The sequence below is a fragment of the Ascaphus truei genome, chromosome 2, assembly GCF_040206685.1.
Source record: "Ascaphus truei isolate aAscTru1 chromosome 2, aAscTru1.hap1, whole genome shotgun sequence".
Lineage (NCBI taxonomy): Eukaryota > Metazoa > Chordata > Amphibia > Anura > Ascaphidae > Ascaphus > Ascaphus truei.
The window spans coordinates 236,622,324-236,766,502 of record NC_134484.1 but is presented as its reverse complement, the minus strand read 5'-3'; positions in this window follow the sequence as shown (position 1 = coordinate 236,766,502).

The following is a 144,179-nucleotide window of genomic DNA, read 5'->3' as shown; positions in this document are numbered from 1 at the left end:
CATCATTTAATAAAATCATTCGTGTCATCACTGTGTTATTGGTAATAGTGTGTATGTGCTAGAACCAACATAATTGACTTTGTGATGTATCTGTAGATATATATATATATATTTATATAATCTATTTACATATTTGTGTATCTATGTAATACCTTTAAACAGGCCGTTCATGCATATGAAATTACTGCATGGAATATTCTCAAATGAAAGGCGAACATTATGAAATTTCACACACACATTCCCTAATTGGTAATTAATGCTCTGTATGTGGTTCATGTTCTCTCATGTGAGCATAAATACCAACATGTACCATATATCATTAAATTGTGCTAATATATAGATCACTTTATATTATAATTACGCTCATATACCTGTGTGTTAAAACAACTTCAAATAATATGTAATCAGAGCATAGAGGTGAACAGAGGGGTTTGTTGATGGAAAACAGCCAGCTCATGGGGTCATGCTGGGGAGAAGTGTTGGGGGAGGGCGTACAGCTGCTAGAAGCTGACAATGTCAAGCAAAGTTCATGACACTATTTTGAAAAGCAAATTATATCAATCCTTTCAACAAACATTACACTATATATTAGAACGTAGTTTAGTAATTATTGTTTCCAAAAATTATAGCAATGTTACGGATACGCCACCTTCTCACACCAGTAGCATCTGTGAGCGACACACTGCATCTGGTGCTGAGTGTCACCCACATTGCGCGCCACCCCTGCTTCTCCTACATTCTATGATATTTATTACTAATGAGTATCACAATGTTAAACAATTATGTTCTGATTTGTAAGCATAGAGTATTGTTTTAATTAATGTAAGTGATCTCACTTATTGGGCCTGGAATAATGGATAACATATACAGTGTATGTAGAACACACCAGTGAATAGTAGGACACATACCTTCATACATATCAGCTTTAAGATTGAAAGTAAGTTGTATGCTGTACAAAATATGTATGTTGATCATGTTAACATGTACATTTTGTTTTAGATGGATTATGTACAGATCGACCTAATCATTTGATTATTGTATAGTTAATTAATGTTGATATTTTTACATGACTACACTCACTACAGATACATCATGTGTACATAATTCACATTAAGTAAGTTTATTATGTTGTTGAAATATATATTTCCTCCGCCAGATCCTGTCACCTGTGCCAGCTCCTGTGTCACCTGTGCCAGCTCCAGTGTCAGATTTGACAAGTCAGACAGAACACGTGTCCTCACCTACCTCATCAATGTCATCATCAAGAATGGAAGGTGAGTGTTTGACATACACACCATATAATGTGTACACTGCCATGGCTAATTACATTGTTTCAAACATGTGAGTTTCACATGTGATGAACATATTAATAGTTAATGACACAGAGGAGATGTACGGTTTCTTTACACAACATGTATTGTGTGCGTTTTCAAGTAGCAACTCAAAGTTGTGATGTCACAACAATCTTTCATTCCTTCATCATTCACACTGATTCGACACATTATTGTGGCCAAAATAATACAAATTTTATTGTACATACATTTCACATCATATGTCATCATTTAATGTGTTCCAGTATGAGAACAAATATCATTAATGCATAAAAAGAATTTAATGTTCCATGTGAGTTGCTCATTTATGTTTGTATTTGTAGAACCAGATGTTTCCGATCACGGAGAAAGTGACTCAAGTGACCATGAAGTTGTTGACACTCCTGGATTAACACAGCATTCAAGCCCTCCTGCTCGTGACACTTTTTCAGCAATTGCAGCTTCTGAAGAACGAATCTTGGTTGTAGAAAATCGTCGCCATTCAGAAATGATGTCAATCCATCAAAGGATGATGTCACTGCATGAAAGGATGCATGAAAGGATGATATCTGAAATGACACAAATAAAAAATGTCATCATCCAAAATCTGAACCACACGTTACAAGCACTAGTTCTGAATGTAAGCCAAGCCAATCAATTTAGGAGTACAGCAAGAGACCAGGAATTCCAGTATAACCCATCAGAGGATGGATCTTTACGTGGTGGTTTTTTCTCTCCAGACCCATCAGTACATCTTTCACCACTTCAGGATGTTTCTGGTACACTTGATGTCACTTCTGTGCAGGTCCCTGTCAACAGCTAACCATCACCATCATCAGTTCCAAATATTGCACCGACACCTACAAATGAGCCACGCAAAAGAAAGGTTGGTCAACAATTACAAATCACCAGCTTTTGGAAGAAAACAAAAACACACACACAAGAAAGTGCTCCACCAGTGTTGCAATGTATCTTAAGTGCCCCTGAACCAGTGCCATAGCACACCACTGCCCCTGAACCAGTGCCACAGGCCACCACTGCCCCTGAACCAGTGCCACAGGCCACCACTGCCCTGAACCAGTGCCACAGCCCACCACTGCCCCTGAACCAATGCCACAGCCTACAACAAGTGCTACAGTGAAGGCCAGAGTACTTAGCACAGGGAGAAGAAAATCAGAACAGCCAACAAGCAGGCCTGTGACTCGCTTTCAAAAGTCAACAAAAAAATAAATATTAAGCTTCACTAAACGATTTTGTGATGTTGTGGTGTTTAATGCATACTCTTTCATGCATAGTGTATGTATGATCATGTAGAGATGGTTGCAAACATTCTAGTGTGTCCTTGTACAGATAGGAATGTTTACAAATGCTCATTCAGTGATTAATGTAAGGCATGTTTCATAACATATTATTAATCAGTTGGTTACTGATAACTCATTAGGCCCAAACTTCCATTTAAATGTAATATGACATTGACTAAGGTAAAGTTAAGTGTAACATTTAACACCTTGAGTATTGTAATGTTTAGTGTCATGTTATTAGAGTATGTTTTATATACAACATTATGAACTTAACCATTTCACATTAACTACTGTTTCATGTAATGTGTTATTGTGTATTGGGCCTATTAAGAAATCTACTTACCATAATCTTCATTCACACTTCATCATGTTTACATGTTATCATGTATAACATATTTTAAGAGATATTCATATGTAAGTGTCTATGAATATAGATTTTGTCTGTGTGTGTGTGTGTGTGTGTGTATGTATATATATCTATAGATCTATATATGTACACACATACTATCTCAATATATATATATACATGGCGCAATATATATATATACACATACTATCTCAATATATATATATACATGGCGCTAAAGGCCATGTCTGTACATACTGTGCTATATGTATGCACACACAGCTGTCTCTCACACATACTAATACTCCTTGTTTTTCCATCCCTATACACCAATAGGGACCACTAAGTATCCACACACACTTTCAGTTGTGCTACTAACTCTCACATTTCCACACCCACCCACACCATTTATATCCAGTCCCACTCCACACACACCTTGTGTAAAGCACTGTATATACTGTGGGCTCTCCATTCATTTTTATTCACACTGATACACATACACACTCTTTCTTAACTTGCTTTCACAGTAACCTTTTGACACCTCTAGCCATAAAACACATCCACACCAGGGGAAGGAACAGCACAGATAACATTCCAAGAGACACTGTTTTTAAGTTTACCTTTTGCTTCATTCATTGTAACATCGCCGGAAGAAGAGATCAGTGTATCTCGAAAGCTCGCACAAATAAAAGCATTTCGTTAGCCACAGAACGGTATCATCTATTTATTTTTTTGATTATATATATATATATATATATATTTACACACATACACAAGGGCTGGAGTTGTGCAGGTCACATATATATTTACATAAAGTTTCTCACACAGGGTATGTATAAGTATAAGTGTGTGTGTATAGATAGATAGATATACAGAGATATATCTATATATACACTACCGACACACTTTATTGAAGTGTGGTCGGTACCGCAAGCCGGGAAATCTCCCGGTTTGCTAGTGGCCGCCCCTCGGCGTGCCGCGCGTCATAGACGCGCGGTCACGCGTCATCGGGAGCGTGCGCCCGCTGCACGCGTGTCCAGGGGCTCCCCGAGGGAGCCCTGGTGTCCCGCGATCGCGGGACAGCGGCAGGGGGTTCCGGGGGACCCGGCGGACCCGGCAGCGGTAGGGAGAGCGCCCCGATCGGAGGGCGCTCTTCCGCTGCTTCGGCGTGCGCCCGTCACACTCGGGCGCGCGCCAGGCTACTGCTGCGGCACAGAACGGGCAAATGCTCGAATAAACTGTGCCGCAGCAGTATATATATAGAGAGAGAGAGAGAGATATATACAGATATATATAGAGATATATATATAGAGATATATATAGAAAGATATATATATATCTATATATATAATCAAAAAATAAATAGATGATATCGTTCTGTGGCTAACGAAATGCTTTTATTTGTGCGAGCTTTCGAGATACACTGATCTCTTCTTCCGGCGATGTTACAATGAATAAAGCAAAAGGTATACGTAAATATTTATTTTATTTTATCAGGAACAAAAAATACAAATATAAAAATAATCAGGAATAATACATACAGTAATGCAGTCTTTATTAAGTTATTTTGGAAGCTTGAAATTGGATAACCATTTGGAAAACCTTTTGTAAAACATGAGGAAACATGAGTAATGCACATTTATAAGAATATTATTTAATACTACAGTATATACAGTACAGTACTGTAATTTACAGTACTGTATAATATACTGTACTGTATATACTGTATAGTAAAATTATTTTTTCTTTAGTCATTATCTTTTCCTCATTCTGTCTGCAGTACAGTACTATAGTTCATTGAGAGAGGAGAGGTTTTGTGTACATCATTACTGCTGTTTATATACTGTACATTTGACTGTACAAGCAGATTTGACTGGACACAACGCCCCCATCCCCCTAGGCCACCGTTTTTCCTGGAACGACAAGAAAACCAAAAATTAGTGCAGTTACTGTACTGTATTATGGCATAACTACTGTAGGTGGCTGGTGCAGCTTTCTCTGGAAAGAAAAAAAATGGGGCAGTTAGTAGGCAGTTACTGTAGTACTGTCAAACTAATGTACTGTATACTGTACTGGAACTACTGTATACTCTGACTACTGTTAAATTCTATGTACTGTAACCTGATGGCTGGTGCTGCTCTCTCTGTATAGAAAAAACTAACTACTGTATACTCTTACTATCTGGAAAGAAAAAATCTGTGCCATACTTACTTGTAACATACTGTACTTACAATACTACAGCACAGTTCTACTTTCCTGATGGTTGCCCATTACGCGCGATGACAATGGGCAACACAGTGGCAATATGGTCTATATATTTATTGCAGCATTCCACGGTGAGTACATCGTTCCAAAAACTCAGTATGCCTTTCAACAACTCATCCTTTTTGGAGGGTTTCGCCACTTTCCGGATATGGTCCTTCAGCTGATGCCAGACCATTTCGATCGGATTGAAGTCTGGCGACCTGTCATTGGAAAGAAAGGACAATTGGTTTAAGAGCTAAAAACAGTGGGGAACAAAATGGGACAGGGTCTACTGCACTTACTCCGCTGGCGTCTTCACCCAGTTGATGCCGCGCTCAAGGATATGCGCCGTTGACGCAGTGTGCTTGGGATCTTTGTCCTGGTAGAAGCGGTGACCATTGGGGAAGTCGCGTGTGATGTATTGCACTATCTCGGGCACAATGTTGTCTTGGAAGAAAGCTTTATTCATGATTCCTATAGCAAGAAAAGAAAAGTGCTCAAAAAACTGCACAATAGTACAGTACAGTGCATACGGTAAGGCAACACTAGTCAAGTACAGTGCATTAGGCGACATTATATTTGATACATTTTACCTTCAAAGATGACAATGCATCCTGGTCCACGCCTAGAAATGGCACCCCACACATGCAGCTTCACAGGGTGTTTTGGCCGCGGCTTCAAAGATAAGCGGCCTTTTTTGTGGAACGCAAATCGTGCAAATCTCTCCAGCGACACAGTAGACTCATCAGTGAAGATGCAATCCTGGAAAGTCTCCCCGCTGTCGATCCATGCCTGGGCCTGGAGCACTCTTTTGATTTTGTTTGCGTCCCGTATCATGGGGTACGCTCTGTAATGACAAGGAATAAAAACATTTTTTAGCGGCACAGTGCAGTACAGTTTGCTAAACAACACTTTTACCTCCTGTACTGTCCAGTACTAACCTCACACATCCATATTTACATCCAATGCTGCGTCTCATCTTCTTTATGCTGGTCTCGGATACAGTCAGATTGTGCTTTTCCTGCAGAGTGTTTTTAACCCTTAATGCACTCCTCTCATCATTCTCCTCACTTATTTTGTCCACCAGAAGAGTTGTCTCCCTACAATGTAAAGAAAATATATTGTTTTATTAATATGCAGCAATATAAAATGTATATACTGTAAATATAATGTTGTAATATTAAATAAATTGAAATATACAAAAAATATAGACTGCTGTACTATAAATATAAATATACACAATAAATATACTGTTGTAATATAAATATACATCCTACTGGTGTATATACCGTTGTAAGATTAATTGAAATATACAAAAAATGAATACTGCTGTAATATAAATATAAATAGACAAAATATATATACTGTTGTACTTTAAATATTAATATACAAAATAAATATACTGTTGTAATATAAATATAAATATACAGTACATCCTATACAGTATATACCGTTGTAAGATTAATTGAAATATACAAAAAATGTATACTGCTGTACTATAAATATAAATAGACAAACTACTGTATGTTGTAATATAAATCAACAGAAATAACAACAGTATTACAGTAGATACAGAACTGTACTGTAAATGTACAGTACAGTTTTCTATATTTTTTTTTTGTTAAGTTTTATAAATATACTTACGCGTTTGTTACCCTTGGTGCCTTTTTCCGGTCTCTGTTTTGTCCGTGTGCATGATAGCTCAAGGTGTTTAATGGCACAACGAGGCCAGAAGTAGCTGACCAGCATTGGATAGCAGCAATTCGGTGTCCGCTCCTGTACATCTCCTTAATTTGCATGCTGAGATCCTTTGAAATCTTTTTAACAGGCATTGCTGCGAGTAGAAAGAAATACAAACACAAGAATGTATATTCGATGTTTAGTCGATGTGTATTCTATGTGCAGTGAATCCACAAAATGGATGGTGTATTTATACGGTAATGACTCACACGCCCACTTTCAACACCTGTACCTGGCCGCCATGCATAAAAGGTCACACACTTTGCATAGGCCACCACTCCATGATCTTTATCTGAACTTGCCCTTGTCCAGATACCCGCAGACTACTTCCTCACATATGCTTCAACGACTCTGCTGTAGCTGTCCCGGAAATCTTCATCCCGTCTTCTCCACCCCCATCTACTCCGGTTCCATCTGACGATGGGTCACTGTCTCCTTTGCGCTTAGACGACTCTGCTTCTCGCCCGGAAATCCAAAGGTCACCTTCTCCATCCCTCTTCGACGACGCTGCCGCTTCTCCTCTACCGGGTATCCACAGGTCACCTCCTCCACTCTCCATCGATGCCGCTTCTCTCCATGGAACCCCCATCTCATCCTCCGTTGCACCCATCCCCCCAGATGTCCAGACGCCATGCACAAGAATCAGCTCATTGGACCGGATGCTGAATGGGATAAGTGTGGATCTCCCCGGGAATTCTATTGTGCTGGCAAAGATAGATCTGCTTCTGGAGACCATGTTAAATGTGGAGCAACGGATGCTACAAATGGAGCAACGGATGGATCAACACAACAGGCCTCTAAGGGTTGGGGGAGGGGGATGGTGTGATTAGACGCAGGCGTACTGTGTTTGTAGCTCGGCTATGGGCGGATTAAGAACACAATGGCAATATGCTTGGCTAGGGAGGGATTAAAAACTCTGGAGCTGTGTGGCTGAAATAGTTAACAGCAGTGTAATTTCAAAAGGCAGTTCATCATAATAATTTGATGAATAAACCCCCAAAGACAACCCCCAAATACAGTACATAAAAAGCAAGTAACTTTAACTCCCTGTGCCCCATGCACCAAAAATGTTTTGTGGCAGGCAGAAGAATTTAATAAAGGCTGCAGAATGTATTATTGTGTATGGATGGTTAGAATTGCTGTGCACTTTAAATGTTTCAACATTGTACAGTTTTTGTAAATAAATGATTTTTTACTGACTCCACCAATAAAAGACCATGTTGAATTGCCTCACATTGTTTCCATTTGGTGCTTTGCCAGTGTAACAAATGTACTGTAGCGGCTTGCTGCACTGTTTTTTAACTGGCTGGTAGCGCAATTGGCGTAGGAACTACGGCAATTGGCGTGGGAACTTGGTCAATTGGCGTGGGAACTTCTGTTCTAGGGTACCTAGAAATAAAATACATTTTGCCCCTAGATGTTAGGAACCCCCTCACTTGTCCCCAACAGGGTCCGAGCAGTAATGGCAACAGAACGGAGTCAGGGTGATGTTAAAGTTTAGGTTTCTGCCATTGACTTGCATGGCAGAAAAAAAGCCACTTTGGTAATGTGCTTTTAAACTGTCTTTTTGCCCCTAGATGTTAGGAACCCCCTCACTTGACCCCAACAGGGTCCGAGCAGTAATGGCGGCGAGAAAGGGTCACGCCGGCTAGGAGGGTCTTACCATTGAGCGCAATGGCGGAGAAAGCTTTGAACCGGCTAAGTCAGAATGAGCAGAAACCTAGAACCCACAACTTCGGTTCTGTTCAACCTAGAGGGCTCAGATTCGGTCACCATGTAGTCCTAGTTGCGGCAGGATTGCATGGCAAATTGCGACCCTCTCGTGGCAACAGAACGGAGTCAGGGTGATGTTAAAGTTCAGGTTTCTGCCATTGACTTGCATGGCAGAAAAAAAGCCACTTTGGTAATGTGCTTTTAAACTGTCTTTTGGTACCTCCGGTTCCGGGGGTCGTGCAAGGCTGATATTTTGCCACTATGGCAAGGGTCCTCCCGCATGAGGACCAGGTAAATTTCAACCCGCTCAGACCCACAGAACAGGTTATTTTACATTATATTTGCGCAATTGGCGTGGGAACTACTTAGGGCCGCGGTCAAGTTCACGGGCAATTGGCGTGGGAACTTCTGTTCTAGGGCACCTACAGGAACAAAATTATTTTTGCCCATAGATGTTAGGCACTGTATACCACTGTACAGTATACTGTGGAAGACAAATAATGACACGATACTGAACATGTAGAATAAATGCATAGTTTTATTTATTCGGGTTTATTACACAGTATACTGTACGGCCGGAAAACATCAGCATACAGTACAATATTATCCATCGAAATCCCCCCATTAGCCGTTTTTTTTTCTGAGAAAAAAACAAAAAGAAAAGTTTTAATGTACAGTAATGGTCAGCCCCCTAAAGAAGTACCCAGCCAGCCCCACCAAAATAATACGGCAACAAGACAGTACTCACAATAGAATTAAAATTCATTTTCCCCCAGATGTTAGGAACCCCCTCACTTCACCCCAACAGGGTCCGAGCATGTACAGTACAGTACTGTACTTTAAAATAAAATTAAATATGCAATTTTACTATTACTGCGCGCTTACGCACAGACTGTGTACTGTAGGTTGAACCGCGAAGGTATTAGACTTCAGAGACAACAGCTCGCAAACGCCCCCATGAGTTTTTACACGGAATTGCAGTATTGCAGCCAGCGGGAATAAAATGCTTAAATCACGGGCGCGAAATAACGCAATACACTCCGGGAGAAAACGTTACTAAACCGCACATCACCGGGGTATTCCGAAATTCGTGGAACTAGCCAACTTCGAATAAAGTTGGTCGCCACTGTAGCTTGTAGCTTCTACTGGGTGGGGAAATTAATTTAAGTTCAAGGAGTTAACCCATTCCTCAGAACGGATGGGTATGCCTGTATAATTCATATATCCACATTTCCAAAGCTTGTATGTGTTTACAGGTGTGTATATAGCTGCACGTGCGATTGTTCTCTCGATGCCTACTATAACCATACAGGGTTTCCATAGGATTTAATAGCAAGGTTGGTGCAGCATATATGCCCCCATATCCCAAAAGAGGAAACAATGAAGCCCACTACATCTGTACGTACTATACTTTAATTTGATTTTTTGTATTCAGGTGTTAACTGCTTCTCCTGATAAAAGTGATACTTTCCGATTGTTCTGTAACCTTGTTCCACAGGCAGCTCTCAATCCGCCTATTTAATCTGAGCTGAAATAAAGTGACAACCTAAAAGCTGTTACATGAAGGTCAGGAGACCTATGAATCATTGCTAGAGGCAAAAGACACATATGTTTCATTCTTGGTGAATGAATTCCTGAGATGTCACTTGGAATCATCAGATGGAATGTAAATGTGCATTAGGAAACTTCATTACCATTATACTTTCTTCTCTATTTTTCTAGTTACGTTTATCATAAGCAAATTAAAAACTAACACAAAAGTGGCTATAACAGCTCTTACTCTATATTCAGTACAAATGAAGCCCTTTCCATGACAGGATTTTAATCTAAGTTTCCAGCAATTACAGTACATGACTATGTTCAACTAAATACAAATGTAGTAGACATCATTGTGCCCGTTATAATATAATGCTTATCAGATCAGTGATAAAGGAGAGAGAAGGGATTAGTGCTCTTACGTCAGCCTTAAGAGATGAAAAATGAAAAAGGTGCATAAAGGGATAAACTGAGAGTGTATGGGGAGAGAAAGAACCCTTTTAAAACTGGCACTTTTTAAGCGGATGGGATGTGTTGTCAAATTACACTTAGGGGCCTATGCAGAAATCGGCGAGAAGCCCTATCTCGCCAGTTTTTTGCCAAATATGCCTACAGCAATTCAGTAAATGGCAAAAAGCTGGCGAGATGAGGAAAATCCACCGGGTTTTTTTGGCGTGAAAAAAAAATCGCCACGCATGTGGCGAGATGCAATATCTCGCCAATTTTAAAACCCGCTGTATTCTAGTAGCCCCGATCAGCATCTCGGCGTTGATCGCGGCTATAAAATGGAGAGATTTTCTCCAAATCGCTCCGGCAACAAAAGTTGGCAATAAACTGGTGCTGAGCGGCGATAGGGGACATAGAAAAAAAATCTGTCCCTTTTCCTGGCTCGGATTGATGCAGGGGGGCTCCAGAGCTGATACCCAGTAATATCAGCACCGAAGCCCCCCCCCCCCCCCCCATGCATCCGAAGCAGGAATAATGCATTAACCGCCCAATTCATGGCCTTAGCGGGCAACCGCTAAGGCAATGAAGGGGTTAACAATCCATTACCATGCTTTCTGTGGGGAGTGGCAGTGGATTAAGGGGGGTAGTTGGAATTTGGGGGGGTGTTTATGATTTCCGGGGGGGTTGCGGGTCAACTTAACCCCTTCATTACCATAGCATTTAATATCGCAACGGTCATGAAAGGGTTAAGCCCTCAAGCGACCCACCCGCAACCATAAACAACCACTGTGGGGGCTATTACACACTGCACCCATCCCTGCTAACCATAATAGATACATATATACATATTGTGACAAACGGCTTACTCCGGGACTCCGCCGTCTGTCCGGGACTGTTAGAACACGGTCTTTTAGGGTAGGTTAAATGACGAGGCGTAACATGCTGTTCCTTTAAACAGGCTATGCCTGGTTTATTCAGTTCCAGGCACTGAGACTGCCACAGTGCATACAAAAGAAACACAAGCAAAACAAAGGACTGCTCACCAGAGCAATAACTTAACTAAGGTTTTCCCTGACTCAGGGTTTGAGTGGCTTCTCCACTTCCAACAACAAAAATAAGGAACTTTGCAGTTTTAGAAATCAGGAGCAGAATGATTTAACCTGTTTGGGGAGAGGCTTTTCCCCTCTCTGCTTCCAGCAGCCTTCCTGCCTCCAGGCTCTTGGGGAGAGGGAAGAGGAACCAGGAAATCAGTCTTAAATACCTGATTTCTAACATGCAGGACAGGTGACAGAAATCAGGCAGACGACAAACTCTGGTCTGGATCCCTCATCCCTCCGTTCCAGCACTTGACAAACTGTGGGATGGAGTGCATGTATTATGAGGCTGCACTTTCCAGCCTAAACAGGATAGAAACTAAGAACTCTTTAGAGAAGTCAGGTGTGACCAATACTGGTTGGGCACAGAGAGCTTCTTTCAGGCTTCTAAATGCCTGTTCGGTTTCGGGGGACCACTTTACCATTAGCGGCCCTCTTGCTTTTGTGAGGTCGGTTAGTGGGGTTGCCTTAGTTGTGAAATTGGGGATAAACCTTCTATAGTAACCAATTAATCCCAAAAAGGTCTTTACTTGTTTTTTTGTAAATGGCCTTGGCCAATTTTGTATCGCCTCTACTTTAAGTGTTTGGGGTTTGAGTAAACCTCTGCCAATAGAATACCCCAGATACTTGGCCTGCTCCAGACCAATAGTGCATTTAGTGGGGTTAGCAGTTAGTCCAGCAGACCGAACTGTGTCAAGCACAGCTTGGACCTTAGGAACGTGGGATTGCCAATCTTCACTATGGATTACCACATCATCCAGGTAGGCGGCAGCATTTTGAGCATGTGGTTTTAAAATGTTATCAATCATTCTTTGGAATGTGGCGAGAGCTCCATGTAAGCCAAAAGGCAGCACCCTATACTGAAAGAGGCCAACTGGGGTTGAGAAGGCTGTCTTTTTTTTTTCCCTTTCTGTGAGGGGAACCTGCCAGTACCCTTTTGTTAGGTCTAGGGTCGTGAGATATCGGGCTTTGCCCAGTCTCTCTACCAGTTCATCAATCCTGGGCATAGGATAATTATCAAATTTTAACACCGCGTTTAGTTTACGGTAGTCATTGCAAAACCTTGTTGTACCGTCTGGCTTTGGGACTAAAACTATAGGGCTGTTCCACCCACTTTGGGATTCCTCAATTACGCCTAGTTTTAGCATTTTTTTAACCTCTACACTTATAGCCTCTCTTTTGACCTCTGGGATTCGGTACGGTTTAAGGTTAACTCGGACCCCGGTTCAGAGACTAGGTCATGTTCAATTACGCTAGTTCTACCTTACTATGTAGAGAAGACTTCTTAGTTTCTTCTCACTAAATTCTGGACCTCTCGTTTTTGATGAACGGACAGGGTTTCAGCTATGCTAACCTCTGGGTCAGTTTCTCGATTATCTGATGGACTTGGGGGTACTAGGGTTAACAAGACCTCTCTATCTTTCCAGGGCTTAAGTAGGTTTACATGGTAAATTTGCACAGGTTTCCTCTTACCTGGCTGTCTCACCTTGTAATTTACTTCTCCCACTCTTTCCAAGACCTCATATGGCCCATGCCACTTAGCAAGGAATTTATTCTCTACGGTGGGAACCAGAACTAGCACCCTATCACCTGGAAAAAAAATTCTGACCCTAGCAGCCTTATTATACGTATTCCTCTGTGCCGCTTGAGCTTTTTCCATGTGTTCCCTCACTATAGGTAGGACTGCAGCTATGCGGTCCTGCATCTGGGCAACATGCTCTATTACACTTCTGTATGGGTTAACCTCGTGTTCCCAAGTCTCTTTGGCTATATCCAGTAAGCCCCTTGGGTGTCGGCCATACAATAGTTAAAACGGGGAGAAGCCTGTGGATGATTGGGGAACCTCCTTAATGGCAAATAACAGGTATGGTAACAAACAATCCTATCCTGTTCAACCTATGCTAAATTTAGACAACAGATACTTTATCCTATATGTATACTTACTTATTGATCCAGAGGAAGGCAAACAAAAAACCCCATTAAGGGGAAAAATTAATTCCTTCCTGACTCCAAGAATTGGCAATCGGATTAATCCCTGGATCAACATCCTTCCCACGTATACTTATTTGGTATATCCCTGTATACCTTTCCCATATAAAAAGATGTCCAACCATTTTTGAACAAATCTATTGTATCTGCCATCACAGTCTCCATGGGTAATGAATTCCACATTTTACTGCCCTTACTGTAAAGAACCCTTTCCTTTGTTGTTGGTGAAATTTCCTTTCCTCCAACCTTAGGGGATGGCCCGAGTCCTTTGTACTACCCGTGGGGTGAATAGTTCTTTTGAAAGCTCCTTGTATTGTCCCTGAATATATTTGTATATAGTTATCATATCCTCTCTTAGACGCCTCTTTTCTAATGTAAATAAATCTAATTTAGCTTGCCTCTCCTCATAAGTTAGAATGTCCATCCCCTTTATTAATTTGGTGGCTCTTCTCTGCACTCTCTCTAGTTCCATAATGTCTTTTCTTAGGATTGGTGCCCAAAATTGTACTCCATATTCAAGGTGTGGTCTTACTAATGCTTTGTAAAGGGGCATAATTACTGTATGCCCTTCCATCCATTGCCCGTTTGATGCAAGATAAGATCTTGTTTGCCTTTGCAGCTACTGCATGACATTAGGCACTGTTGCTAAGCCTGCAGTCTACAAGCACTCTTAAATCCTTCTCCATCAAGGATTCCCCCAATATACTGTATCTCCATTTAATTTGTAAGTCGCCTTTTTATTCTTGCATCCCAAATGCATAACCTTACATTTATCGGTATTAAACCTCATTTGCCATTTACCTGCCCATGTTTCCAGTCTCTCCAAGTCCTTCTGAAGAGAAATTACATCCTGCTCTGATTCTATTACCTTACACAATTTAGTATCATCAGCAAAGATGGAGACTTTGCTCTCGATCCCAACCTCAAGGTCATTAATAAACAAGTTAAAAAGCAGGGGTACTAGTACCGATCCTTGAGGTACTCCACTCACTACTTTAGCCCAACCTGAAAAAGTTCCATTTATGACAACCCTCTGCTGTCTATCTTTTAACCAGTTTTCACTCCAGGTGCATATATTATTACTGAGTCCAATTTTCTTTATTTTGTACACCAACCTCTTGTGTGTAAATGTATCAAAAGCCTTTGCAAAATCTAAGTAGATCACATCCACTGCATTACCCTGGTCTAAATTCCTACTTACCTCCTCAAAGAAACAAATAAGGTTAGTTTGGCAAGATCTATCCTTCATAAATCTATGCTGACTATTACTAATAATTTTGTTTTCCATTAGGTATTCCTGAATATTATCCCGTATTAAACCTTCAAGTAGTTTCCCTATTATTGAAGTCAGGCTTACAGGTCTGTAATTCCCCGGCTGTGATCTAGCTCCCTTTTTAAATATAGACACCACATCTGCTTTACGCCAATCTTGTGGTACTGATCCTGTGGAAATGGAGTCCTTAATTATATTAAATATAATGGTTTTGCTATTACTGAGCTTAACTCCTTGAGAACTCTTGGATGTATGCCATCGGGGCCAGGTGTCTTATTTACTTTAATTTTTTCAAGTCGCTTATGAACTTCTTCCTCAGTTAACCAATTGTTCATTAATATGGAAGTTGTGGCTGTAGCGCTAGTATTGAACTTGATTCTTCCCTGGTAAACACAGAGGCAAAGAATTTTTTTAATACCTCTGCTTTTTCCTTTTTTCCAATTATCTGCCTACCCATCTCACACTGAAAGGGTCCTATCTTTTCTTTTCTCATTTTTTTTGTTATTAAGATACTTAAAGAACTTTTTAGGGTTGATCTTACTTTCTGTTGCAATCCTTTTTTCATTATCCATTTTTGCTAATTGAATTGCCCTTTTGCAATTTTTGTTACATTCCTTGAAATTCTGATACGATGTCTCTGTCCCTTCTGACTTAAAGAATCTAAACGCCTTCCTCTTCTTGTCCATTTCCTCCCCTACCTGTTTATTTAGCCACATTGGTTTTAACTTATTTCTTTTATACTTATTACCCAAGGGTATACACTGATAAATGTGCTTTTCTAACAATGTTTTAAAGACTGCCCATTTATCTTCTACATGTTTCCCTACAAAAACATCATCCCATTGTATTACTACTAGATTAGACCTCCGTGTATTAAAATCTTCCTTTCTAAAGTTTAAAGTCTTTGTTGAACCCAAGTAATCTGTTTTTTGATAATTTATTTCAAATGAAACCATGTTATGATCACTGTTACCCAAATGTTCCAGGACTTGAATATTTGTTATTACTTCTACATTGTTTGATATGACCAAATCCGGAACTGCCCCTCTCCTGGTTGGTTCCTCAATAATTTGGGTCATATAATTATCTTTAAGCACCCCTAAAAACCTATTTCCTTTTGTTGTAACGCTAATCTCATTGCCCCAGTCTATGTCTGGATAATTAAAATCCCCCATTATGCAAACATGACCCAATTTTGATGCCTTCTCCATTTGCAAAATTATTTTAGCTTCCTTAATCTCACAGATATTTGGTGGTTTATAGCATATTCCCACAAACATTTTCTTTATACTTTTACCTCCACTCTGATGATGAACAGGACCGGCATGGGAGTGACGTGTGTTCTAGTCTCCTCCCCCTGACCTCTGTGACATGCGTGGGTTGGCGCGCGATCGGTTATGCCCCCATTCCTGATCAGGCTGCATCATAGGGCACACCTGTGCGCACCAGCAGCCTATTGGATTCTGCTTCCTGGTTCCGCTCGGGCTGGCTTTTGGAGGGCCTTCCTTTATATAACTTCCTGCTGCATACTCTCATTGCTGAGCATAGTCAAGTGTGATGCCATGCCTTGCTGCAATCCTGTTCCGTGACCTTGCCTTGCCTTGCTGTGCCTGCTAACTTCTTGTTGCCTGACCCTGCTTATCTCCTTGGACTCCGCACCTCTCCTCTCCTGATCCGGCTACGAACAACCATTCTCCTGTCTCCAGTCCTGACCATGGTTAAGTACTCCAACGATCAGATACTCTCCTATCCTGAACCTGGCTACGTACCCCGACGATCCGCTACTCTCCAATCCTGAACTTGGCTACGCACCCTGACGATCCGCAACTCTCAACTCCTGACCTGGCAAGTACTTACAACTATTCTCACATCTATAATCCTGACCTGGCTTGCACGACCACTCTAAATCCTAGGCGCGCCCGTGGGGCTGTCGGTCAGCGTTTATCAATTCCCTACCTCAGCACCGCAGTCGCACTTCATTTGTGATGAGTTACGCGTTACAGTCCTCCCAGTAGATGTGGCAAAGGCAATAAAAGCCATGAATAATAGGAAGGCCCCAAAGGAAGATGGAATTGCAACTGAAATCTTCAAAGAAGCTGGGGAAGATGTAGGGAAAATACTTTCAAAACTCTTCACATGAAGTTTGAAGAACAGTAAAACATCAGAACAATGGAGCAATTCCATAGTTATTAACAATAAAAGGAAAAAAAGAAGACATCAAGAACTACAGACCAATCAGTCTACTTCCAATCACTTACAATATTTTTTTAAAGATACTATCAGGTTGTATGGAACCCTTGGCGGTTGCATGAAAACGCAAAAAAGGCAAAAGTCCAAAATACGTAAATACTGATAGAATGTAATGTAACACAAGGAAAACAAAATGGAGTCTGCAAAATGTGCAGAACTGCACAAAAAAAGTTATAGTAGCTGTAAAAGGTTGCGTCTAGTCAGACGGTGACAAGTAGAGAAGTATTCGTTACTAAACCAGGACAGGTTTATTCCTTTGACAGTTTGTACAGATTTATTTCTATGTACCAGCTCTTAAAGGAGGCAGGAGCAGCAGATCCTGAAGCGAATGAGCCTTGCAGTGGCATCTGCAGTGAATTACAACCATCACCTACTCCTTCTCTCTGATCTGCAAACTGATCCCTCCTTAAATAGCATCAGACACCTGTATCATTTAGGACCAAACCAAGTTCAGCCAACCAAACAGGGGAAACATTTCCAAAACATACACAAATTAGAAAACATAATAAACTTGGCATCCCATTTACAATTTTCTTCAACAAAACAAAAGTAAATATCATAAATATTAACTGCACGTTTTTACTCTAGTAAAATAAGTTACTCAATTTCAATATCACCTGCCTTTAAACCCCTTCAAATGGTATAATCCACCATGTATGGTATTGCAATAAGGAAAGTCCCTTTCCTTTTTACTGATTCTGCCCAACATCAAACACCAAGCCACCTAAACAAATCCTGCTATAGTTCAGGTAAGGATTTGTCTATATTTTTTATACCTGGCCATTTAGAATTAACCCCCCTTCATTCCTGCTAGAACTGCCTGCATGTGTAAAATACATTAAGACTGTGCAGCAAATCATTCATTTGACTTCCTTCAGCACACCACATGAAAAGTTAGTAAAGTTTAGGAAAAATTTGAGAAAAGATAGCTGAGCCCAGCAAAAAGATAACAGAAAAGACAGACACAAGTGGTGCACTGGTTGCAAGAAAAATATATGCACTTTACTTTACAAGCAGCTCTGCCACTGTAGCTAAATAATAAACAAGGGACAATTAGTGCTAAGGGACATAAAAGGACGGGCTGCAAGAAACTGTAGTGCTACATTACATTTAAAAAGGAAATGGTTCTTTACAGTATGGGCAGTTAAAATGTGGAATTCATTACCATGGAGACTGTGATGGCAGATACAATAGATTTGTTTAAAAAAAGGTTGGACATCTTTTTAGAAAGGAAAGGTATACAGGGATATACCAAATAAGTAAACATGGGAAGGATGTTGATCCAGGGATTAATTCGATTGCCAATTCTTGGAGTCAGGAAGGAATTAATTTTTCCCCTTAATGGGGTTTTTTGTTTGCCTTCCTCTGGATCAATAAGTATAGATATAGGATTAAGTACCTGTTGTCTAAATTTAGCATAGGTTGAACTTGATGGACGTACGTCTTTTTTCAACCTTATCTACTACACTACCGACACAGTTTATTGCACTGCGGCCAGTTCCGCAAGCCGGGAGATTTCCCGGCTTGCTAGTGGCCGCCCCTCGGCGTGCCGCGCGTCACCGACGCGCGGTCACGCGTCATCGGGAGCCTGCGCCCCCTGCACGCGCGTCCAGGGCTCCCCGAGGGAGCCCTGGTGTCCCGTGATGTGGGGGACGGCGGCAGGGGGTTCCGGGGGACCCGGCGGACCCGGCAGCGGGAGGGAGAGCGCCCCGATCGGAGGGCGCTCTTCCGCTGCTTCGGCGCGCGCCCGGCACCCTCCGGCGCGCGCCAGTTTACTGCTGCGGCCGAGAACGGGCAAATGCTCGAATAAACTCGGCCGCAGCAGTATGTAACTATGTAACATGCAACAACAATAATAGCAAGGGACAAAATAATAAACAGGGGGACAAAATAGTGCAAAGGGAAAACAAGACAAAAAACAAGAAGGTACTTGAAAATCTGTAGAACTAGGAGCCAGAGTAAAGAGGAAAAGGGAAAGACGCAGCGCTAGGGAACAAAGAATAACCTGACTCCTGTAAATAAAATGCTTGATAATCAAGGACCTAGCAGGATTCGTTGGGCTTTATAGCGAAACTAGAATGGGATCTGGCCTCATTGACTGTTCTGGTTCTTACCAGTTCTGGGCCTGAACCTGACTCATCTGCCTGCCCCTAGAGGCCTACGAGGAGTACTGAGGACAGGACTCACTCTCTTAGGCCTCCCTAAACTGCCAGTTTTTAGTCTGAATCCTGCCCAATCCACCAAACAAAATGATTCCCCGCTCCACTATACTTCGAATCAGGATGTTCTGAACCTTATACTCCAGACTAGAGTTTAAGATCTCAGGCTCGGAGGATTATCCTTAGTTCGCTGTTTGACCCAAAGTATTTAATCACTGATAACATTTTTATCAGGTGCTAGTTCATGAGCTCTCATAAGATCCTCCAGTGCCTGTTCATAATCATTCAATCAAACCCACCCTTAAGATGATTTGTAAAGTGCTATGGTGCTAGATGGATCAATTTCAAAAGCCTCGTGACAGCTTTCAATCACTGCTCTCCAGTCAGACAGCATTGTTCAAGTTACAGTTCCCAGCTATAGGATTTAACTTCAATGTGCTGTAATCTCCCATGAAAGCTCTACAGCTTTCTACATACTGTATCTAGAGCCTTGTTGTACTTACTTGTTGCCATCTCCCAGTTCTGAGATTTGAAGAAATGATTGCCTATGTTTTTAACGTCTTCAGCAATAGCAATGATTTTACATCATTTGTCTCTACATCAGAGTCCACTGGGAAGTCAGCAGAACAATCCAAGGGGGATGTTACACACTTCTAACAGCCCTTCAAGTCCCCACACTTTGTTATAACACATGGCTTTTATAGGCTTTTCTTCCTTCACATCAATGTTTTCATCTTCATTGACTGAGTAGAAACTGCGCAGATAAAAGGTCTTGGATCACTATCAGTAAAATAACTATTTTCATCCTCTTCATCTGCATCAATTTTAACTTCTCATAAATCAAAAGTCCTGAAGAACTGAGCTTCCCAACGGATTTTCCTTCCATATCGCTCTCTTGGGAGTCTTGCCCATCAATGTGACTCATACATATTTTATCCTTCTGTGAATAAATTCTGCTGCAAGGGATTCTACTGTACATCAACCTGGCAAAGTCAAAATAGCAAGGAGTGGGCAAGGATTCAGCTTTAATTTGATTGAAAATATTTTTAAATCCTTGATTTATCTCTGGTAATGAGTCATTGATGGCATATGTATGGTTGAACTCTGAAATTCCAGAGGAAATATAGACAGCTTGATTCATCAATTGTTTCTCGGGTGTTTTCGTAAAACACTGATCTCTGCAAAATGTGGACAACAACTTCATGGAACATGCCTCCTAGTCAATAATTATGATCCGACAACCAGGGCATTCCTTGGAAAACAAGAAAGTGTGAGGCATCAATGAGATCAAACTGTAGGATTTCCGAATGCCTATTACAGTAATTTTCAATGGAGGACTATGCTACTTCAGTGGACCTGAAGTAAGGATTGACCAATCGACTGCTCTGCCCATTTCGTCCTGTTTCTTGGGAAGCGTTGTTATCCCCAATCTTTTAGCAAAGGATAAGTCAAAAAAGTTCCAGGTCGCTCCAGAATCGATGAGAATGGAGACGTCAATGGGGTCATGGCCTTTATATTGTACTAGCTGATATATCCGGCGTTGCCCAGGCATGGAAGGGCAGGGGGCATGGAGTGGAAGGGGGTGGGGAAAAGGGCAGGAAGGGGGGGCAAAGGGCAGGGAGAGGGGGGGGCAAAGGGCAGGGAGGGGGGGGGCAAAGAGCAGGGAGGGGGGGCAAAGGGCAGGGAGGGGGGACTCAATCCCCCCCACACACACACACACAATCCCCCCCCACACATTCCCCCCCACACACAATCACACAATCCCCACACTCAATCCACCCCACACACACACACACAATCCCCTCCCACACACAATCCCCCCACACACACACACACTTCCCCCACACACACACACACACACACACATACACTCAATCCCCCCCATGCCCTACACACACACACACTCAATCCTCCCCACCCCCCCACACACACACTCAATCACTCTCCCCCCCCCACCACCACCACCACCAACACACACACACACACTTAATCAGTCCACAATTTCACCTGGGGGGGCGACATGCTCCGATCCCCCAACCCCCCATGCTGCTGAAAACAGGAAGCAGACAGGAAGAGAAGGAGGGCTTGTCTGTGTGCAGAGAGAAGCCCCGCCCCCTCTGCAAGACACAGACATAGAAGCAGCAGCACGGATCTTCTGGCCCCGCCCCCTCTGCAAGACACAGACATAGAAGCAGCAGCACGGAGCGCCCGTGCACAGCTCTGGCCGCCCCCAGGTTTCCCTGCAAGCTGCTCGCGCCCCCCTTACATAATCGTGCGCCTAGTGTGTGTGTGTGTGTGTGTGTTTGGCCCGTCACTCCGCCTCAGGCCAATGAGAGGTGTGCGGGGGCGGGCGCCCAAGGGACCAATGAGATTTCCCCTAGGGACACCGGACATCCTGACAGGCATACAGTGCTTTCACTAATATAGTATAAGATAACAGCTGGAAGGTTTAAGTTTGCCATGGCTGCCCGTAGTGTGTTAGCAGGAGGAAGGGGAGTTTTTGGTTTCTTAATGCACAGGTGTACTTTCTTGGGTTTCTTGCGACATTCTCGCACATAATGCCCTAGCTTACCACAATAGAAACATAAATCTTGCTTTCGCTTTCTTTCCCTATCCTCAGTAGAAAGGGATCCCTGGGTTCCTCCTATTTGTATGGATTCTGGTGAAGGTTCCCCTATATGACTGTGGCGAAAATGGGGGTAATCAGCACATTAATAAAGGCAGTGGGCTCAGCTGGTTACCCCTATTTCGCGTTGGGGATGAAGGGGTTAATTCTATATGCATGGCTGTCCCCATTTTGCCGGCTAATCTCTACCTGCAGTGAAGTGCCTTTCTGTTGCTGTTTTAAAATGTACAGGCAGGATGCTATTTTTTTGTCTGCCTGCCTTTGTAAGGCAGTAAGGACAAAATGTTATGCATACAGGAGCCCCCTGTTGGGATGAAAGATCCCAGATTCGTAAAGTGTCACTTAATCAGGATGTTTCTGAGTAGCAGATCCTGTTACTCCTCCTGGATATTTCACACCTCGGGACCCAAACTCCAGACATTGCGTCCCCAGAAATGAGTGGCCCCTTTTTACTTAGCAGTGCTACCAAGCTGCTTACTGAGCATGCTCAGAGATACCTGAGCTGGCTGTAGGACTGGCCCATGTGACCTGGCAGGTTCTGATAGGAGGAAGATAATTCCTTGCCAGTGGGATGAGGCTAATGTATCCCTTCACAGGCCCTTGTCCTTAAAAAGGCCTGTACCCCTCATTCCTGGGTGATTCCTGTGATTCCTGTGTCTGTTACCTGATTTCTTCAAGCGGATAAGACCTAAGTACAGCGGCTACGATTCCAGAACGCAAGGGGTTAAAAACATCGCAACAAGGAAACTTGCCCTGCTTCAGGATTTCGTTAGCCCTGGGGATTCTAGCAAATCCCAGAGAACCAGAAAAGACTTTGCCCATTCACAGAAGGATTGGACTGGGGCTATTTATTTGGCAATTTGCAAATGGACTACATTTTAAAGAACAATCTTCTGTTTTTTTTGGCACCTTTCTGGACATTATCCTCTGTTTCTCTACCCGTGAGTGTAATTATTAAGTTTATTCTGCAGTTGTCGTGTGTTTGCCCATCAAGGGAATAAATCTCAGTTTATTTTGCTCAACCTGTTCTGCTCAATCAAGACCCACGAAATATAAATGTGTTATTAAGCGTGTCTCCCGTGACAAGCGTTTAAAACTGGTGGCAGCTGGTGAGATACTGATTGAGCCTATATTGCAGTGTTCTGTAATATAGTGAGGACCTTGTAGATTGCAAGCTCCTCAGACAAGTGGCAACTTACAGTACACACACTTCCAAAAAAGCACGAGATAATTCACTGGTCTCTGGACCTATACCCCAGCGGCACCATGAGTCCACGCTCAGGAAGGTTTTGTACCTGGAACCGGGCGCAGATAGTGGAGAGATGTGTGGGGAGGATTTAGAAGAATATGAGGACAGGATGGCCCCGCCAGCAGACAGTACTCAGCCCGGAGTGCAGGATGTCAGTGACCGCCTGGAAGAGGGTGGCGTGGGGCCTGGGGGTGCAGATGGATCAGTCGCTGCGGCGGCCGGACTTGCTACCTCTGGACTCATTGCACTCCTCACCGCCTGGGGAGAAGGGCTTAGCTATGAACAGCGACTCGAGCTCCTGTCGACAGCGCTTGGAAGGCCCCCTCACTCCCACCTTGTCAGCGGGGAACAGGACGTTCCCAGAGTAACTGCTATGGAAGCAGCAGAGCCAGCAAATGAAGATGTAACCAACAGAGCCTTGGTGAGCAACGCAGCAGTCCCCAGAGAGGCAGCCATTCCGGCTAGGGGGGGATCAGTCTGCACCTCAGCGGACTCCCAAACATACAGTGGGCAGCGACACACCCTATACTGGGGAGTCCAAGCTTGAGAGACGGTGCTATCATTGACACAAGGTGGGCCACATCAGGCCACATTGACCGGACCATGAGCGGTCTGGGGAACCCCATCAGGGGCAACGTTCACAAGCTGCAGGGCCAGTAACCCAGATTGGGCTGGCCCACACAGAGGAACAGAGCACAGCCATGGAGCCACAACCAAGAGGGATGTCCCAGGCAGATGCTGCTTTTCTCACCTTGGAGACAGCAGCAGTGAGCAGACGATGTCCAAGTGCATCAGTCGAGATGCAGCCTGCTGATGTCCTGAGCAGGCACCCACGGAGGGTTACCTTTGGTGACCGGCAAGCAGGGAGCTTGCCAGATTTGGGTGCTGCTGTTATTCTGGTGCAGCCAGAAGATTTGCTCCCGGGCACCGGGATGCAAAGAACCATGCCTGTTGGAGGGCTGTGGTCCTTACAGGGTGCCCAGATCATTTTGGATGGGATGCCAATCATGGCATGAGGGAGGTGGGGGTTTTGTCCAGGGAAACTGCTGAGGTGCGCCTTAGCAATAACCTGGAGCCTGTGATCTGTGTGGTTGCTGCGGAATTGCCTGCTTTTGCGGCGATTCCTAAGAGCCTGTCATCAGGAATCACAGCAGAATCAACCTCTGTCCCCCTGCATTTGGGACCAACGGTGCCAGTGGCCTCTGCGGAGACCAGACAGGTAAGCCAGACTACTAAGTCGCGACCAGTGACTGACTTACTGTTCCTTTACCTGTTCCTGTTACCCCTGACTTAGAGACTAAGGGTGGGTGGTTAGAATTAGGGACAGCAGATAGGGATGCGGTGAAAGCTGACCCCAGCTTAGAAGGTATGGGACTGCGGGCGTCCGAGTCCTGGGAAAGCGGGGGGTCAGACCATGGGCTGTGGCACCGCGGGCTCTCGGGTAGGGAGCCAGGTTCTACCGGGTTAGCCAGGGGCTGGACAGGTAGAAGACGGTTAGTGGGACTCAGGGAGGGTAGGCAGCAAGTGTTGCAGGTAGCCTTACCCAGTTCACTAGTGGGGCATCAGGGGGTCACTCACATGAGAACCCAGCTGTTGCAGCCTTACCTCTGGCCGGAGGCAGCAGGGGCAGTGGCAGACTTTGGCCACCCCTGGGACGCCTGCCAGCCAGAGGGTAAAGCGGGTGATTATGTGCAGATGCTCCTGAACATGTTACCAGGAATGGGGAACATGTTTCAGGAAGTAGCTCAGGCAGTGCCAGGCCTCTTAGGTAGGATAGGGTTTCCTAGGGGGGTCCTAGTTGAGCTAGGGGCCCTGGGAGGTAGGCAGGCAGGGGCAGAAGCCGGGGCTATGGTAGAGCAGCCTAGGGTCCTGTCTCAGACAAGCTGGGCAGGGCACATAGTACGGATCAGCCTGTGCTCCCAGGGGATCTGCATCCTCTGCATAAGAATATCTATGGAGTATCAGCAGAGGTGGCAGACAATGTAGAGAGGAAGGCAAAGGGGGAGTCAGTCTTCAGCCTTCAGAATGGCCTCTGTGAGTTTTTCCGGGTGCCATTCAGGATGAGGAATGCTCTGGCTACCTCCCACCGCCTGGTCAAGAGGGCACCAGAGAGAGTGCAGAGGTATGTGGGGACATACAGGGAGAGGATAGTTGGCTTCAGGCAGATCTGTGGTTTGTCTCCAGGACAGGTAGCAGCAGTGCTAGCAAGGGTTAGGGAGACAGGGAGGACCAAAGTCTATCCCATCCATATGCTCAAGGAGGACATAGCTATACCAGATCTCCTAGGGGAGGCTAGGCCGGGAGGTACCATAGAGCAGGGGGAGATGGGGGCTCAGCTGAGTGTCAGGCAGAGAGCAGATGCCAGGGCTATGCTAGAGCAGTATAGGGCTCTGTTCACGGACAAGCCAGAGAGGACACATATCACTGAGCACCCAGTGCTGACAGGGGATCTGAGACCTCTGCATAAGCATGCTTATAGAGTGTCAGCAGAGGTGAAGGGCAGTATAGAGATGGAGGTGGAGGAGATGCTGGCCCTAGGGGTACTTGTACCATCCCAGAGCCCTTGGGCTTGTCCGGTAGTCCTAGTGCCTAAGAAGGATGGGACCACCTGGTTCTATGTGGACTACCGGCAACTCAATTCAGGGATGGTTTCAGATGCCTACCCCATGCCCCGCATGGATGAGTTGCAGGATGAACTCACAGGGGCAAGGTATCTGACCACCAGGGATCACAGTAAAGGGTACTGGCTGATCCCTTTGACCCAGGAGGCAAGGGAGAAGTCGGCTTTCATCACCCCAAGTGGCTTCAATGAGTTCTTATTGATGCCATTTGGGATGAAGAATGCACCGGCTACCTTCCAATGCCTGGTCAATTGTTTGCTAGAGGGCATGCAAGGGGTTGCAAGGGCTTATCTGGATGATATTGCTGGGTTCAGTAACTCCTGGGAATCACACTTACTTCATGTAGCTGCGGTGCTAGCCAGGATTAGGGAGGCAGGTCTCACCTTAAAACCCACCAAGTGCTTAGTAGGGATGGCTGAAGTCTTATACCTAGGGCATAGGGTGGGTGGAGGGCACCTCAAGCCAGAAACAGCTAAGGTAGAGGCAGTAGTGCAGTGGCCCACTCCCAAAACCAAGAAGCAGGTCATGGCGTTTCTAGGCACTGCAGGCTACTACAGAAAGTTTGTTCCCCAGTATAGTGCCATTGCAACACCCCTGACTGACTTGACCCAGCAGCGACAGTCTGTGCTGGTAGTCTGGTCTCCAGCCTGGGAAAAAGCATTTCAGGCTTTGAAGACTGCACCCATCCTTGCCGCTCCAGATTATCCCAACAAGTTTCTGGAGCAGACTGATGCCTCAGACTTTGGCATTGGTGCTGTGCTCAGCCAGGTGGGGGAGGAGGTCAGGGAACCTCCAATGATGTTTCTGGGCCGCAAGCGGCTGCCCAGAGAAGGGCCATATGCCACTATTGAGAAGGAGTGTCTGGCCATAGTATGGGCTCTCAAGAAGTTACAGCCTTATCTCTATGGCAGACACTTCACTGTTATCACTGACCATAACCCCCTAAGTTGGTTGTAGAGGGTGTCGGGAGAGAATGCCAAGCTCTTGCGCTGGAGCCTGGCCTTGCAAGAATGTGACTTCACCATTCCGCACAAGAAAGGCAGTGAGCATGGGAACGCTGATGGCCTCTCCCGGCAGGACAATCCCCAAGACCTAATGACTTCAAAAACCCTCAGGTCAGCCCAACCACCAGAGGAGGTGGCCAGGGCAAACCTTGGGCTTTGAGTGGGTGAGATGTGGCGAAAATGGGGGTAATCAGCGCATTAATAAAGGCAGTGGGCTCAGCTGGTTACCCCTATTTCGCGTTGGGGTTGAAGGGGTTAATTCTATATGCATGGCTGTCCCCATTTTGCCGGCTAATCTCTACCTGCAGTGAAGTGCCTTTCTGTTGCTGTTTTAAAATGTACAGGCAGGATGCTATTTTTTTGTCTTCCTGCCTTTGTAAGGCAGTAAGGACCAAATGTTATGCATACAGGAGCCCCCTGTTGGGATGAAAGATCCCAGATTCGTAAAGTGTCACTTAATCAGGATGTTTCTGAGTAGCAGATCATGTTACTCCTCCTGGATATTTCACACCTCGGGACCCAAACTCCAGACATTGCGTCCCCAGAAATGAGTGGCCCCTTTTTACTTAGCAGTGCTACCAAGCTGCTTACTGAGCATGCTCAGAGATACCTGAGCTGGCTGTAGGACTGGCCCATGTGACCTGGCAGGTTCTGATAGGAAGAAGATAATTCCTTGCCAATGGGATGAGGCTAATGTATCCCTTCACAGGCCCTTGTCCTTAAAAAGGCCTGTACCCCTCATTCCTGGGTGATTCCTGTGATTCCTGTGGCTGTTACCTGATTTCTTCAAGCGGATAAGACCTAAGTACAGAGGCTACGATTCCAGAACGCAAGGGGTTAAAAACATCGCAACAAGGAAACTTGCCCTGCTTCAGGATTTCGCTAGCCCTGGGGATTCTAGCAAATCCCAGAGAACCAGAAAAAACTTTGCCCATTCACAGAAGGATTGGACTGGGGCTATTTATTTGGCAATTTGCAAATGGACTACATTTTAAAGAACAATCTTCTGTTTTTTTTGGCACCTTTCTGGACATTATCCTCTGTTTCTCTACGCGTGAGTGTAATTATTACCATTACCATGCAGAAAACTCTCCCTGCAATACTGCCAGGTAAGACACAGTGCTCAAATCCATGCATGCCATGTCCCTTCCCCCAAACCCTCAAAGCTTAATGTAAACGTCAAGTCCTAATGTAAAGTGCTGTACCCCATGCCATGCATGCTTTGTTTCCCCCAACTCCCCCAAAAAGCAGAAGATATTAAAAAGGACTGTACTGGCATCATGGTTTAATAGTTTTTTCAAGTGTAGGCACAATGTAGTTATAATGTACTGTTCCCCATGTCATGTACATTTTGAAGAAGAGGCGACGTTGTATTTTTGTATTATTCTTTTTTCCTTTATTACCCTGTACAATTAAAAAAATGAATTCTTTAAATATACTTTTGGGTGTGTTCATGACTCTACTGTTTAGACACTTAAGGTAGTACTATAAATAAAGTACTAAAGGCATTTAAATATACTGTATATAAATACCTCTCTGACTTACAGTACTGTATACAGTATAAACATCTTGCAAATAAGGTGTATTTACTGTTTAGATACACTTAGAGTAGCACTATACTGTACATACTGTAATATAAATTTTAAAGACATTTAAATACATATAAATATCTGACATACCGTATACAGTATATAAATCTTGACATTAAGTTGCTTTTAGTGCTTAAATAAACTTACAGTAGTACTATAAATCAAGTAGTGATGTCATTTAAATATACTGTATCTAAATATAGATACACTTACAGTACAGTGAGGAAACGCACTGTATCTTACTGTACAATAATTTAATTCTGAACAATGTAACATAATAACACACATGTGTATAAATGTGATGACACGCATATGTATTTCAACAAGGTTCCATTTTGACATAAACGCATGCGCGGAATACACTACCGGCACACTTTATTTGAGTGCGGCTAGCTCCGCAAGCCTGGGGATGCCCCGGCATGCTAGCCGCACTCCCTCGGCGTGCCGCGCATCATCGACGCGTGGTCACGCGTCATCGGGTGCCTGCGCCCCCTGCACGCGCGTCCAGGGCTCCCCGAGGGAGCCCTGGTGTCCCGCGATGTGGGGGACGGCGGCAGGGGGTTCCGTGGGACCCGGCGGACCCGGCAGCGGGAGAGAGAAAGCCCCGTTCGGAGGGCGCTCCTCCGTGTCTTCGGCGCGCGCCTGGCACCCTCTGGCGCGCGCCAGGTTACTGCTGCGGCCGAGAACGGTCAAATGCTCAAATAAACTCGGCCGCAGCAGTATACATTTTACATTCGGAAGAAGAGGCAACATTGTATTTTTGTATTATTCATTTTAACTTTATTATCCTGTACAAATAAAACATTTAATTCGTTAAAAATACTTTTTGTTGTGTGTGTCCATATTTTTCATCTTCCAATTACAATTACACACACTTGAAGTACTATACGGGAATAAAAAAACAACTTGCGATCGGCCACTTGAGTTTCTCGACGGTATTGCAGACAACACTAAAATTCAATGTTCTGCACTCGATCAAAACACTAGTAAACTTGCGTCTTAACACATGAAAATGGCAAGAAATCACGCACCAAGACCGGGTGTACCAAGGAATTCAACCCGCAAAATGATCGGATAACGACAGCTGCATGTGTATATATGTTTGTGTTAAATGGAGTGTTACTGTAACGATTTGGGGACACGTTCCTCACAACGTGCCCCCTCCGCTCTTACCGCAACTTCAGCATCTCCTACAGCCGCCGCGACTTCCGGGTTTCGTCAGGGCCTCGCGCCAGCCCACCGGCATTACAGGGCGTGCGCAGACCCGCGCTCCTTCTACTGTGCCTCCCACGCTTGGCCCTGCCTTCAGCTATCGTGGGATGCCGCGCAACGCCCACAAGCAGCGCAACTACCCCTGACCTTCCTCTTGGCCCTCTCTTCCTATCCCTGCTGCCCAGGAGATGCGCCTCCGCTCCTCCTCTCCTCCCCCTCTCCCATTGTCCTTTGCTCTGTACTTAGTTCCTGTCCCCACGTTCAGTCAGTGCTCAGCATAATCCTCCGTAGCCTTGTGCTGTTTGGTCTTATGCTTGGCTCTCTATCTTGTAATCAAGTTTCCTCGTTCCTGACCCGGGGACTGTCTGTGTACCTCCTCTGGATCTCGACATTTGCTTACGGACTTGAATTTGCTTCTTCTCTAATCCTTGGACTTGGCAAATGGACACTCACTACGTGGCTCTCTCTACTCCCAGATCATTGGATTATGGACTCGACTACGCAACCTTCCGTAAAGGATCCGTCAAGTACCCTACTAAACCTTATCTACAGCCCAAGTCCCGGCTACACTCAAAACCACACTCTGGGCATGCCCCCGCTGCTGCGGGTGTTTGGGTTCTCCCTTCTCCACCTCAGTACCGGGGTCTTGTCAGGTTTGTGGGCAGCACGAGTGTTACACTTACTGGGCGTGAATAAAGGTCATTTAGTTGTATTGTATTGTATGTCTTTATTTATATAGCACCATAAATGTACATAGCGCTTCACAGTAGTAATACATGTCATATAAATAACAAATAATATAAATAACAGATCATGGGAATAAGTGCTTCAGACATACTGTAAAAGTAACATTAAGGAAGGCGTCCCTCCTCCGAGGAGCTTACAATCTAATTGGTAGGTAGGGAGAACGTACAGAGACAGTAGGAGGGAATACTAGTAAGTGCGTCTGCAGGGGGCCAAGCTTTATGTGTCATGTGTCCATGATTATCCAGTGCTACTCATATGCTTCTTTAAGCAGATTATTCTTAAGGTGGGTCTTAAAGGTGGATAGTGAGGGGGCTACTTGGGTATTGAGGGGAAGGGCATTCGAGAGGTGTGGGGCAGAAAGTGAGAAAGGTTTAAGGCGGGAGAGAGCTTTAGAAACAAAGGGGGTAGAAAGAAGACATCCTTGAGAAGAACGCAAGAGTCGTGATGGTGCAAAGCGAGAAATTAGGGCTGAGATGTAAGGAGGGGCAGAAGAATGTAAAGCTTTAAATGTGAGCAGGAGAATTAAGTGTGAGATACGTGATTTAATCGGAAGCCAGGAGAGGGATTTCAGGAGGGGAGATGCGGAGACAGATTTAGGAAAGAGTAGAGTGATTCTGGCAGCAGCGTTTAGGATAGATTGTAGGGGAGACAGGTGAGAGGTAGGAAGGCCGGACAGCAGGAGGTTTCAGTAATCGAGACGTGAGAGAATGAGGGCCTGAGTCAGAGTTTTAGCAGTCGAGTAACAGGGGAAAAGGCGTATCTTTGTGATATTGCGGAGGAAAAAGCGACAAGTTTTAGAAACATTTTGAATATGAGAGGAGAATGAGAGGAATCAAGTGTGACCCCTAGGCAGCGTGCTTGGGCTACTGGGTGAATGATCGTATTTCCAATAGCAATGTGGAAGGAGGTAGTAGGGCCAGGTTTGGGAGGAAGTATAAGGAGCTCTGTTTTTGCCATGTTAAGTTTCAGTCGGCGGATGGCCATCCAGGATGATATTCCAGAGAGGCATTCAGAAACTTTGGTCTGTATAGCAGCTGTAAGGTCAGGGGTTGAAAGGTAAATTTGTGTGTCGTCAGCATAGAGGTGATATTTAAACCCAAAAGATATGATTAGGTCACCTAGAGAGAGTGTGTAGAGAGAAAAGAGAAGGGGTCCCAGGACAGAGACATGGGGTACCCCCACAGAGAGATCAAAAGAGGAGGAGGAGGTGTTAGCAAAAGAGACACTGAAGGTACGATGGGAGAGGTAAGAGGAGATCCAGGATAAAGCTTTGTTCCGAATACCAAGAGTATGGAGAATGTGAAGGAGCAGAGGGTGGTCCACGGTGTCGAATGCTGCAGAGAGGTCGAGTAATATGAGCAGAGTGTAATGACCTCTGTCTTTTGCAGCGTGGAGGTCGTCAGTTATTTTAGTGAGGGCTGTTTCAGTAGAGTGAGCAGTGCGGAAGCCAGATTGTAGAGGGTCTAGGACAAAATAGGTGTTGAGAAAGTGTAGCAATCGAGAGAATACAAGACGTTCAAGGAGTTTGCAGGCAAAAGGCAGGAGGGAGACAGGTCGATAGTTAGAAGGACAGGTAGGATCAAGCTTGCTGTTTTTGAGTAATGGTATAACGGTTGCATGCTTGTAGGATGAAGGAAAGGTACCAGAGTAGAGGGAAGAGTTAAAGATCTGTGTGAGCATAGGGATTATAGAAGGAGCAAGAGGTTTTAGGAGATGCGAGGGAATGGAATCAAGAGGGCAAGTGGTAGAGGGAGAAGAGGAGATCAGCAGTGATACATCCTCCTCCGAGATAGCAGAAAAAGAGTCAAGAAAGACAGGAGGAGAGTTGGGAAGCATTGTGGGATGGGAGGAGGCAACAGATGGGATGTTCTGCCGTATGGACTCCACCTTTTCCTTAAAAAAGTCAGCAAAGTCCTGAGGAGGCAGCTGAGAGTGGTCTGAGTAGAGAGTCAAAGACAGAAAAGAGACGGTGTGGGTTAGACTTGTGTGTGTTGATTAGTGATGAAAAGTAGGTTTGTTTAGCCTGAAAGAGGGCAGAGTTGAAACAGGATAGCATAAATTTGTACTGAATGAAATCTGCGAGCCTATGAGATTTCCTCCAGAGGCGTTCAGAGGAACGAGTGGAGGAACGCAGCATGCGTGTGTGGGAGTTTAGCCAGGGTCTGGGGTTAGAAGGGCGAGGACGGCAGAGAGAAAGCGGGGCATGAAGATCAAGAGAGGAAGATAAGGCAGAGTTGTAGTTCCTGACCAGGTTGTCAGGGTCTGAAGCAGAACTGAGAGAGGAGAGGGAGGAGTGTAAAGTGGAATCAAGAGCTGGTAGGTTAATACTTCGCAGGTTTCTGCAAAAATGAGGGCGAGATGGAGATGGAGATGGAGAGAAGCGAGAGAGAGAAAATGAAATGAGGTGATGGTCGGAGAGAGGAAAAGGGGAAATGGAGAAGTCGGAGAGAGAGAAGTTTTTAGTGAAAACCAGGTCTAGGTAGTGTCCATCCTTGTGGGTGCTGGCTTCAGTCCACTGTTGAAGGCCAAAAGAAGAAGTTAGAGAAAGAAAGCGGGAAGCCCAATGGAGAGAGGGGTCATCAATGTGGCAATTTAAGTCCCCAAGGAGATGAACAGGGGAGTCTGAGGAGAGAAAGAAAGAGAGCCCGGATTCAAAGTGAGAGAGAAAGGCAGAAGGGGGATGAGTAGAGGTAGGTGGGCGATAGATGACCGCCACATGGACCGGGAGAGAAGATCTGGACTGTGTGAACCTCAAAGGAGGGAAAAGCAAGAGAGGGGGAAATAGAAACTGTGTGGTAACGGCAGAGAGAGGAGAGCAGGATTCCCACGCCTCCACACCTGCCACCAGGGCGCGGAGTGTGGGTGAAGGAAAGGCCACCATAGGAGGGCAGCTTGCAGAGCAGAGTCAGACTGAGTGAGCCAGGTCTCAGTTATAGCAAAGAGAAGCAGGGAGTGAGAGAGAAAGAAGTCATGCACAGAGAGGAACTTGTTAGAGAAGGAGCGAGCATTCCAAAGGGCACAGGAGAAAGGGAGAGAGGAGGGAGGGTGGCAGGGGATGGGTATGAGGTTAGAGGGGTTGACACCAGAAGGAGTAGAAGTTGCATGTGGAAGGCGAGGACGAGAGCAAGTAGAAATAAGACAGGGACCAGGATTGGGAGAGATATCCCCAGAAGCAAGGAGGAGAAGCATGGATAGAAAGAGGATGTGTGAGGATGATTTTAGGGGTGCGTTTTAGTGCAGGAGGTATAGCTGTATGGTGACAGAGGGCGCAGGTAAGAGAGGAGTTCATGTGAACTGAGAAGTGGTGAAGTAAGGAGAGATGGTGAAATATGAATAGAGTTAGAGACATGATGAGGATGGTGGAAGGAAGTGCATAATTTGAAAATAAGTGAGGTTACAGCAAATATAAGAAGTAAAGGCGGCATCACAGCAATAGTAATGTGTTGAGATGTGCAGTCTGGGATGATATCCTCCTTTCCAGCGTAGTTCAAATGCAGGAATCAGAAGCAGTAGATTGTGTCCACTTTTTCCACTTCTTTTTGAACTTCCTTTTTTAAACTTCCATACTACTTTAAAGATTTCTACTTAAAAGCATTTCTGCTTAGAAGCAACTGCTGCAAGCAGCAATGGCTGTTGTGATTTTACTTATATACTTTTAGAAAGTCACCTGGTTGGTACAACAAACTTAATTAGCACATGTGAGGGTAGTTAAAGCAAATGGTTTTTCTAAGGTGGGTGTTGTCTTGCACAAGTGTGAAAGATGAATTACATTAAGGCAATAAGGGGATGATTTCCATACAGACAATTTGAGATGTTTTTACCTAAATTTAACTAAATTGAACTAAATAGACAGCAGGGTATGAGGATTGCAGGACACACAGACAATTTGAGATGTTTTTAAATAAATTGAACTAAATTGAACTAAATAGACAGCAGGGTATGAGGATTGCAGGACACACAGACAATTTGAGATGTTTTTACCTAAATTGAACTAAATTGAACTAAATAGACAGCAGGGTATGAGGTAATGCCGTGAAGTGGCTGCTGGCTTATAACGCTTTCGCCAAAAGGTCTAACTACATGACATTTATTCATGAGAATACTAACTTTGAAGTATTTGACTATGTATTTTGTCACATTGGATGTAGCATTCTTTGTCTTTTGTTGTACACATTTGGCAACGCTCAGTAGCACTCCTTTTGGCACAAATGTATATGATGTGGTGGGTTCTGGTGTTAGAGCTTGCTGGAATTGTGTGTAATAATTTTCTACTGTTATCAGTTGTTTGGAGTTTAGTGGCCGCTCCTTCCACGCATTGAGAAAGCACCACAGGGAGCATGAAATGCGTGGGAGGAGAGTTTTTTCCTGTTTTTGATTTTTTTTTAATGTAGTCCAATAAACCGTTTTTAATCATATTTTTTCTGAAGCGGTAGTCCAACCGATCTAACCACTTCTCTATGTGTATAAATAAACCTGTAAATAGCATATATTAATAATTAGTAATTAACATAAAACCTAGCGATATCAACCAAAATTGTCTATTTTCTGTGTGCATATACATATATGTACATATACACACAGACATAAGTATGCATGTGCAAATTCATACATACATACAACATGCATGTGCACACAGAAATGAGGTGTGGATGGTATTCTATTAACTGGGCAGGATGGGGGATAATATTGATGGGAGGGGGGAGGGAAAAGGGATGGGGGGTGGGGAGGGAGGTAGGAGGGAGGGGGGAGGGGGGGAAGGGAGGGGAGGTGAAAGGGGAAGAAAGGGGGGAGGGGGAGGAAGGGGGAGGGGAAAGGGAAAGAAGGGTTATGGAAAAGGGTAGAAAATGGGGAAAGGTGACCGGAAATAGAGGGGATTGGGGATGTATATGAGTAGCTGGAAGTATCCAGAGGGAACAGAACCAGAACCAAACCTAAAAGCTCATACCAGAGTACTTGTATCCAAACATTCATTTAGACCATCGGGGGTAAGTGTCCCCAACCGGTGGATCCAGAATGTCTCCCTTCGACACAAAGATTTAAAACGATCCCCTCTTAGAGCAGAAGGAGGAATGTGCTCAATGCCCATAACGGTTAAAGAACCAGGATCCTTATGATGTATACAAGTAAAATGTCTAGATAGACTATGGGTAGTGACATCATTGATCACATTCCTCCTATGCTCCAGGAACCGAGTGCTAAGGGATCGAGTTGTGCGGCCAACATATTGAAGGCCGCAACCACATTGCAAGAGATAGACAACAAATGTGCTCAGGCAGTTAATACTGCCCTTAACATCATATTGTCCACTCTTCTGAAGGGAGACAAACTCCAATTTAATAGCTACAATAGAGGCAGTGATTATTCTAACAAAAACCAGTGGCAATTCCCCAAAAGACCAAAGTACACCCAGGTACATTCTGAAAACATTTCCTTAAACTAGCCCCAGCATTTTTGCATTGATTAATGGCCTATCAGATTAACAGCGGGGGTCCCTGGCAGTCCCATTCAAACTGAATTGGAATGCCAGGGATCCCTGCTGTGTTAATCCTATGGGTCGTTAGTCAATGAAGAAATGCCTTAAACGTGCCACAAACTAGCCCAGAACATACCCAGCACATACCCTGAATGTAACCCGGCTAGTTTAAGGCAAATGTTAGAATAAGCGTTGCCTCTACTGTAGGTGTTTGCACGCGATGCAATGGCCCTTACCACATCTATGGTTACCCATTTGGCCGAGAGGTGTGGCATTGGCAGCTGCAGCAGTAGGTCTCAATTTGCTCGGAGCTAAAGTATTCTTGATGTTTTTTGCTTTCCTATAAACAATAGGTATTTTCTCTGGAAGTATGTTGCCTAAATGTGGATCACACTTTAAGATGCTCCAATGGGTATTAAGAATACCCTGAATGGACCTATAGGGTTGGTTGAAAGTAGTAATAAACCTTGAAACCCCATTAGTGTTAGCTGATCCAATCCTAGGAGTATTATAACCTGTATGTTTATTAATGGAGCATTTCTTAAGTAATGTAGATCTATCAGAAGCCCTCACCTTGCTGAAAGAGTCATCAACAAGACCAGGATCATAACCTTTCAACAAAAATGTATTGCTCAGATCTTTCGATTGACATAGAAAAACGCTTTCCCTGGAACAGTTTATTTTAAGACGATGAAACTGTCCCAGGCATGGGCGTCCGCAGGGGGGGAAGGGGGGGCGCTTGCCCTCCCCTGGATCACTCGCAGTCCTGGCCGTGCCTGTCAAAAAAAAAAATCCCCATGCTCAGTGCTGACACATCCTTCCAGTCGTCCCTGGCAACCAGATTGTACCCACTGACGATCCCTACAATTCCCCTGCCGGACCACCCCCCCTCCCCAACCTGATTGGCTGGCGCTTTGCCAGGATTTTTTTTTTTTTGGCTCGCAGACAGGCTCTGAGCTGTGAAGCCACCATTTCTTCTGTTCAGCATAGAGCAAGGTAGCAATGTCCCATGTCCTCCCATGCTTCTCCCCTGGCCTTCTTTGGCCCCCTCACTGGCCTCCCCTGGTCCCCCCACGGCCTCCCCTGGTCCCCCCAAGATCTCCCCTGGTCCCCCCAAGACCTCCCCTGGTCCCCCCACAGCCTCCCCTGAACCCCCCACAGCCTCCCCTGGTCCCCCCACGACCTCTCCTGGACCTCCCCTGGTCCCCCCACGGCCTCCAGAGGTCTCCCCTGGTCCCCCCACAGCCTCCCCTGGTCCCCTCAAGACCTCCCCTGGTCCCACCATGGCCTCCAGAGGTTCCCCCACGGCCTCCAGAGGTCCCCCCACGGCCTCCCATTGTCCCCCCATGGCCTCCCCTGGTCCCCCCATGGCCTCCCCTGGTCCCCCAACGGCCTCCCCTGGTCCTCCCACGGCCTCCCCACGGCCCCCCATGGCCCCCCCATGGCCTCCCCTGGTCCCCCCATGGCCTCCCCTGGTCCCCCAACGGCCTCCCCTGGTCCTCCCACGGCCTCCCCACGGCCCCCCATGGCCCCGCCATGGCCTCCCCTGGTCCCCCCATGGCCTCCCCTGGTCCCCCCACGGCCTCCCCTGGTCCCCCCACGGCCTACCTGGTCCCCCCAAGACCTCCCCTGGTCCCACCATGTCCTCCAGAGGTCCCCTCACGGCCTCCCCTGGTCCCCCAACGGCCTCCCCTGGTCCTCCCACGGCCTCCCCACGGCCCCCCATGGCCCCGCCATGGCCTCCCCTGGTCCCCCCATGGCCTCCCCTGGTCCCCCCACGGCCTCCCCTGGTCCCCCCACGGCCTCCCCTGGTCCCCCCAAGACCTCCCCTGGTCCCACCATGTCCTCCAGAAGTCCCCTCACGGCCTCCCCTGGTCCCCCCACGACCTCTCCTGGACCTCCCCTGGTCCCCCCACGGCCTCCAGAGGTCTCCCCTGGTCCCCCCACAGCCTCCCCTGGTCCCCTCAAGACCTCCCCTGGTCCCACCATGGCCTCCAGAGGTTCCCCCACGGCCTCCAGAGGTCCCCCCACGGGCTCCCATTGTCCCCCCATGGCCTCCCCTGGTCCCCCCATGGCCTCCCCTGGTCCCCCAACGGCCTCCCCTGGTCCTCCCATGGCCTCCCCACGGCCCCCCATGGCCCCCCCATGGCCTCCCCTGGTCCCCCCATGGCCTCCCCTGGTCCCCCAACGGCCTCCCCTGGTCCTCCCACGGCCTCCCCACGGCCCCCCATGGCCCCGCCATGGCCTCCCCTGGTCCCCCCATGGCCTCCCCTGGTCCCCCCACGGCCTCCCCTGGTCCCCCCACAGCCTCCCCTGGTCCCCCCAAGACCTCCCCTGGTCCCACCATGTCCTCCAGAGGTCCCCTCACGGCCTCCCCTGGTCCCCCAACGGCCTCCCCTGGTCCTCCCACGGCCTCCCCACGGCCCCCCATGGCCCCGCCATGGCCTCCCCTGGTCCCCCCATGGCCTCCCCTGGTCCCCCCACGGCCTCCCCTGGTCCCCCCACGGCCTCCCCTGGTCCCCCCAAGACCTCCCCTGGTCCCACCATGTCCTCCAGAGGTCCTCACACGGCCTCCCCTGGTCCCCCCACGGCCTCCACTGGTCCCCCAACGGCCTCCCCTGGTCCTCCCACGGCCTCCCCACGGCCCCCCATGGCCCCGCCATGGCCTCCCCTGGTCCCCCCATGGCCTCCCCTGGTCCCCCCACGGCCTCCCCTGGTCCCCCCACGGCCTCCCCTGGTCCCCCCAAGACCTCCCCTGGTCCCACCATGTCCTCCAGAGGTCCCCTCACGGCCTCCCCTGGTCCCCCCACGACCTCTCCTGGACCTCCTCTGGCCCCCCACAGCCTCCCCTGGACCTCCCCCTATGTCTCCCCTGGTCTCCCCCCTGTCTCCCTCTCTCCCTCTCTCTGTCACCCTGCCTCACTCTCTCTGTCACCCTGCCTCGCTCTCTCTGTCACCCTGCCTCCCTCTCTCTGTCATCCTGCCTTGCTCTCTCTGTCACCCTGCCTCCCTCTCTCTGTCATCCTGCCTCGCTCTCTCTGTCACCCTGCCTCGCTCTCTCTGTCACCCTGCCTCGCTCTCTCTGTCACCATGCCTCGCTCTCTCTGTCATCCTATCTCGCTCTCTCTGTCTCACACTCTGGATCTGGATATCTTATTTACCCTATATATCTTAACTGTACCTATACATGTACCTATACTGTACCTACACCAAAATAACCTATACTGCTTTCTTCCAGATCTGACTCAAGCTTCAAACGGGAGAAAGCGGAATTCCCCCTAAAGCAGAAGACTTTCTGCACTTAAGCGCCAGAGTGACATGGCAAGTTCTACAGGCACCCACCAGATCCGGCAACCCTGAGTAGCTGCTCTGTTTTGATGTGGTAACTACACTTTCACAGTTGCTTTATTAACCTGCTTTCTCAAATTTGCTTGAAAATGAACTATTTGCACACTTTTTTTTAAAAATTTCTCGGGGGGGGGGGAAACCCCCCTTATGCTGGTCGGGCTCGCTCGCCACAGTGCACTCACCACCACTTTTACGCCGGGCACTGGCCGTTAAAATTATGCCCCCCCCCCTGAAAAAATTTCTGCGGACGCCCATGGTCCCAGGGGAATACTTTTGAGCCATTGTGCATGATGGTTGCTTGATGCATGAACGTAATTGTTAACTGAGACAGATTTGAAGTGTGTGGTGGTAATGATATTACCCTCTGGATCTAAGGTTAGAACAAGATCCAGATAAAACACAGAAATGGGACTAATGTCGAATGTAAACCTCAAACCCATATCATTCTGATCTAAAGAACTCAGGACATCAGAAAAAGCTGTGACATCACCCTCCCAAATAATAATAATATCATCGATGAAGCGGCCATAGTATACGAGGCCAGCCCCCATATCCAAATTTTGCCAGATACTGTAGATGTTTCCTCCCAATATCCCATGAAGAGATTGGCATAGCTGGGGACGAACCTCGTACCCATGGCCGTTCCACAGATTTGTAAATAAAATAATTCCTCAAAAGAAAAATAATTGTGAGTTAATATAAACATAATGCTTTCCAATAAAAATTTCTTGTGAATAATGGGAATAGAGGAATCCGTGCACAGCCAGAAGTCAATGGCTCTGATCCCCCTGGAATGATCTATACACGTGTACAAAGATGACACGCCACATGTAGCCCACAAATAACTGGGCTTCCATTTTATCTTGGAGATTGAGTCGATGACATGTAGCGTATCCCGAATATGTGACCTGAGCTTTGCTACAAAGGGTTGAAGATAATAATCCACATACTGTGATAGGCCAGAGGTCATCGACTCAATCCCTGAGATGATAGGTCCTCCAGGGGGATCCGCCAAGGACTTGTGGACTTTGGGCAAAGGATAAAATATAGGAGTGCGGGGGTGATCAGAATAAAGAAATTTAAATTCAAATTTGGTTAAAACACCCTCTTCCAGAAACCAGAGGTCTTGGCACCTTGAACCACCATGCTTGGATAAAAGCGGCTACGCTGAGGCACGAGGGTCGTGAGGTTACCAAGCTTAGTAATTTAAAGCAGAGATACAAAGCTCTCCAAATTGCCCAGTCGGTCTCACAGGAATTCCCCGAAATCCTAAACACAAGTTCTACAGTTTACAACCCCAGAAGGGTGCAAAGTTACGTAATGTATAGTTAGGAACCCATGTTTTCCCCCGTTCCCAAAGGTCGTCGGCACCGGACTCACCCCCCGAGGGCCTTCAGCCCAATAACCGGTTAACAGTTACACCAGTTGTAACTCTTCAGGCCATATCAAAGCCTAGTTTATTCTCTCTATCACCTGCTGGTACTGTCCCAGCAGGCCCCTCCTCCCCCCTCCTTCCCTTCTCCTGCACCTACCCCCCTGGCCCTGGTCGGTTAAGTAAGACTCACCTCCACGAGCGTCTTGACAGTGATAATACCCTTCCTAAGAACAGACAAACACATTAAAAGCAAACCCCATGGCTAACCAATCAGCTATCAAACTGGTTTCTCTAAACGTAAAAGGTTTGCAAAATAATCGGAAGAGGAGGCTAGCTCTTCAAGAACTGAAGAGCTTAAGGGGAGATATTGTATTCCTCCAGGAGACACACTTCACGTCCCAGGATCCACCCAAAAGTTTTAAAAATGCGTTCCCAATGAGATATTACTCGTCATTTAGTAGTAAAAAAAGAGGAGCAGCAATTTTAATTCGCCAAGGCACTCCATTCAATCTAACAAAAATAACAACGGACCCAGAGGGTAGATTTCTAGTGGTTTATGGATATCTGGCTGGCTCGCCGGTCGCTCTGATCAACCTTTATGCACCAAATGAAAACCAAACCGTGTTCTTAAAAAAAGTATTAGAAGGGGTGAATACTTGTCCTCAATAATATTAGGAGGAGACCTAAATATGGTATTAAACCCCATTGAAGATAAATCATTCAACCAGGGCCGCTTGCCCTCCGCCCAATCACATAGAACTGGGACAAATTTTAAAGAAATAATTAAAGAGTTCTCTCTCATGGATATATGGAGAATCCACCACCAAGGACAGAAGGACTTCACCTATTACTCCCCCCCCCTCACCAGACGTACTCACGTATCGACTATTTTCTTGCTACCAAGAACATTCTAGAGGCCGCCACTAACTTGGACATCAGACAGATAACTTGGTCGGACCATGCCCCTGTTACCTTGACACTTTCAATACCATTTACAAAAACGGTCACTTACAATTGGAAATTGAACGACTCCCTATTAAATGATATCAAAGTAGAGAAAGAAATCAAAAAAGCCCTCAAGGAGTATTTCAATATTAATTGTGGTTCAGTGTCATCCCCAACAATTTTGTGGGAAGCACATAAGGCCACAATTAGAGGTAAAATAATCTCAATTGCCTCCCATAAAAAGAAAGTTAAAATGGAGAGGACAAAAATATTAATAGACAAAATTCTCGATTTGGAAAAACAACATAAGGCAAACCCCTCAAAAAAAAATATATAAACAACTGACTACTAATAGAACTGAGCTTAAACAAATTAAATTGGAAAATGTAGAAAAAGCCCTTAAATGGACTAACCAAAAATATTACGATAAAGGCAACAAGGCAGACAAACTGCTATTATACATAAGGAATGGAAAGACTCTATGCAATGTGGGAGTTACAGACCAATTTCCCTCCTGAATAACGATCTTAAACTTTATAGCAAGATCCTGGCTAACAGGCTAAATCCAATACTACCTAGGTTAATAAATCTGGACCAAGTGGGGTTTGTCTTGGGGCGTCAAGCCTCGGACAATACCCGCAAAATAATCAATATAATTGATCATGCACACCTCACAGGCACCAAGGCAATGCTTCTGAGCTTAGATGCAGAGAAGGCATTTGATAGAATTGATTGCTATTTCTCAATACAACAATGGAAAAAATTGGCTTTAACGAATCTTATTTAACAGGGGTCCGCGCCCTATACCAAAATCCAGCAGCCCTTGGAAGATTGCCAGGTGGGAGCACCGAAAGATTCCAAATCAAAAATGGTACGAGACAGGGTTGCCCACTATCCCCCCTCCTCTTTGCACTCACTATCGAACCTCTGGCGTCAAAAATACGAAACAATATAAATATCCAAGGAATAGAAATAGGAAAAACAAATGACAAGATCTCGCTTTTTGCGGACGATATTATCTTGTCATTATCCAGACCCCAAACTTCCCTTCCAAACCTTCAAAGGAACTAGGAGATTTCGGCAAAATATCTGGATACAAGATAAATAGTGATAAGTCTGAAGCCCTTAACCTGAGACTTTCAGAATCCGAAGTGAAATTGCTCAAATTGAATTTTAGTTATAGATGGAGTTCTTCATACATTAAATATTTGGGAGTGAATGTATCAAAGAACTACCAAACCTTATATCACTATAATTACCCGGCTCTGTTTGGCAAAATCAAGAGAGACCTGGATAAATGGGAAGGTTACCAGATTTCTTGGATCAGAAGAATGATTTCGATAAAGATGAACATACTCCCTAGATTATTATATTTTTTTCAAACTCTCCCGGTCCACGTTCCTGGTTCGGAACTAAAGAACATCCAAAACAGATTCTTCAATTTCATTTGGCAGGGCAAAAGACCGGTCGGTACTATTGGCATCTAGAGCGAGGGGAGGTATGGGTGTCCAGACATCTCCAAATATTACCAGGCAGCCCAACTTAAACAAGCGGCCGTATGGAACGCTGACCCTGAACAATGATGCTGGCTCAAAATAGAGTCACACTATGACAAAATGCCTTCTCTGCAAGCGTGCCTATGGAGCCTGGATAGAGGAGATATGCATCTCAACAAATTCAAACTGGGAGCGATGAGCCATACCTGTTAGGTCTAGCTGAAAGCCAAGACTAAGTACAGACTTGCGTCCCCCAGCTCACAACTTACACCAATTTTTAATTACCCCAAATTCCCCCCCGGATACGCTTCCAAATTATACGACCAATTTAAATTGAAGGGGATCAGGGTGATCGGAGACATTCTGAGCCTGGCGAAACTCTTGAGCTACCAAAATTTACGTACTAAATACGATATACCACAATTGGGCATATTCAAATATCTCCAAATTAGACACAGAAGATATCCCCAAATCCAGAATTTACCCCTCTCACTAAATTCGAGAGACTATGTAGAGATAGCTCTCAACAAAAAGGGCTAATATCAAAGATTTATTCAGAATTGGAAACATCAGCGGACCCTCCGACTCATGACTACATGCAAAAATGGGCCGCGGACCTGAATATAGATATCAACAGAGAGGATTGGGAAGACATTTGGGAAGTAGCCTCAGGAACTTCCATATGCACCACAACCAAAGAAAACATTTACAAACTAATGTTCTACTGGTACCTCACTCCAGTGAGACTAAAACAAATCTACCCTCTGGCTTCTGATTTATGTTGGAGAGGCTGTGGACAAAAGGGGGACATGGCCCACATCTGGTGGACATGTCCGGAAATTAAGAAGTATTGGGAAAGGGTCCAAATTCTATTAAAAGAGGCGACAAGCCTCGACCCTACCTATTGATCCACTGACCTACCTACTGCCAGGCCAATGGAAGAAATTGACCGTCCAGTGAGGAAATTGGTCTCCTTCATCCTCACAGGGGCGAGATGTGAGGTTGCGGTCTCCTGGAAGAAAGTGTCCCTACCCTCCATGATTAAACTAAAAACCAGGATAAATGAAGTAATGCTTATGGAGAAGCTAACCGCGCACCTTAAGCAAAAAAAAATAGCTTTCTATAAAATCTGGGAACCATGGATAATCATATAGAATGAATCAAGATCACCAAGGAAGAAACAAGGAGATAAGGCAATACAGATAAGGAAGCGTTTGACAACCAGTACCTCAAAGAAGTTCGTCCAAAAGGGACACCAGAGACCTGGGGTAGACACTCCACCCCCCCCCCCCCCCCCACTTTGTCCTCTCTCTTTCTCACCCCCCCCCCCCCTCTTTCCTGGCCTCTCCGTTATCGGTAGGTCACTGCCTCGGGCAACAGGTTTTGCCATCCTTTCCCCCTTAAAAAATACAAAAATGTTTCTGTATTAGGCTATGCATATCGTTCCTTGTATGTACATTTTATATCTGCCTAATAAAAAAGTTTTGAAAAAAAAAAAAACACTCTCTTCCAAAGCTGAAGTCAGGTGTTGTTTATCTGAAACCGTGATGTGGGATCATCTGGCAAGGGGGAATAGGAGGCAGAGTCAACCACGAGTTGATGGGCCTCTATTAGGTAAGCCAGTCTATCCTGGATGACAATGCCCCCAACCTTGTCAGCCTGTCTAATGACAATGTCCTGATTGTTCTTCAAATCATTGAGTGCATCCAATTCGCCTTTAGATAGATTCTGATTGAATCTATAAGGTTTTGTGCACAATGACTCAAAAAATTTTAATACTAGATTGTAAAATGCATCAATGTATCCTCCCTTAGATTGATAGGGAAAGAACAGCGATTTGGGTCTGAATGGAGAATGCATAATAGTTGCATCCCCATCCAGACCCACATCCAATGTATGCATTGAGTGCACAGAAAGATAAAAATTATCAAGAGCATTGTTGATGGAACCCGGTGTTCCTTCTGAATCAATCAGCAAGTCTGTAAGAGCCTCTAAGCAAACCTCCTCCTGAGTACTAGTAAAAAATGTGGATCTTGCTAGTTTTTTATTTTTATCTTGAATATTGAAATGATGTATAAGAGTAAGTTTTCTAATAAAACTGTTAAGATCCACAAATAATTGGAAGGCATTAGGGCCTGTGTTGGGTGCAAAGGAGAGTCCCTTCTCTAAAAGTAGTGTTTGATAAAGAGACAATTTAAATGTAGAAAGATTAAATATCCCACTACTTTCTGGAAGGGTTACATTTCTTCTGTTCTCCTTTTTTCTCTGGATGACTCTCCCGCCTCTAACTCCCCTGCCCCTCTTTTTCCTAAAAGGGCTGATTTATTGGAAATCCATAATGGATAGGGTTTCCCCTTTTCCTTCACCTTTATCATTTTCTCCTGTTGTAGAGTCCTGTCTAAAAAATGTGTGGATCTCTGTGAATCCCTACAATCCTTAGGTCTAGCACCTCTATCAGCATCAGTGGGGTGGGGGGGGCAGATTCACTCACCCCAATAACAGGGAGCGTCTCTACCTCTAGCACAGAGAATCTGCTCCCAGAGGCCTGAGTAATTCCTTTACCTTTAATCAAGGTATGTTGTTCTGGGCGATGTACCAGGCCACCAGAACCAGATCCTCCAGCCTCCCCAGGTCTTGACTGATGCTTTTCATAGTTTCGCACCTGTGAATGAGATTGACATTTGCCCTTTTTGTTAAAATTCTTAAAATTGTTTGGTCGTTTCCAAACCCTCACTTTATCAGTGGCATAATCTTCCTTGTCACGGCTAAGCTTATTTTGTTTCCTAGCCATTACCTCCTGTTCAAATTTTTTTACTCGTTTAATAGTCAATTGATCTAATTCTTTAAACTCTTGATTATCTGAATAAGGTGACAATAATACCTGGATTGATTCAATCTCAGCTTCAAGTGCTTTTACTTTAGCATCTCTAAATTCTATCAAGAGTTTCATTAATGAGAATGAGCAGGAATCAAGTGTATTGTTCCAACTATTTGAGAATTCCATATCTGTTTCAAAAGTCGGACTTTTGGTTATCCTCAAACCTCGTGGAATAATCTTTCTATCCAGATAGTCTTGGAGTGAGTATGCGTCCCACCAATGGCGCATTTCCTCTTTCATTAAATTCTCTAATTTAAAACATTGTTCCTTAATATTTAGATCCACATTTATAGATATGTTATCATCAGTTAATGTAGAGGAAATGAGCCCTGTCCTTCTAGTTTGTCTCTCTAGGGCTGTTTGCATCATTTTGAATAAATGTGATTAGAATTATAACACCACCTGTGTCAACTAAAGGCTGCTACTTATAGGTTAGAATTTAATTGCAAAGAAAGAGATATAGAAAGTAGCGCCACTCGTGAAACTAGTGCAAAATAATATGATCCTACCAAGTGCAATAATACAAAATACAAGCAATCCTATAATAAGTGATTAATAATAAAAATAATAAAAATACTAACAATTTAGATTATACACTGTAACAGGGGAGTAATCCCTGTTCAAGTAATGTGCCTTTAATCTAGCAGTGTGGTGGTTAACTGCTGGTAGTCAATTAATAAACACCACCTGCCTGATTTAGATTGCTTACAAAAGCCTGTCTGTTGAGACAGGAAGTGTCTCCTTAGCTCATACCTGAGCTGAACTTGGGAGAGAGAGGAGAGATTGTCTTTACTCTCACAACTTGTCTTGAGCTCTGCCAGAAGACACAGCATAGCTGATTTCAAGACACAGGGAAAACTTCTAAACCTGAATGCTGACACACCCTGAGGGAAGGGAGCTGAACCAGGAACTGAGAAGATTTTCCCTCCAAGGAACAGATAAGACTTTCATTCTTAAGAGACTTCTTATATCTGCTTATTTCATGCTATATGTTTTGGGGCTGGGAGACATGCTTAACTAAGGGAGTTGTGAAATTGCATAGTATGTCACTAGAAATACTCCCAAGTGAATAGAAGCTTTGTTTCCCCCTTGTTTGGATGGTTTCCTAATTATAAGGAAAAGGCACAATAAAGCCTCGTTATAATTTAACCTTATAAAGTCTCCAATTGTGTACCTCTGTGAATGTCCATCTACATACACTCTAATGCATGAATTGAAAATATTCATGCACATACATAAATAATAAAAAGTCCAAGTGTAAATATCCAAACCCTAGAATGTGTCCTGATGGGTAAAACAGGACAATATACAAAATCCAGTGGTCCACGGCTGCTCTCAATTGGAATAACCAATTCCAATAAGGGATCTATAAGAACAAAAAGAAGACAGAGAGCGCACGCTCCATATTGTATTATTGTACATTTAATATAAGGAAAGGGATGGAGGAGGGATTAAAAACACTCACAAAGTAGATGTAAAAAACAAGCAATTTGTGATAAAAATCCACACCGAGGCAGGCACCGTCTCGTATCACATTAGCAGTCCAACAGGAATACTCCGAACGATTCACCCGATAGCGTTCATCCTCTGAATGATCAATGGAAGCCCTCCACACAATGTAGTATTGGAGTAGGCCTCAATGAAGCATCATACACGCTCTGGCCGTAAAGCGTTCATGCAACGTGATTTTCTTTGTCAATCGAAAGATCTGAGCAATACATTTTTGTTGAAAGGTTATGATCCTGGTCTTGTTGATGACTCTTTCAGCAAGGTGAGGGCTTCTGATAGATCTACATTACTTAAGAAATGCTCCATTAATAAACATACAGGTTATAATACTCCTAGGATTGGATCAGCTAACACTGATGGGGTTTCAAGGTTTATTACTACTTTCAACCAACCCTATAGATCCATTCAGGGTATTCTTAATAGCCATTGGAGCATCTTAAAGTGTGATCCACATTTAGGCAACATACTTCCAGAGAAAATACCAATTGTTTATAGGAAGGCAAAAAACATCAAGAATACTTTAGCTCCGAGCAAATTGAGACCTACTGCTGCAGCTGCCAATGCCACACCTCTGGGCCAAATGGGTAACCACAGATGTGGTAGGGGCCGTTGCATCACGTGCAAACACCTAGCTATTAAATCGGAGTTTGTCTCCCTTCAGAAGAGTGGACAATATGATGTTAGGGGCAGTATTAACTGCCTGAGCACATTTGTTGTCTATCTCTTGCAATGTAGTGGCGGCCTTCAATATGTTGGCCGCACCACTCGATCCCTTAGTACTCGGTTCCTGGAGCATAGGAGGAATGTGATCAATGGTGTCACTACCATAGTCTACCTAGACATTTTACTTGTATACATCATAAGGATCCTGGTTCTTTAACCATTATGGGCATTGAGCACATTCCTCCTTCTGCTCTAGGAGGGGATCGTTTTAAATCTTTGTGTCGAAGGGAGAAATTCTGGATCCACCGGTTTGGGACACTTACCCCCGGTGGTCTAAATGAATGTTTGGATACCAGTACTCTGGTATGAGCTTTTAGGTTTGGTTCTGGTTCTATGCCCTCTGGGTTACTTCCTGCTACTCATAAACATCCGCTATCCCCTCTATTTTCCGTCTCCTTTCACCATTTTCTACCCTTTTCCATACCCCTTCTTTCCCTTCCCCTCCCCTTCCTCCCCCTCCCCCCCCCTTTCTTCCCCTTTCCCCTCCCCCCGCCCCCTCCCGCCACACCCCCTCTTCCCTTTTCAATCCTCACCCCCCTCCCATCAATATTATCCCCCGTCCTGTCCAGTTAATAGAATACCATCCACAACTAATTTCTGTGTGCACATGCATGTTGTATGTATGTATGAATTTGCACATGCATACTTATGTCTGTGTGTATATGTACATATATGTACAGTATATGCGCACAGAAAATAGACAATTGTGGTTGATATCACTAGGTTTTATGTTAATTACTAATTATTAATATATGCTATTTACAGGTTTATTTATACACATGTATGCATGTAGATATTTGAAGTATTTATTTTATTTTAGCCCCTTTGTTTATAAATGAATACTATTGAACACTATTTTTACTTTTGTATTATGTTTTTATAGCAGCATAGCCTTTCTTTACTATTGGTTGTTATTATTGTACTATGTATAATGTTATTATTGGAATGCTAGGGTGTTTCGTTTATTTTTCCCTCTGTAGAGCTTGAATATAAACATCTTTCAAAGGTAATTGTGCTCTTTGAGGGGCTTGACCATTTTAAATTGATGTACCAATCAACTGAGACACTCTAGTATATATGTATAGCTGTCACTGTTCATTATCATTCCCTTTGATAAAGTTGCATTATTGTGACGAAACGCGTCAGGGACGTACATTACGACATTACGTCATCACGTCGCATGCACGCTTTACGGCCGGAGCGTGTATGATGCTTCATTGAGGCCTATTCCTATACCACATTGTGGAGGACTTCCATTGATCATTCAGAGGATGAACGCTATCGGGTGAATCGTTCGGAGTATTCCTGTTGGACTGCTAATGTGATACGAGACGGTGCCTGCCTCGGTGGGGATTTTTATCACAAATTGCTTGTTTTTTACATCTACTTTGTGAGTGTTTTTAATCCCTCCTCCATACCTTTCCTTATATTAAATGTACAATAATACACTATGGGGCGTGCGCTCTCTGTCTTCTTTTTGTTCATATATATATTTGTATATATATATATAATCAAAAAATATATAGATGATACCGTTCTGTGGCTAACAAAATGTTTTATTTGTGCGAGCCAGGGAACTACAACCCATCTTCCAGGAAGATACAAGACTGCAACAGGTCTTCCCTGAAGCACCTTTATTATCATACAGAAAACCTCATAATCTCAAGAATATTATGGTGAGGAGTAAAGTATTCAGCAGTACAACTGAATGCGGGACGAAACCATGCCAGGACCCAAGATGCAAAACCTGAGCAATGCTCTACACAGCGGACACAATACAAATACCACACAGGAATCGGGAATACAAAATCAGAGGAAGGTTCACCTGTTCCTCTAGCAATGTCTTGTACCTCATCATGTGCATGAAATGCCCAGGGGGCTGCTACTACATAGGTGAGACGGGGTAGGGGCTAAACAAGAGAATTAACCTGCATCGCCACTGCATCACACGCGGAACAAGAGAGAGTCCTGTCGGCGAACATTTCTCTGACTCTGGCCATAAGATGAACCTCGAAAGCTCGCACAAATAAAAGCATTTTGTTAACCACAGAACGGTATGATCTATTTATTTTTTGATTATTGAAGCTCGGCTAACACGGTACTGATACCTCTACATGTGTATATATATATATATATATATATATATATATATATATATATATATATATACAGTGTTCGACAAACCTATACATTTGCTAGCTCCGGGCGAGTGGATTTAACCCCCGGGCGAGTAAATATTGGCCCAAGCAGCACACGTTTGATACTAGGTGGCGAGTAGATTTTTTTGTGTGGCGAGTAGATTTTTTGGTGATTTGTCAACCACTGTACATATATATATATATATATATATATAAAAATATGGGTTCTGGTGTCAGAGCTGCTGGAATTGTTTGGAGGTTAGTGGTCCCTCCTTCCATGCTTTAAGGTCACCCCTCCCCACTTTTTAAGTAGCAGGTCTATTAAGGTAATTATCCCTCCACTGCAGAGGTAAATGAGAATTTTCACATACTGGTCATGCCGTGAAGTTGCTGCAGGCTTATAACGCTTTGGCCAAAGGGTTTAACTAAATGACCCTTATTCATGAGAATACTAACATTGAAGTATTGTCACATTGCATTTTGTCACATTGGATGTAGCATTGGGTATCTTTGTCTTTTGTTGTATACATTTGGCCATGCTCAGTAGCACTCCTTTTCACACAAATATATATATATATATATACAGTGGTCGACAAATCACCCAAAAATCTACTCGCCGAACAAAAAATCTACTCGCAAACTAGCCCCGCCCCTAGCCCCGCCCCCAGCCCCACCCCTAGTCCCACCCCCAGACCCGCTTTTTAAAAAAATAAATGATTAAATTCCTAGTAAGAACAACATTTGTTTTTGACATTAGTTTTTTTATTGTGTCACATTATACTACAATTAATCCTTGTTACGTGTGTGTGTGTGTGTGTGTGTGTGTGTATGTGTGTGTGTGTGTGTGTGTGTGTGTGTGTGTGTATGTGTGTGTGTCTGTGTGTGTCTGTGTGTGTGTGTGTGTGTGTGTGTGTGTGTGTGTGTGTGTGTGTGTGTGTGTGTGTGTGTGTGTGTGTGTGTGTGTGTGTGTGTGTGTGTGTGTGTGTCTGTGTGTCTGTGTGTGTGTAAATGTCGAATTTAGAAAAAATAGCCAGATGTGAATGACTAGTTTCCTGAACCCCATAACTAGTGCCTGGACGCCCCAGTGTCACAATATCTAAAGCAGCAATCCCGCCTGGGATCTTACCTGATCTGCAGTCCCTCAATGTCCAGGTACCCTCATTCCCGCAATGTTATACATTGGAGGGGAGGTGTTCCTTACCTGTCTTCTGGTTTAGGGGGGATTCCGATGTCTTCCATGTGAAGCTTGAGAGTTAGATCTGGAAGAAAGCTGTATAGGTTATTTTGGTGTAGGTATAGGGCAGTTAATATATATAGGGTAAATAAGAGATCCAGAGTGTGAGAGAGAGAGAGTGTGGGTGAGGGAGAGAGAGACAGAAAGAGAGAGTGGGTGAGAGAGAGACAGAAAGAGTGAGAGTGGGGGGTGAGAGAGAGACAAAGTGTCAGAGAGTCAGAGAGTCAGAAAGTCAGAGAGACAGAGAGACATAGAGACAGAGACAGGCACACACAGAGAGCGGCACACACACACACACACACACACACACACACACACACAAAGAGAGACACACAGATATAGAGAGAGAGAGAAGCACAGAGAGAGAGAAACACACACAGAGAGAGACACAGAGAAAGAGAGACAGAGAAAGAGAGACACAGAAAGAGAGAGAATGAGAGAGACACACAGAGAGAGAGAGAACACACACACAGGGAGAGGGCGACAGAGAGAGGGAGAGGTCAACAGAGAGAGGGAGAGGGCAATAGAGAGAGGGTGAGGGTGACAGGGAGAGGGTGAGGGCGACAGGGAGAGGGTGAGGGCAACAGGGAGAGGGTGAGGGCGACAGGGAAAGGGTGAGGGTGACAGGGAGAGGGTGACAGAGGGAGAGGGTGACACAGGGAGAGAATGACACAGGGAGAGAGAGACACAGAGAAAGAGAGAGAATGAGAGAGACACAGAGAGAGAGAGAGAACACACACAGAGAGAATGAGAGACAAAGACAGAGAGAGAGTGACAGAGAGAGTGTGACAGAGAGAGGGCGACAGAGAGAGGGAGAGGGCGACAGAGAGAGGGAGAGGGCGACAGAGAGAGGGCGACAGGGAAAGGGTGAGGGCGACAGGGAAAGGGTGAGGGTGACAGGGAAAGGGTGAGGGCGACAGAGAAAGGGTGAGGGCGACAATAAAAGGGTGAGGGTGACAGGGAAAGGGTGAGGGCGACAGGGTGAGGGCGAGACTGACAGGGAAAGGGTGAGACCGACAGGGAAAGGGTGAGGCCGACAGGGAAAGGGTGAGAGCGACAGGGAAAGGGTGAGGGCGACAGGGAAAGGGTGAGGGCGACAGGGAAAGGGTGAGGGAGACAGGGAAAGGGTGAGGGAGACAGGGAAAGTGTGAGGGCGACAGGGAAAGGGTGAGGGCGACAGGGAGAGGGTGAGGGCAACAGGGAGAGGGTGAGGGTTACAGGGAGAGGGTGAGGGCGACAGAGAAAGGGTGAGAGCGACACAGGGAGAGGGTGACACAGGGAGAGGGTGACACAGGGAGAGGGTGACAGGGAGAGGGTGAGGTTGACACAGGGAGAGGGTGAGTGTGACAGGGAGAGGGTGACACAGGGAGAGGGTGACACAGGGAGAGGGTGACACAGGGAGAGGTTAACACAGAGACAGGGTTGACACAGGGAGAGGGTGATGCAGGGAGAGGGTGAGGTTGACACAGAGAGAGGGTGACAGGGAGAGGGTGACAGGGAGAAGGTGACTGGGAGAGGGTGACAGGGAGAGGGTGAGACACTCACATACACACTCACAGACACACACACTCACTCACAGACATACACACACACTCACAGACACACACACGCACACTCACAGACACACACACACACACACTCACAGATACACACGCACACACACACACACACACTCACAGACACTCACAGACACTCACAGACACACACACACACACAGACACACACAGACACACACACTCAGACACTCACACTCACAGACACTCATACTCACAGACACTCACAGACACTCACAGACTCTCACAATCACAGACACTCACAGACACACCCACTCACTCACAGATGCACACACTCACTCACAGACACACACACTCACTCACAGACACACACTCACTCACAGACACACACTCACTCACACTCACACACACACACAGTCACTCAGTCAGTCACACACACACAACCAGTCACTCAGTCAGTCACACACAGTCACTGTCTCACACTGTAACACACACACACTCATCCACTGTCACTCTCACACTATCACTTACCCACACACTCACCCGCAAGGCAGAGGGTCGCACATGGCAGCAGTGGGGCCTCCGCACGGCAGTAGGCCCTCCACAAAGCAGGAGGGCCTCTGCAAGGCAGGAGTGCTTGCACATGGCATAGGGGGCCTCCGCACAGCAGCAGGGCCCTCCGCACGGCAGGAGGGCCTCTGCAAGGCAGGGGGGGACGCTCCCCCTCCAGAGGCGGACACTGCCGCAGCAACCCCCTAGAGGCAGACGCCGGGGCAGCACCCCTCCCCCCCTGACGCGGATGCCGCCACAGCGCTGCAGCAACCCCAAGCGGACGCCGCACCCCCTTCAGAGGCAAACATCGCTGCTGCCTACCTCCCACCCTGGGCAACAAGCCGGGACCCCCCTCAGCCTACCTCCCGCCCCGGGCAGCAGGAGAGAGAGGAGATCAGGGGCAGGAGCGGGAGAGATCAGGGGCAGGGGAGGAGATCAGGGGGGGGAGGAGATCATGGGCAGGGGGGAGGAGATCAGGGGAAGGGGCTAGCCCAGAGCTGCCTGCCGGCCCTCTTCCCCACGTCAACCCAATCAGGGAGGGGGATTATTATTTTTATTTTTATTTTTTTAAATTGGCGCGAGCAGGGGAATTCATAGAGCCGCAGCACGGCTCGCCAGCGGCCTAAATCCACTCGCCACGGGCGTGTGGTTACGCCTATTTGTCGAACACTGTAATATATATATATATATATACATACAGAAAAGAGAGTAGTTCTATCAGTGTGTACGTGTTAGAATGTTCTAAAATAGTGCAATGACTAATTTGTGTTATGAAAAAGTGTGAAAATAAAAATAAATAAATATACTGTAATGGTGATGTATATATAACAAAAATAAGTTATATATAAAAAAAGGTTAATTAACACACAAATATATATGGTAGCTATGAATTAAAAGGAAATTCCTTGCTAGACCTTACAATTCATGAAGAAGAGGTCAATATAATTTTAGATCTTAATTCAGGTCTAACTACAACAGATCATGAAAGCATATTAAAGTATAAACCATCTCCATTTGTCCCTAAATCGATATACTTTCCCTATCAATCAAAGGGAAACTTTATCGAAACGTTCTACACAGCAGTTCTTAGGGACTTGGAACAGTTGTGCCTGAGTAATGAGGAATTGAAACATACAGTAAAAATTTGACCAAAGAAGAAAATCAAGCATTGTTAAATATAAAAAATAACAACGATTTAATTGTTCGTCAAGCAGACAAAGGTGGGGCAATTATCCTACAGGACCATGCAGACTACTTATGTGAAGCTTATCGCCTTCTGCATGATGCCACATCCTATGAGATTCTGACTTGGGACCCATCTGAGAGTTATCAGTTGGAATTTCGGAATCTCCTCCAGGATGCTTTCACAGAAGGGATTATTTCTAAATTAGAGCACAAGTTTTTATATATTAAACACCCAAGAACACCTATATTTTACCATATTCCAAAATTGCACAAAGACACCTTAAATCCACCAGGGAGGCCTATAATATCGGGGGTTGGTTCGATGGCATCTAATGTGTCCCAGTATGTGGATTATTACTTACAACCTTATGTCACCAATTTACGTTCACACATACGGGACACGTTGCATGTCATCGATTTCACCTCCGGTATTATATGGAAGGATACCTTTCACTGGGTAACATGCGATGTATCTTCACTGTACACATGTATAGATCACACAAAAGGTATCCAGGCTATTAATCCCTATATAGAATTAGATTTAAACTTGCACTCTTCACAAAGGTTGTTTCTTTTAGCATGTATTAAATTCATTTAAAATCACAATTACTTTTTATTTGAAAACACATATTATTTACAAATCTGTGGATCGGCTATGGGGACCAGATTTGCTCCCAGTTATGCTAACCTCTACATGGGACTGTGGGAGAGTATCCATGTGTGGGGGGATGCTAGACTGGGGGCGGGTCTGGTTTTCTATGGTCGTGTCATAGATGATATTCTAATTATTTGGGGTGGTGAGAGGGAAATCCTGGAGAGATTCTGACATCCTTTAGTGATAACCAGATGGGTCTGAAATGTACCTACAATATACATCCAGAAACTATAGTTTTTCTGGATCTGGAGCTATTTGTGGGTATTGAACATAAAATCCAGACAAAAACACACTTTAAATCTGTAGCAACAAATAGTTATTTACAATATGGTAGCGATCATTATAAAAAATGGTTGGACAATGTACCCAAAAGTCAATTTCACAGGATTAGGCGCAACTGCTCAATGGACACTGATTTTCTAATTAAAGGTAAAGATCTATCAGGAAAATTTCAGGAAAAAGGCTATGATATGACTATTGTTAATAAAGCATTTTTAGATGCTAGTCTTTTGAATCGCGATACATTGTTGGAAAAATCTAAAGCAAAATCAAAAATATTATGTAAAACTGGAAGCGAGGATAAAAGTAGAGGATCTACACCAAAATTTATTACGCAATACAACCAATCTGCAAAACAAATCAAAAAAGTTCTGAATTGTCACTGGAACATTTTGTGTAGTGATCCTAAAATTGGTCATCTGTTGCCAAAATATGCTCCTGTGATTTTTAGAAAAGCAAGGAGTATCAAAACGTTGATAGATCCAAGTAAATTAAAAACATCAAAAACAAATAAATCAAACATTTCCAGTTCAACCAGAGAAATGGGAAACTTTGGATGTGGGAGAGGCAGATGTCTTACTTGTAGACATTTGATAAAAACAAATAAATTTACATCATATTCAAATGGCACCTCACATGAAATAACAGATTATATTAGCTGTCTCAGTGAGTATGTTATATATCTGATATCATGTGAGTGCGGCTTACAATATGTAGGCCGCACATCAAGGGCTCTAAGTACATGATTCTTAGAGCACCGAAGAAATGTTATTCATGGATGCCAGACACATAGCCTCTCCTGCCACTATTGTACTAAACATCAAAAAGATTCAAAATCCCTACGGGTTATGGGCATTGAGTACATTCCCCACTCATATATGGGAGGAGACCATTTTAAAAGATTATGTATGAGGGAGACATATTGGATGTATATTTTGGATACCACCTACCCTAAGGGACACAATGACCATATTGACATAAGTACCATAGTGTGACCACCCTATTTAGGGTGATCCTTCGGAGGTCTGGGTTCAATGCTTTTTTGCATTCCCTCCGAACTATGGTCATGTGTCAGGTCTTTAATGACATTACATCATATATATATATATGGAATACATCACTACACATATTGAAATATTGTTCTAATTATGGGACTATATATATATATATAATTGGTGATATTGGTGGTTGATCTATATGTTGTTATCACCTATCTTGCGGATGTATCTGTTTTTGATTCACGAATGGTCTTTTTTTTTATTTTTTAGAAATATTTTTCCTTTATTGGTGTGTTTTGATGCATTGACAAATATAACAGTCAGAGAGACACATTACAAGCATATAACAGGGAGGCAGTTGGTGACACATAATAAACCTTTTTCCCATTTACAGTGGTGAAAAGAGAGGGGATGACGAAGGGCGGGTAGATAGTTGGGAACGACATGGGGAGAGAGCGGGGGGAGGGGTGGGGGAGGGAGGTTGTGGCAGGGGGGGGCGCCTTAGATCTCGGGAGTAAGGGATATAGTGTTGCAGAAGGGCTTGTACCAGTGTCGGGGTTCCCGACCCCGGCCAAGGCTCCCAGGTTCTACAGAATTGTGGCATTTTTTGCCTCGACATGCCTGTCAGCCTCTCCATGTTCATGACCCCGTCTATCCTTGTAATTACTGTTCTCCTGGAGGGGGCCTTAACTTGCTTCCAGGCCGCAGCGATGTAGCATCTGGCGGCCGTGAGGATCGCAGATGTAAGTCTAGCTATGGGGGCAGGGAGGTCATCAATTGGTTTCCCCAGCACGTAGGTCAGGGGGTCCAAGGGAACCTCCAAGTCCAAAGTCTCAATCAGGAGGCTCTGGATCCAGGTCCAGAATCTCTGGATCTCCGGGCACGTCCACCAAATGTGGGACATGTCACCCCTTTGACCACATCCCCTCCAGCACTCGTCGGAGGTGCCTGGATAGATCTGGCTCAGTCTGCTCGGGGTCAGGTACCATTGGAATAAAATTTTGTAGATATTTTCTTTTGTGACAGAGCAAATTGATATTTTGGTAGCAGCCTCCCAGACATCCTCCCAGTCCTCCAGGTCTATGGTGGTATTCAGGTCTTCGCTCCACTTTTGCATATACAGGGTATGAGTGGTTGGGGGGGGGGGGGGGTTGGGCTGCCTCCAATGTTTTGTATATCTCAGAGATTAAGCCCCTCTTGTACTCGCCTTTGAGACATAGGGTCTTGAATCTGGAGCGCGTTGGGAATTTTAGACTAGGGGATTGGGCTCTCAGAAAGTGTCTAATCTGCAGGTATTGGAATATGGGGAGGTCAGGGGACGATAATCTATCTCTAAGTTCTCGGAGGGGCATGACCTCATCGCTTTCCAGCAGATCCGCAATCACTCTGATATTTAGGCCTTGAAATTGGCCGAAATGGGTTCGGGAGCAACCGGGTGGGAAGTCCGGGTTCCCGAAGATGGGGGTGAGTTGTGAGGGGGTTGAAGCTAGGCCAAGTTTCCCTTTAGTTTTTATCCATGTCGACCACGTGCATCTCATTGCCCCCAGGTCGAATATCAAGGGCTTTCTACTTTTATGGGTCTGGGACCACAGTAGGACCGAGAAGGGGGTGGGGGACGCTTGATGCGTCTCTATTTTTAACCAGCAATTAGAGGTCGAGGGTTGTTCCATACCACCGCCTGCCTCAGCTGGGCCGCCTGGTAATACCTGACTACATCAGGTGCCTCCAGGCCCCCCCTCGTCCTCGACGCCAGAAGCACCGATCTTGGGACCCTAGGTCTTCGTTGCCGCCAAATAAAGCGCAGAATATGGGCTTGAAGATTCCTCAATTCTGCTAGTGGGACAGGGACAGGGAGGGTCTGAAAGTAATAGTAATAGTCGGGGGAGGATATTCATTTTGGTGGACACTATTCTTCCAAACCACGAGATCTGGAGGGCATGCCAGGCCTCAAGGTCTCTCTTGATCTGGCGGAAGAGAGGGGGATAGTTGGCGTGGTACAATGAGCTGTACGAGCTCGCTATTTTTATCCCCAGATATTTGATGTGGAAGTTATACCACTTGTATTTAAAGTTATTTTGTAGGAGTTTCCATATGGGGTCTGGGAGGGAGATGTTGAGGGCCTCAGATTTGTCTGTGTTTATTTTGTAATCAGATAAGCGACCAAAATGGTCTAACAGTTTCTCTAGGTTGGGGAGGGAGGTGTGCGGTTCAGACAAGGTTAGTATAACATCATCCGCAAACAGGGAGATTTTGTATTCCCTGTCTGCGATTAGAATGCCCTTTATGCTGGGTTCAGCTCTGATCCGCGCAGCTAGTGGCTCAATAGACAGGGCGAATAGGAGGGGGGATAGGGGGCAACCTTGCCTGGTACCGTTTTTGATCTTTATTGGGTTGGAGAGCCCACCTGGTAGTTTTAAAAGGGCAGTGGGGTTGGTATAGAGGGCTCGCACCCCTTCGAGGAATGGGCCCGAGAAACCAAACTGGAGCATAGTTTGGTCAAGAAAGGACCATTTGATTCGGTCGAAGGCCTTCTCGGCGTGGAGGCTGAGGATCAGGGCCTGGGCTTGTTTGAGGTGCACGTGGTCTATAATATTAATAATTTTGTGGGTGTTGTCAGAGGCCTGTCTTCCTGACACAAAGCCCACCTGGTCTATATGAATCAATCTGGGGAGAATAGGGTTCAGTCTGTTTGCAAGGATCTTACTGAAAAGCTTGAGGTCAGTGTTTAGTAGGGATATCGGGCGGCAGCTGCCGCATTGAAGCGGGTCCCTACCCTCCTTATGTATGATGGCCAGGTTGGCTGCTGATATAGTGCTTGGGATCGGTTCTCCTTGTAGGAAAGAGTTAAACATTCCTAAGAGGTGAGGGGAGAGGGATGCTGCGAGTTTCTTGTAATAAGCGTTGGAGAACCCGTCTAGCCCGGGCGTCTTAGCTATTTTAAGTGAAGAGATGGCTTTTTCCAGCTCTTCTTGAGTTATCTTCTGGTTCAGGAACTCAAGTTCTTCTTGTGAAAGGGACGGGAGGTTACATTGGGTTAAGTACTCTGAGGTCGCCTTGGCGTTATCATGTATTTGGTTGGGGGGGTGGAGGTTGTAGAGGTCCGTATAGAACTCCGCGAATTCTTGCGCGATGTCTTTTTCATTGTATGAAATCTGGACGTTTTTGGTCCTGATTTTCGTAATCTGAGCCTTAGTTTTAATGCCTCTTAATTTTGAGGCCAGGAGCTTGTCCGCTTTATTGCCCCTATCGTAGAAACTCTGGTTGGTCCATTTCAGCGCTCTCTCTACCTCGTCAAGCTGCAGTACTTTTAATTCCGATCTTGCCTTATCAAGGGTTCTAAGCACTTTTTTCGAGGAGCATTGTTTGTGTTGACGCTCTAGGACTAAGATTTTTTTCAGTGACTTCTTTTTGGGCTTTTTGTTTCAATTTCTTCTTATAGGAGGCTAAAGAGATGAGTTCTCCTCTGATAGTGGCTTTGTGTGTGGGAGGGGGGGAGGGGGAGGTGGGGAGGGAGGGGAGGTTGAGGGAGGGGAGGGGGGAGGGAGGGGACGACGACACCTCTGAGGCGCTGGGGGGGAGGGCTTGTAAATCCGTACAGTGCTTTTTACATTATTCTTAAATCCTGAGCAGACAGTTTTACATAAATATAGGGGATGAGGGGGGGGGATGAGGAGGGGGAGGGGGGAGAGGAGGGGGGGTGGAGGGAGGTTGGAGGCGTGGACGGAGGGGGGTGGAGGGAGGGAGGGGGGTGGAGGGAGGGGGGGAGAGGGGGGAGGGGGTGGTGGAGGGAGGGGGGGGAGGGGGGAGGGAGGGGGGGATGAGGGAGGGGGGAGGGATGTGGAGGGAGCGGAGGTGGAGGGAGGGGGGAGGGGGGGATGAGGGAGGGGGGAGGGGTGTGGAGGGAGGGGGGAGGGGGGGCGGTGGAGGGAGGGGGGAGGGGGGGAGGGGGGGGAGAAGGGGAGGGTACCATGGGGTATACTTTGGGGCTCGTAGGGGTAACACAGATATAAACATTGTCTAAACAATGCACCTAGGTGCTGGGGTATGGGGGTGGGGGTACATTTATAGGTGGGAAGCCTGCAAATCCGTACAGTACAAATACATTTTTACTAAATCCTGAGCCGGTAGTGTTGCATACACTGGCGACACACTTTATTCGAGCACGGCTAGTCCCGCGAATTCGGGTATACTCGGGTGTATTCAGGTTTCTGATATTTTTCAGCCAGAGTGCATTGCGTTATTTTCCGGCAGGAATTTAAGCTTTTTATTCCGGCTGGTTACAATACTGCAATGCCGTCAAAATACACATGGTGGCGCTTGCGAGCTATTCTCTGTGAAGCCGTCCCCTATAATGAATTGTAATGCAGTATACTGTACAGTATATATATATATACAGTACTGTATAACAACAACCCCTGTAAGCCCTAACATACAGTACTGTACAGTACTGTACTGTATATGCACATACATAAATGATACTACTGTATGGGCGGCGGGGGCGAGATGTGTTTGCAGCAGAGAGAGATCCGCTGCTCTCTCTCTGCGCAAACATCCACACATTAAAAATTATTTGAAATACATTTTTATTGATAGTAGATGTGCAGGGGGTCTCCGGAGCTGAACCGCGTTGGTTTTAGGTCTGGGGACCCCGTGCCCCCCGAGATACAGGCCCATTTAGGGGGTGCCGGTATCCAGCTCTGCGTTAAAAGCCCCGATCACGTGACCGCGGCCTGTAAACCAAGCAGAGCAGAGGGATACCGGCACCCCCTAAAGGGGCCTGTATCTCGGGGGGCACGGGGTCCCCAGACCTGAAACCTGTGCGCTTCTGCTCTGGAGACCCTCTGCACATGTACAGTATCAATAAAACACATACAATATACAGTATAAATAAACACTCGTTCTTTACCTTAGCGTCTATGCGCTATGGTAAAGAAGCATTATTTTAATAATATTGTAAAGTGAGCAGGGGGTTCCCTGAGCCAGAAATTAATGATTAATGCTCAGGGAACCCCCCCCCCCTGCTCCTGATCAATATTATTAAAAATACGGAAAATGCTGCGTCATTACATAGCGGATAGCCGCTAAGGCAATGAAGGGGTTAACCCACCGTGCCCGCTTTATTGTGTGTAGTGGGGATGGGTGAGGGGGGTATTTGGCCCTTGGTGTGAGTTTAGGACTTGCGGGAGGGGGGGGGGGGTTGCGGGTGCACTTAACCCCTTCACGATCGTAGCAGTTAATACCGCTACGGTCATGAAGGGGTTAAGCCCTCCCGCTACCCCACCCCCCCCCCCGCAAGCCCTCCCCAACCATCGTTGGGGCGAATACCCCATTCACCCACCCTCCCGCTACCCACAATAAAAAAATACACACACACAGCAGCCGCCAAAAAATAAATAAATAAATGACAATAAATACATTTGAAATACATTTTTATTGATAGTGTAGATGTGCAGGGGGTCTCCGGAGCTGAACCGCGTTGGTTTTAGGTCTGGGGACCCCGTGCCCCCCGAGATACCGGCCCCTTTAGGGGGTGCCGGTAGCCCTCTGCTTGGTTTAAAGGTCCGATCACGTGATCGCGGCCTGTAAACCAAGCAGAGCAGAGGGATACCGGCACCCCCTAAAGGGGCCTGTATCTCGGGGGGCACGGGGTCCCCAGACCTGAAACCTGTGCGCTTCTGCTCTGGAGACCCTCTGCACATGTACACTATCAATAAAAATGTATTTCAAATGTATTTATTGTCATTTATTTATTTATTTATTTATATTTATTTATTCATTGTGCTGCTGCTGCAAGTCGTAAACTCACACCAAGGGCCAAACACCCCCCTCACCCCCAATAAAAAAAATTCACGCACAGCAGCCCCACAATTAATAAATAAATCTAAATAAATAAATAAAATCTATGTAAAACCCCCTCCCCTATTCTCGCTTTTAAAACGCCCTGCCTTCTCTCTAATCTATGTAAAAAACCCTCCCCCTATCCCCCTATTGTGTGTGCGTTAAGCTTCCCTGCAAGCTATGTAAAAAAACCTCCCCCTATTGTGTGTGTGTTTAAATCTGTCTGGCCTGTGTTTCTGAGTGCTGAGTGCTCTGCGTTTAAAGGTCCCGATCACGTGATCGCGGCCTGTAAACCAAGCAGAGCAGAGGGATACCGGCACCCCCTAAAGGGGCCTGTATCTCGGGGGGCACGGGGTCCCCAGACCTGAAACCTGTGCGCTTCAGCTCCGGAGACCCCCTGCACATGTACACTATCAATAAAAATGTATTTCAAATGTATTTATTGTCATTTATTTATTTATTTTTTGGCGGCTGCTGTGTGTGTGTATTTTTTTATTGTGGGTAGCGGGAGGGTGGGTGAATGGGGTATTCGCCCCAACGATGGTTGGGGAGGGCTTGCGGGGGGGGGGGGTGGGGTAGCGGGAGGGCTTAACCCCTTCATGACCGTAGCGGTATTAACTGCTACGATCGTGAAGGGGTTAAGTGCACCCGCAACCCCCCCCCCCTCCCGCAAGTCCTAAACTCACACCAAGGGCCAAATACCCCCCTCACCCATCCCCACTACACACAATAAAGCGGGCACGGTGGGTTAACCCCTTCATTGCCTTAGCGGCTATCCGCTATGGTAATGACGCAGCATTTTCCGTATTTTTAATAATATTGATCAGGAGCAGGGGGGGGGGGGTTCCCTGAGCATTAATCATTAATTTCTGGCTCAGGGAACCCCCTGCTCACTTTACAATATTATTAAAATAATGCTTCTTTACCATAGCGCATAGACGCTAAGGTAAAGAACGAGTGTTTATTTATACTGTATATTGTATGTGTTTTATTGATACTGTACATGTGCAGAGGGTCTCCAGAGCAGAAGCGCACAGGTTTCAGGTCTGGGGACCCCGTGCCCCCCGAGATACAGGCCCCTTTAGGGGGTGCCGGTATCCCTCTGCTCTGCTTGGTTTACAGGCCGCGATCACGTGATCGGACCTTTAAACCAAGCAGAGGGCTACCGGCACCCCCTAAAGGGGCCTGTATCTCGGGGGGCACGGGGTCCCCAGACCTAAAACCAACGCGGTTCAGCTCCGGAGACCCCCTGCACATCTACACTATCAATAAAAATGTATTTCAAATGTATTTATTGTCATTTATTTATTTATTTTTTGGCGGCTGCTCTGTGTGTGTATTTTTTTATTGTGGGTAGCGGGAGGGTGGGTGAATGGGGTATTCGCCCCAACGATGGTTGGGGAGGGCTTGCGGGGGGGGGGGGTGGGGTAGCGGGAGGGCTTAACCCCTTCATGACCGTAGCGGTATTAACTGCTACGATCGTGAAGGGGTTAAGTGCACCCGCAACCCCCCCCCCCCTCCCGCAAGTCCTAAACTCACACCAAGGGCCAAATACCCCCCTCACCCATCCCCACTACACACAATAAAGCGGGCACGGTGGGTTAACCCCTTCATTGCCTTAGCGGCTATCCGCTATGGTAATGACGCAGCATTTTCCGTATTTTTAATAATATTGATCAGGAGCAGGGGGGGGGGGGGGGGGTTCCCTGAGCATTAATTTCTGGCTCAGGGAACCCCCTGCTCACTGTACAATATTATTAAATCTCTCTCTGCTGCAAACACATCTCGCCCCCAGTATGTGCAGTAATTTACTGAACATGTACTGTAGAATAAATGCATAGTTTTATTTATTCGGGTTTATTACACAGTATACTGTATGGCCGGAAAACATCAGCATACAGTACAATATAATCCATCGAAATCCCCCCATTAGCCGTTTTCTTTTCTGAGGAAAAACAAAATGAAAAGTTTTAATGTACAGTAATGGTCAGCCCCCTAAAGAAGTTCCCAGCCAGCCCCACCAAAATAATACGGCAAAAATACAGTACTCACCATACTGTACAGTATTACTAAATTTCCCATTCAGCTTGCGCTGGCGCCGGCCCACTTCCAGTCCAGCTTTCATCATTTTGCAGAGGGACTAGCCCACCTGTAGTCAGCGGGAAATCGCTTAGGTACATGCAAGCTTCATCAAAACTGGCTGCGAAATCCATCTCAGAGTTGTCACCGACGGCGGGACCATGATGATAAGCTGGTGCTGCTGCTGGTTCTGGTTCTGGTTCTGGCGCATTGCTTGGCAGGGACTGTCGCTTCTTATTTCGTTTTAACACGACCCTTCGCCTTTTGCCGCCTCCATTATCATAGATACGGGAAAAACCCTGTGACACACACCAATACCCTCCAACAAATTGGGGCTCAATACGGTGAAAACAGGGGTCACTACATAACCTTTTCCTTATTGCATGCTTCCACAAATGAGGAGTTGGCGAAAATCTGTAAAAGTCATAATTTTCGATAAAATACTGATAAATTTGAACAACTGTTGCCATCTTATCCTCTGTTGCATTTATAGCGGCCCATATCAAATAAGCATAACTTCTGTCAGGTTTTTGGAACACGGGCTCCACTTGAACACTCATGTCTCTGTAGAATAGTGTAAGTGAAAATGATCTTTGTCTTTATTTAATACATTACTGTATGTAAAGCCTAAATTGATACATTTTTTGCAACTCTTCCTTCAGTCTCAAGGACAAGTTACACAATAGCATACTGTACTGGGATAAAGTAACTTTTTTTTGGAAACGAAACAACTTGCAAAGGCCACACATTACTTAAGTCATGAGTTTATGCCATCTGGTGGACAATCGAAACATCGCAGCATAGTAAATCATTCTCATTATCATTTAACAGATCAGGCCCCCGTCAGCCAGGCATGAACCGTGGCTGGGAAGGCAAACGCAACGAAGCATGCAAGAGGTGAGCAGCGGCGGATTCCAGGTTTCTGCCAGGTACAAACCAGGCATTTGCTCGAATAAAGTGTGTCGGTGCAGTATTTATAGGGGGGGGTGGAGGGGGGGAGGGGGGGGGAGGGGGAGGGGGGGAGGAGAGAGGGGAGGGAGGGGGGAGGAGGGGGGGATGGGGGGGAGGGTGGTGAAGGGGAGGAGGGCGCCGGGGAGCACACTATTTACCAACTTATTCAGGCATTGTGCTTAACTCTTGCCTAAACAGTGTTGGTTCAGACGCTGCGACAGAGCAGTAGTAGAACGATAACATGGGCCCGTAGGTGGGCTTGTTATTATAGTGCAAGGCATATATACTCCGGGTCCTGAGCTTGGAGCCTTATAGTGGCGAGACAAGCCAAAGACATATGGGGCCCATTTCTGTCACAACCTTTGGGGGGGGGGGTAGAGCCGACCTGATCGCAAAGGGATCTGGAGCGGGGTAGGGTTCCTGTAAACATAGCGATACAGAGCGGTTGGAGCAGTTATGCATAGTTCAGTCCGTAGTTGGAGGAGACAAGTCCCATTGGGGGATAGTGGAGGCCACTAATGTCTGCTGAGGGCCCGCCGAACATGGCCCTAGCTCGGCTGGTGGGGGGGGGCAACTCTTCGGGGGCAGGGGGGTGCTAGAAAGTTGGGGGGGTGTTTGCACTTGGGGTAGAGAGAGGGGGGGCATGGACCCCTCTCGGTGTGGGCTGGGAGGGATTTGGGCCTATCACGGGGGGGGGGGAGGTGGGGGAGCCGGGAGGGGAGCCAGGGTTCATGCATACGACCTGTCCTCCGCGGTTCGGAGGGGAAGGGGATGTCGGGTGTCTGTCTCTGGAAAGGCACATCTCGGTCAAGTTCAGGGCTTGTTGCGGCTAGAGCCGGATCTCCCAAGGCTACGATTCGGGCGCAGATCAGAGCACTCGGAACCCGGGGGTAGACGTCCTCTGCTGGGTAAGTGGAATGGCGCGGGGTTGATGCTTTCCTCGGCAGACTCCTGGGCTTCGATGGATGCAGTGATGATTCCCTTGCGTCGGGAGGAACGGAGAGGTAAGAGGGTAGGTTTCCTGGGTTGGGAGGAGAGTGGTGGGGAGGGGAGGGGGGGGCAGGGAGGGGGTAGGAGGAAGGGGGGGGAGTGGGGGGGAAGATGGAGGGGGGAAGGGGGGGAAGAAGGGGGGGGGAAGCTGGAGGGGTGAGGGGCCGGGGAAGGAGAGGTGGGGGAGCCCGTAACCTAGTGAATTGGGGCCTACAGGGCCTCCGTGGGGCGAAAAGGGTTCGCGGCGGCCATCTTTAATAAGATTTTATGTCCGCCAGCGTTTGGCTCCGGGGAAGGGTGCTGAGATAGCTGGATTTCGGGCGTCGTCTCTGTCCGTGGAAAGACTGTGGTGAGAATTTGGCTTGCGGTGGTGCGCGGCCGGGGGGCCCTCTTCGGTGAGCGGGTTGTCTGGAGGGGACAAAGACCTTGAGGTGAGGTGAGGTGTGGTGTGGGGTGGGGGGGTTTACTGTGGTAAAGGTTTCTTCTGGGTCTGCTAGTCGAATGGCTGAGTTGAGTGCGTAGGATCAGGGGAGCTTGCCTGGCGTGCTCGAGGGAGATTTATTGTCGTTGTTGGGGCACGGCTTGTGTAGGGTGCCGGGGAGGGCGCCCTGAGTCCTCTTCAGTTCCAGGAGATAGCAGGACCATCGGGGTTCAGCGGAGTCTTTGGCTATCCAGCCTCTCCGATGCACAGGGGGTGTCCTGAAGGTCTGATTCAGCCGCCGCTCCAGGGGGGGGGCGGTTGTTCTTCTGTGGAGGGGGGATCCCCAGTGCTTTAAGGAAGTCTCTTGCATCTTCAGGGGCAGACACCGTGTAGTGGCATCCATTTCGGAGCACCACGAGCTTAAAGGGGAATCCCCAGCGATACGTAACCCTCTGGTCTCGTAAGTAGGAGGTAAGTGGTCTCAGTGCGTTCCTCTTATTCACTGTTAGGCGAGAAAGGTCGTTAAAAAGCTGGATGGCCACTCCATCCATCATCACGGTGCGCAGATCTCTGGCGGCCGCCATGATCTGCTCCTTTGCTGAGTAGGCATGCATTCTGAGCACCACGTCTCTATGCCGGTTGGGGTCCGATGGTTTTGGGCCCAGGGCTCGGTGTGCCCGGTCCGTGTGTAGATCGTTCTCGGATAGGTCAGGCACCAATTGTAAGTGCCAATGGGTCTGTCGTGCGCATCAGTGTAGTTGACCAGGTCTAGATGCTTCAGACACTGGAGCCACACGAGGGAGTTATGCCAGGCCACAGAAATAACCGGTGCAGGGAGAGGGGTATGATACTTCACCTGCTGTCCTCCGGTTTGGGGCCCACTCTCCTCGTTGGCTCCTGCGTGCCGCCGTCAAGAGGTATCTGGAAAGTGGAAGGAAAACGGCGCTACTGCGCATGTCCGGAAAAAAGCTCCCAGGGTAATCTTCACACAACTTTATTGAACACACACAGGGCTACACCAGCATCTCCCCCTCAGGGAGGGGGAGATGCTGGTGTAGCCCTGTGTGTGTTCAATAAAGTTGTGTGAAGATTACCGTGGGAGCTTTTTTCCGGACATGCGCAGTAGCGCCGTTTTCCTTCCACTTTCCAGGCACCAATTGTAGAAAGAGTCTGAGGAGGTAGGGTTGCAGTTCTTCATGGGAGATGGCTTCGGGGATATTTCTGAGGCAAATGTTCTGCCTCCTCTCCCTGTTCTCGAGGTCCTCGAGGGCATTTTGCAAGTTGCGGATCGCACCCCCACATCTTGAGACCTCCTCGTGGGTCTCGGCCTGTGAATTGGATACTCCTTCCATTTTTGCCTCCAGGTCCTCAGTTCTTTCTGTAAGAGCTCCCACCTCAGCTCGGATGGTCTGGAGGGCCTTCTCTGTATCCTCCTGTACTCCCCTCCTCATTTTGGCTATGAGTGAATCGAAAAATTCTTTATTTAGAACAGGGGGGTCCGTCTCGGGTTGGCCGTGCCTGTCGCTGTGCACCGCGTGCTCTGGCTCCTCCTCGGCGCCATCTTGTCCTTCAGGGCTGATATCTGCCTGGCGCTTGGTCGGAGCGAAGAACTGTGTGACTGGGTTTGGGTACCGTTTTTGAGCCTTCCCCGTCATCTCCCTGATGTTAGCGGCCGGGGTGTGTACCAAATTCGGGAAGTTTGGGATGGGGGAAAGTGCCTATTCTGATAGCTTTTATGCGAGGGTGCCGGGAGCTCTCTTCCTAGCTAACCATCTGCGGTGACGTCACCGGAAGTCTACTTTATTAGACTATTCTAATTTAAATTCATTGTAATATTCATACATTGTATAAATTATATATATTAATAAATAATTACTTCTCATACACAACATATATTTTGCACTACACATACATTTTACACTAAATAAAGGTTTCACAGCATCACAGTTTATTGCTCAGCTCTACAGTGGCGACCAACTTTATTCTTACTTGGCTAGCTCAGCGAATTTCGGAATATCCCGGTGATGTGCGGTTTTGTATCGTTTTCGCCCGGGATGTATTGCGTTATTTTCGCGGCTGTGATTTAAGCATTTTATTCCCGCTTGCTGCAATACTGCAATGCCGTGTAAAAACGCATATGGGCGTTTGCGAGCTGTTGTCTTTGAAGCCGAGAAATTCATGAATTGTAATGCAGTATATACTGTATATATACAGTATATACTGTATAACAACAACCCTATAACCCCTAACATACACATACAGTACTGTATATGCACATCAATGATACTATAGGCCATCCCCTGGCGAGATGTGTTTGCAGCAGAGAGAGAACCGCTACTCTCTCTGCGCAAACATCGGCACATTAAAAATTATTTTAAATAAATTTTTATTCATAGTGTAGATGTGCAAGGGGTCTCCGGAGCTGAACCGCGTTGGTTTCAGGTCCGGGGACCCCCTGCTTCCCGAGATACAGGCCCCTTTATGAGGTGCCGGTATCCCTCTGTATTTAAGGTCCCGATCACGTGACCGCGGCATGTAAACAAAGCAGAGGAATACCGGCACCCCCTAAAGGGGCCTGTATCTCGGGAAGCAGGGGGTCCCCGGACCTAAAACCAAAACGTTTCTGCTCCGGAGACCCTCTGCACATGTACAGTATGAATAAAACACATATATAAATAAACACTCGTTCCTTTCCTTAGCGGCTATGTGCTATGGTAACGAAGCAGCATTTCTGTATTTTTAATAATATTATACAGTGAGCAGGGAGTTCCCTGAGCCAGAAATTAATGCTCAGGGGACCCCCTGCTCCTGCACAATATTATTAAAAATACAGAAATGCTGCTTCATTACCATAGCTGATAGCCGCTAAGGCAATAAAGGGGTTAAACCACCGTGCCCGCTTTATTGTGGGTAGCAGGGGTGGGTGAAGGGGGTATTTGGCCCTTGGTGTGAGTTTAGGACTTGCGGGGGGTTGCGGGTGCACTTAACCCCTTCACGACCATAGCAGTTAATACCGCTATGGTCATGAAGGAGTTCACCCCTCCTGCTACCCCCCCGCAAGCCCTAAACAACCACCATTGGGGCTAAAACCCCCTTCACCCACCCCCGCTACCCACGATAAAAAAAACTCACACACAGCAGCCGCCCAAAAAATAAATAAATCTAAATAAATAAATAAATAAATGAATATAAATAAATACATTTAAAATACATTTTTATTCATAGTGTAGATGTGCAGGGGGTCTCTGGAGCTGAACCGCGTTGGTTTCAGGTCCGGGGACCCCCTGCTCCCCGAGATACAGCCCCCTTTATGAGGTGCCGGTATCCCTCTGCATTTAAAGGTCCTGATCACGTGACCGTGGCCTGTAAACCAAGCAGAGGGATACCGGCACCCCCTAAAGGGGCCTGTATCTCGTGGAGCAGGGGGTCCCCGGACCTGAAACCAAAACGTTTCTGCTCCGGAGACCCTCATCACATCTACAGTATGAATAAAACACACACACATCAATAAAGAATCGTTCTTTACCTTTGCGGCTATGTGCTATGGTAATGAAGCAGCATTTCTGTATTTTTAATAATATTGTACAGTGAGCAGGGGGTTCCCTGAGCCAGAAATTAATTCTCAGGGGACCCCCTGCTCCTGCACAATATTATTAAAAATACAGAAATGCTGCTTCATTACCATAGCTGATAGCCGCTAAGGCAATGAAGGGTTAAGCCAGAATAAACAATAAATACATTAAATACATATTTTTAATGTGTGTGTTAAACCTACCTGCCTTGACTGTAATCTGTGTAAGACCCCCTCCCCCTATTGTGTGTGTTAAACTTCCCTGCCTTGACTAATCTATGTAAAAACCCCTCCCCTTATTGTGTGTGTTAAACTTCCCTGCCTTGACTGTAATCTATGTAAAAAACCCTCCCCCTATTGTGTCTGCTAAGCTTCCCGGCTTTGACTAATCTGTGTAAGCCCCCCTCCCCCTATTGTGTCGGTTAAATCTCCCTGCCTGTGTTTCTGTGAGTGCAGTGTACTGTATGTAAATGTGGGGAGGGGGAGGGGGATCCCATGTAAATAACAACACCCACACCCACTACCCACTACCCACCTGCACATGGCCCCTCCGCTACCGCAAAACAGAGACAAAAATTAAAACATACAAAGTAATGTCCCCTAACCCCGTAATCACCATAGCGGTTATTAACCGCTACAGTCATTAAGGGGTTAACCCACCCTCACCCACCACTCGGGATGCCTACATACCCTCCCACACTAACCCCCCCCCCCATGAGGCCTAACCACCCTCACCCAGTACCCACAATGCAGGCCTACCCACATACCGTTGGGGAAACACCCCCCCCCCCAGGATGTGACGTACTACAGCCAATCAGAGTAGGGATGGAGTTCCCACGCTCTGATTGGCTCTAGTACCATGTGACAAGCTTTCAATGACGTCACATCCTTTCTCCCCCCAAGCCTCTGTCACATGGTATACTAGAGCCAATCAGAGTAGGGATGGAGTTCCCACGCTCTGATTGGCTACCATACCATGTGAGGGCGGCCATGTGTCTTTTCATGACGTCATCTTAAAGGCAATTGAAGCAAAGCCATTCTGATTGGCTGTGCTTTCATTGCCTTTAAGTGACGTCATAATTTTAATTTTTATCGGCCAAAACACATGGTTTTCACGGCCCAATCAGGGCCGTGGGAACCATATGACGAAAATGTGACGTTATAGGCCTTTAAAAGCCTATGTCGTCTCATTTTGAAGCCAGACGCCGCGGAGGAAGGACCTCCGGAGAAGAAAGAAGACCAGGGCGTGGCCGAAGATGGAAAGAAGACCCCGCCCGGAAGAAGATAGAAGAAAGAAGAATACAGATGAAGATGGATTATAAATAGAAGACCCGTGGATTGATTTGGATTTTTAGTTTAATGTTTATTTTTTTGTATGGTTTATTATTTTATGTGTTCCTGTTCGTGGATTGGTTCGTGAGTAAGCTGCGCAACGGGAGTCGGTGGGGGCAAGTAATGCTAAGTGAACTAAAGAAATGTATTTTATTTAACTTGTTAATTTTTTTAAAAGCTTTTTTAACATGTGTTTTTTTTTTAGTGGTATATCATTTCTTGCCACTGTATGTATGTATATATGTCTAGAGAGATATATACATACAGGGTAAGAAATTATGTTGTTTTAAAAGCTTGATTTGATGTGTTTTAAATTAATTTGTCTATGCTGCTATGCTTTATTGTGAGTTTAAAGTATTTTAAAATTAGATAGATGTAATTGTTGATATTGTATTGTGTGTTTGAGGGAGGTCAGGGCTAGCCTTGGTTTTAAAGTTTGTATTCTGGTTGATACTTATATTTTTTCACATGCTGAATTGTTCTGCTCGAGGCGTGAATTAGTTAATTGTTTCATTGTTCGGGATGGACTGTCAATTGTTTAGGGATGTAAATAATGATTGCTAATTGATTTTTGTTTACTTGATTGGTTAAAATAGTTGACTTGTTTGGAGTACAGTATTTGTATTTAGCTTGCAATGATATTGTTAACATTCATTTGCAGAATGTATATGGTGCATAGATTTTATGCATCATTTATACAATGTAAATGCAATGTATTGATTGGAATGTGAGGTGTTTCATTGGTATTTGATGATTTAGATTGTAAGATCAGTTAGGATTATTAAAGGAAATTCATTGTAATGTAGTGTGTCTGTATGGAGAAGTGTTATTTGTAGGATCTTATGGTTTTGATAACCCTTCTACATTTATTTGTACATTGGTTCATCATGTGTGTGTATATACTGTATATACTGTATGTATATATATATATATATATATATATATATATATATATATATATATATATATATATATATATATATGTATGTATATGTATATGTATATGTATATATATATATATATATATATATAAATATATATATATATATATATATATATATAAATATATATATATATATATATATATATATATATCTCTGTATATATATATATATATATATATATATATATATATATATATATATATATATATATATATATATATATATACTGAGTTAAGTTATGGTGAGTAAAAAAAGTGACAAAAACCCTCCACAGGAAAGCAAATATGCAAATATAACTGTATGCTCATCTGCATGTCTTAGGCAGGTCTGCAACCCCGTCTTTCCCCATTATCACCCAGCATACAGCACTTCCACTGCAGCAAGGGATTCTGGGAAATGACATGCAAATGAGCACACAATGTCACTTTTTGCCTCAATAACCATTTTTAACATGGTTCCCTATAGGCTTAAGCTTGCTGCATGATCACAGCTTTGAGCACAGCCAGGGTTAAGGTGCATACCCAGAAAACCACCCACAGACAGCCGTTTCGACCTTGATGGGTCTCATCAGTGTGGGGTTGATTTTACTGGGAATGCAAGAGAGGCTATGGGATAGGCTAAACCATAATGCTGAGTTAAGTTATGGTGAGTAAAAAAAGTGACAAAAACCCTCCACAGGAAAGCAAATATGCAAATATAACTGTATGCTCATCTGCATGTCTTAGGCAGTGGAAGTGCTGTATGCTGGGTGATAATGGGGAAAGGCGGGGTTGCAGACCCTGCAGACCCTGGAGTGGGAGTCTTGCTGAGGGGGGCCCCTACCTTTCCTATCTACAACATGGAGTATTGACTTTATTATTTGTGACAATCACCTGCTGAGTGGTAACGTATCTTTGCAACCTGTTACCTTTTATTCCTGTGTACCCTTATCATGTAATTACTGCACCAAATTATATGGCAAATACTCTTTACATGTGGTCACAAGGTCTCAGTATAGGTAGATTGTCACGCAGGTGTGCTTAGATATAGCCACCTACACCCTGTATGTGTCTTGATTTTTTATCTTTACTTGACTCTTGCCTCCATGCCTCATATGCTTAGGTAGTGCTGAGCCCCCCTCTCCTTTTAATTTTCATCCCCTGTTTTAAATCACTTGAATAAAAACCATTTTTGTTACACCTTCATTTATGTCCGTGTGCTATTTAAAGGTTGCTTTTCCCTTGTTGTTTGCATATTTCTATTTACCTTTAGCACCACTGTTCAGTCTTACAAAAATTGACTTATCAACAGTGTTTAGGACAAAGTTCATGTAAAGTGTTGAGCGATATCTTTGTGTGTTCCAACCTATATACTGTTTTTTGCTCTCTCTTAATTGCAAAAATTCTTATATCAGCTCCACTTTTTAACTCACATTTTTTCTTTGTCCCTTCATCTCACTATATATTGAGCTAGCATGAATTTTAGCGCTCAAGATGAAAATAGAATTGCAAATGCTATAGCAGCATTCTCTGTTTCACATTCTCAACCAATTGAGACAGAAACTACAAATCCTAATTCAGGGGTGAAAGAGACTGACAGTCTTAACACATTTAAATATCTCTCACAGAAAAGGTTACGCAGTTGGTGGAATCAAACAGCACTAGACAACTATCTTACTAGAAAAATTATCCCTAGAGGCCTGAGAATAAAGCTGTTTCCAGCCTTTGAGTTCTCAGATAGTACTCTTAAAGAACGTTGGGAATTATCTCTCACTGCCTGCTCTCTGGAGCTTATTGCAATTCTCATAGAACATGATAAACAGAATCTAACGGAATTAACAGATAAAATTGAACTAGCCAAAAAAGATCTTATTGGCATAACACCATCAATAATTGAAAAGGTGGAAACTGACCTAATCAAATTTGAGGAAGGTCTCATTGAATATAAAAAAAAGAAATTCGATAGGGACATACTGTAACTGACTTTGATAGAAAACAGGTATACAGGTGGAATAGAGGCAAGAAGTCTAGAAAGACAAGACCACAGGCCCAAGACGCCTCTCTGTCATCTGATGCTTTTACAACAGATGTAGACTCATCTGATGTTGATGCACCACATGCCTCAACATCCGCCTCCCTTCCATCAAATTCTACACTTACCTCCTCTATTTTAGACATGGGCAAACGCTCGAGAAAAGGAAGAGGAAGACAAGGAGGGGAAGGAAGACAGCTAAGGGACAGAGAGACCTTCGGCTACAAACCGCAATACCAGCAGCGACGGGCGTGGTAGGAGAGGAATTGACTATCATTAATCTCTCTAAATTTACCCTTTCAGAAGCCCAAATCAGAGTTTTAAAGAAGGGCTTAACTTTCTCGCCGACCAGTTATATGGATAAATTCGAAGCCATTAAGGATCTGAATCTTTTCTGCCGTAAATTACTGCTTCATAAACATTTTTTGAAACCCCGAGATCTAGAGTTGGATGTCCATCCCACTGCAGCGTGGGACATTGCAGATATAGAGACACTCAATAACATGGATGCACTTCTGGATGAACAAGAGTTGATTACAACCTCTACCAAAGAGATACTATTACGGACAAGACCAACGTCAACGTTCTGTCCACCCATCCAGAGCTGCTCAGCTGTTGAAGTCTTCGCTGCAGCAGTAACCGAAGAAATCTTGAAACTACCGTTATCCCGGGGAACTCAGAATTTGGGTAAGGATGAGTGGCTCTCCATCAGGGAACTACAGCAGATCTCCTCCGTAGTCATTAAGCGATCTGACAAAGGGGGCAATGTAGTGATATGGCCACAGAGTATGTATGAAAGGGAGGCATACAGACAGCTACAAGACGTAGCATGTTACTCTGAGCTAGCCTGTGACCCAACACTTAGATTCAGATCTGATTTAGAACGCATTTTACATACTGCATTAGACAACAAGATTATATCCAAAATTAACTATGATGGCCTATTACCTAAATTCCCTGTAATTCCGACATTTTATCTCCTACCCAAAGTCCATAAGAATGCCTCCCGCCCACCGGGACGACCTATAGTCTCTGGCATAGGGGGCTTATGCGAACCTGCCTGCCGCTTCCTAGATTCTTTTCTGTGCCTCGCAGTAGTTAATTTGCCATCATACCTCCGCGACACAATGGAGGTGTTGTCCAGGGTCGACTGCATCACGGTCGATAGGGATACTATCCTTGCGACCTGTGATGTAGAGTCCCTGTACACTTGTATCCCCCATCGGGAAGGTCTCCTGGCAACCAGATTTTATCTGTCTATGCAAGACATCCCAGGTGACCTTCTCGAGTTCCTCATGGAACTTCTAGAATTCATTCTCACACATAATTATTTTATTTTTAAAACCAAATTCTATTTACAAATTAGAGGCACAGCTATGGGAGCGGCATGCGCACCCTCCTATGCCAACCTATTTTTGGGATGGTGGGAGAGGGAGGCAGTCTTTTCCGACCTTCACCGTCACTACAGTGACTTGGCCCTGTTGTGGCTCAGATACATTGATGATATCCTGGTTGTCTGGAAAGGCACCAGTGATGCATTTGCAGATTTCATCGGTGTACTGAACCACAACAGGTTTAACATCAAACTCACACACTTGAGCAGTCCCACCTCTGTGGTATTCCTGGATATTTTGATTAGCATCAGTGGAACAGGCACGATAGAAACAGACATCCATCGCAAAGATACCGCAACAAACTCTATTCTTCACGCGTCTAGTTTCCATCTACAGCATCAAGTCTCGGGAATTCCACGCAGCGAATTTCTGAGACTTAAGAGGAACTGTTCCACTGCTGCTACATTCAAAACCAGAGCCAAGGAATTCAAAACTAAATTCCAAAATCGAGGATATTCTATATCCCAAATTAAAAAAGGGTATAATAACTGTTGCAAAGTCACCCGTGAGAGCCTCCTGCAAGTTAGACCCAAGTACAAAGGTAGGAAACAAATCAGGTTTATTAGCACCTACAACCGCCAATGGTCAGATCTCAGGGGTATACTCCAGAAACATTGGGGTACCCTAATGACAGACCCTGAACTCAGGAACACACTTGGCGATCGGGCTAGCCTTACAAGTAGGCGCTCTCCAAATTTAGGAGACAAATTAACACGAAGCCATTATGTGCCTCAAACTAATCCTACTTTCCTGTCCCAACAACGCAAACCGGGCTTCTACAAATGCGGTATGTGTTCTGCATGCAAATACATGCAACAAACATCTATATTCACAAACTCAAACAACACACATACATACAAGGTCTTATCTTTTATCAATTGTAAAAGCAAGGGAGTCATATACCATCTTGAATGTCCCTGCGGCCTTGTTTACGTCGGCATGACAACACGCGAATTTCGCTTTCGCGTGTTGGAACACGTCCGCAATATTAAAAACGCGCAAAAGGACGTAGACGCATGTAAAAAGATTAGCTCGGTTGCACGTCACTTTCTGCGCTGTCATGGGTCCGACTGTACGGCCCTTTCTGCATTCGCCTTCGACAGGGTCTCTCTTGGTGCCCGTGGCGGCGACCTTGAGAGGGCTCTGTTGAGGAGGGAGTGCAGGTGGATTGTGCAGCTGGGCACCATGATACCACGTGGTCTTAACGATTACCTTGGCTTTGCCATGTTTTTGTAAATATTGCCCCTCTGGTTTGAATTGTTCTTTTGCCTTTTGATCTGTTTGTCCTCTAATGCATGGTTTTCCTCTTTATCCTCCCACATACTTACAATCTGTGAACCAGCACTCCCTGTCCCACACCGAAGACCAGCGACAGAGATATGGAGTACACCTACCCATAAAGAGGAAACACTAATGATGAAGATCTATCTACAGCTATTATAACTATGGCATCATGACTAATCACAACCTACTAGGAATATCCACTGAAATTGTTATATCAGTTATGATCCGCTGATCCACCTTGTCATCTACTTTCGATCTGGACACTATCTGTTTACCCTGCAATTCAGACAAGTGATACCACGTCGCTCCCTCCATATTAAGGAGCATCTATGAATAACGTTCAATTACTACAACCTATAATCTGCCTACTCATTAGGCTGAAGATAAGGATATTTCAAAACGGATTTTAATCTTTGCAATTAATTTGCTCCCTGTCAGCTCTTCTCAGAGAGAAGCCTTCATCCAGGACTATTGTTGTTTTATCACGCATAAGATATATGGCTGGAAGTATCTTTGAACAACTTTAGGTTCGCTCTGACTTTGCTATATATATTGAAACTCTGCAATTTGGTTGACTTTGGTAGTTTAATGGCTGGAATCTATTTGCACTTCTATATAATGACTACAGATATTTTTCTCTGCTATTACTTTGTTAATAATGTCTCTTCTGGTTTACCTGCACCCCTGCCATGGCATACCAATGGATTTAGATTGGATGCACTGACATCGGCACTAATGCAGACTGCATATACAATTTGAACAACAACAAAAAAAAAAAAAAACTTTAAGATCAACTTGAAATATTTCCACTTGTTATTATCTATGCAATAATGATTTTGCTGGTCTTCCAGAATCTCTTAAATTATGTTTAAGTGAGCTTAAAATAGATGTGGCGGTATGGGTGCCAATGCATACTGCATGCACATACTACCCTTATATTCGGATTTTACAGCCTCATTCAGACATCCTACTATTATATATATGACTTGCAGTCCCTTGATTTAAATGTCAGGTCTGTAATTTGTGGTCTTTTTTTATGTTTCCTGACTTCTACCTAAAAGAATCATTTGTATATACAGTTGCTATGACAATCTGACGTCACGACGTACATAACGCGCTGACGTCACTCGAAATAGCCTCCGCAGTAGCTACTGACTATAGGACATGAGAATTAGCTGTTTTACTTTCAAAAAAACTTTGTGCACACAGCGGCTGTCTCAAGTTTTGATATTTAATTCCCTTGTGGATCGCGCTTGATATCGCGCACATGCGCGATGACGTCACGTGCGTCACGCAGCTGATTAGCATACATTAATTCAAAGACGACCACATGTTATATATTGGCCTATCAGACGCTTGTAGTCTTAACCAGCAGCCTCAATGACACTGCCTTTCTGACAGATACTTCCCTATCTCTCATGTGATGATGCTTGGTGCATCATCAACCCACTTACATAAGGGTTGACCTTAGAGAGCTCACATGATCAGTGCAGTCCAATGAGATGTGCAATCACAGTAATACAGGCTCTAGGATGCTGTAACACTTGTAAACACTCTCTGCTCATACAGCTGCTTGCAATCTATTAAATTTTGGCGCGATTTTTGCAATTATGACTTCCCTTATAAATGCTAGCTCTTTGCTCCCCTCACCACTCCCAGAAGAAGACAGTTTCTAGTCGAAACGCGTTAAAAGGAGTGGGAGTCTTGCTGAGGGGGGACCCTACCTTTCCTATCTACAACATGGAGTATTGACTTTATTATTTGTGACAATCACCTGCTGAGTGGTAACGTATCTTTGCAACCTGTTACCTTTTATTCCTGTGTACCCTTATCATGTAATTACTGCACCAAATTATATGGCAAATACTCTTTACATGTGGTCACAAGGTCTCAGTATAGGTAGATTGTCACACAGGTGTGCTTAGATATAGCCACCTACACCCTGTATGTGTCTTGATTTTTTATCTTTACTTGACTCTTGCCTCCATGCCTCATATGCTTAGGTAGTGCTGAGCCCCCCATCTCCTTTTAATTTTCATCCCCTGTTTTAAATCACTTGAATAAAAACCATTTTTGTTACACCTTCATTTATGTCCGTGTGCTATTTAAAGGTTGCTTTTCCCTTGTTGTTTGCATATTTCTATTTACCTTTAGCACCACTGTTCAGTCTTACAAAAATTGACTTATCAACAGTGTTTAGGACAAAGTTCATGTAAAGTGTTGAGCGATATCTTTGTGTGTTCCAACATATATATATATATATATATATATACTGTATATATAGTTGCATGATGAAGCAACTGCACAAATTCATGGGTGAAGGGTGGGTATCGGGCCAGTGTGGCTTAACCCCTTAATTACCTTTGCGGTTATTATCCGATAAGGTGTTTAAGGGGTTAATTGATATCTGAATGTAATTGCAATGTATTGGCTTTGTTTTGGCAATGTATTTTGTGGACAAGACAAGAATGTTGCTGGAGACTGAGACTTCTTCTTGATGAGGTCAGAAGCACTTTATTATTTATTTGAATATGCTAGTTAATGTTTTTAATAATGGGCAATGAATCTATTATCCATATCTGAATAATAGTTATTTTGCACATTATTGTACTGTAGGTGTTGGGGGGGGCGGGTGTATGTATTGAATGTATAGGCCAGGTTTCCTTTTTTTACATTCAGGGTTTGTTCCGTGGTTCCGCGTGAGACCTCTGGAGACCACCTGTGGTTTCCTCGGGTATCTCATGGGTACCAGGCTGGTGGTTCCACGGGTGACACATGCGGGGATGAAGCGGTGGCCTCACATCTGTGGGGGCACTGCGGACCCGTAGTCTGCGGGGATGAAGCTGTGTGGTCCCACTTCTGTGGGGGCACCGCCGACCCGTAGGTGCGGGGATGAAGATGTGTGGTCCCACTTCTGTGGGGGCACCGTGGACCCGTAGTGAGCACCCGTGAGTTCCCCAGACCCCCGTGGGAACCACCCGAGGCCCCGCAGACACCTGTGGGTCTGACCCGGGGCTCCCAGACATCCTTGGGCCTACCGTGGGGACCCAATTGTGGCCCACGGTGACTCAAGGAGACCACCTGGGGGCCATGGTGCTGGCGGGACCCACCAGCAGGCCTCCAGAACCTGTTTGAAAAGGGCTGCTGGTACCCTGTAGGTCTGTCCAGGTGCCCTGCCAGCCTACCGTGGACTCGCGTGGGGCTGCATTATGAACCCTGTTTGTTAAAGGATAAATCTTGTATTTATGGGGGGGCACAGGGTGTAGGTAATGTATTTAATAAATATATTGATGTTTATTGTGGGTCACTATTGTTTTTATTGTGGGTACTGGGGGTGTGGGGCGGTTCCCCAATGGTATGTGGGTAGGCCTCCCTTGTGGGTAGTGGGTGAGGGGGGTTAGGCCTCACGGAATGAGGGGTTAGTGTGGGAGGGTATGTAGTCATCCCAAGTGGTGGGTGAGGGTGGGTTAACCCCTTAATGACTTCCGCTATGGTGATTAAGTGGTTAGGGGACATTACTTTGGATTTTTTAATTTTTGTGTCTGTTTTGCAGAAGCGGAGGGGCCATGGCCAGGATGGGGGGGGGTAACGGTATGTGGGTAGTGGGTGAGGGTGGTTAGACCTCACAGTATGCACATCGTGTCCCCCCCTCCCCTCCCCACATTTACATAAACTGCACTCACAGCAACACAGGCAGGGAGATTTAACAGACACAATAGTGGGAGGGGGCTTTATACAGATTACACTCAAGGCAGGGAGATTTATCAGAAACATTAGGGGGGAGGGGGCTTTACACAGATCACAGTCAAGGAGGTGGGGTTATAACACACTCCCCCTCCCCACATTTACATAAACTGCACTCACAGCAACACAGGCAGGGAGATTTAACAGACAATAGGGGGAGGGGGCTTTATACAGATTACACTCAAGGCAGGGAGATTTAACAGAAACATTAGGGGGGAGGGCGCTTTAAACAGATTACACTCAAGGCAGGGAGATTTAACAGAAACATTAGGGGGGAGGGGGCTTTACACAGATTACACTCAAGGCAGGGAGATACAGGGATGTACTGTATTGTATGTTGTTTATTGCAATGCTTTAATGTGTGTACAGTATAATGTTTTTTACAATTAGATAGATGTAATCCTTGGTATTGTAAGGGTTAGCCTTGGTTTTAAATTTTGTTTTCTGGTTGGTACTTATATATTGATTTTTGTTTACTTGATTGGTTAAAATAGTTGACTTGTTTGGAGTACTGTATTTGTATTTAGCTTGCAATGATATTGTTCACATTCATTTGCAGAATGTATATGGTGTATAGATTTTATGCATCATAAATACAATGTAAATGCAATGTATTGATTGGAATGTGAGTTTTTTCATTGGCATTTGATGATTTAGTTTGTAAGATCAGTTATGTTTATTAAAGGAAATTCATTGTAATGTAGTATGTCTGTATGGAGAAGTGTTATTTGTAGTACAGTATGGTTTTGATAACCCTTCTACATTTATTTGTATATTAGTTCATCATGTGTGTGTATATACTGTATATATATATATATATATCGAACACACAAAAAAGACAAAGACAATCCCCTTAATAGCACTCTAAATTACACCAACAGAAAATAAAAAGGAAAGATATAGCTCAAAAGAATCAAATGCTTTGCCGGGACTGAAAATGAACAAGTTTTTATTTGTAAATACAGCAAGACACACTAACTTAAAAACATAGACATACTGAAGACAGCCAAAATAATATCTGTGAAAAGTGACTATATATCAAGGAATACTGTGTACCAGACAAAAAACTAAAGTGTATCTAAATAATAATAAATATGTATCTATATATATACTATTTAATGATACCAAAAAAGTTTAATAAGACAAAAATTAAAGAAAATACATATATATATATATATTACCCACTGATATAAATGCCTGACTCCAAGATGTAAAATACAAATCACAGCATTGGAATAAATATATAATCAAAAAGCAACCATGGGAAAAGAAAAATAAGGGGAGGGAGACATACAGGGGAGATAAAAAATAAATCTCACACCCCGAACAGTATTACCCAAAAAAAGGGGGATTTAAACACTGACTACAGATGCAGCAAAAAATATTTACACATAATAACTATGATAAACATATGAGCAAACAGAAGCAAAACATATAAAGCACACAATAGTGTGAATCACTGCAAGGACAAATGATGCCAGGACAGCGGGGAGAGATAATACTCAGCTGTAGCTCAGTAGCAGGAGGCATCAGTCCATGATAAAGACGTCGGCAGTGTTGCATCGGTAGCTCAGAATAGAATAGGGAAATCCATTTTGATGCATTAGTTCAGTGATATAGTCACAACAGAAAAAAATAACATAGAGGCTGTCTTCAGTTAACACTCAACGCGTTTCACCCGTCGGTGGGCTTCTTCCCGGAATTGTGGGTAACGTGGTTGGGTGAAGGGGGTATTTGGCCCTTGGTGTGAGTTTAGGACTTGCGGGGGGGGGTTGCGGGTGCACTTAACCCCTTCACGACCGTAGCAGTTAATACCGCTACGGTCGTGAAGGGGTTAAGTGCACCCGCTACCCCCCCCCGCAAGCCCTAAACAACCACCGTTGGGGCTAATACCCGCTTCACCCACCCCCACTACCCACAATAAAAAAAATTCACACACAGCAGCAGCACAATTAATAAATAAATCTAAATAAATAAATAAATACATGAATAGAAATAAATACATTTAAATACATTTTTATTCATAGTGGAGATGTGCAGGGGGTCTCCGGAGCTGAACCGCTTTGGTTTTAGGTCTGGGGACACCCTGCTTCCCGAGATACAGGCCCCTTTAACCAATCATTTTCTCTCCAGAGGTTATGACCCAAAGATCTTAGATTAAGCTTATAAAAATGCTCTCAATAAAAACAGAGATGAATTGCTATATCTCAGTCGAGAGAAGATGAAGGAAAGAGCTGGTCACACACAAGTTAAATTAAATCGAGACCCTCTGTTTTTCATAACCCAATTCAGTAATCAGGCTCATGTCATCAAACATATTGTTCTCAAGCATTGGAACATTCTCTCTATAGACAGTTCCTTTAGGGATCTAACTTCTATGAACCCCAGATTTGTCTTTAAAAATCACCAACTCTGGGGAACATCGTTTCACCAAGCATGGTAAAAAAAGATCAACATACAGCAATTAGAGAATTTTGTCCATTGCTTAAGGGATGTTTCCCCTGTGGACGCTGCAAAATCTGTAAATATGTAAATAAACAAGGGGTTTTGACAATACGGAGGGCACAATGTCTTTCAATGTTACATCTTTTATTAATTGTAATACTGAATTTATCATCTACATGATTACATGTGGATGCAATAAAAGAAAGAGCAAAGTACAAGAGTAATGCTGCACACCATAAACTGCTTAATAATACTTGCTGTTACCGGTGCTCCTGATCCAGGGGAGTCCCTGTCAGTAAAAAACTCCAAAGTCTGCAAAAAAAATTGAAGGTTCAGGGCACTACGGATTTCCAAAGAATGTATTATCTCAAACATACACAACGTTTCAACCAACAAAAAGTGGTCTTTCTCAAGTGAAGATCTTCACTTTTTTTTTGAGATAATAAATTCTTTGGAAATCCGTAGTGCACTGAACATTCAATTTTTTTTTTTTGATGCAATAAAAGATACATTGGTCTTACAACAAGGAGATTTAAGATTAGAATTTTGGAACATCTTAGACTCATCCTGAAGAAAGATCTGAGTCATCCTATTTCACAGTATTTTAATGAATGTTAAAATGGTTCAGTTCATAATTTTACTTACATGGCCATTGAACATGTCAAATCACACATCAGGGGAGGTGATAGATCCAATATGCTTTAGAAACGAGAAGCATATTGGATCTTCTCACTCAATACTTTGATACCAAATGGACTTAATTCTCAATGGGATCTAAAATATTTCCTATAAACTATTCCCTTTGATAATGGATTTAACCATTTCCTTTCCTCTTTATGTGACATCATTTGACTGTTCTTTAATCTCACAATTATCAATACATCTTTTGTTTCTGTAATTGATTCATCTGTTCTAATCATGCTATTTGGCATCAAATTTATGTACTGTTGTCATATATAGTCATTTGTGTAAATTACCATATGTATGTTCTACATGTCCAATATTGCACATATTAAGTTACATCACTGTGCAATTGGACATGCAGATTCATCATTATGTATTTAGATGTTGATGTTTTCCTCACTAATACTATGTATGCTCTGACTATATCATGCTTTCTATGTACATCATTTCATTAATATTACTCAGGTGCTTATTATACATCTATTGCCCATATATTTAGTCATCTCATCACTAATATTAAGACAGTTATGTTTTATTGTCATTCAATTTACCTATGTGGTCAAATATTTATATTCCATAGATACTTTACCTTATACCTTTAAATCCAAGTAACTCTTTACAATTTTGAGATTACTTGTTGTATTATTTTGTCTGGGTCAATGTCCAGAATATACTATTTGGATTTCGGACTCATTCATTACATATAAATATACTTGTCTGCTATACTGTACATATTATATAGACGTATCCATTATATGACATGGAAGTACTTAGATATCAGACCACATTGAGTTAAATTCCTGACTCAGTAACATAACTATTGCACACTATTCGAATGTATGATTGTACTTTATTCCAATCAGCTGCCTTTTACCAAAGGAGGGGCTATATCAACTAGTGTCATTTCCCTCCATGTATGCTCCTTGAGAAAGCGCCGCAGCGGCGTGAAACGCGTGGGAGGAGAACCCCCCTTTTTTGTTTTGTGTTTTCGTTATGTCTTTTACGCTTTTTATGTAGCCTTTAATAAATATTTTTAACCGTCCCCCACCCGGTGAGTTGTGAGTGCTTCCGGCAATTCAGGCTGTCCGTCAATCCACTTCCTCGTTCTTAGTTCTCTCACCTGATTGGACACGGACCCGCAGCAGCAGTGCAGCGATGGAGGCTGGCAGATCACATCGCAGATGATTCCTGAAGACAGCGCTGGATATCTAGCACCTTGTGCACCACGTTGGGGCCATACAGATATACGGAAACAGACTGTGACATGGAGTAGGAATCAAGAGGTATTTCATTATATATTTCTCTTGCATCGTTTTTCCTACCAACAGTTTACACGGAGCTTCTTAACTCCTTCCATACCAGGTCCTCTATCTTCTTTACGGATCAACTATTGTGTTACCTAACTGCCAACACCATATCATACCTGCACCCAATACTGCTGATATTATGCCACATTTTCAATAACATTATTTCATCATCATGTCCCCTCTTTGTCCACAGCCTCTCCAGCAGAGATCAGATGCCAGAGGGTATATTTGATTTAATCTCACAGGAGTAAGATACCAGTGAAATAACATTTTGTATATATTCTCCTTCGTTGTGGTACATATGGAAGTTCCTGAGGCTTCTTCCCAAATTTCTTCCCAGTCCTCTCTCTCTATGTTTATATTCAGGTCTGCTGCCCATTTGAGCATGTAGTCATGGTTTGGAGGGTCCGCTGATTTCTCTAGTTCAGCATGAATTTCTGAAATTAGACCTTTTTGGTGAGTATTGACTTTGCACAAGTGCTCAAACTTGGTGAGAGGGGGGAATACTGGTTTTGGGGATATTTTTTGGATGAAGTGTCGGATTTGAAGATATTTAAATGTGTCCAATTCTGTAATTTCATATTTAGCCTGTAAATCTTGGTAGCTCAGGAGCTTCCCCAAACTTAAGAGATCCGCAATCGTCCCGATTCCCTTTAACTTTAATTGATCGAACAGTCTGGATCCACAACCCGGAGGGAATTTTGGTTTGTTAAATATAGGCGTAAGTTGTGAGCTGGGTGAAAAAAGCCCAAATCTGGTCTTACATTTCGACCAGACCTCCCAAGTGTGTCTCGTCGCTTTTAGTTTTAGTTTATGCAATTGTATATCTCATCTATCTAGATTCCAGAGGCATGCTTGTAGAGAAGGCATTCTGGCATAATGTGACTTTATTTCAATCCAGCAACAATGGGCTGGGTCTGTGTTCCACATTACTGCTTGTTTTAATTGGGCAGCTAGGTAGTATTTATGTATATCTGGGACAACCATACACCCCCTTGCTCTTGCTGCCAACAGTACCGATCTAGCTACTCTGGGTCTCTTGCCCTGCCAAATAAAGTTAAACAGCCTGTTTTGAATATTTTTCAATTCAGCGCCAGGAACATGGACCGGAAGTGTTTGGAAAAAGTATAATAATCTAGGGAATATATTCATCTAAAATTAAATCATTATTCTGATCCATGAAATCTGGTAACCTTCCCATTTATCCAGATCTTTTTTTATTTTCTCCAATAGAGCTGGATAGTTATCATGGTATAGAGCTCGATAGTTCCTTGATACATTTACTCCCAAATATTTAATGCATGAAGAGCACCATCTATACAGCCGAGGCCCCTTTTATTCTCCAACATCACCGCATTTTTCCGGGATTTTTTTTCAAATGCCACGCACTTCACCGCACTTCACCACGTTCATGCCGCATTCTGACCGCATTCATACCGCATTCATGTTGCATTCACAGCCGCGGTTGATGCGCGGTTGATGTGTTTATTGATAATGGTTCGGATTTAATTGGTTGCAATTCTTCGCGTATCCGCCAGATGGCAGATATTCATGAATTGTAATGCGCATGCGCTTCAGTAATGTGTCGACTTGCAGGTGTTTTGTTTAAAAACATACCACAGTGGTCTATTGTAAATTGGCCTTGGGACTGAAGGAAGAGGTTACAATAATGTATCAATTTAGGCTTTTCATATTAAAGAAAGACAAGCACCAGTTTCTGGTCTTGTTATTGTCCAGAGAGTCCCGCCATGAGTGCACAAGTGCATCCCATGTTCCAAAAACCAGACAGAACGTACGCTTATTTAATATTGGCCGCGATTAATGCAACAAATGATAAGATGGCAACAGTTGTTCAAATTTATCAGTATTTTATCGAAAACTATGACTTTTACAAATTTTCGCCAGATCCTCATGTGTGGAAGCATGCAATAAGGAAAAAGTTATGTAGCGATCCATGTTTTTTTCGTATTGATCCCGATTTTATTGGAGGGTATTGGTGTGTATCACCGGGTTTTTCCTGTATCTATGATCATGCAGACGGCAAAAGGCGAAAGGTCGTGTTAAAACCAAGTAAGAAACGTCAGTCGCTGGCAAGCAATGCGCCAGCATCAGCACCAGCTTCCAATAACGGTCCAACCGTCAGTGACGACCCTTGCTGTCTGTCCACGCACGGATACCTGCAGCCTGAGCCGGATTTAACGTACAGTTTTGAGCAAGCTTGCATGTACCTAAGCGATTTCCAGCCTCATCAGCTGACTACAGGTGTTGTAGTCCCGCTGTCACCTGTCAACGACGTGTATGATCAAGAATACGGGACTGGCAGTGGCCCGGCACCAGCTGATTGGGAAATTCTATGGTGAGTAATGTTGCCGTATTTTATTCTGTTTTTTTATTTTGAAAATATCAATATCAGTGCGATTCAAAAGTCAAGCGATTCTCCTGTAAGCAATACCATTGACTGAGCGGCTTCTACAGTAGATACTGCACAATTGGTGAAAAGCTAGGCGCATGCGCATTGGAACCTTCTTGAAACGCATATGCGTGTCATCACATCGATGGTAGGCGCATGTGCATGTGAACAGGAGACGCCCCCGAGAAAATTATTGGTGGGGCTGACTGTGGGAACTTCTTTAGGGGACTGACCATTACAGTAAAGCTTGTACTTTTGTTTTTCCTCAGAAAAGAAAACATTGTCATCTCATGCGGAAAACGGCAAATGGAGGGATTTGGATGGATAATATCGCTTTGTGTAAGAAAGCCTGCACATTGCTGAATCGGTTTAAAAAAAAACATACCGGAGTCTACAGTTTAGTGGCCGTTGTTATTGATTAGGATAGAATACCTGAAACAGTATGCTGATGTTTTCAGACCGTACTGTATACAATACATTTTTATATATACTGTATAATAAACCCAAGAAAATAAAAAGTAAGCATTTATTCTACATGTATTCCATTACATACTGTATGTGTATATGTGATGTACAGTACTGAGCATGCCTACAGTATACAGTATAGTATGCCTGGACTGTACTGTGCATTCTAGAAACACTGTATTTTGTTACAGTATAAAAGGAGACAATGGAACAATTTTAAACCAATCATCATTTGGTTTTATTGGTGGAGTAAGTACAAAAACATTCATTTACAAATACTGTGCAATGTAAAAACATTTTAAGTGTACAGCAATTCAAAACATCAACAAGTGTATGGTTTTCTGCTAGTTAAAACATTTATGTACAGAAAGTCAAAACATTTACAGTCAGTCAGTATGGTTTACAGTCACATGGTGTTATTAAAAAAAATTCTTTATTCATGAAATTTAAAAAACTCCTTTATTAAAGTACAGAAAGTCAAAACATTTACAGTAGGATGGTGTACAGAACAGTCAGTCAGGCCTGCACAACTCCAGTCCTCGAGGACCGCAAACAGGCCCGGTTTTCAGGATAACCTTGAAAACCAGGCCTGTATGCGGCCCTCGGGGACTGGAATTGTGCAGGTCCTGTGTGTACAGTAAGTAAAAACATTTCTTTATTAATACAAGTTAAAACATGCAACATCTCCTTACTTAAAGTACAGAAAGTCTAAACATTTACAAAAACATTTACAAAAAATAAACAACAGTTGAACAGTCACGCAAATGCGATACCCACCAGATTGTCCTTCCAGGGCCGATGCCTTGTATGGCGCAAAATGCCATTAATGGAGTCTCGAACGCTTTTCATTAAAGGATCTGTAATTGAAAAATAGCGCCGCATTTCCTCCTTTTGGTCACTCACTCTTGAACTTCGCAAGCAAGTAGTGGTGAATTTACAGGCGCATGCGCAGTAATCATCAACTAGCTCCCAACAAAAGAGGCTTACACGCAGGCGCAGTGAGGTGATGCTCGGCTAGGGACGGATTAAAAACACAATGGCAAGCTTCAGAAACTGAATGACTCTGTAGAGGTGTGTGTCAATAAGAGTTTCAAATCCTTGAGCGAGCCTTGTGTGTGTGCGTGGGGGAGGGGGGCACAAGGTACAGCTGCAGGAAGGATTAGCTGCACTGCAGTTCAAAGAAATGACATAATTTCAAAAGGCAGGTCATCCTAATAATTTAATCCCTACACCCCCAAATACAGTACATAAAAAGCACACAAATCAATCATGTGCAGTAAAACGCACAGGGTCGCAGTCAAAAGCCACAGCACATATTGAATATCGTAATATCAAGTTGGTGTAGACAGGTTTGTGGAGAAAACTAAAATAAAAAATGAGGAATTTTTTTTTTTTTTTTGGTCACTCACTCTTGAACTTCGCAAGCAAGCAGTGGTGAATTTACAGGCGCATGCGCAGTAATCATCAGCTATCAAGCAGGAATGTGATTGAAACCAGAAAGACACACATTCAAAGGAATGGTATGGGTGAGGTGTACTGCACTGTGGATAAGATAAGAAGTTGAAATACTGCAGTGCAGTAAATTAGCCTATGTGTGCTGGGGCGAGCGAGGGGAGAGCGCTGTATATGCTGAAATGTGATACTGTTACAGTACTGGACCTGCATATGCGTTTCAACAATTTTCAATTGAGACATACAGTACAGCACTGCAAATGCATGTATAAATATGCAAATTTACAATTACTGTGCGCGCACACGCAGACTGTGTACTGACGTAGGTTGAACTGCTAAAGTATTAGACTTTGAAGACAACACTTCGCTAACGCCCCCTGAGTTTTTAGACGGTATTGCAGTATTGCACACAGCAATAATAAAATGCTAATACATTACGAGCGCTAAAATACCTCAATACACTCCGGACAAAAAAAAAACATACTGCATCTGCCTGCGGTTATCAGAATTGCGCCGCTACGGTCGCACGAGGCTAAAGGCAGCCGCCACTGTAGCTTAAATTCAATTTGAGCAGTTTCACTTCTAGGTTTAGGGCTTCGGATTTTTTGTTATTTATTTTGTAGCCTGATATTTTGCCAAATACCATCAGTTCCCTTTGATGGTTAGGAAGGGAAGTTTGGGGTTTGGTCAAAGTTAAAATGATATCGTCAGCGAATAAGGAGATTTTGTAATTTATTTTTCCAATTGTGATACCCTGTATATTCGTGTTGTTTCGTATTTTAGTCGCTAGTAGTTAAATAGTGAGAGCGAAGAGAAGGGGTGACAGGGGACAACCCTGTCTTGTGCCATTTTTAATTTGGAACCTTTCAGAGTTTCCGCCCGGGAGTCTGACCATAGCGGATGGATTTTGATAGAGCGCACAAACTCCTTCAAGAAATGAGTCTTTAAAGCCAAATTTCTTCAAGGTGTTATCCAAAAATAGCCAGTCAATTCTATCGAATGCCTTCTCTGCATCCAGGCTCAGCAGCATTGCTTTCGAACCGGTCTGGTGGACATGGTCAATTATATTAATTATTTTACGGGTATTGTCCGAGGCCTGGTGGCCTGAGACAAACCCGACCTGGCCAATATGGATTAATCTGGGTAGAATGGGATTCAGTCTGTTCGCCAATATCTTACTATACAGTGTGAGGTCATTGTTCAATAGGGAAATTGGCCTATATCTTCCGCATTGTGTGGGATCTTTTCCTTCTTTGTGTATAATAGCTAAATTAGCTGATGACATTGATGATGGGATTGGATTCCCCTCCATGAATGAGTTGAATAAATTTAGTAAGTGGGTGGACAGTATTGGTAGGAATTTCTTATTGTAGACATTTGTAAAGCCATCGGGGGCCGGGTTTTTATGGAGATTTTTGATGCTTTCACTGCCGCCGTCAGTTCTTCCAGTGATATTTTAGCATTTAGCAAGGCATTTTCCTTCTATGTCAGGGAGGGTAGGCAACAATCATCTAAGTAGTCTATAATTGCCTCTGATTTAGCAGACCCTGAGTTAACAAATCGGGTTCTCAGGTTGTATAGTTTAGTATAAAATTTTGTTGAATCTGCTTTAATTCGTTTCTAGCAGCTGTCAGTGATTTATAGATTTTCCTGGAAGGGTTCGATTTATGCTGCTGCTGCTCTGGTTTCATAATTTTGTCTGTAAGCTCTTTGAGTAACTTCGCTTTAACTTTCTTCCTGTGGGATGCAATCGAGATAAAGTTACCTCTAATTGCCGCCTTATGGGCTTCCCACAGGATCCAAGATTCAGTCTAAAATAATCCTTAAGGGCTTTTTTGATCTCCTTCTCTACTTCAGAGTGGTTTAGTAGAGAGTCATTTAATTTCCAGCTGAACGCAATTGATTTAACAAATGGGATAGTTAGGTTCAGAGTGATAGGTGCGTGGTCTGACCATGTAATTGGGCCGATATCAGAAGTGGTGACCGCCTCCAGAACATTCTTGGTTGCGAGAAAATAGTCTGTACGAGAATAGGTCTGGTGAGGGGCCGAGTATAAGGTAAAATCCCTTGGCCCTGATGCTGTGCTCTCCAAGTGTCCACTAAAGAAAAGTTCTTTATAATATCTTTAGATTTTTTCCCCAGTCTTTGGGATTGGGTAGAGTGCGGGCGGCCTGGGACGAATGATTTGTCTTCGGTAGGGTTGACCATGTTTAGGTCCCCACCTATTATTATTGATGACAGATAATCAGGATCTACTTCCTCTAATACTTTTTTTAGGACGTCTGTCTGATTCTCATTTGGGTCATAAAGGTTCATCAGAGTGATTGCCGATCCGGAAAGTGAGCCATATACCACAAAGAATCTACCCTCTGGATCCGTTTTTATTTTTATTAGATTGAATGGAGTTCCCTGACGAATCAGAATAGCATCTCCTCTTCTTTTACTACTAAATGATGAGTAAAAACTCATAGGGAATGCGTTTTGGAATGTTTTAGGTGGGCTTGGGATGTGAAATGCGTCTCCTGGAAAAATATAATATCTCCATCGGATTTTTTCATTTCTTCGAGGGCAAGTCTCCTTTTTATATTATTTTGTAATCCTTTAACATTTAAAGATAGGAAAACAAAAGGGGTACAAAAATGTTTGTACTCCAAAAGAAAATTTACTTATGTGCACACTATCTGAGTTAAAATGTAACTTTTAATACAACATCCTTAAAACATATATTACCGTAACAATTAATGTAATTAACCATAAAAATAGATTAAGTGATATGCACACATGCAACAGAGTTAGCCTCACATATAGATAAATTCCAGTATATTGTACCTGACGAAGCTCCATAGTAGAGGGAAACGCGCGTTGGACGCGTTATCATGTCATCAGCCCCTGTTATGGGGTTGTTTTAACACAGTGTGCTAATACCAGTACTTTCACTAGCATAGCCATATATCTAAAAATAGTGTAGCTGGCAGGAATGGTTCTACTGATACTATTGTAACAATCTATGGACACATTGTAGCCATATCCCTGCTGCTGTATCTGGCCAACTTTTTACTGTGCTAGTGATTGCAAGTGTTGGGCATTTTGACTCACCTTGGATGGTTGCACTTTGTCTAGCCTCCCAGGTTCCAGTTGTATATTTTTATACTGGAATTTATCTATATGTGAGGCTAACTCTGTTGCATGTGTGCATATCATTTAATCTATTTTTATGGTTAATTACATTAATTGTTACGGTAATATATGTTTTAAGGATGTTGTATTAAAAGTTACATTTTAACTCACATAGTGTGCACATAAGTGGATTTTCTTTTGGAGTACAACTATTTTTGTACCCCTTTTGTTTTCCTGATTCACTTCAATTCACAGCTGCACCTATTGTTTTTGATAATTATCGATTATATATATCATTTATTTACATTACAATTTGTATGATTTAGTTGATCACTCCATATCCCCCCTCTTTTTTACATTTAAAGATACTAGCTTAATTGCCGCTTGTTTAGCCATGAGTTCTATTTTTCCTATAGAGTTTTAAGACCTCTCCCTTCCCACTAGGGATGGACTAGTTTAGACTTCTGAAGGGCTCAGGCCCTTTGGTAAGAGGATCGATGGGATCCTTTCTTTGCCTAATCTTGAACTCGGCTGACCAGGGTGGGAGGGATTGGGAGAGGGGGGGAGGGAAGGGGAGAGGTGGACCTGCTGGGGCAGTATCAGCAGGGTTGGTTGAAAGAAGAAAATAGACCTTATCAAGGTCTCAAGAGATCAAGACCGGCCTAACTAGGGCCGGCTTTTAGGGCTTAAGACCCTTGGGGGGTGGGTCCGGTGACAGCAGCCGGCAGGTACGGGCGAGGTGGAGACCCTCTGACTGTCCAGGTTCCCGTCTTTTTCATATGAATCCGACTGAGTTGTAAGGGTATTGTGGGGTATAGTGTGTAGGGTAGGAGATGGGGAGAAGGGGGTAGGATGGGGCTTAAGGTGCCAGTTGTATAGTTTTTGTTTGACCAGATACCATTGGTCCATAGCACATCAACATGCTATGGGTATTCCTGCTCTCAGAGGTTGAGGGACAGTGATCCGATGGGGGGGTGGGGTGGGAGGGGTTGAGGGGGATGGATTGAGAGAGGGGGATGGGAAGGGTGGTGGGAAGGGGTGTGGGGGGAGGAGGGGGTGGGGGTGGAGTATGTGGGAGGGGAGTAATGAGGTGGGGGGTCGGTAATCCAATCAGTACCATACATTTAAGTCTCTTCAATTACTCTAGTTTCTGCACTTAGATTAGGTGAATCACATATTTGTAAGGGTGGTGCACATTATACCTTATGAACCTGTTCTAAACACATTTAAAAGCGCGGGCGGAGAGGAGCGGAGAGGAAGGAAGAGGGGGAGGGTGGGGGGAGGTATACAGCATACTATTGTTCTATCTGTTTTGTATATCATACAATCAGTGTACTTGGTCTCTACTCAGGGCCCCTCAAGTGGGGTCAGTTTCCCGTTTGAAATAATATAAGTGTCAAGAGTTGTACCTTGAGGCTGAGGAGGGAAGGGGGAAGGGAGAGAATGGGGAGTGGTGGGAGGGGGGGAGAGGTGGGAGGGGGGAGGGGGCGGGGGGAGAATAGGGGGGGAAGGGGGAAGGAAGGGGAGGGGCTGTGTTGCAGTTTCATTACCATGCATTGAAACCTCTGCTGAGGTTCTGCTTAACACCTTTATATTGGGTAATTCACATTTGTGGATTAGCTAGGTTTTGTCTTCCAAACATAGTTTAAACACATTTGAGTCGTAATAGACTTGAAGGGGCACGCCGCACGCTCGCGCATGCAGCCGGGGAGCGCTCACGGTACCCTTACAGAGGGCGCGCGCACCAGATCATCTTACCAGCCCTCACGCACTGCTGGCTCCACCCCCAGTGGCTGCAAGCTATTACCTTGCAACACACCCCTGTCTCCTTCCCTGCTTACCTGGACCAATCCCTGCAATCACACAGACAGGCCTCCGCTCCACCCCTTGCTGCCATTGGTCCTCTTTCCCTTATAACCCCTGTCTGCCCTCTCCTTCCTTGCTCTGCATAGCTTCTCTGTGACTCCTGTGTGCAGTGTCTATGCCTAGCTCTGTTATCTGTTACAGCTCTTGTTCCTGTCCCTGCCCCTGTTTGGATACCTTTGGATTGATCTCGGCTTTGTTTGACTACGTGTCCCTCGCAACCCCCTGGACTCTGCTTTGGACCTCACTATGCTGCTTTCTCCTGCCCCTGACCCACGGATCTTGGATCTGGATCTCCGTACCTCTGGCACCCTGAACTCAGCAAGTATCACGTTAACCCTTTCTCTACCAGGCCCGGGAACGCAACTTACCACACTCCGGGCACGCCCTCACAGCTGTGGGTGCATGTTATACCCTTACCCACCTCAGTACTGGGGACTGGCCAGGTCTGCGGGCATACAGGCGTTACATCTTTGAGGTGGCCAGGGAGAACCATTTCAGGGATAACGTGGATTCTGATGTTCTGCCAGCGGTCCCGGTTCTCCTGGTCCTCTAATCCGTCTTTTAGGGAGTTAACTTCAGCACCCAGCCGGGTGATCTCCTCATCTGCTTTGGTCTGGTGTTTGAGGGCCTCCTCCAGCCTGTTCTCCAGTGCCGTGGTTCTCTCAGTAAGGCCTAGTATGTCTTGTTTTATCTCAGCTACCGCATCACTCAGATCAGCCTGTAGGGATAGGTAGAGTTTGCCGTGCAGCTCTTCCAAGTAAGACTTGGTAATCCCCTCGTCCGAGGTTAGGTATTCTTTGGCCCTATCTTGGTCCGTTGTCGTCGACTTTGCTCCGCGTGCGCTGGGCGGGGAGACACCATCTTGTTTCTTTGCTCCCGCATCAGAGCTCTGCTTCGAGGGGTAAAAAAACTTTGTAACCCCCTGTCCGGGTTGGTTTTTCATTTTATTTGATATGCCTGGGTATTCAGGAGTTCGGGCAAAGTAATTTGGAGTCGAAAATATCAGGGAAAAACTGCTAATAATTTGGTTTACTCGTGAGGGTCTCTGGAGCTCTCCTCTTACCCTTCCATACCGGATGATGTCACTGGCACGGCCCTCCTTTAATAAATATTTTTAACCGTCCCCCACCCGGTGAGTTGTGAATGCTTCCGGCAATTCTGGCTGTCCGCCAATCCACTTCCTCGTTCTCAATCATGAGACAGACCTGGTGCCCTCCAACCATACTTCTGCCATTGCTAGAGGTCAGGGAAGAGCTGAGACTGCTGCTGTTGCCAATGGCCTGTAGTGAAGGTCCATGGACCATCCTTCAGTGGTAGCTGACAGTTGCTGCATCGGGCAGAACCCTGCCTTGTTACTGTGCTGTACAGTGAGTAGATTAAACCGTTACTGTTGTTATACCTCATGCCTGGTGTGTGACCTTACTGGTGGAGAGGTAATCGTTCTACCATGGAAAATAACCTTCAGTTCCCTGGAGCCTACAGCAGATGGAGGCGCTACACTGCTAAAGAGATATGTAGGGTATGAACCCCAGAAACCTAGTCCTGTGTCCCCACTGCTGCCGGAGGATGACTCAGCCCTCCTGTTACCAGCAGGTATATGCACCATACACCGTAGTAATGGCCAATTCTCCCACCAGGTGGGGGAAACAACGTTACATGAGTTTGATTGTGCTCACATGCATGATTATAACCATAATCCTGTGTGGCTGAACTGCCCCTCACTTTTTGTAATAGCCTCCATATAACATGAACATCAACATTAGATTCAAAATGACCACCTGATGCTGGAGCTCTGGACACAGCGGGCGATTTATTTGGAGTTTTTGGCCTCTTTGAATTTTTGTCGTGTCTACTTCATGACTCTTTCAGCTCTATCTGTCAGCCAGGTTTAGTTACCCTCTAGTTTGGGTTATTTCTTCTAATGTGCTCGATTTGTTATGCTCTTTATGTTTTTTCTCTAGCCTGCACAGTTTTGATGACAGCTCAGTTATTTTCTTTATTCTGGCCTTTTTTTCTCTGGCTAGCCACATCAGTCAGGAACATTCTGATTACTGCTTTATGGGCCTCCCAGATAGTTGTAATGGGGATCTTGGGGGTTAAATTAGTCTTGAAGTAGGCTTCCAGTTCATTCCTGTCCCCAGCCCCTATCAGATAAGGGGATTTGTGAATTCTGAGGCTCCATTGATTATGACAGCTCAGTTATTTCCATCAAATAAGTGCAATATTATTATTAGCGCACTTTCCCCCACCCTATGGGAGATATGGCAGCTACTGTGTGTGTGGTGCATTACCTGTGGCTCACAGGATGCCTGAACCTCCACTGCTGGGAGCCTGGGGTGTACCTGATCCGACTGGTGACAGCGCCTCCACCTGCAAAGGATCCTAACTTGGTGGGATGAGCCCCTAACAGGAAAAATAAATAATAATAAATAAATAAAAATAATAATAATACACACACTCAAGCATATACTAACAACCTTTACAGGACACACTATAACAGTACCCTGTACCACACAGTATAATAGACCCCAACCTGATACCACCAATGAGTGTTCCCAAAAGTACAGTACATTGTGTCCGGGTACCAATACCCTGATGTCCCTTTCCCAATGTCAAAGCCCACCCAAACGTAGGAGATAGCGCTATCCCGTGAAGTGTTGGTGCCCTTAGTGGGGTACCTGCCCGGGAGCTCCAGCAGCTGAGTGATACACATTTACGAAGAGGATCTGTCTAGTCCAATGTTGTCATCCGCGACGTGGATAATATCACCAGAGTCTCGTGCAACGGAGGTGGTCTAGTTCCAGACCACAGGCCGCAATCACCGTGCGGCGTCTTCACTGTGTCCCTGACACTAGACAGTAAAGTGGGAAAGTGTCCCTGTTTAAGGGGCCTTCCCTGAAGTAACCACAAGCTATTGTGAGTCGGGGCCTAAGGGGGAATGTACTAGTCCTAGTTTCAGAGCCACAGGCTCTGAGACACTACCTACTTGGTCCAGCTCCCTCTCCTGACTGGCGTGGTGCAGACGCGCCAAATGTATCTATTCCCTGCTGCAGGGAATCTCAGTGCCCTTTTGGCTCTTGCGTGACATGTGCTCCTTGCCCCTATGCACCGTGGGGGCTGTAATTCTCCTCAGAGCCCTTTCCCCAATGGCTGCCGCAAACGGAGGTCTTCTGCGCATTCGCACCATCTCGCGCATGCACGGACAACAAAATGGCGACTCCCTGCGAAGGGAGCCACTGCAAGTCTCCGGCTACCTGGTCGCCTCTTCCCCGGCCGCCGCACGCAACTTTGCACCTCTACTGCCTAACTGCCTACTCCCCCTCTGACCACAGCCTCCCATCCGCATTGAGGTATATCCTACGGTTGGGGGCGGGGGGGGAAAACAACCAGGGGGACCCTGGTTATATATATATATTTATATATGTGTTTGAGCACTACATAATAATAATAATGTATGATTATCTATGATCTATGTAAATGAAACCATACATTTTTGCATATAAGTGTGATGATGTAACAACGCAATATTATTTACCCCTTTCCCCCAATGTTAAAAACAAAAAGTGCAATATAAACTGACATTTAAAAAAATATATATTTTAAAAAAATGAGTTACAGTACCAAATAATTATTTCGGCAGCACAACTGGCAAAGTATTACATACAATTTTTACACAAAGCACAGCCGTAACATTCCATATTTATATACCTATGGGCTCATAGTGTGCTGTGTGCTCATAATGGCCTAAACTGATTTGCTAGCTAACCTCCCCTAGAAAATGTGATAACACAGGCATAAGATTATTGCAATAATATTCTATAAATCATGCATTAGCAGCAGGTTACTTATTCAATTTTACTGCCAGGAAGTGAGTGACGGAGATTCTACAGTATCTTTCTCTACAGGTATTTGCTCCCTGGATGATATATTAAATGTAATTGCTTAGTAATACCCTCTGCATAATACATTAAATAACTGATGGTTTGATGGGTTGAGATGGATGCATGCATCTTGGTAAATGTGATGAGGCCTGCATACTGTAGCACGTGTAATAGAGAGACAGGTAAAAAAGGAAGGTCAGTTTCGCATTGCAGATACTGTACACTGTACATCAAAGTTTCTTTGCTATAGTCATTCAATTAGCACTTTCTTTGCATGAATGTAGTATCACATTGATGAATACAATTCTACTTCTCTGCAATGCTAAACAAAACACACAGGTGATGTGATTTACAGTATTAGAAAAGGAACCGATCTGTGTCTGAGCAGATTATAATGCATGACCTAATTTACTAAGCGGCAGTACTAACACCATCGTTCCTGGAAAGTGTTTTCCGGAACACCAGCTGTAAGTGGACTTAAAGCAGCATTTACACCATATAATGAAAATAAACTAACTGATATTTAGGTTTCATCATATAAATGAGTTTTTAATTACAGGTGCAAATGCCGGTTCTCGACCGTTTGCCACGCGTGTTCGGAGTGGCATCCTAATCCGTGCTTATCCGTGCCGTGAAAATATTTTAATTTTCACATAATTTAGCTGTAATTTGACCGTAATTTGAAAGACAGCAGAAATTACATTTAGCGTTGTGGGCAATACCTGCCAGAATTGCAAGCCGGCAATCGCAAATTATTGTGTTTTAACAATCTAATTGCAATGCAACTTCTCACTTATTCCTGTTCCTGTACGCATGATCCGATATCCCACAGATGTTTAGTACTGTATGTACTTCATGTATTTAATTGAAATCTAAAGAGTAAAAACGTGAACACACCAAAAAGTTTTTTTTTAGAGAATTAAATGTTTTATTTGCAAACAATAATATAGTAAAAATGAATCATACAAAAATACAAAATCTCTTCTTCCAAATTTACAATGTTCTATTATTTTTCATCGAACTGACTGACTCTTGGACATCTTGGCCTGTAAAGAAAGAGACAATATTCAATATTAATAATCGCACATCCAGTAGTAGTGTGCTGCCGATGCGTCTCAGTGTGGAGCCTTGTTGAAATGCATACAGTATGCATGTCACAGTATTTCTGCGCATCCGTGTCACTATAGAACCTGGTTGAAATGCATATGCGTGTCATAGCATTTCTGCACATGCGTGTCCCTATGGAACCTGCATGAAATTTTGCATCATAGCATTTATTTTATGTTTTTATAGGTTGCCCATTCACTGCCAATGTGGTTATCTGTGCCCCCATGGGTGGCATAGGTTTCCACAGTGACACTCAATGGGTTTATTGCCTACTGTGTATTGTAATTGTAATGCACATTTATTTTGTTGCATATTTATATTTTTTCAATACAAATGGGCAAAAGTGCTATTAGCCATATTTGTACAGTATTGCTGATGATGGTGGTAGAGGGAATGCAGGTACTGTAGTTGTCCTGGGGAGGATGGCCTTCATCCTGGCAAGGTTAAGTAGAACTTTTATTTTCTAGATTTATATATATATATATAAACAAATTATTTATATATATTTAAATGACATTAGGACATTAGTACTTTATGTATAGTACATATATATATAGTAAGTGTATTTCATTTAAATGTAAAGAGTAAAAAACATAAAACAACATAAAGTATTTTTAAAGTGTAGCCCTGTTTACCCCAGAACACAGGAAGCTACCAGTGCTGCTATATACCTGTCGGCTCCAGGAGTCTAAGCCTCTGCCCCGGAGAGCCCGGGGTGTGTACTTACTCTGGTGCAGCGCTTCCACCTGTGAGGCATCCCAGCAGAGCTGAAGCAGCCCCTCACAGGACACAATAATAAACCCACACACAGTATAAAAATAACAGAACCTTCACTGTAAGAGTGCATGGCATATGTATGAAAAAGGATGACTCTTCCTTATGGTAAAGATATATTTGCACAACTGCCCCATGCTTCGCAGGGCTTACTCCCCAGAAGTCTTATCCAACAACGTGTCCCACACCGTGTCCACAATAATATGGAGTCCCATGGTCACTATACCCACAGTGTCCCCAAAGAACCCACCCTTATAGGCATGATCAGTGCCTGTGTTTGTACTGGTTTGTTGGTGCACTTGTTGACTTTACCTGCCAGGCACGGCAGCACCCGGTCCGATGAGACTTCACAAAGGGTCCGCCGATCCACTCTCCTACACCGACGTCGTCAGGGTGATCCCACCCAGGTAGTGTCTCTTTGGTGAGGCCTGGTCCCAGACCTCTCCTCAAAGGATTCAGCAGCTGCTGTGTCCCTAACAATATTCAGATTCTAAAGGGATCCGTTCCCTATGATAGGGCCTGTCAGAAGGCGCATGCACCCGATCCTCTTACCTGACCTCCTGTGCTGCTGGCTCCTCCCCTCATTGGCTGCAGGCTATTACCAGATATCACTCCCCTGTCTCCCTTCCTGTTTACCTGGACCTATCACTGCAACCACTCAGCCAAGCCTCCGCTCCACCCCTTGCTACCATTGGTCCTCTGCCCTTTATAACCCCAGTCTGCCCTCTCCGTCGTCGCTCAGCATAGCTTCTCTGTGGCTCCTATGTGCAGTGACTTGTACTTAGCTCTCTGTTTCAGCTCCTTGCTCCTGTCCCTGCCTGTTTGGATTTCCTTGGATTGATCTCGGCTTGGCTTGACTACGTGTACCTCTCTACCTCTGGACTCTGCTTTGGATTTCACTACGCTGCTTTCTCCTGCCCCTGACCCTTGGCTCTTGGACATTAACCTGTCGACTTCTGGCACCCCAAACTCAGCAAGTATATCGTTAACCCTTTTCTCACCAGGCCCGGCAACGCAACATAACACACTCCAGGCATGCCCTCACTTCTGTGGGTGCGTGTTATACACTTACCCACCTCAGTACTGGGGACTGGTCTGGTCAGCGGGCATACAGGCGTTACACTGTCGTACCTCTGCTCTTACCGGAGTTGTCATCATCTCCAACACAAGGGTATATAATAGAGACAGAGGGGGTGGGGGGCCTTCCCCTGGTGTGAATGGTGCTGGCAGCGTGCAGGTCAATTCCAGTGATGGAGAGGGCGCACAGGGTGTATGCGGTTGGTTCTGCATCAGTGCATGATGGACTAGAAGAACTGTGAACGGCTCGTTCAGCATCGATGGGTGATGTAGAAGAGCGGGGATAGCTGGTTTGGCATCGATGGGTGATGGACGAGAAGAGTGGGGGATGGCTGGTTCAGCATCGATGGGTGATGGGTAAGAAGAACAGTGGAAGGCTGGTTCGGTATTCATGGGTGCAGTGCGAGATGAACAGGGGACGGCAGGTTCGGCATCTATGGGTGCAGTGTGAGAAGAACGGGGGACAACAGGTTCGGCATCAATAGGTGATGGGCGAGAAGAATGGGGGATGGCAGGTTCAGCATCGATGGGTGATGGATGAGAAGAACGGTGGACGGCTGGTTCAGCATCGATGGATCATGGGCGAGAAGAACAGGGGATGGCTGGTTCAGCATAGATGGGTGATGGGCGAGAAGAACAGGGGACCGCAGGTTCGGCTTCAATGGGTGATGGGTGAGAAGAATGGGGGATGGCAGGTTCAGCATCGATGGGTGCAGTGCGAGAAGAACAGGGGACAGCAAGTGTGTCATCTATGGGTACGGTGCGAGAAGAAAAGGGGCGACAGGTTCAGCATCGATGGGTGATTGGCAAGAAGAATGGGTTCGGCATCTATGGGTGCAGTGCAAGAAGAACGGGGGACGACAGCTTCAGCATCGGTGGGTGATGGAAATAAGGGATCGGGGAACACCTCTTTCAAAGAGGGTTCCTCCCTTACCTCCCTCCACCGTTCTGGTCCCTGTGGCACACCGCCGTGGACAGCCCTCTCTCTCCTCTTCTGTCCTAGCTCCCCTTGCGGCAAACACGCACACGCAGGGGGCTTCCCGGATTTTCGCGGAGTGAGGCTCCGCCTCCTACTCGGACCATGACCTCTCCTCCTGCATGGTGCACACACATGACGCACGTGCACCGATCACAAGCCGCATGCCAAGAGGATCAGCTGATTTCCCTTCTTCCTGCATCTGGGGACCAATCCCTACCTTCATGGAGGTCGCGCCTCCGTCCCGCCCCGCAACCCTATTCATCCAGCCTTACTATTTAACTCCTGCTCTCACCTCCACACTTTGCTGAGCATAGTTCCTTGGTTACCCTTGCGTTCTCACTACTCTGCCTTGCGTTTTAATCTCTCGTTGCATTCTCTCCTGTGTACCGACCAAGCTTGACCTTAGGAGGCGCAAAATAAGCAATGAATAAAATATGTATTTATAAATGTAAAATAGAAAACAAATCAAAAAAGCAATATAGATATACCAATGAATATAAAAGTATTGATAAAAACAAAAACGGTGTCCCTGTTTTAGCATTTTTAGCATTAGCATCGCCACTATCCCACTACAGGTTTATTAATACGGTAATTTTGTATTTATAACATCACCACCCACTATCCCCATTTTAAATCATGATCCTGATCTTAATCAATACAGAGAACAGTCCCACCCTCCCTTTTAGATTATTTACTTCCTTCATGTGTTCCATTCTCAAACCCCAAATATCTGTTTTTCACAAATGTATATATTGAGCTTACCAGAGTGTATTGATCAAATTGATTTCAATTTACAACTGGCTTTATACATACTATGTACCCCTATTGTTCAATTAAATATCCAACCAATAAGAAATCACCATGAATAGATATTTTATTTAACAATTGTGATACATTGAATTTGCATTGTTTCTCAAAATTAAGCAACATGTGGTAAACAACATTCAAACCCTTTTTAATTGAAATAAACTAATTGGTTCATTTAAGAACATTAGCATATACATCTTTGTAAATATCTAGACATAAGAACTTGGATATGTCATGAGTATTTTATATTTGTAATTTTTTCCGTTATTATTTTTTCTATTATTGTTTATTTGGCAATGTTATATATAATTTTTTTTTTTTTTTTCAGTGACATGAACCAATCATTTACTGTGAGCCTATCCCAGGGTGATTTGCCAGAGTATTCTTTTATCTATTTATTGTGATTATTTTCACGTGATTATCATTTCTACAACTATCTAATGGGGTATATAATCACCCTGGAAAATCACTACCAGTATCCCTGATGAAGCCATTGCTATTGGCGAAACGTGTAGCAGGAGGAGCTTACAGTGGGTCAACTGAGGAAATCACCCCAGGGGACGTCCTCCCCAGCCCAGCAGCAGAGCATCGCGGTCAAAATAGGCAAGCTGAAACGCAACCCCCCCCCCCTCCACTCACCTGTCTACAAATCACTGGCTCATTTGGAAGAGACTGAAGTGGCTACATTATCACCATCGGTACACCGGCAGCAGTCACCAACTCAGCAGGCAAAGTTTTTGTTTTTTATCAATACTTTTATATTCATTGGTATATCTATGCAAGAGAGAGTAAAAACACCAAATAGTGCAATTTTGTCTACCTCAGCAAATTAGCTTCAATGCTGGAAGTTCTATAAAATTTGCACTCACGTGTTTAACGTGAAATCAGAGCGTTGTGATTTTTCAAAGTTACCAACTTATGTCTCCAGACAGGTACTCCAGATCCACATAGAGAGGGGGAAATTCCATATACAAAAAGAGGGGAAAAGCAAAATAGTATAGTACTGTTTTTAATGTTAAAAACACAAAGTATTCCACTTACATAAGTGCCTCTGTTTGAGAGCTAATCTTAGCCCCTGAGGAAGACTTTACAGTGGAAACACGTGTTGGGTGATATCAGTGACCACTAAAGGAGCCCTTGTTGATGACATCTGGAGTGGAGGACAACTTTAATCAGCCCAGTACCTGCTGTGACGGCCGTGGAGCGGATGCTGTGTGCTGTGAATATTTTGTCTGACCCTGTGACCCAGTGTGGTCTGAATGCTCTCAAACAAAGGCACTTATGTAAGTGGAATACTTTGTGTTTTTAACATTAAAAACATTACTATACTATTTTGCTTTTCCCCTCTTTTTGTATATGGAATTTCCCCCTCTCTATGTGGATCTGGAGTACCTGTCTGGAGACATAAGTTGGTAACTTTGAATAACCACAACGCTCTGATTTCACGTTAAACACGTGAGTGCAAATTTTATAGAACTTCCAGCATTGAAGCTAATTTGCTGAAGTAGACAATATTGCACTATTTGGTGTTTTTACTCTCTCTTACATGTCCTGATGTGATTTGCGCACCTGTTTCTCCTTTGTTTGCTGATTGAATTTGATTTGAATTCTACGTCAGGAGCTGCACTCATTAAGGATAGTATATCATCTGTGTTACCTTTGATTTGTTGTGATATTATTTGCGCTTGATTTTTCCTTGCACATTGGTATATCTATATTGCTTTTTTGATTTGTTTTCTATTTTACATTTATAAATTCATATTCATTGCTTATTTTGCGCCATCTTTCACACTTTTTTTTCTTTTTGAGGTATCTACACACTAAGGATTTGTTATCCTTAGATCAAAAAGGCAGCATCTATCTTCAGCTTTGAAAAAGGACATTTGTTCCCTCATATAAAAACTGAACTTGCAATTCATCTTTTATCATATTGCTGATACTTGACCCATCTATTTACTCCTATTGGTTCATGTCACATATTTTGTTTCGTATTAATTTACAATCGATTTTTTATTTTTTATATGATCATTTTAATTATTATTATTTTTTTCCCCATCAATTCAAGAGCTATTGTGAGCCATTTCATCTTTATGTTATTAGCAGTCCTTGAAAAACCCATTCCAGGTTCATGCTCACACACCTTTTCATTTCATTAAGGCTATTATATATACAGGCATACCCCACATTAACGTACGCAATGGGACCGGAGCATGTATGTAAAGTGAAAATGTACTTAAAGTGAAGCACTACCTTTTTCCCACTTACTGATGCATATACTGTACTGCAATCATCATATACGTGCATAACTGATGTAAATAACGCATTTGTAACAGGCTCTATAGTCTCCCCGCTTGCGCACACCTTCGGTACAGGTAGGGAGCCGGTATTGCTGTTCAGGACGTGCTGACTGGCGCATGCGTGAGCTGCCGTTTCCCTATTGAGCGAGATGTACTTACTCGCGAGTGTACTTAAAGTGAGTGTACTTAAACCGGGGTATGCCTGTATATATATATGCTATTATATCCCTCATTTCATATTACCCAGTTCATATATCTATTTTCTGCAAGACTTTGGAGTGAACACATCAGCACACCAGTTTTTTCCATTCGTATATCTTGACCTTAGGACCCTTCTCTGGAATTCGACCCCGGCTGACCTCCTGACCTTCCGCTGCTCTCCCACCCTCGACCTCGGCTATCAGACACAGACCATTCTCCTGGCTCCAACCCCGGACCTCGGCACTCAGACTCATACCTCTCTTCTGGCTCCGCTCCACGACCCGGCAAGTATTCTACTACCCACTTTCTCCAGTCCATACCCGGCATTACAGACTATCCAACTACCGGGCCTGGCCCCATTGCCGTGGGTGCGTGGTATCATACCTTCCCACCTCAGTACCGGGGTCCGTCCTTGTTTCTGGTGAGCGCAAGCATTACATTATGCCCAGCCCAACAAACATGGACCACGCTGAGGCATGGCAGTCTAGTCCCTTAGACCGACTCTACCAGTTAGAGGAGCTGACTCTGTAGCATATTTTCTGCTTGTGTGCGCTGCTCCAGGGAGACACGTTCTTCTTGCAGCACTCTCTCTGTATCCTGCAGTGCTGTCTGCACGTCTATTTTTCCCCGGGCCAACTGTTTCTTCTCCTCTCCTAATTCATGGAGTTTCTTATCTCCTTCACTGACTTGGGCATAGAGATTCTTGCACTCTTGGGTTACAGTTTCAAAAATGATATTTAACCCTTCGAAGATTTCTCTCAATGAACATAGTTTTGTGTTGAAGTGGCAACTCTTATCCTTAGAGGCTTCCAGCTCTGTAGTAAGCCTGTGAACCTCTTTCTGAGATGCTTCCAGTGCTGCGTCACCTTGAGCAATGAAAGTCTGGTACTGGGCAGAATCAGCGTATGCTTACTCCAGCTTACTTGACAAGATCACCCTGTCATTCTCCAACTGATATTTTTCTTTTTCCCAGTCACCCTCGGCTTTTTCCAGCGCTAATTGCATCCTTGACTTTTCTTCTATCAATAGTCTCTTCTCCTCTTCTGATTCATGGAGTCTTTTATCTCCTTCACTGGCTTGGACAGAGAAGTTCTTACTCATTTGGTTTATAGTTTCAAACCTACTATTTAACTCTTCGGAGGCGTCTCTCATAGAACGTATCTCTGTTTTCAAGTAGCATCTTTCCTCCCGAACGATTTCCATCTCGTTTTTGAAGTAGCAAATCTCCTCCTGGGAGACTTTAATCTCTGTATTAAGCCTGTCAATTTCCTTCATAGAGATTTCCAGGAATTCGTTACTTTTAGAAGCGAGGCGCTGATCCTCAGCAGCATCCGCATATGCCCTCTCCAGCTCACCTGACATGACATCCCGGTCACTCTCCAACTGGTGCTTTTCTTTTTCCTGGAGAACACACTTAGCAATTGCTGAGGATAGATAGCTCTGTAGTGCAGCCATGGCTTCTTGCACTTTATCTAAACGTCCATGAAGACAATCAAGCTCTTTTCGTGCAGATTGAAGTGTCTGAGTTAGGGTATCTTTTCCTTGATTAAATACTTCTTTCTTTTCATTATTCTTCCTTGCTTTGAGAAGTTCTGAAGAATCAGTGGTACTGTGTTCACATTAACTGCTCAAGACTGTTTTTTGAGTGGGAGCCATAATTTCAGACATGGGGAAACCACACTTCCCAAGAAACCAGTAAAGAGGAAATGTGTCTTTAAAGCAGAAGCATTAGAATGAACAACAGAAATATTAGACACAGAGAGACAAGATAGGAGAGCTGACCCTTTTGAGACCTTAGCATCAGTCACAAAGATATCATAAATGCAAGGAAAAAACATAAACAGAGAAACCTGCAGTTAAATCTGAAATTTTAGATATCAGGCATAGGGATATCAGACAGAACCCTGCAGTAAAATCTGAAACTTTTACACATCAGGCGTAGGGATATCATATAGACAGAGAAAAATCTGCAGTTAAATCTGAATCTTTAGAAATCAGGCATAGGGATATCACATGTTGCAGAGAAACAACCTTTAAGGGAACTTGCAGGTAAACCTGAAACCTTAGAACCAATCATAGGAAGAACTACAGATTGCAGGAAAAATCACAGCATGCAGTAACAAAAAAATGGAAGCATTCTTGTCTTTTGAAATGGGAACCCTGTGAACAGCAGTGGTCCAACCAGGGATGCAGAGACAAGCCTTGTCCAGGAAATGAAAAGTCAGAGTCTATAAAAGGTGACAACAGGTACTGCAAGTGTTAACCCAGGCACTGCACAAAAGAAAAAACCTCAAAGAAAGGTGCACTAGTGTCTGCAGCAACAGTTCTAGTCTCAGCAAAAATGTTTTTCTTTATGAACGCAATAATTCTTGCAGAACACTTAGCAGCAACAACAAAAAAAACTTCAAGATCCCAACTTGGATTTCCAAAAAAGAAACGAAAGTACTTATCTTCAACCATGCGGATGTGGTCTGCTGCAGCAGGCAGGAAAGAAGCAGGCAGAAGCAGAATCTGTTCCAGCGAGGTCCAGAAGTGGCCTTTTGCTTTATGTCACAAGAGACTCCTGTGGCGGGTAGGATCTCAGTGGCCGGAACAGCAGGAGTATAGTAGGGGTCACAATCAGAGGGTTCGAGGCAGATGGAAGACAGTGTAGTCAGGTAACAAGCAGAGGTCGGCAACGAGGAGCCTGGAACAGGACAGGGGAGCAGGGACAGGTCTGGGAGCAGGGGCTGAGAATGGGGAGCAGGGACTGAGACCAGGGAAAAAACAGGGACAAGCCAGATTACCAGCAAGGGCCTTTACTGCGAACAGAATCAAATACAGGTACAGGAACAGATCAGGATCAAAGACAGAGGCATGTGCATAGGAGTCTGACTTGAAGCAAAGGCAAGGGAGGAACAGGAAAGGGAGTTTTATATAGGCAGGCTGGGAGGTGGAGCACAGATGCAGAGGTGTCAGGTATTAGGGTCTGGAATGTTCCTTAGTTTAGCAGCAGCAATTCCGGTGGACAAGTATAGGTACTGCAGGCTAGAACAAGACATTGAGAGTGGCAACAGTCCCGGTGGTCAAGCATGGGTACAGCAGGCTAGAGAATATGACACACCCATTCTTTGGAAGGATACTCTGTGGAGCCTGGATATATCTCCTCTCTATGTCAATAATGATTGACCGCTTGTGAGTTTTTAATCTCTATTTTATTTGTAATCAATAAACAGTGTTACACTATATTTCCCTTCTCTTCCCTATTTTGAGGAATCATCAAGGGGTTCCCTCCCCTCTTTCCCCCCCCCCTCTATACCAGAGGACCAGTCCATTGATAGGATCAGTTGTTTGATGTAAGTGCGTTCCCCCCCTTTTTACAAAAGCTATAAGGTACTCCTGTGTATTGAATTACCCCTGATTGTGGTCCCCCATTTTTCTCTCTACGTTGCATGTGTCCTGGAATCACGAGTGGAACAACGCGCCGGAGGACCCCCCCCTTTTTTTACATCATCACCCTAGCCTGGACATCTCCCATTTGGGAACAGAGACCCGAGATCACGCATGACTATCCTTGCTTTCTCAGGGAATTCAAGCAGGTATTTGATACTCCCGGTCGCAAGATCACGGCGGCTTCTTCTCTCTTCACCTATTCCAGGGATCCCTATCTGTCGCCAAGTACGCCCTGGAATTCCGGACCGCTGTGGCTGGGACCACATGGAATAATGAGGACCTTTCCGCAGCCTTCTGGCAGGGACTTGCCGAACCTATCAAAGATCAGCTGGCAGCTCAAGAAAGACCCACCAGATTGGAAGACATCATCTCAGTTTGCATCCACGTCGGCCAGCGGCTCCAGGAGAGAAGAGTTGAACGCTCGCTGCCTCGTCTGCTCCTACCAGATCCACTAGTCACAGTCTTGTTCCTTTAATTTCCCAGCCTTTTGATGAACCCGAACCCATGAAACTGGGGAGTCACAGGTTATCTGCAATGGAGAAACAGCGCCGGTGGGACAGCGGCTTGTGCCACTACTGTGGTCATCCTGGTCATCAGCTGGCAAGCTGCCCCCTCCGGTCGTGAAACGCCAAAGCTCAATGAGGTGTAAGGGGGTCACATTGGGCACCATCTCTCCTTCCCCTTCTTCCCAGGAGAAATTCCCAATTCGGATTATGTTACCCATTCTTCTCAGCAGGGACAAATTCCAGATCACCACCTCCACATTCATTGACTCTGATTCCGGCGGCAATTTTATTGATCAGGACATTGCTATCAGGAATAAAATTCTGCTCCTGCCTAAAGCAGTGCCAGTCGGGATGGAGGCCATAGACCGACGCCCACTTCAACCGGCCTACATTACTTTGGAGACGTGCGTACTATTCCTCATCACTGAACACGTTCATCAGGAGTAGATCACCTTGGATATGATTCATACCCCATCAGTTGAGGTGATTCTGGGCCTTCCACAACGACACAACCCACAGTTAGACAGGACCAACAAGAGACCCATACAATGGAACTCCCTGTGCTTCAAATCCTGCCTTAGGCTGAGTCCCCGCTGGTGCTGAGCTCACTATGCGTTGGCGCTTGGCGCGCTTACCTACTTCAATGTGGATCAGCACAACCCCTCTCCCACTGTGCTCGTGTTCTTATGGGCGTACACACACGCTCTCCCAAGCATTGTGCTTGGGGAGACAAGGGAGAGATACTTTCGTGCTGAGAGCAGGGTCACATGACCCTGCTCTGACAAATGGGAAGTGAGAGGACGTGTTTTACTCTCCAGTCACACACACAACATAAACACTGAATTCAGCAGGAAGAAGTGGAAAGGAGGTGGGGGGGGCAAATGGACTGAGAGGGGGGGGAAAATGGACTGAGAGGGGGACAAATGGTATGAGAGGGGGGCAAACGGTATGAGAGGGGGGGCAAACGGACAGAGGGGGGCAAACGGACAGAGAGGGGGCAAACGGACAGAGAGGGGGGCAAACGGACAGAGGGGTGGCAAACAGACAGAGGGGGCAAATGAGGGGGGCAAACGGACAGAGGGGGGGCAAACAGACAAAGTGGGGGGGCAAATGGACAGAGGGGGGCAAACGGAGAGAGAGTGGGGCAAACGGACAGAGAGGGGGCAAATGGACAGAGAGGGGGGCAAACGGACAGAGGGGGGGCAAACAGACAGAGGGGGCAAACGGACAGAGGGGGGGCAAACGGACAGAGGGGGGTCAAACAGACAGAGGGGGGCAAACGAGGGGGGCAAATGGACAGAGGGGGGGCAAACGGACAGAGGGGGGGGGGAAATGGACAGAGGGGGGCAAACGGACAGAGGGGGGGCAAACAGACAGAGGGGGGGTAAACGGACAGAGGGGGGGTGTAATAGGGGAGTTATCCCTGTTCAGGTAATGTGCCTCTAATCCAGCAGTGTGGTGGTTAACTGCTGGTAATCAATTAACAAACACCACCTGCCTGATTAGATGGCTTAGAAAAGCCTGTCTTTTGAGATAGGAAGAGAGACTCCTTAGCTCACACCTGAGCTGAACTTGGAGACAAACAGTCTTGAGCCCTGCCAGAAGAAACAGCAGAGATGCTTTCAAGACACAGGGAAAACTTCTAAACCTGAATGCTGATACACCCTGAGGAAAAGAGAGCTGAACCAGGGACAGAGAAGATTTTCCCTCCAAACCACAAGGAACAGATAAGACTTTCATTTATGAGACTTCTTATATCTGCTTAATTTATGCTATATGTTTGGGGCTGAGAGACATGCTTATCTAAGGGAGTTGTGAACTCCATAGTATTTCACTAGAAATACTCCCAAGTGAATAGAAGCTTTGTTTACCCCTTGTTTGGATGGTTTCCTGATGTTAAGGAAACAGGCGCAATAAAAGGCTTATTTAATTTCACTATAATCAGTCTCCCTTGCATACCTCTGTGAGCGTCCGCCTACAGGGGGAAAATGGATGGGGGGGAAAACGGACAGGGGAGGGCAAACGGACAGGGGGGGCAAATGGACAGGGGGTGCAAATGGACATGGGGTGCAAATGGACAGGGGGGGCAAACGGATTGGGGCAAAGAGAGTGCTGCTGTGTGGTGGGGAGGGCAAACGGAGTGCTGCTGGGTGGTGGGGGGGCAAACGGAGTGCTGCTGTGTGGTGGGGGGGGCTAACCGAGTGCTGCTATGTGGTGGGTGGGGGCAAACGGTGGGCTGCTATGTGGTGGGAGGGCAAACAATGTGCTGCTGTGTGGTGGGGGGGGCAAACGGAGTGCTGCTGTGCTGTGGGGGGGCAAACAGAGTGCTGCTGTGTGGTGAGGGGCATCAAACGGAGTACTGCTGTGTGGTGAGGGGGGTAAAACGGAGTGCTGCTGTGTGGTGGGGGGGAAACAGAGTGCTGCTGTGTGGTGGTGGGGGGCAAACGGAGTGGTTTGGTGGGGGGAGAATGGAGAGAGAAAGAGAGAGGGGGGAGAAAGGAGAGAGAGAGGGGGAGAGAGAGAGAGGGGGAGAAGGGAGAGAGAAAGAGAGAGGGGGAGAAGGGAGAGAGAGGGGGGAGAAGGGAGAGAAAGAGAGGAGAAGGGTGAGAGAGAGGGGAGAGAAAGCAAGGGAGGAGAGAGAGTGGGGCCTGGAGAGAGAGCGTGATGGGGGGGGCATGGGAGAGAGAGTTCAGGGGGGCGGGGAGAGAGAGCGCATGGGGAATGGGGAGAGAGCACAGGGGGGTGGGACAGAGAGCGCAGGGTGGGAGAGAGAGAGAGTGCAGGGGGGGAGAGAGAGAGCAATGGGGGGAGAGAGAGAGCGAGCAATGGGGGAGAGAGAGAGCAATGGGGGGAGAGAGATGAGGGGAGGGAGGGAGAGAGAGATATATAGAGAGAGATATAGAGAGATATACTGTACAAAGAAACACAGACAGCCCTTATACAGCCAATGACACACCTCTCTCGTAATAGCTACGACCCCCCCCCCCTGCTCTAAAAATGTTAAAGGACAGCAATTGCTCATGCTTGGTGAGCTGGTGACATCACCGCTCTCCAAGCATGAGCGAGCTCAGTGGCAGCGGGTACGCAGCCTTACTCCTAAACAACAGATAGGCGGAGTAAGGGTTCCCAAAGAATACAAGGTTTCTCTTCCAGTAGTATACGCAGAGTTCGCTGATGTCTTCGAAAAGATACTGTAAGGAATCGGGGGCCACGTCCCTTGCGGCGTGACCCCTCCTGACCCACTACCAGTACTGCAGCGGCTGCTGCCCCTGCCCCCCGTCGCTAACCATGCCGCCGCCCAGTGCATACCTTGAACTCTGCCGTCGCCATCTTGGATTCTGGCACTGGTGTTACAGACCCTCAGCTGGGCTCTACTATTTCCTGGTCTCTCAGCCACTCACAAGCAGCTCCTCGACACGCCTCCGCCATGCCCCTCGTCCGGATTGGTCACTGTCGCTTTAAATATCCGGCTGTGACTTCACTTCCTTGCTCTGCATAGCTCCTTGCTTCCTGTGTAGCCTGGAAACTGTGTCGTGCTCCTGTTTGTCTTTTCTCCTACAGATTTGAACCGGCTTGTCTGACTTACCCCTCTGGCTCCCGACTTCAGCTAACCCATCACGATTCTTACCTCTCAGACCCTTGGACACGGAAACGGATTTAAACTACGGAACTCTCTATACTTCTGAACTCGGCAAGTACAACGACTATTCTAAATCTTAACCCAGGCCTGGCCACGCTACAACCACATCCCGGACCCGCTCCCTCTGCTGTCGGTGTGTATATTCAACATCCCACCTCAGTACAGGGGACTGGCCTGGTCTATGGGCTTCACAGCGTGACATTATGCAGAGCCCAACAAAAATGACTGAGGTGGGCCAACTAATCAGGGGACTTGCGCAATGCATTGATACTTTGGGAACTCAGATCACAAGCCTGGTACAACAGCTTTCCCAGCTTTCACTACAGCCTATTCCGGCCCCAGCCGCGCAGGGTGGCGACCGGCCATCAGAACTCAGGATTCCTACGCCTAAAGCATATGCGGGTGACCCTCTAGCCTGTCGTGGTTTTTTGAATCAATGTGAAATACAATTTGAGATTTCTCCCAGCCTGTTCCCCACCGGACGCACCAAGGTAGCCTATGTTTACTCTCTTTTAACAGGGGACACCTTGGCGTGGGCCTCTCCCATCTGGGAGTTGCGTGCGGAAACCACCCAGGATTACCAGCTCTTCCGCCACGAATTCCAGCAGGTATTTGATATTCCCGCCCGCAGTGATACTGCCGCTGCTTCTCTTGTTCAATTGTCTCAAGGTCGTAGGTCCGTAGCCAAATATGCATTGGAATTCCGGACTGTCGCGGCGGAGACGCATTGGAACCAAGAAGCCCTTATTGCTGTGTTTTGGCAAGTTTTGTCCGACTCTGTAAAGGATGAACTTGCAGTTCAGCCCAGGCCCCAGGAATTGGAGGAATTAATCGCACAATGCATACGAGTGGATCAGCGCCTTCAACAGCGCCGTCATGAACGCCAGCGTCCCAGAATTTTCTCTTCTGACCCTATTCTCCCCAGATCCTTCCCAGCTATTCGTCCTGTTCTAGACACTGTGGAACCCATGCAGATTGCCAGTCAAGAGTTCCGTAATACCGACAGGACTGCCGATAGAACTCCTGACCAGACTGCCGAAAGGGCTCGTCGCCGGAATGAGGGCCTTTGCTACTATTGTGGATCTCCTGAACATACGGTACGTTTTTGTCCTTTAAGGCCCAAAGAACAAACACGACCAATGGGGCAAGAGGGACTCATTTTGGCGTCAATATCTTCTCACCCTATCTCTGAAGAGGAACTCCTAAGAGAATTATGCTTCCAGTCTCGCTTGAGGGTCCGAATTTTCGCGTAACCACAGCCGCTTTTCTTGATTCAGGATCCGGTGGTAACTTTGTGGATCAAGATTTTGCTACTCTTAACAAGATTCCGCTCATCGCTAAGAAATCACCGATTGGCCTCGAGGCTATTGATGGTCGCCCTTTGCAACCTGCCTTCATCACGTTAGAGACTCTTCCTCTCACCCTTTCTGCCGGTACTCATACCGAAATCATATCCTTTGACGTAATGCACTCTCCTGCCGTTCCAGTTATCCTAGGATTACCCTGGCTACAGCAGCACAACCCACGCATTGATTGGAGTGATGGCAAGACAATTCAGTGGGAGCCAGAGTCAGACGCCTCACCATTACCGGTCATTTCTCCTACCACAGTCCTCGCGGGAGTGGAAACGCCCCCGGCTAAGGATTCCACTCTTCCTGAAGCATATGCGGATTTCATCGACGTGTTTAGCAAGACACAATCGGAGGTTCTACCTCCTCACAGACCTTATGATTGCCCCATTAATCTGGTTCCCGGCGCTGTTCTTCCAAAATGTAAGTCCTACCCCTTGTCTCTCCCTGAAACTGAAGCCATGGCAGCATACATCAAAGAAAACCTTGAAAAAGGATTCATCCGTAATTCTTCGTCCCCCGCTGGTGCCGGTTTCTTTTTTGTCAAAAAGAAAGATGGATCCCTGAGACCATGCATTGATTACCGAGGGCTCAATCTCATCACAGTCAAGAATCGATACCCCCTTCCGCTGATCTCCGAACTTTTTGATAGGCTTCAAGTGGCAAAAAAAAATTCCAAGCTAGACCTCCGAGGAGCTTACAATCTTGTTCGCATCTGAGAAGGCGATGAATGGAAGACTGCCTTCAATACCAGAAGCGGCCACTACGAGTATCTTGTAATGCCCTTCGGCTTATGCAATGCTCCTGCTGTTTTTCAGGATTTCATGAATGATGTCTTCCGTGATGTTCTCAATTCTTTCGTAATCGTCTATCTGGACGATATCCTAATTTTTTCTAAAAATCTTCAAGATCATGTCCAGCATACCAGGCTCGTTCTCGCTCGCCTTCGTGTCAATAATCTCTACGCTAAGCTCGAGAAATGTCTTTTTCATCAAACCTCTACTGCCTTCTTAGGCTATATAATTTCTGATAAAGGATTTTCAATGGACCCTGAAAAACTTAAGGCTGTTTTGGATTGGCCTCAGCCCAACTCTCTCAAAGCCATCCAGCGTTTTTTGGGCTTCTCCAATTACTATAGGAAATTCATCCGAAATTTTTCCACCACTGTGGCTCCCATTACGGCCCTTACCAAGAAAGGAGCTGACCCGTCTGTATGGCCTCCGCAGGCCGTCTCGTCCTTCGAAACCCTGAAACAAGCTTTCGTCTCGGCACCCATCCTGCGACATCCCGATGTTAGTCTTCCTTTTACTTTAGAAGTTGATGCGTCTGATTGTGGTGCAGGCGCCATCCTGTCCCAGAGATTCTTCCCTCAAGATAAGCTTCATCCATGCGGGTTTTTTTCAAAGAAGTTTTCGCCCGCTGAAAAGAACTATGATGTTGGCAATAGAGAGCTCTTGGCTATCAAGATGGCCTTACAGGAATGGCGACATCTCCTGGAAGGTTCCCGCGAACCTATTTCTATATTGACCGACCATAAAAACCTTCTGTATATCAAAAATGCACGTCGTCTGGGGTCTCGTCAAGCTCGCTGGGCACTATTTTTCTCAAGATTTAATTATACTCTGTCCTATATTCCTGGTTCTAAAAACACAAAAGCTGATACCTTGTCCCGACAATTTTCTCCGGAGGAAAGATCCGAAGAAACCCCTGAAACTATCGTACCCTCTAAGTTTATAATTTCCGCCAACTCATTTGACATTCTCGAAAAGATCGTTGAAGCTCAAACACAAATTCCGAGTGGTCTAGAGGTACCGGAGGGAACTCTTTATGCCGCACCCAGGTTTCATCAAAAGATCACAACCCTTTAAGGAACAGTTCCACGCAGGAATCCCCCTTTTTCATGAATTATGGCTTCCACCCGGTACGACTGCCCATTTCCTCTGTGCCGTCCGGGATTCCAGCGGCGGACGACCAAATTAAGGTCCTACAAGAATCACGGAGAAAGATTCAGAAGACACTGGAGGAGGAGATTCACAGATTGAAGGCACAAGCGGACCGTCAACACCGTGAGGTGCCTGATTACAAGCCAGGGGACAAGGTATGGCTTTCGTCTAAAACAGACAAAACTGTGGGATTTAAACTTCAGGTAAGAATAACTTTCAGAGATTACATTGCGGCTTCCTATTGGAGAATGCATGTTGGTGCCTATATGAAACACTCCAAATAGAAGGGGAACCTCGATATCTACACCGCAATGTACCGTATCTGGGGAACAGGAGGTCCCTGGAGATAAAATGATTTCACTGCTGCTAAAAGAAACATGTAAATAAAATTGTGTTGGCCGGATTGCTTCTTTAAGGAAAACAATTACAAAATACTGAAGATCTGTACTGACTTCAAAGCAACAGGGAGTACTAAATCTCTCTAAACATTCATCACCCAAGCATTTGAATCAAACAAAATGTGGCATCGTTAGATTTGCATTTCCTTTTTCTCAAGCCGGTGGCAGACTCATTATTGTTTTATCAATCGGGGATTTGTTTATGTACAATTTCTTTCCTTTTCTAATCAATAAAATGCCTTGCTTTTTGCAAGGGAACAGTAGTTATCATTTCTAAAACATCAATATGCAGCTTGTATATCTTTCAGAGTGATCCATATCTTCTCTTGTCAGCCTCTAGCCAGTGTAATAGTTTGGAAAGCTCATTTTACCAGGGTTTTTATGATTTCATACAAATTTTACTGTTTGGCAGTTTTCAATCTGCTATAAATTCTCTACATTTGCAGGGAACTAAGGTAAAATGCCTGTCTCTTTTGAAGAACATTCTAGTGACATTGTGCTTCGAGCCCATCATTAATCTATATTTTGTTGTTGTTGCAGAGAACAAAAATTGCAATAGTATTGAAAAAGCCATACTGCCAGCAAACTTGTTATTTTTTCGCTTGCAAAATGCTAACATTCTCAAACATTAGGTTAAGATTCATAGGAATTTGTTCACTAAAGTGTGATGGCGATTATCAAGTGTTAACAGACCAGTAGAAGTGACATAATAGTGAATGACTATTAACAACTGGTTAATAAAAAGTTATAGTCACATTTTAGCAAATAAGCCTTTTAGCATGAAACCGATTTTTATTGCGGATTTAATTCTGCAGCTGTTTACACTAGTCACACATGTTTAAGCTTCTCTGGATGTTGGTATTTCTTAGTGTGTCACACAACTACCATGAATCAGAGATACTGTTATATTTCTATATAGCCATGGTTTTGGCTACTAATCTGCCCTGCCTAACATGTAAATCCTGGTATCAATGCAGGCAGTGTTAGGCCCAATCCAGGTTTTCCCCAGCAGTGAGCAGTTCCCTTGAGTGAAAGGAGGGGTGGGACAAGGCCTGTGTTCTGCCCAATCCTGAGCTCAGGCCTTGGACCCTCCCCCAGGGTACTTAAGGGGCTGCACATGTAAATTTAGTTAGTTGCCTCTCCCCTGAGAGAGACTGTCCCACGGAAGAGTGTGCACAGGGCTCTGGCTACCTTCAGTCCTTTCCCTTAGCCAATGCATGCTGCTTTAAACACAGCTTTTAAACATAGCCTGGGATGAGATGCAAAGCCAATAAACCCACTTACAGACAGACTGTTTCGACCTTGTGGGTCTCATCAGTGTGAGGTTGGTTGTACTGGCTTTGCAACTTCAGACATGAGAAGGTCTTCACCACACAGTGTTTAAATTATGGTGGGTGAAAAGGTGACTAAAAACCTTCCACCGTATAGCATGTAAAAATATTACTTGTGAGCACATTCACATTTCTTAAGGGTTTAACCATGTAATGTGGTCTTGAGCCAAAAGGTGGCACTGTGTGCTCATTTGCATGTCATTTCCCAGAATCCCTTGCTGCAATGGAAGCGCTGTATGTTAGGTGATAATGGTGAAGGGCAGGGTTGCAGACCTGTGTAAGGCATGTGAAATATTTTTATATGCTATACAGTGGAGGTTATGTAGTCACCTTTTCACCCACCATAACTTAAATAATGTGTGGTGAAGACCTTCTCATGTCTCAAGTTGCAAAGCTAGTACAACCAACCTCACACTGACGAGACCCACAAGGTCAAAACAGTCTGTCTGTGAGTGGGTTTATTGGCTTTGCATCTCATCCCAGGCTATGTTTAAAAGCTGTGTTTAAAGCAGCATGCATTGGCTTAAGGTTTTAACCATGTAATGTGGTCTTGAGACACAAGGTTGCACTGTGTGCTCATTTGCATGTCATTTCCCAGAATCCCTTTCTGCAGTGGAAGCGCTGTATGCTAGGTGATAATGGTGAAAGGCAGGGTTGCAGACCTGTCAAAGACATGCAAATGAGCATACAGTAATATTTCCATTTGCTATCAATATATATATCTCATATATTTGCATCTCATCCCAGCCGCTTTCTAAAAGCTGTGTTTAAAACAGCATGCATTGGCTTGAGGATTTGCTTGTGTAATACGAGCTTGAGACAAAAGGTGGCACTGAGTGCTCATTTGCATGTCATTTCCCAGAATCCCTTGCTGCAGTGGAAGCGCTGTATGCTGGGCGATAATGGGGAAAGACAGGGTTGCAGACCTGTCTAAGACATGCAAATGAACATACAGTAATATTTACAGTTGCTATATATATATATATATATATTTATATGTATGTAACGGTTCTAGGCCCCCACCCAATCTCACATTGGCCCCTGTGGTCTACTGGCCCCCCATTACATGTCTGTGTATGTTGTGCTGCACCTGCTGGCTTACAGGACTCCTGAGTCTCCCGCTGGTTGGTATAGGGGAACATCACCATGACAGGCATCTGAGGTAGTGTCTCTGAGTCCTACTCACATTCGATGAAGCGCCTCCACCCCATCAGCATCTCTGCGGCCGCAGGGGGATGTATCTGATGGGGAACTCCTCTGTGGTACCTCCTTCTGCAGAATGACTCCACACTCACACAGAAGGGATGTAGTGCACAAGGGCATCTTTATTTGCATCTGATTAGGCAGACTGCCCCTCATCGCGGTCGTGCTCAGCTGCTCATCTTGTTGAGGTACCCCCTTCAGAAGGTTCCTCCTCTCTCAATAGAGTTGGCTCACCTCTCCCCCCTAAGGGAGATCACCATATGTGTCAGGTCCCTGAACACAGTGTGTAGTCAGCTAGCACTTGAGTCTGACAGCCTTGAACTGCTGCAGACACTCCTTGTTAACAGTAAGTTTCCACCTCAACAACTACTAACTTTTGGCAGTGCTGTGTCTTATATAGACTCAGAAAACAGACACACGTCTGTGTCACTAACAGTGGACACAGAGCATGTTGTCACCTCCCTTGTTACATATGACACCTCACCAGGGTGTGAGGGCAAACCTCCATGATTGTTGCTGGCAACTCTGCAAACCTACCAGGTTTACTGCCAGCATGAGAAGGAGATGTACACCATTTTTATACAAGGCTACAATCTCCCCCTGGTGAAACCCAACGACCCAGCTGGAATCTAAAGCAGAACAACATATTATAGAAATACATTATTTCACACCTTATTGTTTTGTCATAACATAATTGCACACAGTACATTCTGACCTGCAGACTGCACTGCTCCTAAGGAGAATCAACATTAATAATAGTGCCTAGGGTCTGGCTTCTGCACCTCCCTACCATTGGCATCTTTTTACAGTCACACTGTACGCTCTAGGTGGCCCATGTTCTGGCCTGTACTCCCTCCTATTCATGAAAATGTTGCGCCCAACACTCCACACTCTCATAAGATGGGAGATTCGCTCCTCAATTTTAAATCCTGCATAGCCACCTGATTTGCTCATAATGTATTCTTCCACAGTCTCACTCAACCATGCCTCCCTATTATCCTCAATCTCCTGCATTAACGGTTCAGGCACGTAGGGGTACTCTAGGCCACTGGATTTTTTGTACTTGGTTACAATGGCTCTTTCAGCCCTGCTGGTACGTATTAGTTTCTTGTTGCCTGCCCTGCCTGGCAGTACCCACGATAATGGCTCATCAGGATCGACTAGATCTCGAAATATAGATGACCCTCGGGGAGTAACTACCCGTTTGGATATCATGCCACCGTATTCGAAGCTCCTCTAAGCGCTCCTCCTCAGAAAACTCTCCTATCTCCCACCAGTAGTCCACTACTCCATCCCTCTTTAATATGAACTGAGTTCGGTCCATCCAGGCCTTATATCCCTCAAACATGGGTGCCCACCACCTGGTTTCCTTCTCCTGTACCCCCTCAGCTATGGCTACAGTAGGCTCACTCTCTTCTGGTTCTCCCCCTGAAGAAATTCTGGATGTCCCTGTGGACCCAGAATTGGATCCAAGGCGCTTAGGCCTACACCTTACATTAACAGTACGATTATCATTACTAGTGCTTGATGACATGTTGCGCAAAGACATTTCCCTCCCTGATCCCTCGTCAGAGGAGAAACAGTCCCCCAAGTCCAAATTCGAGCCAGTCCGTTCATCGGATGTGTCCTGTGACTCCCCAGAAAACCCTTGGCTCGACTGGGACCCAGATGAGGAGGTGACAGGGGCAGGGGTTTTAACTAGGGCCAGGGGCTGGGCATAGGGAAAGGCTCCGATGCGGGACTACGACCCGCAGCTTCTCGATACCGCAGCCGGTACCAGCAGGTTGGGGTTCAGGCTCACCCGTCTCCTGGTTCCCAGGCATCCGCATGGCCTGCCAGCTCTTGCTTTTGGCTGCTCCAGCCGATCGATTACAGCACAGTGGTCGGAAGGGCGCTGCCATCTTCCATCCGGTTCCGCAGTGTCCGCCGGAAGGGAGGTCATCGATCTCGCGGGACTCATCGCCGCCATCTTGAGTTGGGCTCCCCACCGGAACCTCTTCTTCCACAACGACGTCCACCGCTGGATGTGAAGGTTCAGCTTGGAGCTCCTCCAGGGCCTGGGCTAGGCCTTCCGTCTTCGCCGCCACCGACGCCTGTGGAGGGTAAGGGTGTATCTCACCGCTCTGTCGGCTGTCGATGGGGCCTCCTCCGCCTTCCGTGCTGGGAGTCACCACGGCCGTGGGACTCCTCCACTCCGGTTGCCTCCGCACAGGTGATCTCAGCACCTCAAGACTCCTCTCCGCTGCTTTGCAGGTAAGGCCTGGTTCTGTTACAGCGCCGCTGTAGTGGTCCGCCGGTAGGCGCATCACCACCGATGTCGGGCTTGCTTGTTCTTCGTCTGAAGATGCAGACTCCAACTCAGTTAGTGGCACTCCCGCAGGTGACCGACAGCGAGGTTCCAGGTTCTCACTGCGGTAGCAGGCCCCTGTCTCTTTAGGCTCTGTTGCGATCATTAACAGTGATCCCCATTATCCGGGATCAACTTGCTCTTCCTTGACTTTGGGCGAGGCTTCAGCCATCAGCTTGGCTGTCTCTGCTACCGCCTCCACGGTCTATCCCGGCACAAAGGGCTGCACGGCCCACAGATAGTGAATGCCACATTGAGGGCACCTTGCCGTGGTACTGCTATTCCACCCGGCAGTCGGCATTAGGACCAGTAGGTCAGACCAGAATCTGCACTGTTAAGCATCCATGTTGTCTGTTCATAACTAGTTAAGATTCTGTAGTCAGCCTTTTGCTGAAATATAATTCCTAATGCACTCAGTTTCTGCCAAATTACATTTCCTTTCTCCCTGCTCAGGATATTGCTAAGATACTTTTTGTATTGTCAGTTTCCTGCTCTTTTAGTCAAATATACAAAAGGCTAGTTCTCTGGAAGAGGCAAAATAGTAAAACTTAGTTGCTAGAGATTCAAGGTCTCTTTTGATAACAGACAATGAATAAGCTATGTATTCAGACATTGCTTGTATTGGGAGAAACATGTCCCAAAATCATGCCACTAATATGTCCTGCCCCTAAATCACGCCTCTAATCAAAGCTACGCCCAAGACACGCCTATGTTACGCCTCTAACCAATATCTTCTTTTTCTGGTATAAAAGTCATTACCCTATGAGTAATAAATTGAGACAAAGGATTGGAAACCTGGCTTGCGTTACGTTTCATTTCTTTCGTTTACCGGGCATGTAAATTCAACAAAAATCGGAGATTACAAGTGGCAATGCGTGAAAGCTTCCTGGAGAGTCTGCTGCAATATGGTGCAGAATGTGTATCCAGTCACAAGGCCTTCAGCTTTCTTGGCAGAGGAAAGGTTCCTCTCAGTTCTGAAGCCTAGCCAAGGAAGAGGTTTTTCCTTCAGTTTTGGTGTCTAGACGTGGGATTGGGTCTCACTGGGATAGGTACGAGATATACATTTTATCCGTATTATATTACCAGTGTCACCCGATCCAGTATGAGACCCTTAGCTTCCAGAAGTGGGGATTTCCACAGGTGGTAAGTACATATGAGATTTTTTTCTGTCTCACCACCACTGGGGATTCAAACCCTAAATTAGTAGATTTTTTTATTTCTGTTTTACCCCTTTTTGGGAATTCATTCCCTAAAGAAGTGGAATTTACTAAGGCGGCAAGTGAGTATACTGTATGTGATTTTTACATTGTTTCACTCCCCCTCTGGGAATTCAGTACCTAAATTATGCTGGTTCGAGTCCAGATAATGTCTGAATTGTGACTGTGGATTGGGTTAGAGTCCCTTGATAACATTTTTGGTTAGAATCCAGTAAATTTTGTGCACGACTGGACTGTTATCTCTGATCTAGGTGAACGACCATTGTATATTGTGTAAAGTATAAGAATTGTATTATTATTTATCTGCAATTATTTGTCATAATTAAGCTGTTTTTCTATAAGCTACTAATGGTTTATGCTGGTCCCAGAAATCAATCAATCAGGAAGAATAGCTCAGAATAATGGTGTCTGTTTTAATTGTGGTGGTTTTGGTCATTGGCAGAGAGTGTGAGTCAGAAGCAGGAAAGTGTTGCTTCACCCGTGGGGGCTCAGAGTGCAAGTCTCTAAAAAAAAAAAAAAAAAAAAACAACATGCTACCATATGTAAAAGAGTTTGTTTGTAACCCTGATGAATTTTTTCCTGAATGATTTCTTGGGGGAAAGATATTGTGGGTCATGCTGATTATTATATGTGTATAGGTCGCCATCCATGAATTTGCAGATAATTAAAAACAATATGAATATTAGTTGCTCATGATGAAATCTAAATTTTAAAACATTTTAAAAACGTGTACACCGAATATAGGAGAGAAATACCTCACAACAAAAAGGGAGTATACTCAGATCTGTCCCTGGTAATAGTTTGAAAGGTTTATTCGTCCTGGCCAGGTGGATACTTTTCAAACCGGACACATTTCTTTTCTTTTGCGGTATTTCTATCTTAATGAAAGGAGGGGCACTACCTCTCCCTTACAATTTAAAGAATGTGAAGCATTCACATTAAAATTAACTAGCTCTGTGCTTTAGCAGTTTATTTATGAGAACAAGGTAACGTAGAACCGTTTTCTCATCTGTTTATTTCTGTGAAGCTGGCTTTGTATGAGAGACGTTTTTGTGTTGTGTGTCCTGTATTGTGTGTAACCATTTAAAACCAGAGACAGAACATAAAACACAGACAGAGCTCAGTTTTTAGCACATCCAGTGAAACTCATACACGGTACAGTGCCTAAATATATATGTATAAATATCAAGTAAAATGGTCTTTTAGTTTAACATTTTTGGCCAAAATTGTTGTAAGCCCCTGAACCAACTGCACGGCAGACCACAATTGTGGTTATTTTAGGGGTTCAATAGGAGCTTGTTAGGTGTCCAGTATGTTTTACAATTGTGTGTAACCAGTAAGATAACACATTTCAATTTTATTTCTACAGGATTAAGATATGTTTGGGAATGTTTTTGTTTAAAAATGCTGGTAAAAGCTCACAAGCACTGTTTGAATTAATATATTGTATTATATATGTATATAACGCTATTAATGTGCATAGCGCTTCAAAGGAGGGTGTCTGTGATGGCAAATGCTGCAGAGATGTTGAGTAATATGAGCAGAGTGTAATGATATCTGTCTTTAGCAGCATGGAGGTCATCAGTTATTTTTGTGACAATTGTCTCCGTTAAATAAGCAGTATAGAAGCCATATAAGACAGGTAGGGTCAAGCTTGCTGTTTTTTTAGTCATGGTATAACTGTTGCATGTTTGAAGATATATATCTAGGTAGATCCAAAGAAAGGATCAAAAAGGTTCCCTCACAGTTGAGCACTCAATGTATGGAGTGCAGTAAACAGACTAACATTGATCTATCAGATAAATACTGTAGATAGGTCCATTCGGCCCATCATAACCAAATTGGCCAGGAAAAACAATAACATTTTATTCAAATATATATATTAAAAATACATAAATCACATTCAAACATTAAAATAACCCCGTAATGAAGTGGCAGGATCAGCAAAAATATATATTCTCTGTGTATTGATGCTAATATCAATTTATTGCTGTCAAAACGGGTCAAATTATACAGACTCTAGTGTCTCTCAATTGGTAGGTAAATATAAGCAGATGGTATCATATAACATGTCTCTGTAGCATTATAGGAAGCAGAGGTGTCAATCACATATGGAACACTGCACAGTAAAGCGAAGATATATTAAGTATCAATCTCAGCCTAGGTACATGTCATGTATCATGCTTCTATAGCAATACCGTACTCAAATAATGGTACACATATCTGATATTGTATTTTGATACAATGATAAGGTATAGTATCCCCACCATAGAGCCAGGTGACCGTTGTTGCAGCTGAGTTCTAGTCACTGAATATACTTCTATGGTCTATGCTATATATAGCCAGGTATAGCGTAGGTAGATTCTATTAATCGCCACGGAGTGTTTACACAAATGTTCAGATGTTAGTAGTATCACCGCTCCGTTTAGGTGTACATCCGCAACCTAATATTGAAGATATTTTGTTTAGTTTGAGAGGGCAGAGTTGAAACGGGATATCCTAAAATTTGTATTGAAGAAGTTTGCAGGAATATGAGATTTCTTTCAGAAGGCATTCAGGGGAATGAGTGGAAGAATGTTGCATGCTCTTGTAGGCATAGACTTGGTGTTTATAAGTAATTTGAAATATTCCCGTTATTTAATTTTTGAAAGGCCATACAAAATGCAGTTTTAGGACAGCGTGGAAAGCTTCATATTTAACATTAAACTAATGTTCCAATCCCCTGCGCGAGGGATTAATAAGACAGCGAAACCCGTTATCTGCTATCCGTACTTTGAGGTTTCTGGCGAAAAGCCTGGGACAACTGTCTGTTTGCCCAGAAAGAAAAAAAGAGCTTTGAAAATTATTATGTTTTTATTTAGAGTGTCTTTAAAAGTTAATGCTGGCCGTGTGCTCAGCACTTTGCAAAGAGTTCAAAATCATTTGTCTATTTTAAAAGGAAATCTCTTGTTCATGATTTCAGGATTTTTTTTCTCTTATATTTACAGGTTCCCTATTGTTAATTCCACAGTTGTTAAAAGACCTACTGCAGGCTTTTTCTTTAAACACAAGCAGTAAATATTTTTATAGTCGCTACACATACAAATCTATTTACCAGTTTAATTTTGCTATATATCAAGCAACCTGTTTTCATAACTATTTTTGTTCACATAATTATATAAGATAATATATGAACAAAGGAGGGGAGATACATAGGTTATTGAATGACTCTCTGAGATCCCTATAGAGGTTCCAGAACTTGATATGTTGTAAATAATACACAATGCACAGCAGGTTCAGAATTTATTTGAAGCAATGTTAACTCCAAGGGCTTTTGCAGTAATAAAGGTTGCTGCCATACTAACAGGGCTGACAGGCCCCTGGTAAAAAAACAATAATACCTTTGCAGATGTCACAGCAAAGCAGGTAGCAAGCCGTCCCTATGTTGAGGGATATATCATATTTGCCAAATTTCTAATTTTGTAACTATTTATTCATTTTTGAGTATGTCCTGGACATAGAGTTAAAGGACAGGGGATATATAATTGCAAGTGCAGTTGCATAAGTGAACAGGGTATACATTATATACAGGGCATTTCACATTTTTTTAGCAGAATAGTTACAGTGGAGTGTTTGAGGTGAAAGCCAGGAGTGACTGTGGGTGTGGGACAATAGCCATTAGTGCAGGCTGTTGGGATGCTTGATTTGTGGGTCGAATTTTAAGGTTAGTGAGTATTACATGACTAAAAGGTTGACACCATTTGCATCAGAGAAAATGGCAGATGGCAGTTAGGTATGAATGAGAATAAGTGTGTATTGGGAGAAGAGAGATTGATTTGTAGTTTGAGACAGTGTTTTTGTCCCCACTTTTGAAGATTGGGACAACTCTGGCAGTTTTCCAGGTCTTAGGGATATGGCCTGTAGACAGGATAGAGTTGATAATGGAAGCAATTGGTTTGGCACAGGCTGAGGTACCAAGTTTTAGGAACTTGGATTGTAGCACAGTCAAGTCCACATTGGTTGCTTAGTTTAAAATTTGAGGAGCGTTAATAGGGGATATCTCTGTTTATATGCGGATGCTAATAATAGTAGTAACCATATTAATACAATAATTTATTTCTACGTATAAATTCTCTCCCTATGAGACACTTATGGGATGAGTTACGACCATCAGTAGTTCAAAGTAACGAATTAAGGACCATGTTATTGGTAATAAAACAATTAATAAGTATTGCATGCAACTAATGTATATTTTTGAGTCTTTCAAGCCACAGGTTAAAGCTGAAAGTGCACCTACGCGAGACGGGTTAATGGTCAAGCATTTTCTACGCAAGCACGCTCTTCATCCCAGATGAAAAGGCCATTTAAATACTACTCATCACCAGAATTGCAGTAGAAAAAAAATTCTTATCATCATGGATACACATCACGCACGTCAAAATAGTGCCAGCCAAGGCACAAACAGCTAATAATGACAAAGACATAGCGCCTGCAAATTAGTGTTTTGATGGACACAATACTCTCTGACCACTAATCATCAAGGGAGAAAGGTCATAGGCAAAAAAAGTCCAGGCCTCAACACACGAACTTTGAACTTTTTATTTTTACAGGTTTTTATTATTTTTCAGTTACAATGTATGCTCCATTATGTTTGTGTAAGTGGCGTCCCATAAGGATGACAAAATAGTATAAGGTATTATTTGTTTAGCTCTGTTTATTTTGTTTGGATTTATAGGTTAATAGAATCTCCCTGCAGAATGATATCCCGGTGGTAGAATGCTTTATCAGTCAAACACATGGTTATGTTAATTGCTCACAGGTAGAGTTGGAAATAGAAGAGAGACACCCAATACACAAGTGCTAAAAAGTACTCTATGGGAAGAATAAGTTTCGGGGAATTTATTCCCAAATGTAGGAGTTGGGTTACTGTATGACAGGTTTACAGTGATATCCTCAATCATACAACTACAGACATTTACTCACTTAACCAAGAATAGGTTTAGTTTAAATTAATGGCTCTGCTGAATAGAATAGCTCTAGACTATATTTTAGCCTCAAAGGGAGGGGCATGTATGCGCCCTAGTTAAACCGCAATGTTGTGTATTTATCCAGGATTCAGGGACCATTTGGGACTTGGTGGTTGGATTGATTTGCTTTGAGCGAAGCTAGCGAATGTTTTTGTATGTGTGTGTTTGTCCTACTCATTGCTCTCTATGTGTTAAGTACAGCAAAACTCCGATCCAGAAGTGCGTTGCAACCCCCACCGATGCTATGCCTCTTTGCGGTGATGATGTCACCAGTCCCCCAGAAGAAGAGACAAAAGAAGAAATCAACTGGGCTGATATAATAGCCGGAAAAGAAAGGAATGAAGTTATGCACAACTTGGACATCTTGGACCAGCAGGACTATGAAATGGTTAACTATTCTGTTCTTTAAATAGACTGTCTCTTAAAGATATGGGGGGACTGAGAAGACTGGATATGAGGGAGGTGGGAGGTCACAAAGGGCCATGAGTCAACCACAAGTCATCCATTTTGACCATAGCAGCCATCTTGGTCTGTTTTGCCATTCTGAGTAAATGCAGTATGAAAGATGTGTGCAAGAAGAATGTTTGTGCAGTCGCTCTTAGAAGAAATTAGCCCCCACCAATTCTCACACATAGCTGACCCTTAAATTATGTGACATATTGAGATGTAAGCCATTTTCTAATCTACAGAAATATTTAATGTTAGATATATATGTCTCTATTGGTCACTACAAGGCCATAGTCATAGAGATGAGTACCAAGTAAGGGTATTTGTTCTTTTAGAGAACAAAAAGTAGGGAATTGTTAGGACCAGTAGCTCAGGCCAGAATCTGCACTTGTGTTAAGCATCCATGTTGTCTTTTCATAACTAGTTAAGATTCTGTAGTCAGCCTTTTGCTGAAATATAATTCCTAATGCACTCAGTTTCTGCCAAATTAAATTTCCTTTCTCACTGCTCAGGATATTGCTAAGATACTTTTTGTATTGTCAGTTTCCTGCTCTTTTAGTCAAATATACAAAAGGCTGGTTCTCTGAAAGAGGCAAAATAGTAAAACTTAGTTGCTAGAGATTCAAGGTCTCTTTTGATAACAGACAATGAATAAGCTATGTATTCAGACATTGCTTGTATTGGGAGAAACACGTCCCAAAATCATGCCACTAATATGTCCTGCCCCTAAATCACACCTTTAATCAAAGCTACGCCCAAGACACGCCTATGTTATGCCTATGTCACGCCTCTAACCAATATCTTCTTTTTCTGGTATAAAAGTCATTACTCTATGACAGGGCTGCACAACACGCAGCCCGCGGGCTGCATGCGGCCCGCCTGGCCTCTCTGTGCGGCCCTCAATGAGATAAAAAAAAAAAAAAAACTTTGAAAAAAAAAATACTTTGAAAAAAAACTTTGAAAAAAACAAAATGGTGGCGATTCCCCGCGGTCCTGGCGCGCATCCGCAGGCCCGCTCCCACTCCTTGCTCCCTCCCACCACCCCCACCCCTCGCTCGCAACGTGGGACGGAGGGGGAAGTCACAGCCAGCTGAGCTCTTCTGCGGCCGCTCCCCCCCCTTATCTGAACTTGGATATGTGCAGGGGGGTGAGGTGAGGTGAGGTGCATTGAGGTGAGGTGCAGGGGGGTGAGGTGCAGGGGGGTGATGTGAGGTGCAGGGGGTGAGGTGCAGGGGTGATTGGAGGTGCAGGGGGGTGATTGGAGTTGCAGGGGGGTGAGGTGGAGGGGATGTGATGTGCAGGAGGGGGGGGTGATGTACAGGAGGGGTGATGTGAGGTGCAGGGGGTGAGGTGCAGGGGTGATTGGAGGTGCAGGGGTGATTGGATGTGCAGGGGGGTGATTGGAGGTGCAGGAGTTGATTGGAGGTGCAGGGGGTGATTGGAGGTGCAGGGGGGTGATTGGAGGTGCAGGGGGTGATTGGAGGTGCAGGGGGGTGAGGTGCAGGGGATGTGATGTGCAGGAGGGGGGGTGATGTGCAGGAGGGGTGATGTGAGGTGCAGGGGGTGAGGTGCAGCGGTGATTGGAGGTGCAGGGGGAGAGAGTGATGTGAGGTGCAAGGGGAGAGAGTGATGTGAGGTGCAGGGGGGGAGAGTGATGTGAGGTGCAGGGGGAGAGAGTGATGTGAGGTGCAAAGGGAGAGAGTGATGTGAGGTGCAAGGGGAGAGAGTGATGTGAGGTGCAAGGGGAGAGAGTGATGTGAGGTGCAGGGGGAGAGAGTGATGTGAGGTGCAGGGGGAGAGAGTGGTGTGAGGTGCAGGGGGGGAGAGTGGTGTTAGGTGCAGGGGGGGAGAGTGGTGTGAGGTGCAGAGGGGGAGAGTGGTGTGAGGTGCAGGGGGGGAGAGTGGTGTGAGGTGCAGGGGGGGAGAGTGGTTTGAGGTGCAGGGGGGAGAGTGGTGTGTGGTGCAGGGGGGAGAGTGGTGTGTGGTGCAGGGGGGAGAGTGGTGTGAGGTGCAGGGGGGGAGAGTGGTGTGAGGTGCAGGGGGGAGAGTGGTGTGAGGTGCAGGGGGGGAGAGTGGTGTGAGGTGCAGGGGGGAGAGTGGTGTGAGGTGCAGGGGGGGAGAGTGGTGTGAGGTGCAGGGGGGGAGAGTGGTGTGAGGTACAGGGGGGGAGAGTTGTGTGAGGTGCAGGGGGGAGAGTGGTGTGAGGTGCAGGGGGGGAAGGTGGTGTGAGGTGCAGGTGGGGGAGAGTGGTGTGAGGTGCAGGGGGGGAGAGTGGTGTGAGGTGCAGGGGGGGAGAGTGGTGTAAGGGGCAGGGGGATGAAAGTGGTGTGAGGAGCAGGGGGGAGAGTGGTGTGAGGTGCAAGGGGGGAGAGTGGTGTGAGGTGCAGGGGGGGAGAGTGGTGTGAGGTGCAGGGGGGAGAGTGGTGTGAGGTGCAGGGGGAGAGTGGTGTGAGGTGCAGGGGGAGAGAGTGGTGTGAGGTGCAGGGGGGAGAGTTGTGTGAGGTGCAGGGGGGGAGAGTGGTGTGAGGTGCAGGGGGGGAGAGTGGTGTGAGGTGCAGGGGGGGAGAGTGGTGTGAGGTGCAGGGGGGGAGAAGGATGTGAGGTGCAGGGGGGTGGGATGTGTGTGGTGTGCAGGGGGGTATTGTGTGTTTGATGTGGAGAGGGAGTATTATGTGTGTGGGTGAGGGGGAGATGGGGGTCTGAGAGATAGATGGGGAGTATCGCAAAGGTTGATAGTGAGGGGTTCTGGGGGAGATATGAGGATGATGATGATGATGATGATGATGATGATGATGATGATGATGATGATGATTTTACCCGTGCGGCCCAATTTTTTTTTCCTTGGAGCAGTTCGGCCCTTCTCGCTTTACGAGTTGTGCAGGCCTGCTCTATGAGTAATAAATTGAGACAAAGGATTTGAAACCTGGCTTGCGTTACGTTTCATTTCTTTAATTTACCGGGCCTGTAAGTTCAACAAAAATCGGAGATAGCAAGTGGCAATGTGTGAAAGCTTCCTGGAGAGTCTACTGCAATAAGGTGCAGAATGTGTATCCAGTCACAAGGCCTTCAGATTTCTTGGCAGAGGAAAGGTTCCTCTCAGTTCTGAAGCCTAGCCAAGGAAGAGGTTTTTCCTTCAAACAGCGATCCCCATTCTCCAGGATCAGCTTGCTCTTCCTTGACTTTGGGCGAGGCTTCAGCCGTCAGCTTGGCTGTCTCCGCTCCCGCCTCCATGGTCTGTCCCGGCACAAAGGGTTGCACGGCCCACAGATAGTGAATGCCACATTGAGGGCACCTTGCCGTGGTACTGGCTATTCCACCCGGCAGTCGGCACTGCATGCACAGGCATCGTATAGTCTCCGTGTCACCCGCCTTGATCACCAGGAAGCCTCCTGGCAACGAGTAGGGATGTGCTGAGATGTCCATCTCTTTTTCGCTTGCAGCGCTGGTTACAGGGGACACTTTGCACAGTGATCTTGACTGTTCACCAGCTCCTCGCAACTGAAGGGCAGGGGTCGTTCCTTTAACTCCTCCCTCAGCTAGCTCCGCTCTCATTTGGCAAAGTTAGAGACCCCTCCCCCTGGTGGGTATTAGGGGAGAGTCCCACAGATTCACTGAGTGACCCAGCACTGGCTCTGGGCCTGTCACAGTCCAGGAGGGCGCGGCCACAGCTTTCGCGCCATACCCCCCAGCAGGGTGGGGTTCTCGTTTTGGCGCCAATCTCGGCCAACTTTCTGCAACCTTAGCATTTGCACAATTCTCTGCACACGGCCCACGCGGTCTCCCAGGGATACGGGAACCGCCATCTTGGTTTGCACGGCCATTCACTATATCAATTGAGGTAGATTTTTGTCTCGGGATCACCGCCTGGCAATCAGGTTCTCCATCTACACCGCACATAACCACAATGTCCTCAACACTGTCCTCCAGGGTAGCACCCAGGGATCCTTGGCAGGACAAAAACGGCACGGCCACAGCCTTGGCGCCACTCCACAACAGACTTGCAAAAGTTCCTTCTGCAGCTCTCTCTTCTGTGGTAAACACACCACGTGCGCTCTCTCCGTCGGCCACTGGCTGCCATCTTTGATTCTCCGCACCGCGCGGAACTTCACTTCTTGCGGTCGCCATTTTTACTTTATAATTTCTATTATCACACATGGTGCTCCTCTCTGCGGGGCAGCTGCCATTTTGGTGCAACAAAGAATGCCACGATGCACCACCTACATGTATCTAATGTACGTTTTACTCATGTTGCACTACCTCAGGCTAAGCTCACTCTCTCTGTGTATGCTGTGTCCACCTTCCTCCAGTCTGCGCTCTGTGGTAAGTGTCCCGGTTACTGGCTAGAGTACTCTGGCTTCTCCCATGCAGTACTAGGGCGTCTACCTACTGTTGGCTACCTCTAGTGCAAGTCCTCTCTAGAATTCCAGACCCACATTAACCAGGCTATTCTCATGAGCATGGCATCCCACAACTAGCTGCCTGAAGGTGACTAGGACAGCTATAGCCCTGTCTCCAGACCCAATTTACTCCTCTCAGGATCCTAGGTTGTGCTTTGCGAGCTGACAATTCCATCACACTCCTGACTACCCCTAGGATCTGTCCCCATACACAGCACTGACGGTTCAGCATACACTCTACCTGTTTCCTAGTGTGCCTAGCAAAAGCCTGTCCTGTTGATACAGATCTCAGCAGCGCCTCCGAAAATGTAACGGTTCTAGGCCCCCATCCAATCTCACATTGGCGCCTGTGGTCTACTGGCCCCCCATTACATGTCTGTGTATGTTGTGGTGCACCTGCTGACTTACAGGACTCCTGAGTCTCCCGCTGGTTGGTATAGGGGAACATCACCATGACAGTCGTCTGAGGTAGTGTCTCTGAGTCCTACTCACATTCGATGCAGCGCCTCCACCCCATTAGTATCTCTGCGGCCGCAGGGGGATGTATCTGATGGGGAACTCCTCTGTGGTACCTCCTTCTGCAGAATGACTCCACACTCACACAGAAGGGATGTAGTGAACAAGGGCATCTTTATTTGCATCTGATTAGGCAGACTGTCCCTCATCGCGGTCGTGCTCAGCCGCTCATCTTGTTGAGGTACCCCCTTCAGAAGGTTCCTCCTCTCTCAATAGAGTTGGCTCACCTCTCCCCTAAGGGAGATCACCATCTGTGTCAGGTCCCTGAACACAGTGTGTAGTCAGCTAGCACTTGAATCTGACAGCCTTGAACTGATGCAGACACTCCTTGTTAACACTAGGTTTCCACCTAGACTCAACAACTACTAACTTTTGGCAGTGCTGTGTCTTATATAGACTCAGAAAACAGACATACGTCTGTGTCACTAACAGTGGACACAGAGCATATTGTCACTTCCCTTGTTACATATGACACCTCACAAGGGTGTGAGGGCAAACTTCCATGATTGTTGCTGGCAACCCTGCATACTTAACAGGTTTACTGCCAGCATGAGAAAGAGATTGTTAGGACCAATATGTCAGGCCAGAGTCTGCAGTCATGTTAAGCTTCCATTTTGTCTGGTCATAACTAGTTAAGATTCTGTAGTCAGCCTTTTGCTGAAATATAATTCCTGAATGCACTCAGTTTCTCTGCTAAATTGCATTTCATTCTCCCTGGCCAGGATATTACTAGATACTTTTGTGTGGTCAATTTCCTGGTGTTTTAGTAGAATATAATAGAATGGTTCTCTGCAAGAAGCAAGGTAGTGAAAAAGTTGCTAAGACTCAAGGTCTCTTTTGATAACAGACAATGAATAAGCTATGTATTTAGACAATTGCTTGTATTGAAAAAAGACACGTCTCAAAAGTCACGCCACTAATATGTCCTGCCCCTAAATCACGCCTCTAATCAAAGCTACGCCCAAGACACACCTAGTATACGCCCAGGACACGCCTATGATACGCCTCTAACCAATATCTTTTTTTATTCTGTATAAAAACCATTACCCTATGAGTAATAAATTGAGACAAAGGATTTGAAACCTTGCGTGTGTTACGTTTCATTTTGTTCGTCTCCCAGGCCTGATAAGGTTCATCAAAGATCGAAGATAACAGTTGCAGGGCGTGAAAGCTTCCTGGGAAGTCTGCTGTAAACGGGTGCAGATGGTGTAGTATCCAGTCACAAGGCTTCAGTGTACCTGGCAGAGGAAAGGTTCCTCTCGGTTCTGGAGCGTGGGTGAAGGAATAACGGATTTTCCTTTCAGTTTTGGCGTCTAGAAGTGGGAAATTCACAGAGGTTGTGAGTATATATGTAAATTTTTATATATGATGCTTCACCCCCTCTGGGAATTTAATAGACCTAAATTGTGACTGAAGAATTGGGATAGGCCCTTTTAAACAGAATTTTTGGTAAGAGTCCAGTAAATTCTGTGCACGACTGGACTGTTATCTCTGATCTAGCTGAACTACCATTGTATATTGTGTAAGTATAAATATTGCAATTATTTGTCATAATTAAGCTGTTTTTCTTTAAGCCACTAATGGGTGCTTGCATGAGTAAGAATGACTCTGGACGGAAGCCTAGGAATGTACAAATTTTTAAATGCGAGTGTAAATCTGGTCGGATTCCTGAGGAATTTGTTGCTCAGACAGCTAGTATTATTGTGACCCGTGTTGTCGAATATGCAGAAGGTTGTTCTCGGCATGAAAATAAGGCAATGTATTTACAAGGCAGAGGGCAGAATAGACGGAGATCTTATGCTGGTCCCAGAAATCAATCAGGGAGAATAGCTCAGAATAATGGTATCTGTTTTAACTGTGGTAATACTGGTCATTGGCAGAGAGAGTGCCCATATCAGAAGCAGGGAAGTGCTGCTTTGCCGGAGGGGGCTCAGAGTGAAAGTCTCTGTAAAAAAAAAAAAAAACACTGCTACCGAGTTTGTTTGTAACCTTGATGAATTTTTTCCTGAATGATTTCTTGTGTGAAAGTCATGCTGATTATCATCTGTACAAAAAATATGAATATTAGTTGCTCATGATGAAATCTAAATTTTAAAAGGTTTTAAAAAGGTGTACACCGAATATAGAGAGAAATACCTCACAACAAAAGGGGAGTATATTCAGCTCTGTCCCTGGTTATAGTTTGAAAGGTTTATTCGTCCTGGCCAGGCGGATACTTTTTAAACCGGACACATTTCTTTTCCTGTGTGGTATTTCTGTCTTAATAAAAGGAGGGGCACAGCCTCTCTCTTACAGTTTAAAGAATGCGAAGCATTCACATTAAAATTAACTAGCTGTGCTTAAGCAGTTTAATCATGAGAACAAGGTAATGTAGAACTGTCTTCTTTTCCGTAAAGCAGTAAGATAACACATTTCAATTTTATTTCTACAGGATTAAGATGTTTTTGTTTAAAATGCTGGTAAGAGCTCATAAGCACTGTTTGAATTAATATATTGCATTATATATGTATATAACGCCATTAATGTACATAGCGCTTCAAAAGGAGGGTGTCCATGGTGTGAGCGGAGTGTGATAATATCTGCCTTTAGCAGCATGGAGGTCAGTTATTTTAGCGAGAATTGTCTCCGTTAAATAAGCAGTGTAGAAGCCATACAAGACAGGTAGGGTCAAGCTTGCTGTTTATTTAGTCATGGTATAACTGTTGCATGTTTGAAGATATTTTGTTTAGCTTAAAAGAGGGCATAGTTAAAACGGGATAGCAATTGTATTGATGGAAGTTTGCAGGAATATGAGATTTCTTGCAGAAGGCATTCAGGTGAATGAGTGAAAGAATGTTGCATGCTCCTGTAGGCATAGACTTGGTGTTTATAAGTAATTTGAAATATTCCCGTTATTTAATTTTTGAAAGACCATACAAAATGCAGTTTTAGGACAGCGTGGAAAGCTTCATATTTAACATTAAACTAACGTTAGAATCCCCTGCGTGAGGATTAATCCAGCAGTTAATATGAATTAGACAGCGAAACCCGTTATCTGTACTGTGAAATTTCTGGCTGTTTTCCCAGAAAAAAAAAAAAAAAAGGCGCTTTGAAAATTATTATTTTTTTTCTTTTTAAAGTCAGAGGGCCTCATGCAGAGAGCATAGAATTTTAAAAATGGCGAATTTCATAAAAAGTAGCTTTTTTGGAGAGTTTTATTCTCCATATGCAGAAAAGTGCGAATTCTGCTATGTTTAACATGGATGCGTGTGGCGAGTTTAAATTGGCGAGATGCGCGCTTCAGAAACGTGTAAAAACAAATTCGCGCCTTTTTTTTCCCCTTTACTATAGGCGGCGAGCGCCATCTTGCCATATTTTCGTGGCGCGGCAAAAATGCGAGAATCGCGCCTTTTTTTGGCGCGAACAGCCGCTACTTGCCGTTCGCACCTCTCTGCATTCGGAGAGTTTTAAAAATGGCGCGATGGAGGTTCTCGCCAGCCGCGAGGCGAGTTTTAAACATAGAAATAAAAAAATGGCGCGTTTTTCGCAACTCGCCATTTTATGCCGTTTTCTGAGGGAAATTGAACAAAAAATGGCGAGTTTTGAAATAACGATGCTCTCTGCATGAGGCCCTATGTTTAAAACTCGCCTCGCGGCTGGCGAGAACCTCCATCGCGCCATTTTTAAAACTCTCCGAATGCAGAGAGGTGCGAACGGCAAGTAGCGGCTGTTCGCGCCAAAAAAAGGCGCGATTCTCGCATTTTTGCCGCGCCACGAAAATATGGCAAGATGGCGCTCGCCGCCTATAGTAAAGGGGAAAAAAAAGGCGCGAATTTGTTTTTACACGTTTCTGAAGCGCGCATCTCGCCAATTTAAACTCGCCACACGCATCCATGTTAAACATAGCAGAATTCGCACTTTTCTGCATATGGAGAATAAAACTCTCCAAAAAAGCTACTTTTTATGAAATTCGCCATTTTTAAAATTCTATGCTCTCTGCATGAGGCCCATAGAAATAAAAAAATGGCGCGTTTTTCGCAACTCGCCATTTTATGCCGTTTTCTGTGGGAAATTGAACAAAAAATGGCGAGTTTTGAAATAACGATGCTCTCTGCATGAGGCCCAGAGTGTCTTTTAAAGTGAATGCTGGCCATGTGCTCAGCACTTTGCAAAGAGTTCAACATTATTTGTCTATTTTAAAAGGAAATCTTTTGTTCAGGATTTCAGGATTTTTTCTTATATTGTAAATGCCACAGTTGTTAAAAGACCTACTGCAGGCTTTTTTTCTTTTAACACAAGCAGTAAATATTTTTATAGTCACAACACATACAAATCTATTTACCAGTTTATTTTGCTATATATCAAAGCAACCTGTTTTCATAACAATTTTTGTATTTTTGTATTTTTGTTCACATAGATAGATAATATATGAACAAAAGAGGGGAGATACATACATAGGTTATTGAATGTCTTTCTGAAATCCCTATAGAGGGTCAAGAAATTGATATGTTGTAAATGATACACAATGCACAGCAGGTTCAGAATTTATTATAGCAATGTTAACTCCAAGAGTTGACAGGCCCCTGGTAAATAATAATAATACCTTTGCAGATGTCACAGCAAAGCAGGTAGCAAGCCGTCCCTATGTTGAGGGATATATAATATGTGCCAAATTTATAATTTTATAACCATTTATTTGTTTTTGGGTATGTCCTGGAAATAGAATTAAAGGACAGGGGATATATAATTGCATAAGTGTACAGGGTATATATATTATATACAAGGCATTTCACATTTTTTTTAGCAGAATAGTTACAGTGGAGTGCTTGAAGTGAAAGCCAGGAGTGACTGTAGGTGTGGGACAATAGCCATGAGTGCAGGCTGTTGGGATGCTTGACTTGTGGGGCGAGTTTTAAGGTTAGTTAGTATTAAATGACTAAAAGGTTGACACCATTTGCATCAGAAAAAATGGCAGATGGCAGTTAGGTATGAATGAGAGTAAGTGTGTATTGGGAGAAGAGAGATTGATTTGTAGTTTGAGACAGTGTTTTTGTCCCCATTTTTGAAGATTGGGACAACTCTAGCAGTTTTTCAGGTCTTAGGGATATGGCCTGCAGACAGGATAGAATTGATTATGGAAGCAATTGGTTTGGCAAAGGCTGAGGTACCAAGTTTTAGGAACTTGGATTGTAGCAAAGTCAAGTCCATATTGGTTGCTTAGTTTAAAATTTGAGGAGCGTTAATAGGGAATATCTCTGTTTAATATTGTGGATGCTAATAATAGTAGTAACAATATTAATACAAGAATTTCTAGGTATATATTCTCTCCCTATGAGACACTTATGGGATGAGTTATGACCATCAGTAGTTCAAAGTAACTAATTAAGGACCATGTTATTGGTAATAAAACAATTAATAAGTATTGCATGCAACTAATATATATTTTTGAGTCTTTCAAGGCACAGGTTAAAGCTGAAAGTGCACCTACGCAAGACGGGTTAATGGTCAAGCATTTTCTACGCAAGCACGCTCTTCATCCCAGATGAAAAGGCCATTTAAATGCTACTCATCACCAGCATTGCAGTAAAAATTTCTTATCATCATGGATACACATCACGCACGTCAAAATAGTGCCAGTCTAAGCACAAACAGCTAATAAAGACAAAGACATAGCACCTGCAAATAAGTGTTTTGATGGACACAATACTCTCTGACCACTAATCAAGGGAGAAAGGTTATAGGCAAAAATGTCCAGGCCTCAACACACGAACTTTGAACTTTTTATTTTTACAGGTTTTTATTATTTTTCAGTTACAATGTATGCTCCATTATGTTTGTGTAAGTGGCGTCCCATAAGGATGACAAAATAGTATAAGGTATTATTTGTTTAACTTTGTTTATTTTGTTTGGATTTCTAGGTTAATAGAATCTCCCTGCAGAATGATATCTCGGTGGGAGAATGCTTTATCAGTCAAACACACGGTTATGTTAATTGCTCACAGGTAGAGTAAGAAACAGAAGAAATGAACCCAATACACAAGTGCTAAAAAGTAGTCTATGGGAAGAATAAGTTTCAAGGAATTTATTCCCAAATGTAGGAGTTGGGTTACTGTATGACAGGTTTACAGGGATATCCTAAATCATACAGCCACAGACATTTACTCACTTAACCAAGGATAGGTTTAGTTTAAATTAATGGCCCCGCAGAATAAAAATAGCTCTAGACTATATTTTAGCCTCAAAAGGAGGGGCATGTATGCGCCCTAGTTAAAGCACAATGTTATGTATTTTATCCAGGATTTAGGGACCATGGGGACTTGGTGGTTGGATTGATTTGCTTTGAGCGAAGCTAGCGAATGTTTTTGTATGTGTGTGTTTGTCCTACTCATTGCTCTCTATGTATTAAGTACAGCAAAACTCTGATCCAGAAGTGCGTTGCAACCCCCACCGACGCTATGCCTCTCTGCGGTGATGATGTCGCCAGTCCCCCAGAAGAAGAGACCAAAGAAGAAATCAACTTGGCTGATATAATGGCCGGAAAAGAAAGGAATGAAGTTATTCACAACTTGGACATCTTGGTCCATCAGGACTATGAAATGGTTAACTGTTTTGTTCCTTAAATAGACTGTCTCTTAAGGATATGGGGGGACTGAGAAGACTGGATATGAGGAAGGTGGGAGGTCACAAAGGGAAGTGAGTCAACCACAAGGAAAGGATCACGTCAGCCATTGTGACCATAGCAGCCATCTTGGTCCGTTTTGCCATTCTGAGTAAATGCAGTATGAAAGATGTGTGCAAGAAGAATGTTTGTGCAGTCGCTCTTAGCAGAAATTAGCCCCCACCAATTCTCACAAATAGCTGACCCTTAGATTATGTGACATATTGAGATGTAAGCCATTTTCTAATCTATAGAAATATTTAATGATATATATATATATATATATATATTGGTTGTGTGGCATGTGGGCCACTAAGATTGTACCCTGCAATCACACTGCCCTTTGTTATCTGGGTTTCATTCTTCCCACTTTCTATGTATCTGACACGTTACCCCAAGGAAGGCTGAGAAATCGAAAAGATCTGACCAGGACCATTAGTCCAGCCCGCATTGCAGCTGGGGTTTTTATACCTAGTTTAGGTGTTCTGGATCTCTATTCTAAATTAAGTGAGCTGATGGTAAATATTGATGATGCTCTTAATCAGACAAGTGATGCTATCATCCGTTTGACTAATGAACAAGAGCAGATCCGGACAGTATTATTACAGAATAGAATGGCTCTTGATTATCTGCTAGCCTCACAAGAAGGTGTTTGTAAACTTGTAGGACAGAAGTGCTGTGCCTATATTGAAGACGAGTCTGGCGCTATTCATAAAGATATGGATAAGTTACAGGAAATTCAGGCAAGGATGCGTAAAGAATCCTCAAGCCTTAGCTTAAATTGGATGTCAGGACTCACTAGTTGGATCGGAGAATTGGGTATGAAAATTCTCTATGGTTTTATTGTAGTGATTAGTATAATCGCAGCAATTTTTGTTATTTTTCACTGTGCTAAGTGTGCAATGCTTTCATTTGTCTCAAGGAAACCTTCAGTTTCATCTCACGCCATGTATGCAACTAATAATTCATATGTGGCCATGAACAGAGTCTATGATACTATTGGTCCCCATAAGGCCATAGTCATAGAGAAGTGTACCTAGTAAGGGTATTTGTTCTTTTAGAGAACAAAAAGGAGGGAATTGTTAGGACCAATATGTCAGGCCAGAGTCTGCAGTCATGTTAAGCTTCCATTTTGTCTGGTCATAACTAGTTAAGATTCTGTAGTCAGCCTTTTGCTGAAATATAATTCCTGAATGCACTCAGTTTCTCTGCTAAATTGCATTTCATTCTCCCTGGCCAGGATATTACTAGATACTTTTGTGTGGTCAATTTCCTGGTGTTTTAGTAGAATATAATAGAATGGTTCTCTGCAAGAAGCAAGGTAGTGAAAAAGTTGCTAAGACTCAAGGTCTCTTTTGATAACAGACAATGAATAAGCTATGTATTTAGACAATTGCTTGTATTGAAAAAAGACACGTCTCAAAAGTCACGCCACTAATATGTCCTGCCCCTAAATCACGCCTCTAATCAAAGCTACGCCCAAGACACACCTAGTATATGCCCAGGACAAGCCTATGATACGCCTCTAACCAATATCTTTTTTTATTCTGTATAAAAACCATTACCCTATGAGTAATAAATTGAGACAAAGGATTTGAAACCTGGCGTGCGTTACGTTTCATTTTGTTCGTCTCCCAGGCCTGATAAGGTTCATCAAAGATCGAAGATAACAGTTGCAGGGCGTGAAAGCTTCCTGGGAAGTCTGCTGCAAACGGGTGCAGATGGTGTAGTATCCAGTCACAAGGCTTCAGTGTACCTGGCAGAGGAAAGGTTCCTCTCGGTTCTGGAGCGTGGGTGAAGGAATAACGGATTTTCCTTTCAGAGATGTACACCATTTTTACACATGGCTACATATATATATATATATATATATATATATATATATATATATATATATATATATATATATATATACACACACACAGTGGTCGACAAATCACCAAAAAATCTACTCGCCGAACAAAAAAATCTACTCGCCACCTAGTACCAAACGTGTGCTGCTTGGGCCAATAGGAGCTCGCCACGATGTTAAATCCACTCGCCCGGGGCGTGCAAATGTATAGGTTTGTCGAACACTGTATATATATATATTTACAACAACAACCAAGCATATGGTAAAATATTGTGCTAGAGGTGGTAGAAGAAGCAATGTGCCTGTATACAGAATTAAATGGCAGTTACCATCGGATCGGGGTGCGATACCCTGCATCGTGGCTTTTATATGTACACCCTGCAACTCCCCTCTAACTTCTCCTATAGCTCCAAATAGCCACCCCTGAGATCCCCTATGTAGAATTAAACAGGCACAAAATAACATGATACAGTGATGCTTGAAAACACCTGTTCAAAATGCCAAACAGCATCCATTTTACAGCAAAAGCAAGCTTGAAACAGCTCCCTTTTAGAAAGTCACTGAACTGTGAAAGTGTTCCTGCGAGCACCGTGGCCAATTAAAACTCCTTACACATTTAAGTGAATCTGCCCATGGTTGAGGTAGATATCCTGATGTAGTTTACCAGCACTATTAATGTTCACAAATACTCAAAGGTAAGTTAAGACTGGGAATTAAAGTACAAGATAATGTGTTAACCCAATTTTATTTTAGACTTTCAATCAAATATCTTAAACAATGGCGGAGTTGTAGCAAAATAAAATCTATATACAATGCATTGTTATGGCACATAAAGAATCTCATTTGCATACATTCTGTTCCACTCGTATGGCTTTGGATAAAAGACAGTTTCTGTGCCCTACTTTGTTTTTATTTCTTGCACACAATGTGCCATCCCTTGCTTGTTTTGGTTGCCTGCCCAGTCATTTTAGTTGCATGAATAACGTTCCATGAATTATAGCAGGCTACTTTTGCTGACCCCCTTTATTTTATGCTGGGGGTTTCGAATCAAAATAAGGTCACGGTACACTGTCAGTTACACTCTGTCTGTGTAATACGGCAGACATAACCTTATAGGGGTCCATGTTCAAATGGATTTCAAGTAAAAGGTGAAACTGTGTTGCTTATTTCCCAGAATCCCTAGCTGCAGTGGAAGCACTGTATGCTTGGTGATAATGGTTGAAAGGCAGGGTTGCAGACCTGTCCCAGACATGTGAATGTGCTCACAAGTGATATTTGTATTTACTCTTTAGTCTACAGTAAGCTCCTCTCAAATTTAAAGCAGCAATCCTATTCAAGATATTTTTCCACTAAAAATAAATAAATAAATAAAGAGTCCAAACTGAGAGATCCTCTGGTGCTGAATGGAGGTGATTTTAGCTCAGGTGAACCTTCTGGTTGCCAAGATATTTACAGTTTTAGTGACCAGCGTTTCAGATCCCATTGCTAAATCTTGCAGATCCCACGAGACAAAAGGAAGCGACATCGGGGGATGACATTGTGCGTTCCTATTGGACAATACTGACCGCCATCTTTGAATTCAAAGCAAGAACAATGGCAACTAAAACTGTAAAACTGAAACCATGGGGGTCCTGAGAGCGGAAAACAGTGAGTCTCAGCTCTGGAGTACCCCCGGGTTTGAATTCTTAAAAAATAATCAAGACTGAAAAAGGGCGAAATTGCTTAAGATTAATTTATTGTGGGCAATAAGAATTTCTTTATGTGAAAAACACAAGCAAG